Source organism: Caretta caretta, chromosome 10 (genome assembly GCF_965140235.1).
Source record: "Caretta caretta isolate rCarCar2 chromosome 10, rCarCar1.hap1, whole genome shotgun sequence".
NCBI classification, from domain to species: domain Eukaryota; kingdom Metazoa; phylum Chordata; order Testudines; family Cheloniidae; genus Caretta; species Caretta caretta.
In genome coordinates this window covers 75,201,945-75,346,123 of record NC_134215.1, presented here as the reverse complement: position 1 = coordinate 75,346,123, position 144,179 = coordinate 75,201,945, and the positions used below count along the sequence as shown (strand labels likewise).

The window sequence follows — 144,179 nt, the reverse complement described above, 5'->3', positions numbered from 1 at the left end:
CTATAGGATTTTCTGAATGCTTTGTCATTAACAAGATTCTTCTTACCATGATAATCAAAGGAATATACATATAATGCTCCCACCCAATCCAAAACCCACTGAACTCAATGGGCATGTTTGCATTGACTTTAGCGGTCTTTATATCAGGCCATAAAGACAAAAATTACCAAGGAATTGGTTTTACAAGCATGTGGGAAATAATATATCTAATTGGAGCTGGAGGTGAGAATTTAGAAGCTTTAGAATAGCCTCAGATCATGCAGCCATATAAAATGGTGAGCGATGGGGAGCAACAGTGTAATGCAACGGTATGATAGTTTTAAAATCCCTAATCAGATTGAAAAAAATCGGCCTGCCCTGCAAACTGCATTTTGATAATTTCATACACAAGTCTCCATGTGCTAAAAGAGGAGCAATTTGTTCCTACAAATTTTAAATATGACTTTTCTGGTTTAACATTATGAGACTCACGTCATATTATAGGGGCTTAAATACTGTCACAGCTGAATGAGCCCCCCGCCCAGTGGTATTTATTTACAGCTGCTTCCTAAAAAGATAATTTTCACTCTGAGAAATTTTCATAATTAAGCTTGGGATGGCTCATGCTATGCAGTTCATCAACAACAAGGACATAAAGAACACTGAAGACTCATTATAGACAGCACAAACTTAACTCATTATCAGTACTTGGAGTGAGCAATCTTAGACCATTACTTTTAATGGGATTAGCTTTTCTTGTGTGCAAAAGGCAGCACAGCTCTGTCGATTTAAGATCCTTTCCTTATTATAACAACATGGGCCACGTTCCTTCTAATGGGAAGCTGCTCATTCTAACTTCACTTCTTATGGTTGCGGTGGCATGAAGCCCATGAAGCACTTCATGAGAAATATGGGATGGTAACAAGCTGTTTTCTTAGTTTATTTTTGCCTCTCTGGTCCCTGCATCCTTTTTTCATCTTCCTAGGCCTTACCTTTGATCACCAGAAAAATGGAATGTGATTAGCTCACTACTAGGTTGTGTCTTCACTAGAATTTTCATCTATCCCCAGGTGCCCCCTCACTCCTCACACAAGGGTTGGAGGAACCTCCACAGAGAACACAAGGATGAATACTCCCCCTGTGGACTCCCAAAATCTCATTCCACTTATGCACCAGTTTTCTGAAGGCCATGCAGGATGTTCTCCAGTGAGAGTCTCTAGCTGCTTCTAATACTGATCGGACCTGCCCATTTCCAACCAGGGGAAGTAATCGTGATAATGAACCAAAAGGATTGCAAGTGGAACAGGTCCTCTTCTGCTCAGACAAACCTCAAACATTAGGATGCAAAGTGCTTTGCTCTGTAAGGAATGTGAGAACAAATCCTCTCTTGAGAGCTCTAGTATATGCTGGTTTAGCAACATAATAGCATGGGAATAGCATGACAACAGCCTTTCTCCTCGTGTTTCAGTGTCCATACCGGGAACCTTAGTGGGGAAATAGAAATTAAACAAAATTCCATCACACTTTTTCAAACTTCACAAACTGTTCAGTATTAATTTTAGGTGATGTTTTCCTCTGGTTCTTAATTTCATTCCCATCAATTTGCTCATCTATAGACTATAAACCTTTAAAAATATGACCTCCTATTTTATAATAATATGTTACATTTCTATGGAGACTCCCATCTGAAGAGTAAAAGGTTAAAACGCAACATCTGTATGGTTAATATTGGCATCTCCATTTTGCAGACAGGGAAACTGACCAAGAGCAGTTTGACACTTGCCCATGGTTAACGTAAAACACTGAACTTCTGGGATAAGAACCCCAGTATCCCAAGTCACAGTCCAATAGCGATAAAATATCCTTCTCCTAAACTAAATCTTTTAGAGAAAACAGATCTGTATTACAGGATTATTTCGAATTTCTCACAGAGCAAAAGATTTAAAGGAACAAGGACCTATCCCAGCAAAATGTGTTTGTTCTAACATACGTAATGCAACTTTGGATACGTTACTCCCTAGTGTTTGTTTATGAAGTAATCTTTTTGTCTCATAGGGCTAAGCATGCAGGTCTGTTTTAACAAACCAATTATAAGTAAATTTGACTAACAACATTTGTGTAGATGTGTCAGCCTGGCTGCTGTGGGAAGCCATGGGTCTCTAATCTCCTGGAATTCCTGCTTCAAAATCCCTGAAACATCAAAACTCCAGAGCTACGCATTTCTCTTGCAAAGCAATATCCTTTAAATAAAGCTGTCAGCATGCTAATAAATAAGTCGTATTTAAAAATACAAATCACATACCAATAGAAGGGGGGTGTATAAAAGGGGCAGAGGGGGTGAAAATCAAGGCATCCAGACCCAGTCAAGCATAAGATTATTTATGAGAGAGCTGCCTTGTAAACAAAGGCACGGAAAGGCTTCCTGCAGTGTACAGGTGCTTTCCAACCCTCACATGTCACAACTGAAGCTGATTATTTCCAAGAAGAGTGTTTCAATCAATATGGGACTTTTTAAAAAGAATCATTAGTCTTACAGTACAAATCCATCAGTTTTGCAAGGTAGAAGCCATCCGTTCACTATCCCGTATTTTGTTTTCTCCTTCCATATCCAGAAGCACGATACCCAAAGGTAGGCACATGTGCGGAAATCTACTCTGAACACAAACTGCAGAGATGAAAGAGGGAGATCCAGGACAATGGAACAAATGGTGGGGGGAGAACCCCCACTGAATCAGTTAAAATTGCTTTCTAAGTTCAAGCAAATACTTCGAGCTGCCTCACAACTGCGGGGATCGCATCAGGCATTGTGAAACCACCATCCAGAAGCGTAGCAGGTCAAGATCTCCTTTAGACCTCGCACCGGGGTTCAGAGAAGCAATAAAGGGGTGCTGGAGAGCTGCAGGGCCACATGTGGTCTCCCAGCATACTCAGAATTCCATTTCCAGTGCTGTCATTGTCCATCCTGTGACGTGCCGAGTCCTCTAAACTCCCACTGAGGCCCATAGGAGTAAAGGGTGCTCTGTACCTCACAGGATATGGCCCTATTTATATCCCTTTATTGTGAGATCACAAATTCATCCGCCCTAAAGAGTAAGAAAAATGTAAATCATGGATTTTTTCCCCCTTAAATTTGGAGAAAATAATATTTCCTGTTGTCTTATCATGGCTGACCTGAGAGCTTTCCATGCCTCTAATGAGGCTAGATTGTGGCACCCCATACGAAGTCAGAGATGGAAACCTTTTTAGTAAAGGATTTCCACTCACAAAATGAAAGCCTTAGGAGTTCACTTCAGAGACAAAATACCAATAGAGACATTATTATCATCACTGACATGCACACAAAGGAAGCCAGAGGCTCGGAGCTCTGCCTCTGTGTGGTTAAAAATGTAGGCACTTAGCAGGGAATGAAAATTACACCGTTCTGAGGTCCGGGACCTGCCATATTTAGTCCTGGAATGGTGCCAAAATAAGCCCAGCTAGAGTAGGGGATCAGGGAGAGATTTAAAGTCTGATAGCATTGGGGCTATAAACAAACTTCTGTACGCTGTTTTCCAAGACTACCAAGAGACTTCCTACCTAGAATTGGCGGGTCATGTCTATATCATATATTTTGGACCTTCAATTCACATAATTCTAATGATTAGCTTGCCTGCTTATTTTTTTGTGAATACAGACGGTTATTTATTTAGAGGGGGAGATGTGACTGATGACCTTTTTTTTTTTTTTAAATGGGAGGCAAAATTAGCATAGACCCCTGGTATCTACCTGTTTTGAGCACTCCAAGTATGAGCGCTCATGTCACATTGAAAAATGTGGATCAAGTGTATTTGGGAGCACAAAGCCAATGGTAAAATTATTTATATTGGTTGCATGTACTTTTTTATTGTAAAATGCCTTTTGACAAAAGTGCATACAGCTATCTTTCATGTTCAGCACAGGATTTGTGCAATTAATACACAACTGTGGGGCAACCCCATGTATTTGAGTAAAATGGAATTTACTCCGGTCATTTGCCGGGGAAGGAAGTGCAGCAGATGCTCACATGGGAATATGCTCCCAATTTAGTTCCCCTCTCCCCCGCGAATAGCCAAGGTTTGTATAAGGGGGATTATTATTGGATGGCTAATGATAGCTTTTCGAAGTACCCAATGCACTCATTTGGAGTGAATTGGTATGTATTGTGTGTGGTGTAGTTTTAGAAACTTATGCTGATGATCCCTAGAATCCAGGCTCTGATGCTTAAAATAATTATACACATGCTCAATCTCTTACACTTGGGTATACACTGACCTCAACAGGACTCAACATGTGCACAGTGCTAAGCGTGTACTTAAGTGCATGAAGGATTGGGGTCTTAGGTCTACATTTTCAAAAGCAATTTGTGATTTGGGATGCCTCGGGTTTAGGGAGCCCAATCTGAGACACCTTAAAGGGGCCTGGTATTCAGAAAGGTCTATGCTTTTCTATTTTATATAGGATTTTATACCACGCTCATCACTGTAGTATCTGAGGGCCTATGGCTGAGCACTCCCCTATGAAAAGAAAGCCACTTCACGTGTCTCTAGCTGGGCAGACAAGATCACTAGCAGCATCTGAAAACCTATGCTATATATATTATAAATAAATAGGGACATTCTTTACCTCTTTTCTTTTCTTTTTTGCTTTGGTTTAGTGTCCTAGACAGTATTCAAATACAACAAAAAAAAACAAAAAAACCCCCACAACTATTTATTTTACACAGACGTTAAGAGATGTATAAACCATACAAAGGGTTAAAGCAGTTAAATAGAAAGATATATGTTTTAACGGAGTTGTGCTTTAAAATTACTTCTAATTTATCCACTTACCAGACATGTATGGAGGTAAAATGATCAGCAGTAATGTGCAGCAGAAAGATATATACTTTTTTAATTGTAGCCAAGAGGAAAAAAGCAGCATGGAATAACTTAATCGTTGCTAATTATAATATCACTGAGGTAATTACAATAGATTTTGATTGTCTCATTTTCACACCAGAGGAGGGAACAATACTGGCTTTTCTCTTAATACATATTTGTTTTTAGAGAAGAGCTGACAATTACACTAATTGTAGTCACAGCGTGAAACTTTGTTTTTAAAGAAAAAATTGTCGACATGTCACACAGACTGAACGCATCCTTTTTGTTTTGTGAGGTGCAAATTAAAGACATATTAATTGCTTTGTTCATTGTAACAATGCAGAGAAACACTAATGCAAACATGACCAATTCTCTCAGAGCCGTACCAATTGGAAAGAATTCCGGGCCCAAAATGAACATGGCCATAGCTAGAAAAGGAACCTCTTCGTAGCTGTTGTGGATGCCTCTGAGCTGAATCCATTCACTTGAACACTACAAAAAGCATCCTATTCCTAACAAATGGGGGTGGGGGGTCTGGTCAAGTTAAAGTGGAAGGAAACAAGAAAATGGGGTTAGATCCTCAGCTAGTGTAAAGTCTATTGACTTCCGTTAGGTCCTTCTCAGCGCCACAGAAGGTGAGTCTATACTTCAACCTGGGGGTGGGGGAGGTAATTCCCAGCTCGAGGAGACATACAGACACGAGCCCACCTCAGACAGGATTGTACTCAGGCTGGATAGCCCCTCCTACCACTGGCTCTGCCACAGCGGCACTCTAGTTTCAGCTCTCTAACTCAGTCCTACCTAGGGTTGACAGTTTTGGTTGGATGTATTCCTGTACGTTTCATCACATGACATACTCTTTAATCAACGATTAATCTTTCATTCCTGGAGACCCCAGGGCAATCCTGCAGGCTTGGCAACCCTAATCCTACCTAGTGCAGGTACATCTTCTCGTGGTGGGAGTTACATCCCCATGGTGAAGTGTAGACATTCCTAGACTGACCACACAGGGTCAGATCTGGGGTCCATCTAGTCTAGTATCTTGTCTGCCCAGTGGCCATCACAATGTACTTAAGAGAGAAACACAGGAAACTCCACAGCAGGCATATTGGTGGGTGACTTGCCATTTCCTGCTTTTGAGACCTAGGAATGATCGCCAGTTGACACAGTACAGGCCTGACAGCTATGAATCTCTCCCCTCTTGGTAAAATGGAGATGGGAATACCCGCTCTTGTACACCACAGGGATTTTGGAGGTAATTTTTGAAGATGAAAAGTTATAAGAATTATTTTTGAACATTTTATGAATATATTATTTTTATTATGGTGTTGCCCAGGGACCAAATCAGAATGGGGGATCCATTACCCTACAGACTGTACATAGACTAGTGAACAGTCTGAATAGGTTTGCATATCCTGAGGAGGTACAGTAACTCCTCACTTCACGTTGTATTTATGTGCCTGAAAAATATGACTTTAAGCGAAACAAAATTAAGTGAATCCAATTTCCCCATAAGAATTAATGTAAATGGGGGTAGGGGTTCAGTTCCAGGGAAATTTTTTTCACCAAACAAAAGACTACACTACACACACAGTATAAGTTTTAAACAAACAATTTAATACTGGTACACAGTGATGATGATTGTGAAGCTTGGTTGAGGTGGTGAAGTCAGAGGGTGGGATATTTCCCAGGGGATGCCTTAATGCTAAATGATGAACTAGCAATCAGCTGAGCCCTCAAGGGTTAACCCATTGTTGTTAATGTAGCCTCACACTCTACAAGAAGAAAAGGAGGACTTGTGGTACCTTAGAGACTAACCAATTTATTTGAGCATAAGCTTTCGTGAGCTACAGCTCACTTCATCGGATGCATACTGTGGAAAGTACAGAAGACGTTTTTATACACACAAACCATGAAAAAATGGGTGATTATCACACAAAAGGTTTTCTCTCTCCCCACCCCACTTGCATCACTTGCCCCACAACCTCAGCCGTGCAGAACACAATGCCATCCACAGCCTCAGAAACAACTCTGACATCATAATCAAAAAGGCTGACAAAGGAGGTGCTGTTGTCATCATGAATAGATCGGAATATGAACAAGAGGCTGCTCGGCAGCTCTCCAACACCACTTTCTACAAGCCATTACCCTCTGATCCCACTGAGAGTTACCAAAAGAAACTACAGCATTTGCTCAAGAAACTCCCTGAAAAAGCACAAGATCAAATCCGCACAGACACACCCCTGGAACCCCTACCTGGGATATTCTATCTGCTACCCAAGATCCATAAACCTGGAAATCCTGGGCGCCCTATCATCTCAGGCATTGGCACCCTGACAGCAGGATTGTCTGGCTATGTAGACTCCCTCCTCAGGCCCTATGCTACCAGCACTCCCAGCTACCTTCGAGACACCACTGACTTCCTGAGGAAACTACAATCCATCGGTGATCTTCCTGAAAATACCATCCTGGCCACTATGGATGTAGAAGCCCTCTACACCAACATTCCACACAAAGATGGACTACAAGCCGTCAAGAACACTATCCTCGATAATGTCACAGCTAACCTGGATAGCTGAACTTTGTGACTTTGTCCTTACCCATAACTATTTTACATTTGGTATTTTACAATGTATATCTTCAAATCAGCGGCACTGCTATGGGTACCCACATGGCCCCACAGTATGCCAACATTTTTATGGCTGACTTAGAACAACGCTTCCTCAGCTCTCGTCCCCTGACGCCCTACTCTACTTGCGCTATATTGATGACATCTTCATCATCTGGACCCATGGAAAAGAAGCCCTTGAGGAATTCCACCATGATTTCAACAATTTCCATCCCACCATCAACCTCAGCCTGGTCCAGTCCACAAAAGAGATCCACTTCCTGGACACTACAGTGCTAATAAACGATGGTCACATAAACACCACCCTATACTGGAAACTTACTGACCACTATTCCTACCTACATGCCTCCAGCTTTCACCCTAACCACACCACACGATCCATTGTCTACAGCCAAGCTCTGCGATACAACCACATTTGCTCCAACCCCTCAGACAGAGACAAACACCTACAAGATCTCTATCAAGCATTCTTACAATTACAATACCCACCTGCAGAAGTGAAGGAACAGATTGATAGAGCCAGAAGAGTTCCCAGAAGTCACCTACTACAGGACAGGCCTAACAAAGAAAGTAACAGAACGCCACTAGCCGTCACCTTCAGCCCCCAACTAAAACCCCTCCAACGCATTATCAAGGATCTACAATCTATCCTGAAGGATGACCCAGCACTCTCACAAATCTTGGGAGACAGGCCAGTCCTTGCTTACAGACAGCCCCCACCCTGAAGCAAATACTCACCAGCAACCACATACCACACAAGAGAACCACTAACCCAGGAACCTATCCTTGCAACAAAGCCCATTGCCAACTGTGCCCACATATCTATTCAGGGGACACCATCACAGGGCCTAATAACATCAGCCACACTATCAGAGGCTCATTCACCTGCACATCTACTAATCTGATATATGCCATCATGTGCCAGCAATGCCCCTCTGCCATGTACATTGGTCAAACTGGACAGTCTCTACGTAAAAGAATAAATGGACACAAATCAGATGTCAAGAATTATAACATTCATAAACCAGTTGGAGAACACTTCAATCTCTTTGGTCACTCGATTTCTGACCTAAAAGTGGCTATTCTTCAACAAAAAGACTTCAGAAACAGACTCCAACGAGAGACTGCTGAATTGGAATTCATTTGCAAATTGGATACAATTAACTTAGGCTTGAATAGAGACTGGGAGTGGCTAAGTCATTATGCAAGGTAACCTATTTCCCCTTGTTTTTTCCTACCCCCTCCCCTTCCTCAGACATTCTTGTTAAACCCTGGATTTGTGCTGGAAATGGCCCACCTTGATTATCATACACATTGTAAGGAGAGTCATCACTTTAGATAAGCTATTACCAACAGGAGAGTGGGTTTGTGGGGGGGAGGGAGAAAACCTGGATTTGTGCTGGAAATGGCCCACTTTGATTATCATACACATTATAAGGAGAGTGATCACTTTACATTAGCTATTACCAGCAGGAGAGTGGGGTGGAGGGAGAGAAAATCTTTTGTAGTGATAATCACCCATTTTTTCATGGTTTGTGTGTATAAAAGCGTCTTCTATACTTTCCATAGTATGCATCCGATGAAGTGAGCTGTAGCTCACGAAAGCTTATGCTCAAATAAATTGGTTAGTCTCTAAGGTGCCACAAGTACTCCTTTTCTTTTTGAGAATACAGACTAACATGGCTGTTACTCTGAAACCTTACACTCTACAAGGCAGCACGAATGGAGGGAGGGGAGACAGCATGGCAGAGAGAGACACACACCCTGTGGGAGAGAGAGATGCTCATTGCCCCTTTAAGTAAGCTGACGCCACGCTAAGTACATTGCCTTTTTAAGTAGATCAGCAAGTTGAGACAGCAGCTGCTGCCAGCAAGCTCTCTCCATCCTGAGCCCTGTCGTGTCCCCGCACCCCGCTCTATGGAGATGGGGTAAGTGGGGTGCAGGAATAGAGGGGAGGGGGACACCCTGACATTAGCCCCCTTCTTCCCTCCCCCTCCCTGCACAGCAAGCAGGAGGCTTGGGGAGCAGCTCCAAGGCAGAGGGCAGGAGCAGCACATGGCAGTGGGGGAGGGACAGCTGAACTGCCAGCAATTGATAGCCTGCTGGGCAGCTGCTGCACAGGGAATTTAGGGGAGCGGGGAGCTGATGGGGGGCTGCCGGTCCACCCTGGTTCCAAGCCCCCACCAGCTAGCTCCAGCGGGCTGCTCTTCCTTCAAGCAGTGGACAAAGCAGGCGGCTGCCAAACGACGTTTTACGGGAGCATTGCGCAACTTTAAACGAGTATGTTCCCTAATTGATCAGCAATATAACAATGAAACAATGGTAACCAGGAGGACTTTAAGTGCAGAGTTACTGTATAAGTAAGCCAGATGGGTGAATTTCCCCTGCCTCTCACACAGACAAATAGATTGTCCAAATGGATTGGAGGAGGATTAGGAAGAAATCAGGATATCTGTTTTTAACTGCGAGAGACTTGCTCAGATGACAGCAAACTTTATTGTGTACCATTTAAAATTTTCAGTGAGGGAAACTGGTAGTTTGCCACTTGAACACATTGCATCATTACATTGTATAATGGAACCTTGCCAAGTGACCTGCTCCCATGTCAAAAGATCAGGCACCCTTCAAAGAATGTTAAGTGGTATTACCTGTTTTCTGATGGGAATCTCACTTCCAGTTAACATGCAGGCTGCTCCAGCAGATTACGACAATATTACAGATATTTGCACTTACTGTTCATGATCTTTGTGCTTTCTCCTACTGTTCCGAGGAAAACAGTTGGAAGTCAGCTCATCTCCACTCTATCAGCTCCAATGAACACATTTCACAGATCCACAAGTGCGCATAAGTTAGTCCATTCTTGACTAAGTGTGACAAGCAAGGTATTTGCATTCTTTCCGTAATCTACCCTCACACTTTTTCCACATGTAGATGAAATATTCCAGGAAGGAAAAATCTGCCTGCATATCAGGAAAAAAAGTGCTTTCCAATCATGAACTGGACCATCATTGTGTTAGCCAAGTCCAAGATAACCTGTGCAGAAATAGGCTTCCATTTCAGATGAGGACTCCAATTTTGTTGCGTCCCCTTACACCACAGCTGAATTTGATCCATTTATTACACCACAGAGTAATCGAGCTTTAGAATGTCCAAATATGGTTTCCAGATTTGCAGCTCTTTTTACAAGACCATTCTAGAGCAGGTGGAAACTTTTCAAAACTTCAAAATTTTGACAGATTTTTTTTTGAAAATTTTCAGAAATGTTTTTAAAAAAACAAAACACATTTTTACCAACTTTAATAATTTTCAAGACCAATTAAAGATTATGAACCAAGACTATACTGTGTACACGTATGCACTAACCCAGTGTATTGTATATACACATAACGAGGCAGTGAGCAAATAAGAGGTTTCCAACAATTGTTACAGGTGGCTGTCTATATTACAGTGATGGTAAAAAGCCAAACAAAAAAAAAATCATCTTTCACTGTACAAGATGGAGGAATGCTTTCTCCCATGATAATTGGTTCCCTTCTATAGTCACGATATCCTATCACATTGGGTTAATTTGAGGCTAATACAGGGCCAGATCTAAATCTCAATGAAGTCAAAGTAAGTGCTTCCACTGACTTCCATGTTCTTTAGATCAGTCCCATACTGCAAATAACTGGTAATTTTTTTTAAAATCTATGTTGTTACAGCACTACATCCAATATGTCAAGAAAGACAATCACAATCAATCCCCGATGTCTTTTCTTCTACCCAGACTTCTCTGGGTAGTGGTGTGATACGGTCACCTCCCATAGATTTGTTTCCTTACCCCCTTACATTGGAAGAAGAGAAGCAAGGATGTATCTTTCTGGTCCTTAAAATGAAGCACATGCTAAAGGCGCTTTGCTGGATCAGGGCCAGAATGTGCAGCCCCACGAAGGGTTAAGCTTTAAAAGTTTGATAATTAGTGATGCAGAACATCTCCAACTCCCAGGATAGTCAAATAGGAGTTGAGGGAGGACTGACCACACAGGCCCTGAATTTAATTAGACAATGGCCCACACGTACCAGCAGTGCAATGCTATATTTAATAGAAAAAAAATGAAATTCTCTCTTTCTTATTATCCTTTAATCAACATATTTTAAAATATGTTGCTGAAGAACATGACAAAAGGACCCTATTGCTCTGATACAAATGGACTTAGCAATAGCGAATACCATTCCCTTCACTATTTTAAAATGATCTTACTAGAGAGAAGAATACAAAATAGTCTCTCTATTAATGTAGATTTTGAACTGGTTAGACCTTCAGAAAAATCTCTGCATATAAAACAGGAGTTAACGTTTGACTTTTAGATCCATGTTACCCACAGAAGAAATGCTGAGAGCAGTAAGTAGCTACAGGTTTTACATACTTAGTTAATTAGCAATTCTTACCAAACAGAGTGTATCTTTCCTTCTCAGGGTTCAGCCTGGTCTCTATTAGACATATTTACGGGAAAAGTCAATGGATAAGACATTAGAGGCCAACCTCAAAGTCAGAATAAAGCAACCATAGACCTTAGAGAAGTGCTTTATTCGCCAAGAATTGGTTGGTTATTGATCTTGGTCTATGTCTCTGGTCACAATAGCACTTACCCTAATTTTTCTAGTGTAAATATAAGTAAATTTGAATGGGTGTTGCTGAAAACAATCTGTAAATCTACATTTTGTGGTTTATGTTGTAATTGTAGTTACGGGAAGGTTCAATATCTGGAGCATGGTAAGGAGACAAGGCTGTGGCCTGGCAACCTCAGCTCTGCAAATATGTCCTGAAGCACTTTCTCAGAGGTCATTAAAATGACTAGAGCTATCACTCTGCTCCGAAAGAGAAACCACATGGGTACTCATAAGAAAGGAACTGGGGGAAAAAATGTTGTAAAGAAAAATGTTATGCATTTAACTTCAGCTTTTCTTTTTACTGAGGTCAACCAGATAATTAAGCAAAACAGATATGCAGAGTTTCTTTACTTTTCTGCAGAGAAACGTTAATAAATTACTGCTTGCCTCAGCACTACCATAGTTTCTTTCCTTTGTGTGTGTGTGTGTGTGTGTGTGTGTTTTCTTTCTTTCTATATTTTTGTTCCATCTTTAACATTTATTTTGAGGGCATCTTCAATTTATACTCTGTTCTTTTAGGACCTCTGTCCTATTTGTCCTATTAGAAACACCTCTCCTTATCATGTGATTCTAGAGGGTTAATGGCCTTTGTATTTCAGTTTGATAGTACTAAGGAAATTTGAACTGGAAATATCCAAAAACATAATAGCTGTATTGACAACAGCACTGATCTGAATTTAAATTAACACTGGGTGAACATTAGTGTGGTATTGCTGAAAAAATATAAACTTTAGTACTTAAGGTGCTGAACTAAAACTCACTATTGCTGAGCTGTTATTTCTAAACTTTCTGTCCATTAATAAATATGGATGAGATTACTACTTATTTTATGTGCCCATTTGGATGTAAGGAGATCTACATCCTTACCACCCCAGATTACCTAACCAGAGCAATGAGTGGAGATTGCTACATGCCCTCCTCCACAGGTGGGTGGGCAGAACTAGGGAGTGGGTGAAGCCTTCACCCTCTTTCCCCAACCTGCTAGCTAGCATGGAAAGGGAAGTAATCTGCAACACCTATAGGAGGGACACTGAATACTTCTTCCCCAGAGCAAAGGTGGGACCAGGGACTGAACTGTGACTCTGCACTATATTCAAGGCGTGTGCCAAAGTCAAGGAATTATCTTTTTCAGAAGAAAATCTTTACTCTAACCGGTTTGAACAAAAGTAAATCCTGACTAGAGTATAGTCTATTTATAAAACACAGTAGTCTGTCTGCATAACACAGGCCACTGTGACCAAATCACCTTGTGTTCTGCTCTCTGCACTATTTCTCCATTGTTTAACGAGTCCAGTTCAAGCCCTTTGTCGAGATACTTTTTCTTTCATATGGCTGGTGTACAGCAGCAGCAGCTATTTCATCTGAAGTTGATCGAGCCAGATGGCTACGTCAGGAGTCGTAGAATTTATTGCAGTGATGCCTCCTTCATATTAATAAATTTGGCAGTAGGTAGTGATGTGTTCAATGGTCTGTTGTGGAGAACCACACTCACACGCTGGGGAGTCCTTGATTTTCCATTTGTACGTTAGATGTCCGCATCTACCATGGTTGGTTTGGATTTGGTTCAGAGTTGACCAAGGTGACTGTGGAAGGTCAAACCCAGGAACCTTCTGTGTAGGATCTGGCACAAGGTGCTTAATTTTTATGTCTTCTTTAGCCCAATCTGCTTTCCAAGCCTCCTTCTGATTGTGGCCTGACTGAATGAGGTTAAACGAATGTTCCCAGAAAGGCTTGAGGGACTTAAGACTTGGGGGGGGGGAGGGGGGAGGGCAGGGGAGAGGTAGGGCAGCCATTGTCCAGGTGGTGGATAGGAATACATATGCAAAGCTCAGTGAATCTGAGAAAACAGATGTCTAGATACTCAAAGCCCTTCATTGGCTTTTGCCTTTGTTTACCACAATCTCCCACAACAACCTCCATAACTGGAACCATGAACCTGTTGACCAACAGGGGTAGGTTTGAGAGTGCAGAAGAAAGAAATTTCATAAAGCTAGACCTAGAATACAGAATTCACTCCAGAGAGAGAAAAGAATGACCAAAGATCTCACCGTGTTCTCAGCTAAACTTATCTCTTAGTTTTCTCCTAATAAGCTCTTCTCTCACATACACTAAATCACATAAACTAATCGAGCTATTTATCCTTCCCAGGTTATCGGAGATAAAAAGAGAGATTGTTAATGTTATTTCTATTTTGTAAATAAGTGGGAGGTGATCTAATACCATCTTGCAGATAATAGATCAGATAATGTAAAACCTGTGCTAGCAATTACCCTTATTCAGCCAACCCCAAACTAGCTCCAAGTGTACTGAGCATAGTTCCACTCTACCTTTATTAGAAAACCTGCTGAGTTAAACAACCCATTTCTACCCGTTCCTTGAGTGGTGACTGTAATACAGTACAGGTTGCACTGTAAGGGTAGAGTGAACAATTCAGGCATGAGAACAAAATAGGTGAGAAGAAGGTGCTGAGGAGACCTAAAAAAAAGAGAAAAGACCAGTGGTATAGCAACCAAGAAGACCAGCTAGCAGCCAGATTATGTATGTGATCTTATGCTGTATTTTGAGATTCTTACTCTTCCTTAGGGGATGTGTTGTTCATACGAAAGATGAAGGAGATTATACCATGTACTAAGTGGAAGAGCATAAAACTTATCATTTTAAATTTTATACACAAATAACTCACATTTCAGCACTTAGATACTATGGCGATAAATGTCTCCAGTGGGTAGATTTCCTGATATAAATCTTGAGTAACTCCACTGACTTTAAGGGGAGTTATCAGTTTCCATTGAATTAGCAAGACTCCATCTTGAAGAGATCCAGAAACAGTCTCTTTCTGGTTTTGCCTATGACCTGCAGCTCAACCTGTAAGAGCTGCTTTGGGTAGTGAAATATGAATCCAAGTTCCCAGCCTGTCCCCGCAAATCACTACAACAAGCGATATTTGAAGTGGTTCAAATTTGTACTCACATAGATGTTGCACCACAAAAACTGCATAAGTGAATAGAAACAAGCTTTATAAAAGCTTAAAATCAGATTGGAGTTTGATTAGTCTGAGGGTTGTGTGACACTGTACTATATTTTGTTGTACTGAATCAATTTCCCATTCTTAATTTACAGGTGATTAAGCCCTACTTAGTGCTTGATCCAAAACTCACTTAAGTTCATGAGATACTTCCTGATAACCTCCCTGGGCTGTGGAGCAGTTATTAGTGAGGAGCTATATTAACACAGAATACCTGGATACACTTCCCATGTTGGATTTATTCAGGGTTTTATTTGCAATTATTACTGTTGTTGTGTTAAAGGAAGTATTACTAACTTTAAACGAAGCCTGTAAACTAAATATCCTTTGAGGCTTCTCAAATTAGGCACTGGCCTTCTTCTTAGATAATCTTAGTACCTAACTAAATAAACTAAGTAGTTGCCTGTTGTGGGGTTGAGCTATAGCACTTTATAAATTCATAAATATAGACCCGATTCATAGATTCATAGATACTAAGGTCAGAAGGAACCATTATGATCATCTAGTCTGACCTCTTGCACAACGCAGGTCCCAGAATTTCACCCACCCACTCCTGTGAAAAACCTCTCACCTATGTCTGAGCTATTGAAATCCTCAAATCGTGGTTTAAAGACTTCAAGGAGCAGAGAATCCTCCAGCAAGTGACCCGTGCCCCATGCTACAGAGGAAGGCGAAAAACCTCCAGGGCCTCTTCCAATCTGCCCTGGAGGAAAATTCCTTCCTGACCCCTAATATGGCGATCAGCTAAACCCAGAGCACATGGGAAAGATTCACCAGCCAGATACTACAGAAAATTCTTTCCTGGGTAACTCAGATCCCACCCTATCTAACATCCCATCACAGGCCATTAGGCCTATTTACCATGAATATTTAATTACCAAAATCATGTTATCCCATCATACCAACTTATCGAGTTTAATCTTAAAGTCAGATAGATCTTTTTCCCCCACTGCTTCCCTTGGAAAGCTATTCCAAAACTTCACTCCTCTGATGGTTAAAAACCTTTGTCTAATTTCAAGTCTAAACTTCCTGGTTGCCAGTTTATATCCATTTGTTCTTCTCAGGGGGTGCTGAGCAACCACATGGCGATGAGCACACTCAACTCCCATTTAAACTAATAGAGCTGGAGAGTGCTCAGTATCTCACAGGATCAGGCCCTTAGTATGCTGAGACATGCTACAATACTCTGCTGCTATAATCTGTCATTAGCAGGTACTGCCACCAGTCACAAAATATCTTAGCTGGTATTTACATTTATTCAAACAGTGCAAAGGCAGAATCTATGATGTGTCTGCATCTCTAATGACTATTAGGAGACTATGGGATGAGAATAATCACAAAACCTGAATGGAGATAATAAAGCCAATAGTGCTCAAGTGCTGAAACAAAGAGAATCCCCAGTAGGGCAGTGATCTTCTGAATGACTTAAGTAGCTCTGCATAAGCCTTTGAATTTCACCTTGACTTTTAATGAAGAAAGGGAGAGAAAAGCACAGGCCAATTTCATTGATTGGTGTAACTCAGAAATCTAACATAAAAGCATCTAGATGATTCAGAATATACACCATCGAAAGCCAAATTCCATTGACTTCTATTCCCCTTTCATTAAAATAGCCTTCTAATTTCTTCCTTAAGATAGATAGATGGATAGATAAAATCAAGTGTAGCCCATTGTGAAACTCTGTGACTTTGGTTTGCAGGATGGGGGCAGGGGGCTGGTCAGAAAAACCCTTTCTTTTCTGGATTCAGTTTTTGTGGGTTTGCATTCCCTGAGTTTCACTTTGAGGATCTGGGTTCTAATGAACCCCGATATTCAGAGTATACTCAGTGAAAGATTTACCTTGTTTGGATTAGAAAAGTTCACATACACAACCCCTCTCCCCAAAACAAACAAACAAACAAACACCCAACAAAAATGGCATCAGAAGGAGGGGCCCTTGCAGGTCTTGAGAACACAGGTCTGATCAAAGCGCATTGCAGCGAGTCATATTGATTTCAACAGGCTATGGATCAGGCCCGATTGGGTTATGCCACAGTATGGCAAATTCAAATTCAACACGTATTCCCAAAACAGCACTCCGTGCAATGCACAGTCCCTATGAATGCCATTGCTGAAACAATATGATCTAGTAATAAATACTCGGATGTAGTCGTTTGAATGTATGATCACCTGCTCCACTCAACCATATGCGCTCTTCTCATCCCAATGCAGGCAAATGCCTCACCAGAACTATGCCTGCCCACAAGCTGTTGCGTTTTGTTGATAATAAGTGGTCTCAAACATACGGACAATCCAAATGTAATTTCAGAGCTATTGACACAGGAGCTAGAAGCCTGGGAACCTAATTTTGCTGTAGAAATGTTTTCTGTGAGTCTTCTGACTGCCTAACTTGCTGCAAGACTTAGAAAGGAAGGCAAATGTGTTTTGACTTCTGGACTATGTAGGAAAATAGATGTGCATTTATCTATGAATTATAAAGGCCAGATTGTGAGCCTGGCTACGCTACGGGACAGAGGAGCTAAGAGGGAGTAAGGACGCACTTACTCTTATACGTAAGCTAACCACATTGTGGTAGCAGCAAGGTGTGAGAATACAAATTGTGTAGGGACATTATGCATGTAGGTGAGGAGTGATTGGGGCGGGCTGGGGAGTGCATGAAGCCTTGGCTCCATCCCTAATGAGCTAAACTAAACCAGCATACTAGGGCAAGTAATCTGTGCCAAGTAATCTGTGCCATGTGTAAGTAATCTGTGCCACTCCTCCCTCTGCTTTCCTCACTGGAATGAGGGAGCCAGACCGCCACTCTCAGAATAAAAATCTGGTTCTTGATATGTTCCTGGGGCAACACCACTGCGCACTACTCCTTATTCAGGGCATGTGACAATGAAAAGCCATAACTGAGCCCTAAACATTTTTGGAAAGTTAAAGACCTGCTGTTACTGATACCTAAAATGTGTACCTTTAAGATGCTAAACGTGCACTGAATACTTCAGCCACATGTATAATGTGCAGGTCAGTGTTGGGGGGGTGGGAATAGAATTTCTAATAATTATTCATTAAGTTCATTTTAGTTAATATGCAAAAACAGTTCAAAATATAGATTTGGGGGGCAGTTGGCTCAATAGTCCCCTTTAATAACTTCTATTTTTTTATATTTAGTATATTGTGGCAACAAGACCAGCAACCCATCCTGAAACATTATATATGTGCATACATGGATCTCCTTTTAAAAATATATTACATATACACACCGGCATATTTACATATACAATGTTTAGAACTACTTTTTTATATACATGAGGGTTCAATATGGGAGTATATTTTTTTGCATTTCACTTCAATGTGTAAAGTTAAGCACAAGATCAGGCCTTTCTAGTATTCCCATTGAGGTAAATTCAGGGAAGTTACTCACATGTGTAAGTGTCGGTAGGATCAGGGTCCTACTTCTGATGTTGCATTTACACACACACACACACACACTTACATCCAATCCTGTGAGGAGTTGAGAGCTCTCAATTCCCTTTGGTTTCAATGGAAATTACAGTCATGTCTATTTATGGAAATCAATGGGCGCTGAGGATGCTTGGCACCTCACAGCATCGGGCTGTCTAAAAAGTGAGGTGGAGAATCAAGTATAAGCTTACTACCTTGTTTCAAAGCACAAGTTTAAGCTGAAAGTCACTGTATTGCATTAACTTAATAAAAGTGTTGACTGTGAAATCAATAGCAAATATCTTTGTTCTACTTTTTGATTGATACACTTCTTCAGTAACATTAATGCCAATATAAAGTTTAAATTGTACCTATTCATAAAATTTTGATTGATACTATAAGTAGCCAAAGTCCTACTATGGATACAATCAATTCTGCACAGATCCTGTGCCTTATTGACTGTTCGAGTGACTGGGGATGGTACCTTTTATTATTGTTATTATTATTATTATTATGGTCTGCCCTGATGCCCCCATGCAGGTCCAAGGCCCATGGGTATTAAGCCATTTCATTACTTTCCTAACATATAGTGCTCATGTAGGAGGATGCTGTTAGTGTACAGGCCCCTTGGGTAGCTAGTTATGAAACTAGAATTGCTGCACTTAAGCAAGATTGTCAGACTGCTTGGTCTCCTAGACACTGTGGCTCCAGCTCCATCTACAAAACTTTAAGTGCCACTTGCTAAAAGTATGGAAAAAAACATATCCTGTCTTTGTGTATACTGCATCACTATTAGTGGCGTTTTGTAAGATCGTGAGTAAGATGGACAAACAAAATTATGGGTGTTTATCAGCTGAAAGCCTGATTTTCTACACTTGAGACTCAAAACAAGGTTAATTTTAGAGTTGACAAATGGATTTATAACATTTGGTATAAGCCCAGCTCATCTCTTGAACTGAACTGACATCAAACATTTTTGTAAGTTTGTAATGTTTTGGAGAAATTCTTGACACTCAACAAGCCAGTTTCCACCTTGATGGTTTCATTAGGCCTGGAAACATCTGGGCCAGATCCCAAAGTACACCAAAAGCAGCACTCATCACACCCAGGGAGGGAGGGCAAAGGCAGCTTTCCACCACCTTTCTTCCCCCTAGCTGACCATAGGGGCTTGCTCTGGGTTTAACTGGTTCTTGTCCTCAGGGATACTCTCACTTGTGATGACATATAACAGCTCCCAAGGACCTGTTCCGCCATTCAGGATTACCAACCCCACCCCACCCATAACTCCTTATGCTGGAAACAGCCAGGGCCCACCGTCCTTGTTAAAAAAAGTACCTCAATAAGTTACTTTCATGCTACCTAAATTCTGTCCCACTATCTCCATAGGGTTTTAGTAGGACTTAGGTCTTCTGCTGGTCCTCTGCACAGAGGTTAATTTCACCCTGAAAGAGGACTCGTATTGGTAACATGATAAAATGTGGGAAGACAAAAGCTGAACTCCTTCGACTGGAACACTTCAAACAGACTCAGTCAGAGAATGAGACAGATTTTCAGGAGTGATAGCCATCTGAATCTGTCCAGGTTCTCCTATCTGAAGCTCAGCCCAGTTTATCCCAGCCTCCTTGATGAAGAAATCCAATCAGAGTAGATTTACTTGTATGATTTCTAGCTCTTGTTATCTCAAACTAAAATGGCAGAAGGAATTAATAAAAACAACAATTATTGTTACCACAAGTGTTATGTGTAGGGCACTCATCACCATGGCCTCTAGTCCCCTAAACTGAGACATGAATTGACTTAATGAGAGAGATTATACAACTCTTCCCACTACTGACTGCCAGGAAAACAAGTTCAATCAGTGTCCGGAGTCATACTTAAGTGTATTTAGATAGGGAATCAATTTCAAAGGCAAAGGACCACTAATAAGAATGCCCTGCTTCCAGTATCTACAAAGGTCTACTCTAAGGACAGTGATCCTCAGCATTCCATGTGAATATGGGTTACGTAGTTGGATGGAGATAGAGATAAGGGTCTTATGAGAAGTCTCAAAGAATAGTCAACAATCACAAGTGTTCAATACCATCATCTAAACTTTATCAACCTACAGTATCAAGTTAGGTTCTTAGAATGGCATCCATCACTTTAGGATCTGAGAGCCTGACTGGTTTCCTAAACCTCATGGTATATTTTCCACTACCTGATTGGGCAAATGAACCTTTGTAAAACAGGTCCTATGCCTGAAGAACTCTCTAGAGCATTGAGTCTGTTGTGTGGTGATCACCTTAATGAGACACAGCAGGAAATAGACAATTCTAGGGAATCTCAGGAAAGTTACGTCCAGATCCTAAGCTGGTACAAATCGGCATACCTCCCCAATTGACACTAGCTGAGGCGCTGACCTCTAAAATGTTTCCCTGCCACTTTTGCTGAAAAAAGGGCATTATATTTCACTATGTAATTAGACTTACCTAAAAATAGCTGGATTCTTTTCTGATGAAGCAGATAGAAGGATATAAACCAGCTTTATTTGTTATTAGATTTTATAGTCAAATTTCTCGTCATATTCCTTCCAAATAATTCTGTGTATATCTAGGATGTCCACCAAAAAGATGCTTGTTCCCTCAAATACACTAACTCAAGCACAAATACCCAGATCCACGTAAATAACCCCTTCCCCACACATCTGTATGACCAACAAGCAGCTGCCAATTATCAGTGGAGAAACCATTTACAAAGTGAATAATTAAAACTGGTTAAAACTTTGACAAAAAGTTTTTTCATCAAAAATGGGTTTTGTCTACAATACAGATTAACAGGGCTACCCCTCTGATACTTTATCTACAATGGAATTTTTCCACAGGAAAGAAAATGGTGTTCTCTTAAAATACTCAGGTTTTCACTGAAAAATGGAAAGCCCGAAATGTGAAAAAGTTCATGTTAAGTCTAAATATATTTCAGGTGGTTGCTTGTTTGTTTGTTTTTGACAAAAACTCAATTTTTCTGTGGAAAAGAAATTTGTTTCTTCATCGGCTTTATGAGTAATCATAGTCAGAATGACTCACAAGCTGAGTTTAACAAGTTCACAAATGCATTTCCCCACTCTCTCTTTATGAGTGCTAAGTAGTATCAGTTACACTAGCAATCACTGTAATTAAACACTGAAATATAGGCATCCATTTCTTCACATGAGCCCCCAACCTCCCTTTTTGAACATTTTCTTCAGAAGGAAATCTCACATAGGTGTTGTGAAAACCCTGCGTGCATCTACAAAATGTCTATTGTATAGTTCGGGGTGAGAAAACGACCTAGAACACCAACAAGCTATATCCGACCACTAATTGAAGCCATTGTTTAGGAACGTTATTCATGTGTGGGCTAACAACTCATCTGAAATTAGTGATTGCTGTAGATGAAAAAGCTGAATCCCATGCCCCTTTTCCCTCCACCCCAAAAAGGGGGAGAGGGGAAGGTAGATAGGGCTAGAAACAAACATTTAGCATTAATGACAGCAAATACAAAGGTAAAGCCATATATTATGTGTTTATGAACTTTTATGCATGCAACCAATTAGACTCCAATGTGTAATACTAATTCTGAAAGATACGTTTCTTTCTAGAAATATACAGTAGCTTTCTCAGTTCATGAGATAATCAGAAAATGCATCTCCTTTTTCTGTTTTCTACACAGTAGGTTTAAATAGAACAAGCCATTTGTTGCTTTACTGCCTATCTTACACCTTATTTACACTGCATTTTTATGTTCCAATGTGTCTTATTTTTTTGTCGGCATTCCCCACCATGCAGTTTACAGGGTGATGAAGAAATAGCCTTGCAGGCACTGAAAAAGAGATACAACATGTTAAGACATAATTCCCTGCAGGGCATTCGAGGCTGAATTTGCTGTCACAATGAGTACAAGCATCCATAACTATCCATGGTTTATGTGGATTTGAAACATAAAATTAGATTCATTTTAATCTTCTGAAGCAGCAATCTTTCCTTGAAGGCTGAGAAACAACAGCATATGAATACAGTGAGAGAGAGGACAGAATGAAGACAGGAACTGAATAAAATGAGATGCCGGACTCTCCTAGTAAAAGAATTGAAGTTCCCGTATGGATAATAACATATCATGAAAACTCTACTGAAAGGGATTGAATTTCTGCCAAATTCTCTGTTTATATACAAGCGATCTCTACCGAGGCTACAAGGTGGGCCAACTATGTAAGAGGATTGGAAAGTTAGTCCTAGAGTAGAATTGACTATGCTGAGGAAGGTTCATGACACTGCACATTTGATAAGTAAGATCTGATTTATGACTATGCCCTCCACTCACCTAGGCAGGGACAGACAGCACCAACTGAACAATGCGAAAGTTCAAAATAATAAATCTCAAGTTTCTGTGCCTAGTCCGAGAGGAGTGCTTAAGGAATATGCTGCCCCAGTTTTCTAGGATCAGGCTTTGCAGCTGGAGTAACTTCAACCTTTTTACAAATTTTCTTTAGGGATTTCAGAATCTCTCTCTTCCGCCCCAGCAGTTTGCCAGGTTTGTCATGCTGCTCTGCCTCCCTCAGTGTACTCAACAATCTCACTAGGAAAATATTTTATAGTCAGAACCACTCTAGTTTATTTTCTTATTAATACTTAGAATATTTGAGTATGTAAAAAAGTATATTTCCCTGTCTCCAGCTGGCAGACACGACTGCACCTGACACAAAGCAAGGGGGAAAATATAAGAACAGATTCTCCCTCCAATCCTAATACTAATATTCCGAGATATGATGCCTTAATCTGAAAACAATGTTAATTTTATTCTTCCCAAATAAGGCTGGGTTAGATCCTACTCTCATTTGAACCTGTGTCATACCAGTGCAGCTTCTCTGACTTCACTGGAGTCACTCCAGATTTACATCAAATGTGACAAAAGAATCTCATACCTATCACATCAAATTAAGTGAAACTAATACAATGAAGTTTTAAAAATAGTTTCATAACCACTTGATTTTTGTTTTCAATCATCTTCCTGCCCTCCCATCCCAAATACAAACACAAAATATTCTGTACACCAACAAAGTAATAAATTACCAGGTTAGGCCTTCTGCTGTTCCAATGTGCCAACAATTTGAGAGAAAAAAATATCAATTATAAACACTAGTTAACTTCCAATAAGACATAATAAAAACTGCCACTGATATCACGTTAATTTCAGTTCATATTACTAAAGGCAATACAGTCCAAAAACCTATGTACCTGTCATTATAATCTGGCATCATGAAAGCTTGCTTCTGCGAAATGGAGTACTATGCAGCATGTCATTTACTTTCCTGTAAACAATGCTGCTTAAGTTATTTTCCAACGGTTTCTAAAGAAATCAGGTAATTAAAATGAAGCCAATCTTGGATCCCAACCCAACAAAGCACATACCTAACTTTCAACTCAGTGGGACTACGCACATGCTGAAAGTTAAACACATGCTCGAGTGCTTTGATGGATTACGGACCTTGGCCCTAATTAAGTTCTCATTTAAATAAGCATACATCAGGTGCTGCTCCATAGATGAGGTTGCACTGCTGTAAAGGAGATCAGAATTAAGCCCTTAACATATTATCCCATTATAGCTATGGGCCAAATCTGGGTCCAGTAAAAGTGAAGGGCAAAACTCCTATTGATTTCATTGGGACCAAGGTTTGACTTTATGTATTTTTCAAAGAGCGCGAAAATGTTGTCATACAGTCATCCCACTACAAAGCTTTTCATAGACTCTCCATTTACCCTCTTCTATGGTCCCAACAATTTTTCAGAATGAATAGCACAAACACTGTGTTCTTTACTTGTCAGAAGTACAATCTCCCTGGCTAAGAAAGACATTTTTCTTTTTGAATTCAGCTTCGCTAGTGGCATTTGTTTTTAATGGACCATTCATGTTCACCTTCTATGACTCCCAGCTGAACAATTGTGCAGGTCCAATCCTTTCCTTTGGGAAAAGTCCATACAATAAACAGACTTAGCACAGAGGCGTTCCAGCTGTGAAGACACTACCCTTCTCTCCAGTAGATCTGCTCCTTGGATGCTACTTCTGCAGCTGAGTCTGAGGGCAGCTGGTCATCTGGGGAAACCGCTTGCTGCAGATCCACTTGCTACTTACCTACACTTAACCTACCCTGCCTTGCCTCCACCATCATGCTACTGTGCTTCAAGCCCCTGTAAAGCAGTGCTCTATGGCATGCACAGGACAAGGACTCTGAATGGATTCTCCACATTCACTCCCACCTCTCCCCACAGCAGGATTGCAATGGTTCTCCTCTCTTTCCAGCCAGATGTGACAATCAGATGGAAAGGGCCAGAGCAGATTCAGGCCATATTGGAAGATATTAATTTTAATGTACAATTCCTTTCTTAATTGCCATCCGAAGTCTAAAAACTGAGCTGAAGATCACCTAACAGCTAACAGCTAACATACTCTCTCAAAAACAAACAAAGAAAAAACCCTCCATTCATGAACCAAATTAGCAACAATTGGATCAAACGATTATTCATATTCCACAACCAAACACACAGAGGCACAGCTACTAGCTGATTGGTTTCTAGTCACTGTTTCTCCTGGCTATTTCACTTGATATTCTGCATATCCAAGTTTTCCAGCATTAGACCCACAACTTTAATGAGACACAGAGCTCTGTTATCACTGCTGTTATACTGAGATCCCCAAGGAAGAGAGGACAACATTTAATTGTGTTTATGCTAGTCAACACTGTATACAGAACAAAACATGACTGTGTACGTGCATGTTGCAAGACACCTTTATGCACAACGTGCTATATATTTTCCCTTCAACTCTCTCATATTGGAGAGAATAAAGTCCGTTAAAAATCTTTTCCTCTGGGATTCCAACATAGCTGTAGTGATAATAGAGAACTAGGTTTCATTAATATTTGATGAGTACCAAGCACAATGGCCCCGATCTTCACTGAAGCTACAATAAAAATAATAATAATTAGAGCTGATAAAAATGGGAAAAAATAACAAAATCTGAATTGATAGGAAAACTTCTATTTTCTAAAAATATTTGACTATCCATAACAATAAATATTAATAATGGTGATTATAGACTTGCAGGGGACAGATGCTTCAATAAGCATAACCACACCTGTGTATGCATTTTTTCTGCTTATTTGTTCTTACATAGTTAAGTGATAAGTGTGAAGTTACGTTGACAGAACTCATGGAGTTTGTGATCCTCCAACTCATAGAAAAGACCCCGAGTAAAGTGAAGGATTTTTGGGTAGGATGCCATTCTCTAGTTCTTTGCTAAACACATGGGATGAAATCCTCACGCTACGAAAGTCAATGATGCCTGGATTTCACCCATTGTCTGCTGCCATAACACCTACCACTGTTGTCCAGTTGTGTTTCTTTTAGAGCTGATAAAATTTCAAATTAAAAAAAATTTCAATGAAAAAGGGGGATACATTTTTTTCAAAAAACTTTTCACAACACATTTTTCTATTTTTCCACTAGCGCTAGTCTCTTTTGTTGTCCAGTATCAGTACAGCTGGGAATTAAAGTTGTGCTTTTGCGAATAAAGTAAAAAAAATGACAGGAAACTCTCCTCGTTTGAGGTTTCATTACAAACTTGAACCTGAGACTAGATTTCTTGAAAGACTGGCTAAATTGTGAACTTTTGGAATCTGGGGCAGTTTACGATTTCACATCCAAACAATATGCAATTTGTGGTTTCACAAGATTTTGATGCAAAACTCAATGGTTTTAACTGAGTTTTGCTCTGAGTTTTTGAGTTCATCTCTACAGAATGACACTGATGAGTTTCACATAGCACTAACAAGATACTTTGTAGCCAATTCAAATGCTTCATTTTTTTTTCAAAGATATACATAGACATAGCTACACGAGGTGACCTGGAAAAAGAAACATTTAAACTTAGCCTTCATTTAAACATCTCACTTTAAGATTGCAAAGTAAGTAAAGGAAAATACTACAATTTACCAGAACAAGGTCAATTCCACAGTAGAGTAGAGTTTTCCTTTTAAAGGTTAACTTCTAAGGGGGTTAAAATATTCCTCTCCACGTTAAAAACTGACACACACTAGAAGTTTGTCTTTCAAAATCAAATACAAGAGTCGTATTTGATCGGCCACAAACAAAGAGGGTGTGAATAGATATATTTTTTCCAAAGGCAGCTGTTCTAACCTGCCATTAAAAAAGTGTACATCATCAATTAGTTAATGAACCATAATTGTGTAAATTTCACTTATTTACTAGTTGTTTTATTTAATGTGGCACATAAATATTACAGTGATGGGCATACTGTAAGAAAGAAAAACATAGCTAGAGGGATTGACAGAATTGCATGCAGTATATTCTTCTTTTCACTGTTCCTCCATTACTATATGAACAATCCTTATAGTACTTAAATAAAGGTAAAAAAGCATCACCAGAGCCTTTGGAAAATAATTTTCATGCAAATTGTTAATCGCTAATATCTCAGCCACATGGTAAATTATCATAATCTAGCACATATTGACGGAACCTACTGCACACAGATATGACCAGTTAACACTTAATTTTTGCATTCCCCATTTATGCAATTAATTAGAGAACACTTAACATTCTCTCTAACTTCAAGCTCTGCATGATCATGTTTGATCATGAGGGAATTTGAAATCATTTATGGAGCCAAGATTTAAATACAAGAGGAAACTGAGATGGTGAGTGTTAGAAAGAGAAGCATGAATATATTACATGACAGACTAAGCTGTTTGCATATGAAGAAGCCAACATAGATAGATAGCAGACATTTATTTAGACTAGGATAAACATATATCACTACATGTCAGGTAACTTTTGATCGGATGGGAAATATACAGAGATAGTTATATGACCTGCTGCTGTTCTAGTTTACACCAGTGGCTGAATTAGTCCTCAGCTGCCCTCTGGATTGAGGCAGCACAATAATGGATGTAAGCCAGTTCTGCCCTTTTAACCTCACCTTTTGGGCCTTGCTCCAAGTACAGCACAGACAGAGTCAAGGATCTGACCCACTGACTTTTTCCTTCTGATTCATTTTCCAGGGTAATTCATGTCCTCAAATACATAGGCTGTTGTCCTACTTTACAGAGAAGCCACTCATTTGATATGTCCATTTCAAATAGGTTCTGTGATCTAGGACTATAATAAGTGACTCATTGTTTGAGATTGGTAGCTCCCACATTGTCTTGAGGAGAGAAGATCCAAAGATCCAAGACAGTTATCCCTGCAACCAAGATATAGCACAGCCATTTAAACTGCTGAGAGGCTGGTAGCACCAATAGGCTCTGTATGTGGGGGAGCGGGGGTGGTGGGAGGTTGGCCTGTCTCTCTGCTTTGAAACTATTTGGAGAAATACTGTATTCATAAGCATCCCGACAGTTATAATTAAATGGTTAGGAAATGACACCTCTGCAGCAGGTTTGATAGTTGGGGGGCTTGCATCCTGGTCACTTGGTTTCATTAGCCTTCATATTTACACTGGCCTTGGTGAATGTCCTGGTATCATTTTTCCTTTTCTACAAGATTTGTAAGTTCATTCATTAGCTGCCTTCCCCTCAGAGATCATTTCCTAGGACCAGCAAACACCATATTTGCAGATCTGTATTGTCTTGACCCAAACAACACATCCTTCAGCATGTACTCAGACACTACTGTTCTGCATGTGATATAAAAACCACAGACAGACAGAAGAATCATCTTGGTGCCTGGTTCTATCCACAGTCATCCACTAGAGTGACATAAATTACATTTGTATATAACAAAGGGCCAAATCCTAAATTCATTAATTCTCTCCCTACTGAGGTCCAAAGGAATTTTGACAGTGTAAGGCTTTCAGGTCAGGATTTGCTCCCAAGTTAGAGTAAGGAGAATGTAAAGAATCTCCTCTATCTTATTTTTGTGGAGATCACCAAAGAGTGTTTGTTAATGTACAGGTAGCCGTAATCACAGAACCCATTCTCCATATGAGAAAGGGTACCTATTTTTTTCCCTGTTGAATTTGAGGATTCCTGACTGCAGTGGACAAAGCATTATTAAATCACGTCATTAGCTTATGCGCAAGATGAAACCCTGTGTTTCAGGATAGACTCAGTGGAGGTACTGCATTGCAAAGCTGAGCAAGGATCTCTGGGGGCCTTTACCACCTACCAATCCAAGCTCCAATGGATGAAGTGACAGGACCCTATGAATTTTAAATAGGCACCAGATCACATTACCTCCCAATCTAACAGTCTAGCTGAGCCATCCTACAGTTATACCCAAAACCTAGCAGCACACATAGGAGGTTGAGGTGATGCTGGGTTACAATAGAAAGAAGCCTATTACTATGCAAGTTCACTGAAGACTGCGTGTTTAGAGAGTCATCTATGACTGTGGCTAAGCTTAAATTTTGGTTTTCAAGAGACTAATGAGCCCGATTTTCATTGGTGTTGAGCACCTACACCTCCAAATGACTTCAAATGGATGCCTGTTTAGCGATGTTTCTAATTAACATATCACAGACATTTCAGTACAGATGTGGCCAGGCCCACTTTTCTGCATGGTGCAGGTTCCTCTTGCTGCTGGGTGTGAGCTACTCCTCCTGGAAAGTCAACTGGAGTTGAAGATGCTCAACACGTCACAGGAACAGGCCCTCCCATTTTTAATGCAAGTACTTGCTGTAGTGTTAAATAAGCAAAATGCACTGAGTGAGGTTTGTCAAAGGCAATTTCTAACTGTGGCAAGTGATAACAGCTCCTGTAGAAGAGTTACCATCATGAACCTCTCTCCTCAAATAGAAAGGGGGCCAGATCCCCAGTTGGTGTATTTGTACCAGCTACTGATCTGGCTCATGATGCTCAGAAACAAACCCATTCATTGACTGGTCACAGCCAAGGTGAAGACTATAAGCAATGACTGTGTTATTCTGTACAAATACCAGTCTGATAGTTAAAAATATCAGTTTGTGTCATTAATGTCAGCCTGTCTCTTTAAAATCAGACATAGAAACAACTTCTTCTTGTTAGCTACATCCACTATAATCCGATAGGTGCTGTAAGAAGCTGTAATATTTAAGGTCTTTTAGCTGGTACCTCTAACATCCTGATTATCCGTTAAATATTAAATGCTTTCAATATAGATTCATAAAAGAGGCTAATGATCTCCTGCCACTTGAAGGATGAAGATGGTAAATGATGACTGATTTTTGTTTTGTTTTGATTCTGCCAGGCAGGCTGATGACTTTATATTCTGTGTCCATGGCTCAATGACCCACAAATCTCCTTTGATATGCCAGGCAGCAGAGAGAACCAAGCTGAACGGATCAGAAGGAAAGTGAAAGGGATTCAGCAAGCCCCCCTACACCCCCCCCAATGAAGCCATCATGTGACAGAAATCCTAAGACTCTGCTGTGAAAGGGGGGTGGGGGAAGGGAATAGGGCATTGTGGTGGCACAAGCTGATAGAGACGTCAGAGCCGCTTCAGTAATCTCACGACGCTTTGGCCCAGTGTGGGGGCAAATGAGGCCCATATTCAGCATGGCGTGACAGGTAGGACCACCCCGAAAAAGCTGTGAGGGGGCAGGCAGTTGGACAAATCAAAGCAGAAGAAAGTAATTTTCGATAAATTAAAGAAATCTCCATGGAAATTAGCATGAAACATTTTCTAATCTCCCGCTTTTCACTGCCGACAAGGGTCACTGGTTTAACTTCTCTCTCTTATTTTATTATTCCCCAGCCACATTCCTCTGCTTTTTTTATATCCTTCAATTTTTACTACCTCTTTTTCTTCCAGTCTATCATTTTTAGCCTTCCTTACATCAGCTTCTTAACCCTTTTAGGACTTCCACTGTTAAATATTCTCGAGAATTAACTGATCCATGGCAGTTTAAAAGACATGCTCCAAAGCAGTTGCCATTTCTAAGAATCTGTCTATTGAGTGGGCCGTCATGTTAACTGTGATCAAAGTAACATTCCCTTCATTGCAAAAATTGAAAACCATGGTTTGGTTTGTTTTTTGCAATCTCCTTTAAACTTATAATTAGACCACAAATGCTGTTAGAAGCCTACAGCAAGTGCATTGTTGGAGGTAAGGCTGCTAAGCCAGAACATGATCAGTTTTTAGTTATTTCAAATTTGTATTTAAAGTATCTTTCTCTTTCTCTCTTTGCTACTCTGTCTTTGATATCAGAGGGTCTTAGGAATAATTCCTTTTCTTTCACACACTTTGTTTTAGAAGTTCAAATCTGGGCACGTTTTAAATTAAGTTGATCTGAGGATGTATACTTTTTAAAAAGGTAGCAACATCTTTGTTAGTGAATCTGACATAGCAAAGAGGCTGCCATGTAAATAATGATTACATGGGTAAAGGAATAACATTTCTCATAGGAATAACATTTCTCTCAACTTTCTAGTTAAGTGCATTAAACAAATAAAACTACAGTGGTCCATGATACAACATTTAGGCTAAGGAGAGACAAAAAACAAAAACAGAAGCATGTACTGTTTACAAACTAAACAGCTTAAATGCCAGATATATAATCTAATCATTAGAATGTTTAATTTCATCAAGAATACTGGGTCAAATCTACAGTAGGGGTCAAACTCATCCTTTATGACTACTTAGCAGTAAAATGGAGGTTATATGCCACATTTCAAACCCAATAAGTCTTTTTGTGCAGCATACCTATGCAAGAAAGATTTGCAAGACCTCCCCTGAGCAGCGTAAATTTGACAAACTGAAGATATCATAATAATGTTGCACAGGAAGAGTGAAAACTTTAAAATGGTTATTAAGGATGATGTAAATAGTGATGGCAAAGTTAGTTAAGTCTTTGTCCCTCCTCCTCCCCCCAAACTCCCTTCAGTGCTAGATGGTATTGCCTGTGAGAACAATGACCCCAGATGTTTCATGATAGGGTATAGGAGTGTGTTCCTTGGAACGGTTTTGATAAAAAGTGGTCCAAATGTGTCATTTGCCATCAATATGGAAAAGAGTTATATTTAGAATGAAAACTGGTAGAGTTTCTATCAGTTTTACTACTTGCACAAGCAGTGTGCTACATGTCTCATTTTCTTGAACAAGACAGATGCCTCTGGTGTGAAAAATACAGATGTTCGCGTATACAACAGACAACTGTGGTTTATCAAAAATACACTACTGGCACTGACTGATGTCAGGCTTAATCATTCAGCATTCTAGTGGGAGCGAGTGAATTATTGGATCTTAGTCATGAGTAGTTTATGTTTAAAAAGTAATACGTCATCTTCTTTCTTCTTTATAGGGGTTGGAAACTATTGAGCAGACAGCAAAGCCTGAGGCTTTAGGTAAGAAGCTGAACGGAACCCAGAAGTGAAGGTGCACAACAAGAGGGTATAGACATGGACAAGTATCCATGTTTTTTTCTGAAAAAAATGTCAATTCAAGAAAAAATTCAGCATTAGAAATATTACATTGAAACATGGAGCCCTCGGGCCGGGGGAGGGCAGAGGAGGTGGGGGAGGAGATGGAACCTATGTTTATTTGAAAAATAAATTTCCATATGTAATCTCAGCAAAATATACATTACTTAACAATTATGTGTTTAAATCTAGGCATAGTTTAACAAACAGATTCTTAATTTATTCACTGCTTATCATATTCTAGATGATGTTTAAACAACATTACCCACGCACACACAGGACTGCTTTATTAGTTTAGAAGAATTCACCTGAAGAAAGAAATTATTTTTATTCCACCATTTGTTTTTAGCAATCATAGATCAGGTGGTATGCACCCATGTTTGGGTTCACCAAATTGAATCATTCATTTCTTCTGTCCTATGTTCTTTCAGCAATAGCATTAAAAGTTGCCAAGCAGATATAAGTGCACTAACAAGGCATTAAAGTTGCTCAATATTTTGCAATATGAAATATTTATTTAAAATTGTTCAAGAAAAAAAATTATATCAAGCCTGCCCATAATTTGATAGAAAAAATACTTTCCCTTTAAATAAAAAATGACTAGCATGAACCCAGGTAATATGAAAAGAGGAAGGCATGTCTTGAAAATATCAAGCCAAACCTGAAACTTATTTATATAAGCTACGAAGCTGAGATCAAATTTTAGGTCCGTGGGGCTGTTAACTCAAGTAACATTTGATGGATCACTGTATTGTGCAAAATGACTATCATCTACACCCAGCTCAAGTGCAAAGCTAGAAATTTGAACACGCTGTTGATCTCATTAGGAGTCACAGAGGTGCAGTACATTGTCCCACTCAGTCTTCAACCATTGTTGCCAAGTGTCCATGATTACATGTCAGAGATTTTGAGGAGGGAATCTTTTGGAACATAATAAATAACAGTCTTATCTTACACATTTTTTAAAATTTGAGGAATGTAATTTTGAGAGGTAATATTAGTTACCCAGTTAGCTCAGCACCCCATAGGAGTGGGTCCTGTATATCACTGTAGTGAATTACTGCAAATATAGGATCTGATTAGATAAAAATTATCAAAGGGCTGGAAAGAATGGGCCAGATTCTCCATGGTGGCTGTTTGCATTTCACCACTGGCAAAATCTGGCTCTAAAGTTGCTCAGCTGACCAGGTAGAATCAAACCAGTGTAAGGATAATCCTCTGGTGGCTTAGACCCTGACATGGGGGACTCTTACACCCCTTACCCAGCCTGCTGTTGGCATAGCAGGGGTAAGTGGGTGTGGCCAAAATGACCCTGCACCATACCAATCTTAGGCTGCATATTTTGGCCCCTTGTGACTATTTGTAGTGAGCTCAGGAGAAAGACCCTGCAGTGGGGAAACAGAGGTAACAGGATCAGGGGAATGCAAAGGTACCCATTAAAACAACCTTGCACCCCTTGCTTGACTTACTGCATTTCAGCCACACCCTAACATCTAGCCCACTGACCTATGAGGAAACATGAACAGAGATGAAGATGTATAATTTGGTTAAGTGATTAATAAGGAGGCCATGACACCAGTCTTCAAATATTTGAAGGATGTAGAAGAGGACTGCATGTAACTAGGAATAAGAAAATGAAATTAAGGAAGAAATACATATTGGTGTTCCCAACTGGGTCATATCATGCCATCGATAGTTAAGCAGAAGGTGCTCAATGAGAACTCTGCTTAAAAAACAAAGATACTAGTGAGATCCATCAAGCTGTGGAATTATCCTCTGGGGAAAAAGTGGAAACCCATTGTTTGAGACATTTGAAATTAGTCTGGACAAAACACTAGTGCAGAGATCAATCCTGCAGTGGCATAGGGTAGGACAATGGAGGAAAGGTAGATGACTTAGTAAGTCTTTTCTATCTCCAGCCTCTATGATTCCATGACTTCTGAATCATGGAATTTAATGATCACTGGGAGTCTGAGTAGGAATCCAGATTTTATTTTCATTTTTAACTCAGAGACAGATCAAAACAGCAGCAACCTGTTGGGTCAAAAAAGGCCCTATGTGACCTCGGAGACAAAGAGCATAGTAGTAAGGAAAACCTTTTATTGATGTGATAAATGTAATGTTTTTTAAAACTCTGGTGACTGGACTAAAATGAAAGAACTGAGAAAGAACTCTACATTGGCTCAAAGATACAAGTGCCTGGGATATCTTCTTGGAAGTGGCAAGTTTTGTGCACAAGTAGAAAACTCAAAGCAATTTAGGATTGCCTAAGAAAAGATAACAAGAAACAAATCCACCATCTCCTTAGTTCAACAGGATAGTACTTCATATTTATACCATAGTTTGACACCATCTCAGTACCTAAGGTTTCATATACTGTACAGAATGAGGAATCTGAGAAATTATTCCTTTATCGTAAGATGCATTTACATAAATGCCCTCTCAATTAGTCCAGACTTTGAGAAGCCCCTTAAAGTCAGGTGGCTAGCGTCTTTAGTAGAGAGAAACATAGTTTTACTGCAGGAAGACAATGGTCAAGAACAAGCAATTGACTTCACTAGTGTGAAACTTTTCTCCCAAGAGACTCGTTATTCAAGGACTGAAAAAAGAATGGCTTTCCATCAAATGGACTTCGGAGAGTTTCAGGTACTATCTCCAGGGGCAGGAACTTGTATTAGAGACCAAATAGAGATGTTTACAATAGAACGAGAGAGAAAGAGATAATTTGTACTGTAGGAGATGGTACCTGTCCCTGCAGCCATATACATTTACCATTTTTCATTGACCTTGGCAACAGAATATGGCAGTAGATTTTTTCATGAACAGAGGAATCTTTTCCACTTTCAGGAGAGGGACAAGGCAATGTAATGACGAGGGCTCTTTAACTCCTGTAAGCTGGAGCATGGCTGGGCAGATGGTTTTCTCTCTACCTAACCTAACCTTTACTTGTCTCACTCAATCACTCCAGCAGCATCATTTGTCCTTTATCTCTATGCCTGGACTGGGATTCATCTGGAATGAATCTAGTTTATAGGGTGGGAATCTGGCAGTAGGAATGGAGGTATGCAGCAGCAAGACTATGCTGTAGCATGTCCTTTGAAATGAGAGCCTACGAGGTGCTAAATATTGAACTCTTCCATTTTCCTTGGCATGTGGTTTGTGTTTATTGGTGATTCTGATGGATCTGCACCTGTGGAAAGATTTTGATTGCGTGAGAAAGAAGCCATTTGGAAAGCAGGTTAGTAAACAGAGGGCTATGATTGGTGGAGGGATTTATGGGTGGGTTCAAGAACCCTGTAAAGTAGGCTCCTTTCCCCAATTAATTCACCTAAGTAAGGGAGCCCAGAGGGAAGATCTGGCAGAATTCTTAAGGCAGCCTGATGGAGACAAAGAGCCTCTGTCATTTTTCCCTCTAGTTTTGGCTGTTCATTCTCTGGAGTTGAGCAATGCTCATCGTTTGGATTTGCAAAGTTTTGTGCAAACATTTTTTTTCAGTTCCTCCCCAAACCCTAAATCCTTTGTGCTAAATTCTGCCCTCACTTACATCCCAGAAATCCTGTTTTGTATTACAAGGAGTTGCCCAAGTGTAGGAAACAGGTAGTTATCAATGGTTCCATGTCTAGTTGGCAGCCGGTATCAAGTGGAGTGCCCCAAGGGTCGGTCCTGGGGCCGGTTTTGTTCAATATCTTCATAAATGATCTGGAGGATGGTGTGGATTGCACTCTCAGCAAATTTGCGGATGATACTAAACTGGGAGGAGTGGTAGATACGCTGGGGGGAAGGGATAGGATACAGAAGGACCTAGACAAATGGGAGGATTGGGCCAAAAGAAATCTGATGAGGTTCAATAAGGATAAGTGCAGGGTCCTGCACTTAAGACGGAAGAACCCAATGCACAGCTACAGACTAGGGACCGAATGGCTAGGCAGCAGTTCTGTGGAAAAGGACCTAGGGGTGACAGTGGACGAGAAGCTGGATATGAGTCAGCAGTGTGCCCTTGTTGCCAAGAAGGCCAATGGCATTTTAAGTCCCCCTGTTTTTTCCCTCTGCAATGAAAAAAAACCCCATCCCTTTCTTTGAAGAAAAGCCCATGTATGGATTAGAAAGTCAAGATCTGAAGCTCATGGAGTTTAATTAGAATCATCCTGCTGGGGAGTGCCTCACCACGGAGCAGGAGCATGCACCTCCAACATTTCCAGGGAATGTCAGATCCTAGGAGATCTTCAGGTGGCTCAGATACCTAGGTGCTTCAACACTATTCCCTGATTTCTCCTATTCCCTGTCTCATTCATGACAACATGACTCCCTTGGGACCCATATTCCCCTGGACTGCTGACTCCCTACACAACTACATCATTGCTTGGGTGGCAAAATCCCTACAGGGGAATGGAGGAGAAGGAGGATGTCACAAAGAGCAACCTTAGCTCTCATGCACAGCACAGTAAGGGTATGTCTACACTATGAAATTAGGTCGAATTTATAGAAGTCTATTTTTAGAAATCGTTTTTATATATTCGAGTGTGTGTCCCCCCACAGAAAATGCTCTAAGTGCATTAACTTGGCGGAGAGCTTCCACAGTACCAAGGCAAGCGTCGACTTCTGGAGTGTTGCACTGTGGGTAGCTATCCCACAGTTCCCGCAGGCTCCAGAAATGAGATTCAAAAGTTTGCGGTTCTCTTCCTGTCTACCTGGCCAGTGCATCTGAGTTGAGAGTGCTGTCCAGAGCGGTCACAATAGAGCACTCTGGGATAGCTCCCGGAGGCCAATACTGTCGAATTGTGTCCACAGTACCCCAAATTCGACCCGGCAAGGCCGATTTAAGCACTAATCCACTTGTCAGGGGTGGTGTAAGGAAATCAATTTTAAGAGCCCTTTAAGTCGAAAAAAAGGGCGTCATCGTGTGGATGGGTGCAGGTTTACATTGATTTAACACTGCTAAATTCGACCTAAAGTCCTAGTGTAGACCAGGGCCAACACTTTATCTTCAAAAGTGTGTGGCCTCTATTATGCCCGGGAGGTTTCTATAGAATGAGAGGAACTGAGGGGGAGCACGGGGTTTAGGCTCAATCTCCACATACCTATCCAAATAAACATGGATTTAAATCACTAGAATTTCCACTGTTTTAATCTCCTCCAAATGGAAAAAAAAGAAAAAAAAAAAAAAAACCCTGACTGGCTGATTTGGCCCAGTCTGTATTCTCCTCCTGTTGGATTCTGTAGGCAATACATCCATGACACCACAGACACTTCCATGGCAAGACTGAACAGAAAGAAGATATGAGGGGAAACGCCCTTCAAAAAAAGGCAATTTAGGCCAAGGGAAATGAGAAAGTCTGGCTATCTCTACCTTTTGTAGAAACCTCACCTCTTTTCCTTTAAATAAACTTTACTGCAAAGGGTGTGATTCTGCTCCCACTTACACTGTGCAAGTCAAGAGTAAATCCACTCAGTTATTGGCGTTTTAAACCAGTTGCTAGCCAGCATGAAATAGGAATTAGACCCCAAACATATATACAGTACAGCACTGTATGTGTGTGTATGAATAATTAATTGAAGTTATAATTATATTACTCATTATAGTGGCAGAGATTTTATTCCTTTGGTGAGAGGTTAGTTGGGCTTTTTTTCTGTTTTGACTGTTTCAGCACATCAGGCAGTCATTTAGCATTCAAGCTCAAAGTCTCTTTTTTTTTTTTAATGAAAAATTGTTTAGTGCTCCTGGGGAGAAAAAACACATTTCCCTTTACCTGGTTCACCATTTGTTGCTTCAGGGACAACAGATTATTGAGTAGGCTCCAGGAAAAAAAAATAGCTTAGTTGTACAAAAGGAAAATTTGCATTAAATCATTTCAACTCTTTGAGAAAAATTGTTTGCATTTTCTTTTTTCCAGCGTTCCTTTTGAATGTGAGACAGAAGCAGTTGTGCTAGTGATCATATAGCAAGCCCAATTCAGTATGGATGCGCTTCTTAACTTGTCAAATTTCCTTATCCCTGCAACCATCCAAAGAACTTCTCCTCTTCCTCCTTCTCCTCCTCTTGCTGTAATGATTACGTTCACAGTGCACACAGAGAAGTTAGATAAAAAGATAAATACTCTCGCAGGAAGGTTGCAATGAAATGTTACTTTATTTCTTAGAATTCAGAACAATACACAAGAACCCCAAAACAGGGAGAGACAAAGCAGGCTTCTCCCTAAAACAGAGAGGCACAACTCACCCCATCTTACTCTAGGCTGGTTGGTTGCTGACAGATGGATGCTAGACCCAGATTGCCTGCTTCCCTACAAAGCTCCCTGGCCCTGCCAGCAAGGAGGGCCAGGAAACTGCCCTGAAATTTAAGGTGACAATATACAATTTTAACAGAGTTTTCAACATGGCCCAATTATTACCTTAATTCTTGGGCCTGACACTACCCAGGGATCCCACTATTTTGGACAGCATTCTCACCCAAGTTGAAAGAACGAGGAATGCTTGTGGCACCTTAGAGACTAACAAATTTATTTGTGCATAAGCTTTCATGGGCTAAAACCCACTTCATCAGATGCCCCTGAAAGCTTATGCCCAAATAAATTTGTTAGTCTCTAAGGTGCCACAAGGACTCCTCGTTCTTTTTGCTGATACAGACTAACTCGGCTACCACTCTGAAACCTGTCACCCCAGTTGCTTATCCTAGGAACTGCAAAAGGCTGAACATAGCTTGTGCTGTTGAGTAGAGAAACTTTTTTCTGTATTTAAAATCCCCTTAGGGCAGCATTCCCAAAAGTTTGAAAGCTGAGCCACTCCCCCGCTTCTGTAAAACAAAGCCAATCATCTCCCCTTACATCCCAGCATGTTATCAGAGCAGCATGGGGGAAACGTGCAGGTCCCAGGTTTTGTGCCCCCTCAGCTGGCCTTTCATGTTCCACCGCGGGGACATATTCCATACTTTGGGTAGACCTGCTACAGGCCAACTCACTTGCACGTTTCCTGTTAGGTGAGTTGGGTTTCCCCTTTCAGGGCATGAGGCAAAATTCCCACACCACTTTGGGTGTAGCCAAGCATCATCCCTTCTCCTCTCCTCTACCCTCAAAACACAGGGGGAGAAATCCTGGCCCACATTGAAGTCAATGAGAATTTTGCCATCAGCTTCACTGGGGCCAGTTTTCACCCAGGGTCTTCAGTCTGAATTCTGCAGAGTCTACTCCTTGATTCCAGCAGCAGCAGCATGAGGTGGAACTATAGTGACAAACCACTGGCTTGGGCCCCAGGCTTCCATCATTATATTCCACTCTCACGTCACTTTAGGACTTCCCTGTGAGTTACACTTGAGCCCCGGGTGCTCAGAAGCTTTAAAGTTTACATAGATTTGGGTGGCTTTGGGCTTCCCTGGCAGCAGCATGCCATGCTCTCTGGGGCAAGCCTAATGGGGAAGCTCCAGAGCATGTGTAAAGTTTGAGATGAGCAGCAGCTGGGTCCTGCCTAGAGCCAGCCACCTGATCTTCGAATGCACGGAAAGCTGTGGGGCACAAAAGAAAGCCTGGAGCATGTTTGGAGGGAAGATTGATCTAATCCGATCTGAACCTGGAAAATGGTCAGTTTAGTTCAGATAAGGAGGGTAAAGGATGGCACTGGTGTATTCTAGCCAGGAATTGACATGCTGTTGTATCTGTTGTCCAACAATAAGATCTAATTTAGCAAGGCTATAGGGCCATTAGTTTTAGGAGATAGCAGCCTCTTCTTTTCCCTTTAAAGAGAGATCTTTTGATCCTATATGGACAGTCACTGTCTGTTTCTTTCATTGTGTGGCATAACCCATTTGTTTTACCCCGGAGATGGAGCGTTTGATCTGATTCCTGGCCTAATGGTGGAAAATAGGAACGAACTGGTGAAGATCAGGGTTTGCATTAGATGCACTGCAATAAAAAAGGAGCTTCTGAAAGGGGAAAAAAGTCCTTCACCGAGAAAAGACATGTCCCAGACATGGATGTGTGTTTCTGTGTACACCAGAGACAGAAAGTGAGTTTGTAGTTGAAGAGCTGAGTAAACTGAGACAAGATTATGGGATTAATCAGAACCAGACAAGCAGGGCCAGGGGAATGGGTGTCATTTGCATGGGCTGGCATTACTAGGCCCAAAAGCAGCGCAGTACAAAATCCTTCCCATGAAGAGCTTTTCAAAGGCCCACGGTGCATGGAGATAAGAATGAAGGGTTAGGGACTGGCTAGGAGAAGGAGAAGAAGCCACTCCTTAGACCATGGGAAAATTATTTTAGGGGATCCAGGCCCCTAAGGGTTGTTTGATTACTTCAAAACTTGTCAGTGACCTTTCTCTTTCATTTTTACTTGGTCTTCATGACTTTTGACACTTTTACCATGACAAAATTACAGTCACGACATGTGCATCCAGCAGGCAAACAGGTCAGGATTTATCTTTGTAGATCTACTGTATCTGGTTAACACTTTATGCCTCTCTTCTAAAAATAATCAGGGATGATTTTCTGCCACAAGAAACAGCTACTAAATCTTCTCTTTGCCTTCACCTCAGCTCAAAGGATACCACAAAACACACCTTTTCTTTTGCCCTGTACACTTACCCTAGTTCAGTGCTTCTTCCTGTTCAACTTACAACTCCTCCCCCCACCACCACATAACAATGCGGTACTTTGATTTGATCTCTCTATTATAAATACTGCATATGCAAGAAGAGTAAATAGCCATTGGAGTTAAGAGATACTGTCCCAACCCCAAAAGATCAGTCTCCTACCTCTTAGACTCTTGTCTGTCACACCTTTATCGCACTATACTGCTGTCTGATATGCTTTCCCCCGCCTCTGCAAGGCCTAAATGTGTCTATGTGAGCACAATAGGGGGATGATATTCACCCTCCTGGGATTTGTTTTCATTGCCCATCAGAGATTCCTGGTTTTGCAGAAAGGGGTCTGAAAACAGGAGTAGCACATGTGCCATCCAGTATTGCCTGGCATAGGGCCTTCTCCTGCTCCACTGAAGTCACTTGGAGCTTTGCTACAGTCTCTAACAGAGGCTGAATCAGGCCCACAGAGAAGAGCCATTTATGGGCCAAGTTCTCTATTGGTAAATGGAAATAACTTCAATGAAGCCCGTGGACGCGGCTTATTTACACCTACAGATAATTTGGCCCTATGTCTTCAGGATGTTCTAAGTAACACCCAGCTCCTGCCTTTCCAAGGACATGACCCTAGAGCGGTTGTGGGAATAGATAGGGCTAAACAATTCAGGGATACAACATGAGTTAGAAACTTCCTCTGCCAGTCCCTGTTCAATTCCATCTGTCTACTGAGGGCAGCGTTTATTGCCTTAAATATTGTACCCAGGCAGTGCGGTGATGGGTGTGAATAACAAGAGAAAGAAAATGAAAAAAGAAAAAAAAATCTAATTTTGTTTTACAAAATAACGAGCAAAAGGGTTTTAGAAGATAGAGACCCACTCATTCTCAAGGTTTTGTTCCTCGTAACTGACAGTGTACTAACTCCTTAAAAGGAATGGAGAGAGCACGGTAAGTGACAGAGAGGTGACTTTTCTCTCCACAAAGGAGATCTCCATCAGCAGACTGACAAAAAACTAATGGGAAGAAAATAATAAAAGGACTTGAATAGGACAAATCTTTGATTTTTGGGGGGTTACGGGGAAAGCAGGGGTGTAGGATGGGAAGGCACTGTTACATGAAAGAAATATTCTTTGCCTTCATTTGCAGTGTTTTCCCAAGCTTGTCATGTTAGCAGATTCCAGGTGGCCAGAAATCATTTTTAAAGTATCACAGGAATCCCACAAGACTTTTAATTGCCAGGCATCTATGCTCTGTGCACTGTAGTGGAGTGTGGGCCCAGCCCTACAAAGTGCGGAGTGTCCTGATGGCCAACTGAAGTCAGTGGCTCAGCCCCAGACAAAAGTCATTTGGAGTCTCCATGAACCAAATCCTGAGCCCAAACCCAGCACGTGAGACCAGCGATGAACTAGAAGGGCCATGTTCTGCCCCGACCATGTTGAGTAGTACTGTACTCTGAAAGAAGTCCCATTGAAATCAGTGGTATAGCTTGCAAAGTAAGGTACTACTTAGCATGAGTAAAGATGGCAAAATCTGGCTCAAATTATTTCAGACAACAATGGTGCGACACATCCTGTGGGAGAGATTAATATTATCCTAATTTTACTGAGGCACAGGGAGGGTAAGGGACTTGCCCTGGGTTACACAGTAAGTGGGTGGCAGAACTGAACACAAATCTCCCATTCCTGTCCTTTTATCACAAGACCAAGATTCCCCTTTAAAACACACAACCCATTAGGGAACAAACTGAGAACAAAACAGAAAAGGTTTTGAAATGTGCTGCAGAGGACACAGTATGATAAATGTGTTTCAGGGCTGCTCTACAGAGAAACTGGAAACAAAATAACAAATCCATGATAATTCACAGCTTGGGTTATTGTCCTCTGTTTAAAGAAGTTGTTAAAAGTTGACTTAAGTTACATGGAAATAGCACACCTTTCGTCCAAAATAAGAGTGCCCACACAGAGAATTGAACCAAAATAACTAAAGGTGTGAATCACAACCATCCTACTTATTTTGGTTCCAGTTTCTGTCTAGACAACCCAATAGCAAACTCTGAGTCCTACTGAGAACTGAAGCAATGAGAACCAGCCATGCTGTTTTTCAGAGTGGTTTTATGTTCACATACAGTGTTTCATTTTCACTTATGATCTATAGGATTGGTGTAGGATTTGAAAGATTTCATTCTGTAGGAGTTTACCGTGCATCTTTGAACTTGAATCTCTAGAGATGAATGGTTAATACATTAATTCACTCTACCACCTCATCCTCCCTATTGTTTATAACTAAATTGTATTCTTTGGACCCCAGCAACCATGTTCTAATTAGCTCCCTTTGTGGTATGTTTCATTTGGTTATTTATTTTATATCCTTTCTAGCTCAGCTTCTTGAAACTATGCTCACCAATCTATAAAGCCTGAGAGCCAGTAAGCTTTTTACTTGGTACATATCTCTAACATTTATGTTCACTGAATAAAGCTGCTGAATAAAAGAACTTTGCCTTCTCTAAGGCGAAGAGAAATTTACCAAACTTACATCTACATATAAGCAGCTACTGCTAAAATAAACCCCTATGTATTTTTCGTATGTAAGATAAAAATGCAGAGAGGGATTTTTGCTCAAGATGAGTGGCTAGACAACCCAGTCCTGCAGATATTCACCGTTTCTCCTAAGTGATGCCACATACGAGGCCTGCAGGTGCCACATTTCAGATCATATGAAATTACAAGTTAGCAAGCGCTCTCTCCCCATGGGCTCAAATACTATTTCTTAAAGGCTCAAAATAGGACACAGGCTGGAGGGGAATTTTATACTCTCTGAAAGGGAATTTCTGTGTTCACTTAGAATGACATATGTGATCTTTTCTCCCCTCAAAATGTCCCTGGAAAATTTTTATAATTGAGGACATGTCTATTATATCTGCAGCCCCCTTGTGTGATACCCGAGTCAACATCTGCTTCGGACACAAATAGAACCAAGAGCTCCATGCCTTCCTCCAGCACTCATCATTCTAGTGCAGCAGCGTCCAGAAACAGAGGACACTCTACTCCTGAATAACTTACAATGCTCTGCCTGCCACTCCCAGACAACCAAATTTCAGTTGCTAAACTAATCCATGAGCACTCCTTTCAAAGCCAGTTTAATTTGAAACAGGTTCACAATCTCCTAAATGTGCAGTTTCATTTAAAATGGTTCTATCATCTCCTGGATTTGTGTGTTCTTCTTCCCATGTGATTTGACTCTGATTCCAAGCAACATTTCCCAATTTCTGCATCATCAAGTCAAGTTCTATTTCCTTGTGCTACCTCTTTTTCAGTTCTCCTTCATCCCTGATAAACAGCATCATCCAACAGACCAGCAGGACCAGGGCAATATTTTAGATTTCCTATAATAGAACTCAATTTTTTGTTTCAGGCAAAGTGTAATTTTGTCTCAATCAGCAGTCAGTAACCACATCACCAATTAGATTGAAGTACACTTTACAACAAAATATGCAAAATTACCGAGAAAAAATTCACAACACAGACAGAAGCTCGATTGTGGGTAAAATAAATATAACTGATGAACCCTGCGGGCTGCAACATTGATTATTATTTATTATTACAAACTCTCCAAAACAGATGATTTGATGTCAACATGTTATTTTAGGAAGTGCACAATTGAAGAAAGCATTATTTCCATGGATTGAATCATAAAATATGTTTACTAAGAAGAGATGTGCACTTTTATTTGAAATGATTCTGAATAACAAAGAGGAACTAAGACAATCTTGAAGTATGATAATTGGAAAGAATATCTACATTTTTAAACAGGTTTCAATTAAGAGAAAATAGTTTTTGTATGAGGCTAGAGTTTCTCTCTCTTCTCTTCTTTTCTTTGTGTAAAGTAAAATTCCATCTGGCTGAATTTAAAAAAAAATACAGAGTAATAGCAAATTTAGGGTCACTTTCTCCTGCATCACAAGCTGACTTTGGAAACTCCTCTTGCATAGCAAGAATCAGTCCTGTCTACTTGCATTGATCTCCTTTCCAAGCAGAATATCATCATGCCCGATGTGACATATGGAACGAGAAGAAAGTAATAATGAAAATCAATGAGTCTAAATATTCTCTGCTTTTAACTCACCAGTCAGTCTCTATGGTTGTGGCTTTTTTTCCCAACTGCACCTTCTTGTTTAATTCATGTTATCCACAGTGCTATACAACAATATCTCAAAAAATTCAATGTCAGTTGAACTCAATTGAAAAGCACAAACATTCAAAAAGAAATTTTCTCTCTCTGTACACGCACACACACACACACACAATTTCTTTTTGAACGTTTGTGCTTTTCGTTTAAGTTCATCTGACACTGAATTTATTTACACACACTTCAGATGGATAGGGCATTGAACTGGGACAGAAGAAACCAAGGTTCAATTCCTAGGTCTGGTGTGTGACCTTCGGCAAGTCACTTCCTTTCTTGGGTCTCAGTTTCCCCATCTGTAAAATGGGGATAATGATACTGAGCTCCTTTGTAAAGTGCATTGAGATCTACTGTTGGAGAACTCTATATAAGGGCTAGCTATTAAGGTTACTATTATTACTATAGTGTTTCCTAGAAGTTCCAGTCACAGTCAGGGCCCTATTGTGCTAAGCACTGTGAAACCAGAGTAAGTCCCTTCCCCAAAGACGTTACACATGAAAATAGCCAAGACAAACTCCACAATCAAACACAACAATAGACTGATATCCGCCTGTACAGAATAAGGGCCCAAATATAGAGATGCAGAGAAAAGAAGCCGTTAAGCCCATACTACTGCAAAAGCTCAGTCTTCGGGGTAGTGAGACGGATTCACCATTGTTACCAACCTCTAGCCTCTACCCAAGACACTGCCAAGGTGGGCAGCTGTGATTGCGAACAGAATTCACATAAGTTCTTCCGGTGCGAACCTTAGAGGGTGACTGCTGCATCGGCAGATTGCTACTGCCCTCATCGCACGGTTGTCAGTGGGAATCTACTGCTTCCATTTACAGGCGAGAAGCAGGAAGTACACCCCTCTCCTGTAAATGGAAGTTGTAGATGTTTTGCTACCCCAACCAGAACATTCTCCATCATTAGGGGCTGCTGCCTATATTAGCATACCCCAGCCGTGAATTTGGCCCCGGGACGAGAGGGCAATAGGTCTTTTATTGTACTTTTCAACTTCTCAACACCTCATAGAAGTGATTTTTTTATTATTATGATGATGTCAATATGAAGGGGGAAAAAAATCTAGTAACTGCTCACTATGTAGGTTTCCAAACTATGTTCAAGAAATTCAGTATCAGTGACGATACCTAGCTAAATACCTTCAATTGCTACATTTGTTTAGCTATATATGTGTGTCTAGTTATTTCCCTTTAGAAAAAAAGTCCAACCTTTTAGTGCTGGTATGATTCCAAATATTCCTCTGAAATACTTATAAAATCATTTTTAATTTTCAATTAAACGTGCAGGAGATTTCCTAACACCTTTCAAAAGAGCCAAGGAACCACATATAATAAAAATTGGCAATCACAAAAAAAATGGAAAAAATGTGCCTTTTTAAATACTCAGAGGCACCCAATATACTCTACAAAAGCGTGCACACACAGAAGAGTGAAAATTAGTTAAGTATAGTGGCTCAGATAATACATTGATGAGGATGATAATAAATAGATACTCATTTTGGGTGTATCACAACGGCTTTAATTTCGAACTCAGGAGTGCTACACTAGGAAGGAATCTGGCCAAATGTGTTTGGATGCATAACCCATTAAGGCTTCCTGAATCAGTTGTTATGTAAAAAGGGGAGAAGGAAAGAATTGTATTTAAAAAGTGTATTTCTTTAAAAGCCCAACTTCTCATTGTGTTTTATTTTAGGTACCTAGAAAGTAGCAGCTTTTATCCTTTTTCGGGACCAATTTTCAAGTATTAGAAAAGCAAACACCATTGTGCGTTTTGCTGCACGTGTATTCTCTTAACAGTTCACCCTATTTCATGCAACGGAAAGAATTATTTCATTGACCGGTGTAGGGTCAGCAAACGATGCAGTTTCATCTAGTCGTGGGGGCACGATACTGTAACTATACCTAAAGGGTGGGCAGGGGGTCCTATGTGTTGACATGGGGGTTGGAGCGAGCAACGGCAAGACCGGTGCCTTTGTTATTATCACCAGCTATTTACTCCTATGATGGACAGGCACAACCACAGAGGAGGCTCCAGGAGCTCAGAGGCTACTGCAGGTCAGAGGCTAGACCCGTCACCACAGAGCAGGTCTCTGGCCTATGATGATTCCTCCTCCTGGCCCCCGCAGAGTTTCCCTGTGTCAAGTCCCTCTTGTAGATGGGCTAGATATAGAGGACAGGATTTGCCCCGAATCCCTTCACAGCTTCATTTAGAATGTTATGACTCACTAGCGATCACGACAAACAAGCTGCTCTGATTTACATTCTGTACAATCCCTTTCGGGGCACATGGAGTAAAAGTCAGTGCAGCATCTGGATCTAAGAGGTGCTTTAAATATTTCTTAATTTAATGCACAGTTTTAGTATAATATAAACACAGCAATTTGATTTACCAGTACTTTTATCCCACTAAAATTTTGTGCCACAAAATGTGAGCCTAGAGTACACGGTTTGACCAGATATTCCAGACCTCAAGGTCTTACGGATTTGGCAGAGAATAAATATAATTCACTGCCGCTTGTGAAGGGAATGGTAGCAGATATACAGCCACAGTACTCTTCCCTGATTTTAAAGAATCGGTGCTAGGAGAGCAGTTCTGGAGTTATAGTACAACAGCTGAAAATTAGGTAGCTTGCAAGTAGACCATGTTATTGATAAAAGCAATGTTTTGTTTTTAAAGGTTTATATTTTATAATGCAAGGAAGAAAATTCTCTCTCTTTTCCTTTCTCATTTTTTTTTCTGAATTAAACTTCTTTAATTTAAGAGAGGAATGCTTTAACTTCAAAGCTCCATAATGACAATAGTTCTTTGATCTTGAATTCCATCAAATTTCAGGCCATCTTGGGAAAGGCAATGACCAATTTAGTTCAATGGTCAGTGACATAAAACCAATATCTTAAAAATGACACTTCAGCTTTGGGATTACAAAACTAGGGAGACTGACAAAAGTTGAACAAGATTCTACACCAAGCACAGTAAATACTGTGCATATAAAGCTAAATTCCTGTTAGCAGTACAGGTGTTGGCAAAACAACATGAATTTTCAAGAGCAGGCTTATCAGCTGGGGGAAAAAAATGGAACAGAGTCTTGATTAATCTATAACCTTTATAAGTACAGCATATATAGGCATATTAAATAGAAAACAAAGACTACAGTCACATATTGAACAATAGAATTGCAAGAATACATATAATTTGCCTATAATCTGCAAAAATAGTCCCTATATTCCCCAGCTAAAAGACACACACACAAAGTATTCCAACAGCTAGAAACAGTTAAAATTTTAAATGAAGAGAAATTCTGAGAATTTATTTGGGTATGTGACATTTGGGGGTCCATTGTGCGCTGTGTCAATCCAGCAAACAAATTAAAATTGCAGTAAATAGGGGTCTTTGTCTTTAACTTGGGAAGAATGTGTGTGCATTTGATCTTGACTAGCATTGCTCCTGCAGATTCCCAAGCATAAGACAGATGGCAGTGCAACCAAGCTAGAATATCGGCCTGCATTCGCTCCCCCTGGGTCTAACTCCTATTATCCACTTGTAAATTAACCTGTCAATTTATCAATCAACACCATCTTGATTCTCCCCTGTTCCACTGCCCAGCATTGCAGTGAATTTGCCTCGTAAATAACTGGGAGCCCCATGTTTGTTAGTATTGTGAATGAGTTTATTATCACTTTGATGACTGCTATGAATCACAAATGCTGCCGAGAGCCTGATAAGAAAAAAAGAGTACACTCACACATTAACAGAGTTGAAACTATTTGGGAGATAAAAGATGGAGTAACAATGATAGCAAATCATTTCAATTGGGAAAAAAATGGACTAAAATTGTATTTTTTGTGTGTGTTGGGCAACTCTCTGCTTAACGGGGAAAAAAATAAAAAGGAATAGTTTCATTTGTAATGCTCAGAAGTGTCTTTAGTGCTACATTTCTGGGCTGTGGCAACTTGCTCCTAGAATTTCTGAGAGACTATTAGATTGCGTGGCCTATTTGCAAATTTCAGAAGAAAAACAGCTGTTCTTTTAGATGCAACAAGTATTTACATTTATGCTATTTTAATACTATGCAGACCTGTAAATAAGTTATGATAAAGAAAAGCCAATGCAGTTAAACCAAAAATAAATACAAACAAAATGGTAGGAAGGGAGAGGACTGTGGATTAAAGACAGTCGTTTCAATACTGATCACTTATAGAAAATGCACTAAAATAATAATGACTGTTAATTATACAGTTGTTTTGTTTTTCTTTTGAAAAAGTTTCAGTGTTTGTTCAAATGAGTTAACTTTGCTCTGATTAAAAAAAAAAGTCAGATGACAGCCTAAATGTAACATACTTTAATGACTTTAAATGTTTTATAGTATTACATAGTATGAAAAGTACAATTGATTTTTACAGATTTGTGTTCAAAAACTCATCTAGTTCAATAATGTCGCAAAGACTTTATAAGGTAATACATGTGCCCTTGTAGCCCATTGAAACATATCAAATCTAAATAAGTGACAGATTAGATGTAAAAGTTCAAAATAGCTAAATCTGTATGACTCATATTTTGTATCAGATGTAAAATCATGTTCTACAGAAGTTACATTTGGAACTTAAATTCATAATATAAAAATGTATGTTTATCTAGAAAGTTAGAAGACTATAAGCAAAATGAAGCAAAATCTGTTTGTTTCACCAGTGTAATGCCAGTGAAGCCACTGAGCAAGCTATGGGTAAAGAAGGGTAGAATCTGAACATAGGTTTATATGTTAGAAACAAAAACTCAGTTACAGACTTTCAAAAGAAACCAAGAAAATTATCTTGCTTCATTCTTTACATTCTGCTTCTTTACCTGCTAGTTATTTCTCGTTTATTCACCTCTTATCATATTCTTTTAGCATCAGTAATATTTTTAGAGTGGTACCGAGAAGTTAGTGGCAAACTTCAGACAACTTTTTCAATTTACTTTGCAAAATATCCTATAAAATCCAATTATTTTATAAAAATGCACTTGGTTTGGACTGATACCCTTTTTTTAGATCTCTTCTATACATTGTTTTTTTTTTACATCTATTTTAGTCATGTCTTTCCAATCCACCGACAGTTTCTGGGCTTGATTCTGATCTCAAATCCTGCATAAATCAGGAATGATTAATGGTGCCAGTGGAGTAACACAGTTGTAGAAATGGTGTAAAATGAGATCAGAATGAGGTTCTATATTTATAGCTACAGAATGTGCAATTTGTAGTAGGTTAAGATTAAAAAACCACAGTATTTATAGAACTATTTCCCAGAGGTTTTGTGGATCTGCACTGCAAATCTACAACACACAGTTTCTGGAACACTAGTGGTAAACAACGCAAATGCATACAGAGAAGTAGTTGTCATACAATAACATCTCTGGCACAATTAAGGTAAAGGAACAGGATGTATGCTCAACATTGTTATGCCCAATATATCATTGGTGGAAAAGTAATGGAAAGTGAAATTATTTGTTCGAATGCAATTTAGGGAACCTGATAGGTTGTCCATTTTATTCAATTTATAATTAAGATAGTGTTTAAATTTGAAATGAATTCTATATATGCATGCTCAATAGGCTATAGCACAACAATAAGAATGGAATCACATCTCATTTTATCATAAATTGTGTAATAAGCGATAAGGTAAAAACTAGGGCTACAATCCTTCCAGCAAAAATGAAAGAGAGCGACCTCAATTGCCCTAATTCATTCTGCTTTTTTTTTTTTAGACTCTTCATTTTCTCCTCTGTTCACATTATTAGCTTACACATGAGTGCATTATTAGAAAATAACAAAGCCAAACAGGGAGACTTGGAAGAAGTAGGAGATAGGATCCCCTCTACAGCTGAAAAGTATTCTCGTCTCATTTGTTAGGAGTTGCAAAAATAGTTTTATTGCCAGGGAGGGATAGTGACCTCTCTCTTTCAACAAGCTTGGTGGTTGGTCTTTTGATGGAAAAAACAAGGGGACACAACATCTGGTAATTTGTGTTACCGGGCTTAGCTGAAGGTCTTAACGATGTAAGCAGATTATTTCTGAAGAAGAACAAAAAAAATTCCGGAAGACTCAATGAACTATTTAAAGTTATTAGCCGGTGCATTCTGGCACTTCAGCACTCTTTTTGGATTCCTTTTTCTTTTTAGAGGTACGCCTTTGGAGTAGATTGTTCCAAAAGGAGTTCTACCACCTTCCAACTCCACTGCACTTTTCTGGTGGTCCATGCATGTTCCATCATGCATGCTGAGCCCCATTTTCCCCCCCTCCATTGCAATGGAGACAATTATTTTTCTGATTACATTTTCTCCTGCAGAACATTAAGTAGCCTGTTCCACCCCTTTTGAGACGCTGCTCAGGTCAGGGAAGGCAGCAGTCGACCTCAGATTTTAAGAAGGGGGGCGGGAGGGGGAGAAAAATTGATGGATGGAGAGTGAAGAAAAAAATAAATTATGCGTACACTTGTTCAGGAATTTCAGGCTGAAAAAAAGATGCCCTAAGTAAAACATCCTTTGCTTCCTCCCCCCGAAAATTGCCTAAAAAGTCTTGCACAATTTTAGTTTATTATTCCCTCCTTGAGTTCCTATACTCCAAATATTTCAATTGCCAGTAGTGTGGTGGTTAAAATATTTACTAGGTTGTATAGTTTTCATTGTAGGAAATTGATCCATATTTCCCACAAAGGGAAAAATTATAGAAGAGTCTATAGGTTTAGATTAAGGAACATGTTCTTCAGAAAGCCACATGGCCATTTGTTCTGTTTGGCAAAGTTCTGGAGAAGAGAATACAGGTTAGGTCAAAGATGGAGCAAACTCACTTACTGAGCTTAAGCTAAAGTCTGATTATAGCCACAATATTTCAATTTGAAAACTATTGTCTTCATATTCATTTTACCAAACATCTGCAGTACATAGTGAAATTTTGCATGTAGAACTTTATCAAGCAAGACACAATAAGTAAATATGCAAAACCACAAACACCAACCCCAAGTCTTGTGTTAAAGCTCGTTACACTGTAGATTTCAAATGGGAAAAGCAATGAAATCCCACAGAAATCCAAATCTCTTCCAGGACATTTATATGACCCATTGTTAATTGCTAGCTGTCGTGTGTTTCAGGTTTGTATTTTCACAGACTTGTAGAGTTTAGGGGCATTTCAATAGGCTTTTCACAAAGATAAACATCCATTATTAGAGTCTAATACAGAGTCTAGTTGTCATTTCTTTTTCCATTGGTGTAAATCAGAAGTAACTCTATTGAAGCCAATGGAATTACATAAATGTAAGGAGAATTTGGCCCACTTTCTGTAAACATTGTACCACACTAGTATATGGCACAGTCCCTTAATTTATATATATATATAAACCCACTTATAATGGACCAGAGTTTCCGTTGTGCTCAGCAGCAACCATTTAGGCACCAAGATGCGTGGTCAGATTTTCCAAAGAGCTCAGAACGTTGGGTGCGGAGTATTTTGAGAATCGGGCCAGATAAATTTTTGTCCTGGGACAACTCTGCCTCTTAAGAAGGCAGAAAGGATGGTCTTGGGTTTAAGTACTGAACTAGAGTTAGGCAATCTGGATTCTTTTCCTAGCTTGGCCACAGCTCTCCTCAGTAGCTTTGGGTAAAATACACACAGTATGTCTTCACTGCTTTTTTAAAGGGGGTGGGGGGCTGGGAGAGGGTTGTTCATAACTCAGATTAGCTAACTCAGATTAAAATAGCAGCAAAGACGCGTCAGGTCAGTTTTTAAACTCAGGTGAGCATCCTGAATTCAACCCCAGGCTCCCATAGGCTTTAACTGAGCTACGGAGTTAAAAGCTTCACTGCTGTGTCTTCACTGTTATTTTAAGCAGAGTTAGCTAACCAGAGTTAAGAGCTCATCTCTTTTTGCAGAGAAGCCATACAGAGCCTTGTGCCTCCAAGTGCAAGCTGGGAGATAACAATTGTTAACTCATCACTGTGTTGTTCAGTTATATCTGCGCACCGCTTGGACATCCTCAGATGGGAAAGTAGTATACATGTGTAAAATATGACTTTTTCTTTGTGGGCAGCTTGGTAAAGCACTGTTAACAACCCTCAGGATTTTATCATGAGATTCATAATATCTGAGGTTTTATTTAAAGTCTCAGCTCCTGGAGACAAGAGGATACTCTTGAATCTCAACACCTTTAAAAAAAACCAAAACGCTTCTAGCCCTTGCGATTCTGAAGAAAAAGCTTGAAATGTGGCCTGAGTGAATCACAAAGGCTCAAAAGCCAAAAAAATAAAGAAAAAGAATCTAAAGTGTAGTTTGTTGGGGCATGGCGGGGGGGGGGGGCCCTTGATTTTTTTAAACCTGTCTAATGATTTTTTGGACCCTGACTCATGAGTTTTGAGCCTGTGGGGTAGGCCATAGTGGAAAAGGTGCCATGTACGAGTACAGTGGACCACTAAAAAGTTCATTCTGATCTTAGAGATTTTACAGGTGTCAGTACTGTTCCCTGTACTTAAAATGGGAAATTACTGCTAGAACAAATGTTTTATTTAGAAACTGTTATGTACCTTTGCATGTGCCCGCTGTGTATTTATTATGTGCTTATTAGCAAAAAGAAAAACAAATAAAAGTTGTTCTCTTCTTATTTCAGAACCCTACTGAATCTCGGTTTTATGTTATATTATTTCATCCACTAATAATGAAGGGTCAGATCCTATAGGCTTTTCTAGGGAAAAATTCCCACTCAAATCAATGGGAACTTTGCCCACGTGTGTGTGGGGGGGCTGCTGTCTAGTGCCCCCTTCAGGGCTATGAGTGGTACTGCACACAGTCCCTGCTTCAGTCTGCAAAGTTTAGCAGCCAGTTTGAGGCAAGGTAGCCTGTGCTGTGAACTTGGCATCAGTCTTGCTATGGGTCTTGGCATCTGCCCCAGAGCAAAAGCAAGCAAGCCTTCTTAACTGACCTGGTGGTTCTTGATTGGTCAGTATTTTCTCCTGGCCTTTCTAGGCTTTTGGAGGACTGTCCTATTGATCACCCATGCTGAGTGGATTTTCCTTGGGTGGGGAGTGTTACGTCACTAATGCCTCCAGTAGGGGACACAGAAGACCAGATAGATCTTGTCACACTGTGTGAGGATTGTAGGATCAGGTTCCTTGTATTGGAAACCATTATGGTAATATACTAAACATGAGGAAACAATGAGGAGTTAACGTGTGCGACAGATGTGCGCCAGGGGTCTAGTTCCGCTGGATTTATGCAAGGTTGACATACCTCACCTATGGAAGAACAGACTTTATTCTTCTCTTATGCCCTGGTACCTTACAATGAGAAAAAACAGTCAGTGTAAGCTCAACTTGCCAAATTCAGTCTAAACCCATTTCCTTCCCTAGTCTCCTCAATACTAATATCCTCAAGCATTACAAAACAAAACAAAGCACCCAGCAAAGCTCTTTAAAACAAAGGTTTCTAGGGCCTGAAATCATTTGCACTGGAGTCAGTTGCAAAAATCTAATTAATTACCCCTTTATGGTCCTTTGACTCCATTGAAAGATAAATGGTCACCTCAGATTTTGATATTTCTGATAATACAGTAGTTTTGCAAAACCACACACTCTATTTCTTTTTATCAGAAAGGGGCTTTATAATGGATGTCCTAACTCCATCCCGCAACCTGATCCTAGCAACAGTGCTGGGTGTAACAGTAGCCACTGCATTCATGACACACTCATCCATAACATGTGACCTTTGTAACCCTGACCCAGATCATGCGCCGGAGCCAGGAAGTAAAGTTTCAGTTAGTTTCTTGCCTGCACTTGTTTGTGTTTAATACTTATAAGAGTGGACACAATGTAAAGCCTAATTTTCAAAAGCGTACAATACTCAACAATACTCAAAGAATAACTCCTGTTACTCTTAAAGGGAGCTTTTGGGTGCTGAACTTTTTTGAAAATCAGGCCATCTGTGATAGGTGTTTTAGGAATCCTTTCTTTGGGTGAAGTTCCCTGCCCCAGAGAGACACAGGGGGAAGCACAGGGACTTTGTGGGGTGGGGGAAGGAGGGAAAGATTTTAAAAGGCACAAATGGGAACCAGGTACCTACAATGGGAGTTGGACACTCAACCTTGTGCCTTTGAAAATTCCCTGAGAGTATTCAGAATCTTACAGTTTGGGCATTTCAGGAACATCCATTTTTATGCTGCTCATATAGGGGATCGTATATAATAGAAGCCTATTTTCTAATTATCCAGTGACACGAGGACCCTGGTGGGCTTCAAGGCTTCTCAGTTTCTGGTCGGAGTCAAATGCTCTTTTTATTTTTTAATTGTGAAATGTTGCTGTTAAGTGGTCATGATGAACCAAAAGCCCACATTGAGAAAAAAGCATCTAAGGTATTTAATGCCTTCTCTGTACATCTTTAGTCACAATGAAATTTTTAGAGACCACCACTGTGTGGAAAAATTATTTGTGGGGTGAGGATGAGGGTGAGGGAAAGCATTCCATACAGTACTGCTGCTGAAATTATTTTAGGCAACGTCACATGAGAATGAGGTGAAAATGCAGCCCTCCTCTCAGACACAACATAATGTTTTATGGTCTCCTGTTAGAGTATTTTGCTTTCTGCACACAGTCACAAAGGCCTGTTTCTATACATTATATGCAGCAAGGGCTTCAAGCTCTGAGTTACTTAATAAAAGGGCATTTAAGGGTTATCCAGACACTTGTCATTTTGGGCAGTTAGTCAGTTTGCTAATACAGTACAGAGCATTCTGTCTTCCCCTAAAAAAATCCCTACTTCTTCCGTACTCTGTTGGCACTACATGAATTTACTCTGCATTTAGGCATTATTGGAAGGAGAAAACAAATTTTAAAAGTTTTGCAACTGGTTTATATATTAAGAAATGGGACCCCAAAATTATTACTGTGTAACAAAGTCAGCATTCAGAAAGATCAAAAGCATTCAGGTGATGCTAAAGCTATATAGCACAAATTCTCTCCTAATTCTCTCCTTATTTCACACAGAGGATCAGATCCCTGCATCCTCAGTGAAACACATGGATATAAGGGGGAAAGCAGCTCTAAGACACCATATGTTTTCCTGGGACTGACTGGGGTCTTAAACCAGCCATCAGTGTAATTTAGAGCGGCCTACAGGCTGCTTGAGATTATAACAGATAGAACTGGCCCCTAGAAACTACTCCATTGGTTGGGAATCACTAGTCATGCCCCCTGTCTCACCCAGTCATTACCCCAGCCAGCAGGAAGGCACCCTGTGTTGATATTACACTATCCAGGGATTACCTGTTAGGAGAATCGCCAGTTGACATTCTGGGGCATCTCTCTATGACTGGCTGAGTGACAGAACCAGTGGGCATGATCTGACCCAGAGTATTAATACCAAATTTTCCACCGACTTACATCCCGTGCAGTACTCTGTTGGAGCCAAAGGGTTCAGAAGGTGTCAAAATATATACTTGGGCACATTCCTTCAGCATAGGCAAAGCTACCAGAGGTACAGGGAGGCAAGTTAAACCTACTCAGATGTTGCCGTTTTAAAATTGCCAGGTGGAGCCCAGAACTTCTCCCCCTCCGTTAGTGAAAGCAGTTAGTAGAACTGCGCTGGGGGAGGAAAAGACCGGTCTTGGGACCAAATTACATAACTCACCCCTTTGACATACACACATGTGCCCAAAACAACTCCAGAATCCACTAGTGGTCTGCTGTCAGGAGGAGAACATAATAACCTAGACGGTGCGCTCTTTGGGACAGAGTCTGTCATTTGTTATACGGCTGTACAGCACCCAGAACAATGGGGCCCAACCTGCTTGTGACCTTCAGGTGATACTGCAGTATAAATATTAAATAATATAGCTGGATTAGGGGAAAGGCCTGTAGGAGAGGCTGGGGAGAGAAGGAAAATGCATGTGTTTGGAAGCAAATACAGGGTCAGATACTTCCAGATCCACTCCTATTTCGAAATACTTTAGTACACAAAAAGAAAAGGAGTACTTGTAGCACCTTAAAGACTAACAAATTTATTTGAGCATAAGCTTGTCTCTAAGGTTCCACAAGTACTCCTTTTCTTTTTGTGGATACAGACCAACACGGCTGCTCCTCTGAAACCTGGCGTTTAGTACACAAATATTCCCATTGATTTCAATGGCGCCACAAGCAGAATAAGATCCTACTTAACAGGAATAAGGCTGACAAAAGTTGGCAGCAAAGAAAGTTAGAGATCCAAATCCTAGAGAGGTGTTTAGGGCTTGTAACAGAGAGAGAAATGTGCAGAGGAGATTGTGAGGAAAAGGGAGGGCTTTTAATACACACAGAGTACTTGGTGAAGAATGAAAAATTGCCTCCAGTTGAACTAACTCCCCCTTGGAAAAGCTGCCTAAACCAGGGAAGAGGCAAGTTTAGTCCTTTGTGAAACAGGAAGGATGCATCTAGATGCTCCAGCAGTGAGTCCATTTGAGACGGACAGATAGAGAGCGCAGAACAAGACAAAACTATTTGACGACGATAGAGCCTTACAGCGATGTCAACATACGAGGATTCAGCTAACACTATAAGTGAGCGCATATATCAGAGGTCAAACATGGTTGCATGTGGGACAGACAAAAAACTGACATGACCATTGCAGGCTATTATATCCTTGTTCCGCGCTGTTCCCATTGTTCACATAAGGTGCTGACGTGCCTTGCTTCGAAGAGGTTAATGGCAACATGACAAATCTGCTCCCACCTTGCTCTGTTAAGGGCTGTTGCTTTCAAGTTTGACTTCCATGTAACTGTATACAGTTTGAACTGACCACCATGAGAGTGGGTGCCTTGCTTTAATGGACCATAAAAACATGGCGTATGGTATTCTCAAGTTGGCCATATGAATAAGGCACCCTGCTGAGCTGTTATGAGCATACTTTGAATGCTGGACATCCAATGATAAAGGAATTCAGAAACTTGGCCCACCATTTGACCAAAGACTGTGCATATGGAACTGATCAAGTTTCCTGATATGGTGATAGTATGTTGTCCATGTTTCACAACCACACAGAAGTGTTGATAGCACAACTGCCTGATAGACATTTCATTTAGTGCTTATTCTGATGACCCTATCGTCCCATAGGCGGTGTGACAACATTTCAAATGCAGAGCTCACCTTGGCTATGCAATGAGTAATCTCATCATCAGTTGTGACATTCTTTGACAGCATGCGTTCTAGGTAACAAAACTTCTCTGTGAACTTGAAAGGAGCACTGTTGATCTTAATAATTGGGTGGACATGTGTATTCCTGGTTCAGATTGGTATAGTAGTTTAGCTTTCTGTAGGTTAACTGTGAAACTGCATTCGCAAAGTGATCAGTTATAAATTATACATCATTGATCAAGTGAACAACCAGTCATCAGCAAATCAAAGCTCCTTCATAAGTAAACCTGTCGTTTTGTGCGAATACAGAACCACTTCCCAACTAAAACCCCAAAACTACACAGGAGGAAATAAAATAACATACTTGTGGTGACATTCAAAAATGAGTCAGTGAAATATATTGGAAACATATCGACACTGTGAAATCTCCCAAGTGTGCTGATACCATACCACAACCAGGTCTCCATCATGAGACTGCCACCTAAAATTGGATCGAACTCTCACCTACCCATCCACCCTGAGATCTGCTGGAAATGAGGAGATTATATGAGTTGTGTCCCATTAATCTTTCCTGTAGAAGAATTTGACAGATGGACTGGATGAAGGGGAGGTAACTGAGAAGAAGCACCTGTTAATTTCAGGGAGTTACAGGAAATTGGGAGAGAAAAAAATCACAAGTGGGTGGAGGGGTAAGAGCACTATTCTATTACTGGATATCTTTTGAACATGACTGACAGCCCCTGCATGTCCATGGTAACATCTGCCCACCTCTCCTAGGGGAAAAAGCACAACAAAAAAACAAGAGGCAGCCTCCAAGAGCATGAGTCGAAGAGGTGGATGATGAGTTGTCAGAAATTATTACATGCCAATGTGTAATATATGGTGGATGGTCTATTCCTGTAAAGAGAAGGATGGAAGGAGTGGGTGACAAATTTATGCTTATTCTTGCAGCCAAGTGAGATATTCTGCCTGAGAAATCATGTCTGTTTGGAATTAAATTGACACGTTCCACTTTGACTATGTGCTTTGGGACAAGAGGGAGTTTTTGTCGGAGGCGTCCTTGAAAAGTTCCTCTGATTTCTTTACAAAACTTAATACTTTCTTGTGGGTAAAAGGAGCGAACTGACATAGTCTTTGATGAAGAAAGCTGATGTACTCACACTCTCTTACCACTAACTAGAAGCACTGAGATCTTTTAGACCTGGTATTGTATAGTGCCATATGTGGGACCAAGGCAGTAGGACTTCATGGAATCCTATATGCTGTCCTTCATTAAAACAGCTGCCGGCTTGCATAAGGAAGTCAATTTAGCAGATATAAGGCCAGTTCAAGTGTGTGTGTGTGTGGTGGGATGGGGGCGGGTGGAGAAGAAAAGGAGATGACCTAGCTGTTTCTGGATGGCCAGCCCAATTGGCTGAACATCCTTAAAGGTTTTTCACTACAAGTATGATATTAATTGTGTGTACTGTGGCAGAGCTCCGTCCTTGTCCCCATGGGTCCCGCACTTCCAAGTGGTTTATGCTAGCCTTAGAGGCTCACTGTGACCCTCCACGTAGCCCTTCTCTCTCTAGGGCCAGGGTTACAGTCTACTGAGCCCTTTTCATCATAAGCCAGTAAGGAGGTTGGTGAGAGAACTCCCACAGTCTCTGTTGTCCCTATGGGCTTATTCCAGAACAGTTTAGCCTCCTGTCCCGACAGGGTCCTGTCTTCCCCTCCCAGGAGGTATTTCTGTATTGGCAGGTTGGGGGAACCCAGACCCGCCCTCTACCCCGGCTTCCGGCCCAGGGACCCTAATAGCAGCTGTTGGCAGCTGACCTTTCACTGCTAGAGTTGCTACATTTCCCTGGACCACTTCCCCACAGCTCTCCTGCTTCTCTCTTTTCTTCACCCTTACCTTAGGGCTCCCTTACCGATGGCTTGAGGGTGTTTTCGTTAACCAGCCCTTCAGCTGCACTTCCTTTCCTCTCCTCTGCCTGACTGGAGTGAGCCCTTTTATAGTATCAGATGGCCTTAATTAGAGTCAGGTGGTCACATTGGCATAATGGCCTCACCTGACTCTTTGCAGGTTAATTGGAGTCACGTGTTCTCATTAGCCTGGAGCAGCCCCTGCTCTGGTCAGTCAGGGAACAGAAAACTGTTAATCCAGTGGCCAGTATATCAGCCTTCTGCTACTCTGCTGTACCCAGCTGGCCTGGGTCTTTCACAGTACATATACATACAGTTATATCTTCAGCTGGTATAAATCAGCATAGATCCACTGAAATCAGTAGCAATACACCAAAATACATCAGCTGAGGATCTGGCCCATAGTTAAATGTGCTTATTTCTAGAGTTTGTGTTTCATTCCTAAAGTTCATTAACCTCAGCTATATCACTTACTTATTCCCGTTGAATTAGGGTACCTATGGCGAAATAGCTATACAATTTTGTTATGTTCAAACCAACGAATAAAAGAAACAATGATTTTTAAACAGCCACAGATATACTCAATAAAAATGTCTGTGGTCCTTGACACAACAGTACTTAAAAATCATCTCAGTAAACCATCCAAAAGCAAGCTGACTGGATTTTTCACAGTACGTTAAAAAGAAAAAAAGCCAGTATATTTATTCATAATAAACAAATTCTGAGAATGAATCCTGAGCTGCTGTGTAAGAGGAACAAGTAATTTCTCTGAGCCTGTGAATTTTTGAGATCTTGCTCTTCCCTGTCTAGTTTATTAATAGTGCACAAAACTGGGCAACATATTTGTAATCAGTCTTTAATAATATGTCAAGCCCCTTATCCTAAGAATGTACTTTATAAGAATTTTATTCCATCAAAGTTCAGATTAAACCTGTTTAGGCAATGTTGTACATTTTGCACTAGACAGTAAACTTTCAAGTTGTTTTTCTTTTAAATCCACTAAAAGGTGTTAATTAGAGCTGGGTAAATATTTCCTAATGAACAGTTTATTCAATGAATGTCACCTCTTTTTCTGTTCATGAATTGTCTTTGTGCAGACAGTGATTTTCTTGAACTTACTTGTTAACTCAAAAATTATTTAGATAGTTTACCTTGATCTGCAACCCATTAGCAATCTGTGAATTGTGAGTATTCAATATTCAGAATTTGAGATGTATTGATTTGTTTTGATTGGGTGCATGTACCAGATGGTGTTCTTTCTGTTCCCTCATTGGATGAAGAGAAACTTTTAGAATCAGATTTGTGCAGTAAATACTGAAGTTTATGTATTCAACGGTTGCTGTTCATAAATATCCTCTATTATTAGCCTGAATTTCATTCAACAATCTCACCAGAAAGCTGGTTCACAGGAATATTTGTCAGAAGCAGAGGTGAAAGTAAGCCGGTACGACCCAGTACGGTGTACTGGCAAGAGCCAGTGAGCCGTAATGGGGTGGATCGGCTCCCCCAGGTGCAATTTAAAGGGCCTGCGGCTTCCAGCAGCGGCCGGAGCCCCAGCCCCTTTAAATTGCTGCCAGAGCCCCGTTGCCGGAGCCCTGGGGTAGCGGTGGCGGGGTTGGAACGGCGGCCAAGCCCTGGGCTCTTTAAATCGTTCCTAGAGCCCCACCGTCGCTTCCCCAGGGCTCCGGCAGGCTCCGGGGATGATTTAAAGGGCCTGGGGCGGTAGTGGCGGCTGGAGCCCTGGGGTAGTGGCGGTGGGGCTCCGGGGACGATTTAAAGGGCCCAGGGCTCCGGCTGCCGCTACTGCCCTGGGCCCTTTAAACCGCTGCCAGAGCCCCCGGCTGCCGCTGTTACCGTGGGGAAAGGGAAGGAGGCACTTGCCGGTACAGAGTGGGCCGGGGCTGGCTCTGACCTCCCCCAGCCCCACCCCTTCCAGGGGCCAGAGCCGGCCTCAGTACCGGTAAGTCCTTAGACTTACTTTCATCCCTGGTCAGAAGACAAGAGGGACAAGAACACAGCGAGGGCCCACTCTTGCGCCTTTAGATGTCATCGGCAAAGCACCTAGTGTGACTTCAATAGATGCAGGATTGGGCTCTAAAAGCAAATTCATTTATAAATTCAAATGAATATTCACATACAAATGTGAAATATTTGAACGCCCACCTAGCTCTAATAATATTATGTAAACACAGGTGTGCACATGCACACATATACACACGCACGTTCTAAAGCCCAGTACAAATAACTAACCTTCACAACCCCTCACCTCCGAGGTAGGAATATGTTTCCGAATGATTTTCCACAACTGAGACCTTAATTCAGGCCAGAATTTTTTTGTTTGTTTGTTTTGTAATGATCTATTTCATTTCTCTTTTCTTTTTTAACACAGTACCTGAGGGCTCATTTAATAGAACCTGACCGATACAGTCTCTTAACCTTGAAAATCATCACAACGCTTTTTTTTTTTTTTTTTTTTAATTTCACCTCACGAAAAAATGTCTGAAGTGGGAACAATAGCAACAATGATATGATCTGAGGCCATGAACACAGATTAGGTCTGCATGAAGGTATCTTTCCGGACTCCATTTGGAATCTGCATGCGTATGTTTGTGTGAGTGTGTGTGTGTAAGAAAATATGGAAAATAGCATCTTCCATTAAAAAATAATAATGATACAAGCTAGGGGTTTTGTGCATACCTTTGACTGTAGCCAATAACTGTCAGTTAACAACAAGCGAACCAGTGATCGGGGGATTTTTAATGCCACGTTGGCCCTGGAAGGAGGACTCTTTCATTTCCCATACTTTGTCACTCGCCATAGAGCGGGCTGACATAATGGACTTTTACAACAAGCTCAGAAGCAATTGGCAATTAAGTGGTTTGAAGGGGTGCTTCTGGGCTGCTGTGAAAGGCTTCAGGTGTGAAACGCTTGTTTTCAAGAGTACTAAGCAAAATGTATAGTTGCTTTCAGGGCCCCCCTTGTCCTTCTGAAGGAAGGGGGAGAAATGGGGGAAGCAAGGACACTCAAGAGCAATTTGCTATTCAATGCCTGAATGCTGTGTGCTTTTTCTCTTCCCCCCCTCCCCATCCTTGTGCCGCTAGTAAGAAGGGCAGATTGCGATGGCACAAACAGCTTTCAGCACAATGGCAGATCAAGAGAGAGGCCAGGGAAAATGAGACAGAGAGAGAATGGAAGGCTGAATGAGGTAAGGATGGCTTGGTTGTTAATTGTGGGTAAATGTGTTGCAAGGGTGAAAAGGGTTCATGGAGTACTTTAAACCTATACCCAAGCAATAAGTACAGAGAGTTGTGAAATAAGGAGATATTCCTGACCCTTTGAAGAGCTATAGTGGTGCATCTGGCCCACTTGAAAAATAAATTGAGAACTGATAAATAGATAGGCAAATATATCTGTGTGCATTATATACTTGTATTTCTAAAGGAACCCTAACCAGCAAACAAACTAGGATGTCACATACACAGTATTCTCTCTCCCAGCATTACTTAGCCCCTCTGACATTAAAATCTCTAAAATACAAATATTGCCTAAAAGACCAATATTTAAAATGTGGCTTTTTAAAGAGCAGGGAGAGAGGAATATGAGTTTTAATTCGAGGACAAAATATTTTGTTCTGAGACTAGCACAAGGGTAAAGGAAACTTCAAACAGAACTAAGGGAACAATATCCTTCATGACGACTGTTTCATGTCACTTTTCCTTGTATGACCTTTACTTCCAACATATTGATTTTTTCCTAACCCTTTGCTTTGCTTTGCAGAAAAAAGGAGTATTGAGTCTTTGAGTTGCTTACATATCACTATTGTACATTCATTCTTAAAGGTGAAGGATCCCCTTTCAGAAGATGACTATCTGATTGACAATATGATTAGGATTGTCTGAGGACTTTTCATTTTAAATGTAGTGAGCCATATATATATATATATATATATATATATAGTTTGAGGTGGGAGGACAAAATACCTCAGATCAGCCAGACTTTATGGCATGTTTGTGTAAGAGATCTGCTAGTTTATATTTTTCATATTTTGGGGGGGGGGTGGAATGGGGAGGTGGGGAAAATCAAGGAAGTGGGACTGTTCGATTCATTATACCCCAGCACGAAATGGATTTTACCATTCTGTGTACTGACATTGCTAGATGGCCATTAGAGGCTTTCCCATCGTAGCTCACACAACTTCAGAGATGGGCCTGCATTTGAAACAAACACGATTAATTCCAATCAGACAGATGAGCTCACATATGCCCTAACAAAAGTGTGGGTGCATGACATGTGTTAAAGAATAATGACAATAAAACTAAAATCTGTTGATTTAAAACGCACAGGGAAAGGGTCTGGATAAAATGTCATCTGTAGGACCAACACTGGGACGGTTAGGTCTCTGTCTCTTACTCTCCACGCTCACCAGTGCGAATCAGGTGTAACTTCACTGAAATCCACTGGGTAACATCTTGTAAAACCAGCATGAGGAGAAGGATCATTGTTTCTCCCCTATCCCCAGTCTTTCCCTCACTTTCCATCAAAACAAAACTCATGTCATTTTTGCCAGACAGCAAAGGCAGCTTGTCCAAATGGCAAAACATCTAATGGCAACTCATAAAGCTATTCCATGTGAAGGAACCCTCTACTGTCCATCCATTCCGCCCTCTGGGTCTCATCTACTGCCTGTAATGTGAAGAACTGCAGTATAAATAAAATGCTATTGGAAAGTATGCAACTACCTATTTTTAATACTCTGCCACCCTTCCACTGAGAAGCAGAAGCAGTAAACTGGAGAACTGCTGCATTTCAACTATTATTGCAACTGAAATGCTGTTGATATAATTTTGGCCATGGTTTCAAGGAGGGGCTTCCTTTTGTGCATGCACAAGTGACAAAATTTACACGCACAAAGCCCATTTGCGCCTAGAGGGAAGACTCCCAAAGATGTTAATGGGAGTCTTTGCATTGACTTCAGTGGATGTTAGATCAGATCTACAGGTTTTACTCATGTACAGTAAGTTCATTCACACACACGAGCTGGTGATAATACTCACAAAGCATGCACGCAAAGTTGGACACAGACAAGCGCAAACCAGGTCCAGGAGCCGCTGAAGCTTCTTTTCAGATGCAAATAAACTCACGCTGCAGTGGATGTGCCAGCTGTGGGGCCTGAGGCCTTTAAACCCCCACCCAGAAATGAGAATGGCACACAACGCTGCCAACAAACTGGTGCTCAGCTGCAAGTGTGTTGTGCTTGTAGAGACTGCAGCATAAATAAAATAATATCTTCATGCCATCAGGCACATGAATTTATGCATGTAACTTCTGGCTCCTGATGATGAGAATAGATACCCTAGTTGTTGTTTTGTGCATTACTTATCGAACTTCATGAACCTAGATTTTTTTGTGGGAATGAGTAGATCTGGTCCAAAAAGTTGAGAATATTTGGAGAAAAAAATAGAAAAGAAAAAAAGAAAGAAAATGTATAGTTTTTCTTGAAATTTTCCTTTTTTTTTTCAATTAAAACTTTTATTTTGGTTTGGTGGGGCAAATAAAAGTGAAAAATAACAATGAGTCTGTGTGGCACCTTACAGACTAAATTATAAGTTTATTTATTGGGCCCAAATAAATCTGTTAGTCTCTACGGTGCCACAGAGCCAGAAGAGTTCCCAGAAGTCACCTACTACAGGACAGGCCTAACAAAGAAAATAACAGAACTCCACTAGCCGTCATCTTCAGCCCCCAACTAAAACCCCTCCAACGCATTATTAAGGATCTACAACCTATCCTGAAGGATGACCCAACACTCTCACAAATCTTGAGAGACAGGCCAGTCCTTGCCTACAGACAGCCCCCCAACCTGAAGCAAATACTCACCAACAACCACATACCACACAACAGAACCAGTAACCCAGGAACCTATCCTTGCAACAAAGCCCGTTGCCAACTGTGCCCACATATCTATTCAGGGGACACCATCAAAGGGCTTAATAACATCAGCCACACTATCAGAGGCTCATTCACCTGCACATCCACCAATGTGATATATTCCATCATGTGCCAGCAATGCCCCTCTGCCATGTACATTGGTCAAACTGGACAGTCTCTACGTAAAAGAATAAATGGACACAAATCAGATGTCAAGAATTATAACATTCATAAACCAGTCGGAGAACACTTCAATCTCTCTGGTCACGCAATCACAGACATGAAGGTCACTATCTTACAACAAAAAAACTTCAAATCCAGACTCCAGCGAGAAACTGCTGAATTGGAATTCATTTGCAAATTGGATACTATTAATTTATGCTTAAATAGAGACTGGGAGTGGCTAAGTCATTATGCAAGGTAGCCTATTTCCCCTTGTTTTTTTCTACCCTCCCCCCCCCCCCCGATATTCTGGTTAAACTTGGATTTATGCTGGAAATGGCCCACCTTGATTATCATGCACATTGTAAGGAGAGTGGTCAGTTTGGATGAGCTATTGCCAGCAGGAGAGTGAGTTTGTGTGTGTGGGGGGGGGTGAGAAAACCTGGATTTGTGCTGGAAATGGCCCACCTTGATTATCATGCACATTGTAGGGAGAGTGGTCACTTTGGATGAGCTATTACCAGCAGGAGAGTGAGTTTGTGTGCGTGTGTGGCCCAACTTGATGATCACTTTAGATAAGCTATTACCAGCAAGAGAGTGGGGTGTTTCATGGTCTCTGTGTATATAATGTCTTCTGCAGTTTCCACAGTATGCATCCGATGAAGTGAGCTGTAGCTCACGAAAGCTCATGCTCAAATAAATTGGTTAGTCTCTAAGGTGCCACAAGTACTCCTTTTCTTTTTGCGAATACAGACTAATACGGCTGTTACTCTGAAACCTGTCTTTGCTTTTGCTGATACAGACTAACACAGCTACCACTCTGAAGCACGTGAAAATGTTTCCCCAGCCCTCGTAATAAGTCAATCACAGTTTCCTTCTGATTTTTGCAAAAACAGCAGTTCTGCTGAGTATGCGAGTTGCTTCACTTATATAATTCATTAAGAATGATAAAATTGGAAGGACTAGAATAAAATTTCTCAGAGGTGATTTCCTCAATGGTGTTCTGACCTTACCATGCACAGCCTTGCTTATAGATTACCTGGTGGAGATAGGTTTCAGAGGAACAGCCGTGTTAGTCTGTATTCACAAAAAGAAAAGGAGTACTTGTGGCACCTTAGAGACTAACCAATTTATTTGAGCATGAGCTTTCGTGAGCTACAGCTCACTTCATCAGATGTATACCGTGGAAACTGCAGCAGACTTTATATACACACAGAGAATATGAAACAATACCTCCTCCCACCCCACTGTCCTGCTGGTAATAGCTTATCTAAAGTGATCAACAGGTGGGCCATTTCCAGCACAAATCCAGGTTTTCTCACCCTCCACCCCCCCACACAAATTCACTCTCCTGCAGTGAATTTGTGTGGGGGGGTGGAGGGTGAGAAAACCTGGATTTGTGCTGGAAATAGCCCACCTGTTGATCACTTTAGATAAGCTATTACCAGCAGGACAGTGGGGTGGGAGGAGGTATTGTTTCATATTCTCTGTGTGTATATAAAGTCTGCTGCAGTTTCCACGGTATACATCTGATGAAGTGAGCTGTAGCTCACGAAAGCTCATGCTCAAATAAATTGGTTAGTCTCTAAGGTGCCACAAGTACTCCTTTTCTTTCTGGTGGAGATAGTAGGGTATACTGTGAGTGCTTCCAGCTATCGCTTTGCCTGGAATGAAGTTATAACTCAGTGCATTGTAATTCAGAGAAACAGTTGGTGCTGCAGGCCACAAAAATTCTAACCAAATTTCAAAGTGTAATGTATATAACTCAAATCTTTAAAATTCTGAACAAAAATTGCTGAGAGTTTTTTCAGTTTAAGGGCCTGGTCCTGAAGTCAATGGAGATACCCCACTGGCTTCAATGGCTATTATATTGGGCTAAATCCAGACAAACTTCACTCAGGTCAATGGAATTAATCTGGATTTGCACAAATGTAACAAAGAGCAGAAGTTAGTCTTCTATATATTGTGGGACAAAAATATGGTATATGTGACACTCAAGAAAGGGTTAATCAGCTCTCAGCAGCTGGCTGATAACCAAGTTCTATCTTAGGTATCATTATAAACCAATAAGAGTTTGTTGATGATATAATGCTTCTATCTTGTGCTTCAGTCAAAGGGTATGTCTACACTACGGAATAAGGTCGAATTTATAGAAGTCGGTTTTTTAGAAATCGGTTTTATAAATTCGAGTGTGTGTGTCCCCACAGAAAATGCTCTAAGTGCATTAAGTGCATTAACTCGGCGGAGCGCTTCCACAGTACCGAGGCAAGCGTCGACTTCCGGAGCGTTGCACTGTGGGTAGCTATCCCACAGTTCCCGCAGTCTCCGCTGCCCATTGGAATTCTGGGTTGAGATCCCAATGCCTGATGGGGCTAAAACATTGTCGCGGGTGGTTCTGGGTACATATCGTCAGGCCCCCGTTCCCTCCCTCCCCCCGTGAAAGCAAGGGCAGACAATCATTTCGCGCCTTTTTTCCTGAGTTACCTGTGCAGACGCCATACCATGGCAAGCATGGAGCCCGCTCAGGTAACCGTCACCCTATGTCTCCTGGGTGCTGGCAGACGCGGTACGGCATTGCTACACAGTAGCAGCAACCCCTTGCCTTGTGGCAGCAGACGGTACAGTACGACTGGTAGCCGTCATCGTCATGTCTGAGGTGCACCTGGTCGCCTCTGTGAGGTCGATCAGGAGCGCCTGGGCAGACATGGGCACAGGGACTACATTTGGAGTGACTTGACCAGGTCATTCTCTTTAGTCCTGCAGTCAGTCCTATTGAACCGTCTTATGGTGAGCGGGCAGGCGATACGGACTGCTAGCAGTCGTACTGTACCATCTTCTGCCGAGCAGCCATGAGATGTGGATGGCATGCAGTCCTTCTGCACCGTCTGCTGCCAGCCAAAGATGTAAAAGATAGATGGAGTGGGTCAAAACAAGAAATAGACCAGATTTGTTTTGTACTCATTTGCTTCCCCCCCTCCCCTGTCTAGGGGACTCATTCTTCTAGATCGCACTGCAGTCACTTACAGAGAAGGTGCAGCGAGGTAAATCTAGCCATGTATCAATCAGAGGCCAGGCTAACCTTCTTGCTCCAATAAGGACAATAACTTAGGTGCACCATTTCTTATTGGAACCCTCCGTGAAGTCCTGCCTGAAATACTCCTTGATGTAAAGCCACCCCCTTTGTTGATTTTAGCTCCCTGAAGCCAACCCTGTAAGCGCCCCTCCCAGCGTCAGAGCAATGGCAAACAATCGGGCATCTGAGAGTGCTGTCCAGAGCAGTCACAATGGAGCACTCTGATGGGGCTAAAACATTGTCGCGGGTGGTTCTGGGTACGTGTCGTCTGGCCCCCGTTCCCTCCCTCCCTCCGTGAAAGCAAGGGCAGACAATCATTTCGCGCCTTTTTTCCTGAGTTACCTGTGCAGACGCCATACCACAGCAAGCATGGAGCCCGCTCAGGTAACCGTCACCCTATGTCTCCTGGGTGCTGGCAGACGCAGTACGGCTTTGCTGCACAGTAGCAGCAACCCCTTGCCTTCTGGCAGCAGACGGTGCAATACGATTGGTAGTCGTCCTCATCGTGTCCGAGGTGCTCCTGGCCGCGTCGGCTGGGAGCGCCTGGGCAGACATGGGCGCAGGGACTAAATTTGGAGTGACTTGACCAGGTCATTCTCTTTAGTCCTGCAGTCAGTCCTATTGAACCGTCTTATGGTGAGCGGGCAGGCGATACGGACTGCTAGCAGTCGTACTGTACCATCTTCTGCCAGGCAGGCAAGAGATGAGGATTGCTAGCAGTCGTATTGCACCATCTTCTGCCAGGCAGGCAAGAGATGGGGATGGCTAGCAGTCGTACTGTACCATCTTCTGCCGAGCAGCCATGAGATGTGGATGGCATGCAGTCCTTCTGCACCGTCTGCTGCCAGCCAAAGATGTAAAAGATAGATGGAGTGGGTCAAAACAAGAAATAGACCAGATTTGTTTTGTACTCATTTGCCTCCTCCCCTGTCTAGGGGACTCATTCCTCTAGGTCACACTGCAGTCACTCACAGAGAAGGTGCAGCGAGGTAAATCTAGCCATGTATCAATCAGAGGCCAGGCTAACCTCCTTGTTCCAATAACAACGATAACTTAGGTGCACCATTTCTTATTGGAACCCTCCGTGCAGTCCTGCCTGAAATACTCCTTGATGTACAGGCACCCCCTTTGTTGATTTTAGCTCCCTGAAGCCAACCCTGTAAGCCGTGTCGTCAGTCGCCCCTCCCTCCGTCAGAGCAACGGCAGACAATCGTTCCGCGCCTTTTTTCTGTGCGGACGCCATACCACGGCAAGCATGGAGCCCGCTCAGCTCACTTTGGCAATTAGAAGCACATTAACCACCACACGCATTATTCAGCAGTATATGCAGCACCAGAACATGGCAACGCGATACCGGGCGAGGAGGCGACGTCAGCGCGGTCCCGTGAGTGATCAGGACATGGACACAGATTTCTCTGAAAGCATGGGCCCTGACAATGCATGCATCATGGTGCTAATGGGGCAGGTTCATGCTGTGGAACGCCGATTCTGGGCTCGGGAAACAAGCACAGACTGGTGGGACCGCATAGCGTTGCAGGTCTGGGACGATTCCCAGTGGCTACGAAACTTTCGCATGCGTAAGGGCACTTTCATGGAACTTTGTGACTTGCTTTCCCCTGCCCTGAAGCGCATGAATACCAAGATGAGAGCAGCCCTCACAGTTGAGAAGCGAGTGGCGATAGCCCTGTGGAAGCTTGCAACACCAGACAGCTACCGGTCAGTTGGGAATCAATTTGGAGTGGGCAAATCTACTGTGGGCGCTGCTGTGATGCAAGTAGCCCACGCAATCAAAGATCTGCTGATATCAAGGGTAGTGACCCTGGGAAATGTGCAGGTCATAGTGGATGGCTTTGCTGCAATGGGATTCCCTAACTGTGGTGGGGCTATAGATGGAACCCATATCCCTATCTTGGCACCGGAGCACCAAGCCGCCGAGTACATAAACCGCAAGGGGTACTTTTCGATAGTGCTGCAAGCTCTGGTGGATCACAAGGGACGTTTCACCAACATCAACGTGGGATGGCCGGGAAAGGTGCATGATGCTCGCATCTTCAGGAACTCTGGTCTGTTTCAAAAGCTGCAGGAAGGGACTTTATTCCCAGACCAGAAAATAACTGTTGGGGATGTTGAAATGCCTATATGTATCCTTGGGGACCCAGCCTACCCCTTAATGCCATGGCTCATGAAGCCGTACACAGGCAGCCTGGACAGTGGTCAGGAGCTGTTCAACTACAGGCTGAGCAAGTGCAGAATGGTGGTAGAATGTGCATTTGGACGTTTAAAGGCGCGCTGGCGCAGTTTACTGACTCACTTAGACCTCAGCGAAACCAATATTCCCACTGTTATTACTGCTTGCTGTGTGCTCCACAATATCTGTGAGAGTAAGGGGGAGACGTTTATGGCGGGGTGGGAGGTTGAGGCAAATCGCCTGGCTGCTGGTTACGCGCAGCCAGACACCAGGGCGGTTAGAAGAGCACAGGAGGGCGTGGTACGCATCAGAGAAGCTTTGAAAAACAGTTTCATGACTGGCCAGGCTACGGTGTGAAAGTTCTGTTTGTTTCTCCTTGATGAACCCCCCCACCCCTTGGTTCACTCTACTTCCCTGTAAGCTAACCACCCTCCCCTCCTCCCTTTAATCATTGCTTGCAGAGCCAATAAAGTCATTGCTGCTTCACAGTCATGCATTCGTTATTCATTCATCACACAAATAGGGGGATGACTACCAAGGTATCCCAGGAGGGGTGGTGGAGGAGGGAAGGAAAATGCCACACAGCACTTTAAGCACAGCACTTTAAAAGTTTACAACTTTAAAATTTATTGAATGACAGCCTTCTTTTTTTTGGACAATCCTCTGTGGTGGAGTGGCTGGTTGGCCGGAGGCCCCCCCACCGCGTTCTTGGGCGTCTGGGTGTGGAGGCTATGGAACTTGGGGAGGAGGGTGGTTGGTTACAGAGGGGCTGCAGTGGCAGTCTGTGCTCCAGCTGCCTTTGCTGCAGCTCAACCATACACTGGAGCATACTGGTTTGGTCCTGCAGCAGCCTCAGCATTGAATCCTGCCTCCTCTCATCACGCTGCCGCCACCTTTGAGCTTCAGCCCTGTCTTCAGCCCGCCACTTACTCTCTTCAGCCCGCCACTTACTCTCTTCAGCCCTCCACCTCTCCTCCCGGTCATTTTGTGCTTTCCTGCACTCTGACATTATTTGCCTCCACGCATTCGTCTGTGCTCTGTCAGTGTGGGAGGACAGCATGAGCTCAGAGAACATTTCATCACGAGTGCGTTTTTTTTTCTTTCTAAGCTTCACTAGCCTCTGGGAAGGAGAAGATCCTGTGATCATTGAAACACATGCAGCTGGTGGAGAAAAAAAAAGGGACAGCGGTATTTAAAAAGACACATTTTATAAAACAGTCGCTACACTCTTTCAGGGTAAACCTTGCTGTTAACATTACATACATAGCACATGTGCTTTCGTTACAAGGTCGCATTTTGCCTCCTCCCACCGCGTGAACGGATTTTGGTTGAATGCCAGCAAACATACACTGCAATGCTTTGTTCTACAGTGATTCCCCAGTACGTGTTGCTGGCCTGGAGTAGTAAAGTGTCCTACCATGAAGGACGAAATAAGGCTGCCCTCCCCAGAAACCTTTTGCAAAGGCAGAACCGCAAATGCCAGGGCAAAGTAATCCTTTCACATGCTTGCTTTTAAACCATGTATAGCATTTTAAAAGGTACACTCACCAGAGGTCCCTTCTCCACCTGCTGAGTCCAGGAGGCAGCCTTGGGTGGGTTCGGGGGGTACTGGCTCCAGGTCTAGGGTGAGAAACAGTTCCTGGCTGTCGGGAAAACCGGTTTCTCCGCTTGCTTGCTGTGAGCTATCTACAACCTCCTCATCATCATCTTCTTCGTCCCCAAAACCTACTTCTGTATTGCCTCCATCTCCATTGAAGGAGTCAAACAACACGGCTGGGGTAGTGGTGGCTGAACCCCCTAAAATGGCATGCAGCTCATCATAGAAGCGGCATGTTTGGGGCTCTGACCCAGAGCGGCTGTTCGCCTCTCTGGTTTTCTGGTAGGCTTGCCTCAGCTCCTTCAGTTTCACGCGGCACTGCTTCGGGTCCCTGTTATGGCCTCTGTCCTTCATGCCCTGGGAGATTTTCAGAAAGGTTTTGGCATTTCGAAAACTGGAACGGAGTTCTGATAGCACGGATTCCTCTCCCCAAACAGCGATCAGATCCCGTACCTCCCGTTCAGTCCATGCTGGAGCTCTTTTGCGATTCTGGGACTCCATCATGGTCACCTGTGCTGATGAGCTCTGCATGGTCACCTGCAGCTTGCCACGCTGGCCAAACAGGAAATGAGATTCAAAAGTTCGCGGTTCTTTTCCTGTCTACCTGGCCAGTGCATCTGAGTTGAGAGCGCTGTCCAGAGCGGTCAGAATGGAGCACTCTGGGATAGCTCCCGGAGGCCAATACCATCGAATTGTGTCCACAGTACCCCAAATTCGAGCCGGCAACGTCGATTTAAGCGCTAATCCACTTGTCAGGGGTGGAGTAAGGAAATCGATTTTAAGAGCCCTTTAAGTCGAAATAAAGGGCTTCATTGTGTGGACGGGTGCAGGTTTAAATCGATTTAACGCTGCTAAATTCGACCTAAAGTCCTAGTGTAGACCAGGGCAAAGTGTTGCAATACCCTGCTGAGAAAGTTGTGTGGATGGAGTTTCATAAAACTGGTCTGAATTAAAGCTGTTAATGTTATTCAAATTTTGAAATGATTGAAAAATATGGACAAAACTGATATTTTCATTATTTCTTTTCCCTTGTTCCTCTAGCCAACTGCAGGTCTAGTTGGAATAATTTTGAATTTCAACATATCAATGGAAATATCAAATTTTGATAAAAACGGGGAAAACAGGAAAAATGTTAGGGTTTTTTGCCTTATGGATTTCAACTAGTTTTAGTTGGGATTTGTCTCTTTGGCTTGTGGAATCTTCCAGCTATTGTGCTCATACGCCGCCCTTTTTAAAAAATATATAGTAGCTACTAATTGTCTAATTTGCTTCCCAACTCTATCACCCCAAGAGACAAAGATATGTACAATTTGGGACCAAACAAACGTCTTTTTCAGGATGGTTGACTTTCTGATGTACCTCATTCTCACATTGTGACCCGAATTAATAATATTGCACTTAGCACTTAATACCATTTTCCAAGTTGAAAGTTCTGTACAATCAATAGTTGATTCCAACGTACACAGGATTCTTAGGACAAAATAATCTACATTGTGTAACCCGCTGGTGAGTATGTGTAACAAGTCCCCCAATACACAGAGAGAATGAGTTATTAAAAACCCCAGTGGAACTGTAGCGGCTCATGCTTTTAGCTCTGGAGGTCCCCGCTGCAGGCTCCAGTGTGTTAGCCAAGAGGGCGGCTATCACAGCGGCATAATGTTTTTTATTGTGTGCAGTGTTGTTGTAGTTTGTGTTGGTCCCAGAACATTAGAGAGACAAAGTGGGTGAGGTAGTCCAATAAAAGATGTTACCACACTCACCTTGTCTCTCGAATGTTAATTTTTGATTATTATTACTACCACCAGCTTTCATTTCTCTTTGGGGTTAGGGAATGGATCTATGTTTCGTAAAGCACCGACTACATTTGCAACAACATGTATAACACAGAATTTGAACATGTAAAGACACAAGAAGACACTGGGAGGTCAAATTTAAGGCCCTCTGTTTCTTTTTATTACCTCAGCTATCTGCGGTAACAGAATTTTTTCTGAAGAACAAGTAATTCTCTCTGCAAATCACCAGTGAACTCTCACTATAGGAGTGTCTTCTGCCAAAGAATGGCACCTTAATGTTACCAAACTATCGCATGTTAGAGAACAGTTTCCCATGACTCTGGTGATTTTCAGTATGGACATAATAAATATGCATGACTCAAATACTTTACTATGACCACATGGTTTACTAAATCATTGTATAGAACCTCTCTCCAAATCTCTACCAGGCCTAGAAACATCTTCACCCTCCCCTGCAGTTTTGATTTCAATTTGATTGGCTATTTTGAGAAAAAAGGTTGTCCACAAAAGGCCAGGTCTTGTCTTTGTATAGTGCTTATTACTCCAAGCAGTCCCATAGAGCCAGATTCCGAGATCTTTGCTTCTCAAGTCATCTCATTGAAATGAATGGGAATATTTGAGGAGAAACATGCCACTCAGTGAGAGTAAAGGGATAGGTATCTGGCCCATAATGAGTTCTATGATCAGAAGTGGGTGTTTGCAGAATCAGGCCCCTAAAGAACACTAGTAGTGGATGTGGAACCTTTAGGCCCTTTGAACATAAAGTGCCACTTTCTGCTTCTGATTTAGCAAATGCCTCTCGGTCACAAAGGCGTTTCTGATCCATTCACCCATATGACAAGGCTTGGAAAGTTGAACCAGTAAGTCAATACTCACATTGAACTATTTTTGTATTTGCCTCACTAAGACCAAACAGTTAGCAGGATACGGGGAAATGTCTAGCTTTTCTACGTCCTCATGTACATTATAGTGATGCATAACTGAGAATGGAATATTGGATGAAGTAGTGATTGAATTTGTATGTTTGACAAGTCACATTGTTGTCTTTCAGAAAATCACAATAAGCATCCTATGGAAGAGGTATATAGTTGGCCAGTATCATTGGCCTCTTCCTTCTTCTTGGTAACTACTCCTTGGCAGTATTCAAAATAATGTGCCAAATACTTTGAAGGGAGAAAGGGAAGAAAAGTGGAGCTCTCAAATTAGCTTTTAATCATGCTTTTTTGCTCAGTCCCTGAAAGACAAATGAGACTCTTCCCCTCACACACACATTCTTAGAGTTTTCAATTTATCTCCCATGGACTGTTTCATTTTGGAAGTCTTATTCTGTCATGTTTGTTTTCTCATATAGTGCCCTCTCAACTTTTACTCAGATGTGTTGTCCTTTCTTGCTTCTTAGGGCTGGTCTTCACTACAGGGAGATCAACCCTGCTGCAAGGAGTCGATTTAGCAGGTCTAGTGAAGACCCACTGAATCAATGGCAGAGCACTTTCCAGTCAACCTTGGTATTCCACCTCTACGAGAAGAGTAAGGTAAGTCAACAGGAGAACATCTCCCATTGACGCAGCGCAGTGTAGACACCGGGGTAAGTTGACTTAGGCTATGTCGACTCCAGCTATGTTATTCATGTAGCTGGAGTAGCATAGAATCATAGAATCATAGAATATCAGGGTTGGAAGGGACCTCAGGAGGTCATCTAGTCCAACCCCCTGCTCAAAGCAGGACCAATCCCCAATTAAATCATCCCAGCCAGGGCTTTGTCAAGCCTGACCTTAAAAACTTCTAAGGAAGGAGATTCTACCACCTCCCTAGGTAACGCATTCCAGTGTTTCACCATCCTCCTAGTGAAAAAGTTTTTCCTAATATCCAACCTAACCCTCCCCCACTGCAACTTGAGACCATTACTCCTTGTCCTGTCCTCTTCTACCACTGAGAATAGTCTAGAACCATCCTCTCTGGAACCACCTCTCAGGTAGTTGAAAGCAGCTATCAAATCCCCCCTCATTCTTCTCTTCTGCAGACTAAACAATCCCAGTTCCCTCAGCCTCTCCTCATAACTCATGTGTTCCAGACCCCTAATCATTTTTGTTGCCCTTCGCTGGACTCTCTCCAATTTATCCACATCCTTCTTGTAGTGTGGGGCCCAAAACTGGACACAGTACTCCAGATGAGGCCTCACCAATGTCGAATAGAGGGGGACGATCACGTCCCTCGATCTGCTCGCTATGCCCCTACTTATACATCCCAAAATGCCATTGGCCTTCTTGGCAACAAGGGCACACTGCTGACTCATATCCAGCTTCTCGTCCACTGTCACCCCTAGGTCCTTTTCCGCAGAACTGCTGCCTAGCCATTCGGTCCCTAGTCTGTAGCTGTACATTGGGTTCTTCCATCCTAAGTGCAGCATAACTTAAGCATAACTTAGGTCTACTTACCACGATAGTGAAGACCCCTTAGAAAAGATCTCATCAAACAAAATTAATAATTTCCCCATCCTTTCTTTTCCCTACTACTTGCTGAAAACCCACTTGGGTCCCACTTTAAAACCTAAGACTGTGTACTAGAATTATGAGAGTTCTCTCTTTTGGTATTACCACCTGCTGCATATAAGCACTTCTAGACCGTATGAAGAATTCACACACAAACTGTCCAAATGTGGAAATGAAAACCCAAAATAAAGGAGCATATCCATATCCTTGGAGACACTATAATATGATGGTTGTTCTGCCTGTATGCAACCAGAACCAGATAATATCAGCAATTTTGCAAGAAAACATGATTTCACAATATTTCTAAGCATTCCCAAAGAAAATTGGGTAAGATTTGAGTGGCCAATCAAAAGAACCATTATCACTTGAATTTTAAGGTTAATTCATTCATTCCTAGTCAGAGCAATCGGAAAATTTCTTTTACTCATTTTTGGTATGAGTTTCCATGGGGATTTTATTCTGCATTTTTGTTTGTTGTTTGAGTTTTATTTAACACTGAAATGTCTATGCTATTTCTTTGAAGCAGATCTGGTTAAAACACACATTTAATATAAATCTGGATGTGCCAAAGCCAACATCACCACCACGAGTCTATTTAAATCCTGGATGCTTAAGTAGTGAGCCGATTGGGTCACAATATAAGCACATATTATTTATATTACTGTTGTGCTTAGATCTCAAACCCACGTTTGGTCCATATGGTGTTAAGAACTGTCCAAATACATAGTAAAAGATAGTGCCTGACCTGAATTCAGTCTAACTAGACAGGATAGACCAGTGGTTCCCAAACTAGGGGCACCGCTTCTTCAGGGAAAGCCCTTGGTGGGCTGGGCCGGTTTGTTTACCTGCCGTGTCCGCAGATTCGGCCAATCACGGCTCTCACTGGCTGCGGTTTGCTGCTCCAGGACAATCGGGGCTGCGGGAAGCGATGGCCAGGACATTCCTCAGCCCGCGCCGCTTCCCGCAGCCCCCATTGGCCTGGGATGGCGAACCGCGGCCAGTGGGAGCTGCAATCGGCCGAACCTGCTGACGCGGCAGGTAAACAAACTGGCTCGGCCCACCAGGGGGCTTTCCCTGAACAAGCGGTGTCCCTAGTTTGGGATGTAGTTTGGGCTAGACAAAGGGTGATGCAGTAAGGTGGTATGTTTTGCCCAAAATCACGCAGAGAGTCAGGAATAGAATCCAGGTCTCCTTAGGCCTCTAGCGCTCTGCTCACTAGACCACAATTTTAAAAAGGTTTTACTTTAATTCAGTGGGATGTTTAAGTGCTTATTGCACATGCCCAGTCGCATTCTGAACATTAATCTCTCACGCATACTTCCATTGATTAGTTCCAAACTGTCAAAAGACCTCTGGCCACATTCAATCATTTTTATTGGGGTATATTTGTTTACAAATCAAACTTTTCTGCTAGCAAAGTCAAAAAAAATCTGTTTTTTTTCTGTTTTTAGTGATAAAAAAAATATGTCGCTGATTTTAATTAAATGTTTTTTTAAGACGTTTCTTCCAAGTTGAGTAGTCATCTTACAGCCTTTAAGCCACTTCCTATGTGCATTTGATAAACTCCTCAAAGCAGAGGTTCAGCCTCCTGATCTTGCAATGTAATCTGCAGTCCCTGTGCCCACTGACTTCAATGGAAACCCGTGCAGGCTACAGGGCAGGTCTCACTAGCGGCTGCCGTGCAAGATTGGGGCCTTACCCTGGAAGAGGGGATACAGAACAAACTCTTGAGGTTCTTAAAATTCTACTTCGTCCTTAGACAAAAATCCCGTTGACTCCACTAAGGGCTGAGTGAAAACCGAGGGCCCAATTTTGCCACATTTACATTAAGCAAGTTGTGGTGATGAGCTCAGTGGGATCAATAGCATGCAGACTAATCCTATGAGTAAGGGTTCCAGTACCAAGCCCTGTGTAAGGACTTCTGGGTTCAGCCAGTCTTATCGGCATCATTGGCTCTATTTCTGTGGGAAAGGCAAGGAGGGTTTGGCCTACGATATTAATGACAGTTTCACATACACGACAGTACAATATTTTTAACTGTCGTGTTACAGCTTCCTGCAGGGGCTACAAAGCTGCTGCTTAGCAGCAGTGTCCCACTCTTAATTAAAATTTTTGGAAACACTGCAATTCAGCTGGATGGCCATTCCATCTCAATTGACAGCTGACTAGAAGTGGTTTTCACAGCTGGGCTGCTGATCCAATGCCCAGGGAGGCTGCAGTATCACTAATTTTGCAGCACGGTTTACAAATTAATATTTCTGGAACCACTGCAAGTCAGCTTGGTGGCCATTCTGTTTCACTTGATAGCCAGTTGGAACACATTTTACTGCCACGCTAAACCTGCTACATGTAGCGTGGCTGCACTGCTCTTGTAAGGTGCTGTAAGGAACACTATATATCACCCATACAGTATCACCATTATCTTAAGGGCAAGGGCAAGTCGTTAAACATGGGCAGTTCTTAACTGTTCCTTGTCCAGCCACCAAGTGAAGATTTATTGAGAATCTCATTACGTTAACCTATTTCACGTTTCCCGGACACCAAGCTGAACATCTCAGGATTCCAAACCTGAGATCTGCTCTTACTCCAGTTGAAATCAACTGGAATTCTCCGATTGACTTCAGTGGGATCCAAGCTGGGTTCTCTGCAAATGCACTGCATACCAGGTCACCCTGAAAATCTGCTTCATAAAAGAGGTTACACAGTTGCTATCACTCACAACTAGGATAATCATTATCCATTTCTATATGAATATGTCATAATAATATATATCTGATCTCTTCACAACAAACAGGACAGTCAGTTTCACATAGAGAGAATAGACCCCTTAGCTTTATTTACAGTGGTAAAGCTCATACTAAGAAGCCATGTTTGACCGGGTGAGAAAAAAGTTTATAATGCTAAAATCCATTACCAAACCCTGGCTTATGGGACTCTGCAGCTTTCTGGCCTTATTATGTACGTGACATAAATGACACAAGGGGATTTAAAATTAAATGCATGTTTTTACTTCCTTGCCAAAAAATATTCATATGTCTAACGACCTTCTCATCACCTGTCTTGGAGCAACAACAGCAGCAGCAAAGCGAAACAAGCAAGCAGGAGCAACAACTAAACACACAGGGTTTTGTGATGGTTTATGGAACATGCCACTGATACAACTAAAACTCACAAATAGGAAATTTGTGTAGCTACTAATGCGCAGCATATATCAAAGCTTCACGTTAATGTTTATAACTGAAAGCAGAACCAGACAAGCTTGTTCGATATGCTTCCCCCTAGATTTCTGAGGTTCACAGTGCCATACGCAGGAAAACAGTTAAATGAAACCTCATGAAAGATAGCATTGTATTTGCTTTAAATAAAAGTCAGCTGTAGCCCCAGTTGTTCACTTCCCCCCCACACTCTGAATTTACAAAGCACATATTTGATTATGCGGATTTTCCAAGCTCTGCTGGCTTTTAATACCAAGTTGTGCATAATAAGAATTTCCCCCACTACTTGTGCAGTGCATAGTCTCAGAATAATGTTTTAACTATGTAACAAATGTCATGCATTTTTATATATATCACTTGTTCTATATATAAATCTTGTTTCCCTGTAATAAGAAAGTGACTTTTTTTAACTTCTAACCACAAGCCTTAACCAAAGGTGTTGAAAGTGGCCAGTGAGGGGAAAGAAAGAAGATCACAAACTAGGGCCACTAAACAAAACAAAAGGGGGGGGAAAAAGATTAATCTTATTAGGATCATATATCATGAGGTTGTCAGGTGTGAAAGCAAACGAATGGCCTCTGTTTATCTGAGCTAAACCGAGTGGTTCACCAAAAGACTCACTCCAAGCAGGGTTTTTTTTACCCTTAATAAATTGGCTAAGTCGGTGCAGAGTGTTGATAATGAAGTATGTGCGAGTGAGGCCTGAGCTTTCGTCCTAGTGTTTAGATGCAACTAAGCTCCCCCCCTCCCTTTTTTTTATCACAGCTGATTCAGAAAGCCCTTTGGAAAGATGAAGTAGGTAGAAATCAAAATAAATGGATTCTATTAAAACCAGCAATGCATCAACTGCTTGATAAAGTGATTAATAAACAGCTTAGGATGGTGATTGATTAAACTCTTTAATCAAAGTGCTAAACTGACTTAATATGGATAGTTTCAACATGTTCAAAGTATACATTTTCTCTACCGAGGGTTCAGAGTTGTTTATGTAACTTTTCTGAAGTGTCTCCCCTAGGTCTGACCTTCAGATAGCTAGGACTGTGGAATGTGTAAGGATTATAAAGTGCTAAATATACTGCATTGGTCGCTAGAAGTTTGCAGATAAATTATTCTGCTGTATCACTGGACAACAAATATTTTTTTCCAGAATTTCAGATACCTTCATAAAACAGTTTCTGTATAGGGATATTTAAACCCCTTTGCAATTAAAGGGGATAGCACAACATAAAAATCCATGTTATATCACATTTCATTCCCTTTTCTCCCTCCCAGTATTTATTAAGATTATTGTGTGATGTCTAGAAGTCTAGATTTTTTTATTCTTAGACTGGTTACACATGTTTACTTCTAACTGGTATATTTAATTTAATCCATAGTCTGCTTCAAGAGCTGATGCAATTTTTGACACAATCATCTGTTGGTTTCATTAGGCGAATTTACTAAGACACTTTGCACTGGAAAGTCTTATTCTGTGATTTTGAGGGAGTGGGGGGAGGGAGAGAGAGATGTCAACTCTCTTGATTTTTTTTGTGAAACAGAGAATATTTAGTATTTTAACTTAAGTCCCACCTTCTGGAGTGATATGAATGCAAGAGAATCTCAGCTTTCATTTTTTTTTTTAAATGTACATTTCTAGTCCTTATAACTGTGGGGGAAAAGTTTGAAAATGTGATCTGAATGCAACCTAAAAGCTAAGAAACCAGACAGCCAATAAAAGAACCCCAAATCTGTTTTTTAAAAATCGCATAATTTTAAGCCAATTTGGGGGGGGGGGGGGGAGGGGGATGACTTATGGTTTTTCAGTGCATAGGGATGGCAATACTGTGCCCCATAGGGAACTGAACACTCAAATCCTATTGGAATTCAAGGGGAATCAAGCATCTAACTCCCTTAGGCTTCTTTGAAAATCCCAACCTTACAGCTTCACAGACTTTGGAAACTGAAACCTTTGAAAGTGGGTCTGTTGATTGGTTGTTGTTGGGTTTTTTAAAACAGTGGGTGCTGCTGCCAAGAGGGATGAATGAACTAGTCCCCAAGGACACAACCCTCTACTCCGGTCAAAATTGTGTCCAGGTGAAATCTTGCCCCTTTTCAGAAGTTCGTATACAAGGAGGACAGCTCGTTGTGTCTGCTTCAGCCTGGGAACATATCAGAGCGACAGAAGCGTGGGTCCAATCTAGGCCTCTGTAGCCTTGTACAGTATAATAAATGTTAGTAAGCTTCAAATGCACCATAACCATAACTATTTCTGCAATAAAATGATCAGTCACTATAATACATAGACCCTCTGTGCTCACATACCAAAGTGTTCAGGTAGCAACGCAGTTATCCAGTTATGAGCATGGACAAAATAAATACCCCATATAAGACCTTGCAATAGCAAGGTGCTTCACATTTTGAATTCCCAGAGGAGGGGGAATTCTGCAAGAGAGGACTAATAATGTGCAATGGTTTGAGCACCAGCAGAGTGAATCTGCACAGGGATTATCAATAGTCTCGTCACCTAGAACATATGGGACAAACAAGTCACTTAACTAGCTCAGTAGGTGGCTGTGCAGTGTTTTATAAACAATCAATAAAACATTATAATCAATATCTTGATGAACCACCAGCCATTGAAGGTTATTAAAGTGAGTGATTTTCCTGCAGAAATACACAATAGGAACTGTGATTTCACAGTAGATTAACAGTCCAATTAGTTGCATGTCCTGCCGCCAGCAGTGCCCTATCCCAGATATTTAAGAGGAATATCAACATGTGCCAAAACATCTAGTCAAGTGTATTGTACTAGGTCATGGAACAATTTGTTCCTGTTTCCATCTGATGATTCCCCCTCTGCCCTGCCCTGAAACACAAAGATGGGACACTCTTCTATATCTCTGTTCTGTTAGCTTCCTTCAAGGCTTAGATGTCCATAGTTTCACAGAGCTGTGGGCACTCAGAGCCAGAAGAACCTGAATCTTCATATTTAATTGATTCTGTAGCAGAAAAAATATGGTCACAGTTTTTAGATGAACTTTAAAAGGAAATGTATGCATGTCTGGCAATCCTCTTTTGGGCGTTTCAAGGAGTAAACAGCGCTAGTTCACTCCATGAGAGGTGGAATTTACATCGTTCATTGAGTTTCCATATATTTATTTCCAAGTGATTGGGTGGGCTTTTTTGGGGGGGGGGGGAAGGGGGCGCTCCATTCAGCCAGGGTCCTTCACTAGCCAGCACTGCCCCAAACATGGACAGCTCTAGCCCTACCCTTTCCACAGCCTGTAACTTTGCTTTGCCCTTTGACTTAGGGAAACCCTGCTGAATTTGCCCTTGACAGGTCAGTCTTTACAAGTGCTGTCCTGCTTTACAGTAAAGTTGGGTGAATTTTTTAGCTTTTAACCCAATTTAAATAAGGCAAAGGGTGGGTGGCTGCTCAAAACTCAGTCTAGATTGACATGGTGTTTAATTACAGCTCATCAAGAGCAGCTGGTGTGAATGGAGACTTACATCTCCATTTCAGATTCATTACACCATTCAGAAATGGTGATTACTTGCACTATTTGTTTAAAAGGTAGTGGATAAAAAACAACTGAAGTTTACATTTGAACTGTGCGGCAGTAAATTGAAATGACAAACAAATGCTAAGCTGTTTCAGGAGCACATATTTCAAATCAGCTTTACTTGTCCTATTGAGCACCTGGTAATCTGTGTAAGCTGGTGGGTCCAACTCATTGGCCAGGGCATAATATGAAGCTCCCAAAAGCAGAAGAATTTCAGTCCCTTTCTTCACAGGTGGGTTTATGTCTCAAATACTAAAACAGCCCAACATAAATTAAATAGATATCCTGGGTCCTTCTGCTGCCTGGATCTTACCATGTCTTTTCCCAAGACCCAGAGTCTCCTGATGGACCCTATGTGTTCTCTTCAGCCTTCTCTCCCAGCAGAGCTGTTTGTTAGCCTTCTGTCTAAGACCCATCACCTGGGAGGCAGCTAATTAGTTTCAGGGGGGGCTAAGTCCACTGGGGTGTATTGAGGACTGTGTTGAAATTGCAAGCTACCACTTTAAGAGTGGGGGGTTTCCTGGTCATGTTTATGGCTTGGGTGCACTATACAAAAGCATTATGGGATCAGAATCAGGATGGAAAGGGCCAGCTTAAAGCAAGGTGGGATGAGCTGTGCCTCTCGGAGCCTGTTTTCTCTATTTTGGGGTTCTTGTGTGTAATCATTCTAAATTCTAAGGAATAAAGTAGTGATACACTGCAGCCTTCAAGCAAGAGTATTTGTGTTTCTCTCTGTGTAACACACATGTTCCTCAAAGGCCTATCCCCATCTATGAGACAACGAATCCTAGATAAGGATAGCAACCACAACCAAATCAGATGTAATTTCATAAAAAACTCAAACAGAAATATACAACGTGCTAGGACCAAATGGTAATGATCTGAACTTGTGATAGAGAGTACCAACTGAGAGCAGCCTACATCAGATGCGTTGGTAGTCCATCTAGCTACTACTAGAAAGACTCATAGACTCATGGATATTAAGGTCATAAGGGACCATTATGATCATCTAGTCTGACCTCCTGCACAATTCAGGCCACAGAATCTCACCCACCCACTTCTGCAATAAACCTCTCACCTATGTCTGAGCTATTGAAGTCCTCAAATCATGGTTTAAAGACTTCAAGGTGCAGAGAAACCTCCAGCAAGTGACCCGTTCCCCATGATACAGAGGAAGGCAAAAAAAACCCAGGGCCTCTTTCAATGTGCCCTGGAGGAAAATTCCTTCCCGACCCCAAATATGGTGATCAGCTGAAACCTGAGCATGTGGGCAAGATTCACCAGCCAGATACCCAGGAAATAATTCTCTGTAGTAACTCAGATCCTACAGCATCTAACATCCCATTATAGGCCATTGGGCCTATTTACCATTAATAGTTAAATATCAATTAATTGCCAAAATCATGTTATCCCATCATACCATCTCCTCCATAAACTTATTGAGTTTAATCTTGAAGCCAGATAGGTCTTTTGCCCCCACTGCTTCCCTTGGAAGGCTATTCCAGAACTTCACTCCTCTCATCGTTAGAAACCTTCATCTAATTTAAAGTCTAAACTTCCTGATGGCCAGTTTATATCCATTTGTTCTTGTACATTGGTACTGAGCTTAAATAATTCCTCTCCCTCTCCGGTATTTATCCCTCTAATATATTTATAGAGAGCAATCATATCTCCCCTCAACCTTCTTTTGGTTAGGCTAAACAAGCCAAGCTCCTTGAGTCTCCTTTCATAAGACAGGTTTTCCATTCCTCGGATCATCCTAGTAGCCCTTCTCTGTACCTGTTCCAGTTTGAATTCATCCTTCTTAAACATGGGAGACCAGAGCTGCAAACAGTATTCCAGATGAGGTCTCACCAGTGCCTTGTATAACGGTACTAACACCTCCTTATCTCTACTGGAAATACCTCGCCTGATGCATCCCAAGACCGCATTAGCTTTTTTCACGGCCATATCACATTGGCCATATCATAGTCATCCTGTGGTCAACCGATACTCCGAGGTCCTTCTCCTCCTCCGTTACTTCTAATTGATGAGTCCCCAGCTTCTAACTAAAATTCTTGTTATTAATCCCTAAATGATTGACCTTATACTTCTCACTATTAAATTTCATCCTATTACTATTACTCCAGTTTACAAGGTCATCCAGATCCTTCTGTATGATATCCCAGTCCTTCTCTAAATTGGTAATACCTCCCAGCTTTGTATCATTCACAAACTTTATTAGCACACTCCCACTTTTTGTGCCGAAGTCAGTAATAAAAAGATTAAATAATATTGGTCCCAAAACCGATCCCTGAGGAACTCCACTGGTAACCTCCCTCCAGTCTGACAGTTCACCTTTCAGTATGACCCGCTGTAGTCTCCCTTTTAACCAATTCTTTATCCACCGTTCAATTTTCACATTGATCCCCATCTTTTCCAATTTAAGCAATAATTCCCCATGTGGCACCATATCAAATGCCTTACTGAAATCTAGGTAAATTAGATCCACTGTGTTTCCTTTGTCTAAAAAATCTGTTACTTTCTCAAAGAAGGAGATCAGGTTGGTTTGGCATGATCTACCTTTTGTAAAACCATGTTGTATTTTGTCCCATTTACCATTGACCTCAATGTCCTTAACTTCTTTCTCCTTCAAATTTTTTTCCAAGACCTTGCATACTACAGATGTCAAACTAACAGGCCTGTGGTTACCCGGATCACTTTTTTTTCCTTTCTTAAAAATAGGAACTATTTCTCCCATCATATGGTACAACCCCTGAGTTTACAGCTTCATTAAAAATTCTTGCTAATGGGCTTGCAATTTCATGTGCCAATTCCTTTAATATTCTTGGATGAAGATTATCTGGGCCCCCCGATTTAGTCCCATTAAGCATTTAGTCGAGTTTCGCTTCTACCTCAGATATGGTAATATCTACCTCCATATCCTCATTCCCATTTGTCATGCTATCATTATTCCTAAGATCCTCATTAGCCTTATTAAAGACTGAGGCAAAGTATTTGTTTAGATATTGGGCCATGCCTAAATTATCCTTAACCTCCACTCCATCCTCAGTGTTAAGTGGTCCCACGTCTTCTTCTTATTTATATGGCTATAGAACCTTTTACTATTGGTTTTAATTACCTTTGCAAGGTCCAGCTCTACTTGACTTTTAGCCTTTCTCACTTTATTGCTAGTTGTTCTGACCTCAATAAGGTGGGTGAGGTAATATTTTTTACCAAACCAACTTCTGTTGATGAAAGAACCAAGCTTTCAAGCTACATGGAGCTCTTCAGGTCAGGGCTTGTCTATACCACGCAGCTTTTAGTAACAAGGCTGTGTCGACACAGCCTTGTCGCTAAATGTCAGCATGTCTAAATGCTCTTTGTCAGCACTTTGTCGGCACTTTTGCCGACAAAATACTTCCAGCCCTGCAAGCACTGTTCGCTTTGTCGGCAGGAGAGCACTCCCGCCAACAAAGCCACGTTCACATTGCCACTTGCCACGGCAAAACTTTTGTGTTTCGGGGGTGGGCGGAGGGCTTTTTTAAGTACCTGTGAAAGACAAAAGTTTTGTCAACCACTTGGCAGAGTAGACAAGCCCTAAGTGTCACAGCTAAATACAAGGCAGAACAGATTGTTTAGTAAAAGCTGCTAACATGTATTCTAAGGGATAATTCAAGGGGAAGTGGTCCATCAGTATCCCTGCAGTCGTAGGGACAAACAGAGAAGGGAGGAATTGGTGGGTTACACATTGTTGTAATAAACCATAAATCCAGTGTGTTTATTAGGACTCTTTCTTAGCTCTTATTAGACAGTAATCAACATCAGAAAAGCCATCATTCTTGCTACCATCAGTGACAATCTCAGTGGACAGGCCAGGAATTAAATTGACATGTAATTGAGCTACACTCTCACCCATGGAGCTTTGCATTCCAAGTCAGGGTGAAGGCGCTTTGCTAAGGTAGGGTGGAGAAGCTTATTCGGACACTGCCAGTACTGTACAAGAATTATCAGTGAATAAAACGGAGGACTCCATTGTTGAGTGATGCCAATCAAGAGAAAAGACTGGCCCATTGACAACTGAATAACAATTGGGTGGGCAGGAGAAGGAACAAAGACTGAGAATATAGGGGGGCATACTGAAGAATGTAAAAAGTTGGACTGTCGGAAGGGACATGGACCTGTCTCATATAGAACTTATATGTATCACACAAAACATACAAAAAAGGGAGAAAGAAGATGGTTTGATATTTATAATCAAAAGCCAAGTGCCTTTCACATGAACAGCTTTTCTAGTTTTATAGAGCAAGTGCTTGGTGAACGGCTGCACTCACACCTCTTGATGAGCTATACTTCATGGACATCAAAAATTCATACAGTCTCCCATTAAACGTGGAGTTTTATCAAAGAAGCAAATTAGATAAATATATGCACAATTCTTTGATGTATCTGGAAGTCACATATGGTATTTGTTGGCATTATTTTCAACAATACATATCTAGTGAGTCATTGCTATTATATTAATATTATTGCATATCTGTGATTCAGTAATATCTATCCAACTACTAACTTAAGAGCACCATAATTCTGAGGGGTTTTCCCTCAGGAGGAGACAGTGTAGGTAGCCACTTTGCATCACAGTAACATTCCCCAGAAGCCTTTCCATGACTGGGGACCTAGGCTTAGGGTCACAGCAGAGAGCATTATAAAGCCAGGGTGAGTTCAGCTCAGTATTGATTGCTATAAAAATCATGACAGTTTACAATTTCTGAAAATTGTATATTTAAGTTTAAATGGAAGAAGTTTTAATAAAATATCCCAGATCTCTGTCACTTTGCACGACTGATATTTTTCTACTCAGAACTGTATCTGGTTTGGACTAAAATCAGAAGCAGAAACTGAAGCTGCACAAGCAGGGGGTTCTCACAATACTGTATTTATAACATGGCTGAAAACAGAAAACACAGGAAAGTTGGAATCATCTTTCCCTCCGCCCTCAGGCAATACAGTGGTGTTTGCCTTCAGCTGAGGCTTTCAAACTTCCTGGTTTAAACTGGAGGGGAATGGCAACAGGGCATGCCGAGTATGGGTTCTTGATTTTGTTCCTTGCAACTGAGACATGAAGTTGGCGGTTTTCAAAAAAGTTCTGATTTAATTGGGACACACCATAATAGGTACGGTGTGTGGTGTCCTTATTAATAAATGTCAGAGTCTTCTGCATCCCCACTGCCTGCTGCTGTTGAATGAACAATTTATTTTAAGCCAAATTCAGAACTTTTAGGTCCTGATCCAAAGACCATTAAAGCCACTGGAAATCTTTCCACTGACTAAAAAAACCCAGAACAAAACAACAACAAAATATTTGAAGACACTGAAAGAAATCTTGTTGACTTTAACGGCCTTTGGATCATGCTCATAGTGAACTAGCAGTTCAAGATCTTCAGCTTTTTGTAGGCGCAATGTACTGAAACCTCTGCGTATGCCAAATTCTGGATGAACACTCTACAGCCGCTGCCGGTCTCTGTTCAGCAAAGGAAAGTTTCTCACCAGCAGTAAAATAATCTCATTTGACGAAAGTCTAGCTGCTTTACCTTTTTGCCTATGAAAAAGAACAGATCCTATTATAGCCCTATAGCCTATAGCCCTATTACAGGCGACTGTCTTAAGAGACCAAGGAAAAGGGAACATTTCCTTTCTAACTTCTGTCAATCCTTCAGCACACCTTAGTTCAAAGAAGGACTTTATTCTATTTCTTTCTCTTTAGAGAACTACTAATTATTACAATCCAACCAAACTGTGACTTCACCTCTATAAATAGATTTTTTCTATGCAAGATTTTATTTGTTAAGAGCAAAAACAATACTTGCACATGTATATGTTCAGGGCTAACGAGCAATGCCATCTGTACGGCTGGAATATTTTCACACTCCTTTTCTGTTATACCAAACAAACCCTCTCCAGCTGATTTGTCTCATTGTAGAATGCAAATTGCTTATAAAAGACCTCAGGGTGTGAGAAGACACTTATCAGACAGATATTACACAGGGGCTCATACCAACTACACTATCTACTGTACAATTTTCAATGCATTAAGAACAAAAAGGTATCAGCAAACCTGCTTTTGTGTGGCTATAGTAATTATAATCTGAGGTATTTCTGTTTGTTAAGACATGTTGCTTAGGAAGCTGATCTTCCTTACTTTAGGTCCAATACTGCACCTACTTCATAGTAAGTAAAGTACTGTGAGTCTTGAATAAAAGATCTGAGAGCAAAATAAACTAATTTTGCTCCTTCCTTTATTTATATGCAGTAAAACCAGCACCTCTAAATTATTCAGATAGAACCATAGTGTTTTGAACAGCTGTGTCTTATAGCCATTTCTTGTAAATATGATACAATATTATAGAAACTTTGCTCATTAACCCCTTGATGCAAGAAGTCCTGATTCCCCCAAATTAAATTCACTGTCGGTAACTGACAGGTGCAGTCCCATGGAGCTAACTGATTTGAATGAAAGGAACCCAGTAATTCAGAGCCAAATAATTTTGCACAGTTGTACCTGTCAATTCAGAGCTGAACCAGATGCAGGAGAAAAAACAGATGTACAGTAAGTAATAATGATCTCGAAGAGGCTCCATTACCAGTGTTTCTCAGCAGAAATTGCCAGAGGTAACTGTGAAGACCAGAATTTATATAATATACACCGTTTAGAAATACACTTGCCAGGCCCCAGGGACACTGCTGGCGTATCCAAAACAGCACTGATCATCAAGATTTCTCACTTTGGCAAGATGTGCATCTGTAAAGAGGATTCTGGGGAGTTAGATTATGTGGTTGAATTAAAAAGTGGAATCTTGGTACAGTAATGGATTAGCAAAGCAAACTCACTGTGCTTGGCCAGTTTAGTCTCAGGTTTATGTTGCTCACTGATTTCAGCACAGTGGTTAGTTTAGTTTTATTATAATTACTTTGCTTTTAAAGGACATTTGTAAAAATCATTGAAAGGAGGATCACAGCAAGTGGTGTTCTCCACAACCTGGCCCTGAAATTCAACTTCCTTGTTCATACAGGGAAGCCATTAAGGTATAATCATTTTTAATGCATCATAAATAATCTTCACACTTGCTGTTAAGTTAATTAATATAATCAGTTAAGCCAAATGCATCAAAAATGAAGCTTATTTTGCAAACATGCAAAATGTTCTGCCTCATTGCCTCTCTATCAAAATTAAATGTCATTTCGCTAACAACTCTTTCCAAGTTTTAATTTCAATCCTTTATCACAATTCCTACATTTTTTTAAAAAACAAAAAAGGTCCCCTCTAAACGAAGATATCCTTGTGTGACAGACTATAGGAAAATAGTCACATGACCACTAATTGGGCACGTAGGGCCCAATCCTGCAAATACAGCTGTCCAATCTTGCTAACACTTAAGAGGTCAAGTTTCTCAGGGCCATAAGTGGATCAGGATCAAGTCCTTGAATATTACACATTGACCTACATTACCTTGCCACAAATTACTTTTATGTAAAATGAAAGCAACATAGGTGGTTCTAAATAGTATATTTCCATGACCACAAACTTAAAATAAAATAGGTGCCCATAAAACAAAAATCTATTACTAACTTGTAAGAAAATAAATGCCAGGTTAGAAACAAATAAGTGCATGGTTATTCTTGTGTTCATGCAATTGCACCATTATTTTTCAGTTCACAGGCATAGTTCACAACAATCAAATAATATTTACACAAAATGAAAGGTACAGAAGAATAATCATAGATATTTTACTGTCTTCTGTAGCGCAGGGAGGAAAGATTGAAGTTCCACCAGGAACTCCCTAGTATACTGTCGACCTGAGGCTATGGCAGTGATATGCTGAATCGATATGTTCTCCAATCATGTGTCCAGTTAGTGCTACACACTTTGGGGTTTTGTTCTGGTTTCCTGTGGCCTCACAATGAAAGGGAGATTGTGGTGGCATTCTCTCTGCTTGTAGCTGAGCTGTCTCTGAAGACCCTCTCTCTTTCAGTTTCTGCCACGACAGACCATAGGTTAATGCAACCCAAAGGCTACATCATTCAATGCCCGTTCCAAGACTTATCAAGTTAGATACATGTATATGAAATTTCATGTAATAGTATTCAATGCCCTGCTTAAATGAGAAAGTAAGGAGACATACCTTATATTTCAGTTCTCCATAAACTGGTTAAAAGGATTCTTTTTTGTATATGAAGTTAGAGTAATTAGATAAGAAAACTTCCATAACCCAAATCTTCCTTGCTCAGGCAAAAGTACCAGTGAAGTCAAATGGGAGCTTGAGGTTGAAGTCAATGAGACCAAGCAGGAATACATTATGAATTTCCAATGATTAGTACCCTATGTTCCTCCTTACATTCAGTTTCTGTTCCTGGTAAGACTGGTGCTTCATTTTTAACGTAAACTCTTTCAACTCCTTATGTGCCCAAGTAGTTCTTATATACACAAGCGGTTGGCCTCATAGTTCAAGTCACTGCATATACTGATAGAAGTATTTGTTGCAAACAATATATTGAATACATTGAGGGGTACTTTGTTTCTATTTGTTTTTTCTCTCCCTGTTTGTGTACATCACATGTTGTGTATTTGAGCCTTGCATTTTCTTCAAACATTCCATGACAAGCACCCAATATTCAGGTCTCAGGATTTGAACTGCATGACTTGTAACTAAGTCAGATGTTTCTGTTTCTTTTCAGGACTAGATGATTAAACCTCCATAAACTACTTCCTTTTCCACTCAAGCCAAATTTCTTTTCATTTCTCTATATTAGTGGTTTTGCTCTTGCCCGTTGGAGAATCTAAGTGTCTTCCATATAAAGTCAATAGCAATAGTAAAATTCCTAGTGAACTTTGTGAAGTCTCTAGCTCTTCTACTTCTCAGGGTAAAAGCTCTGCTTGGCATAGGGTTTTTGTTAAAGTTTTCACACATTTTCTTTTGTTTACCAATATACACCTCGGATGAAATCCTGGCCCCACTGAAGTCAGTAATGGCAAAGCCCCATTAATTTCAATAAAGCTAGCCTTTCACCTTCATGCTTTTATTTATCAGACAAATTCTGCTTTCCTCCAAGAGGAATCTCCACTACAGACTTCAAAATTACCGCTCATAGACATTTGTATGAGCAAACCTTTGCTTGTGTGAATGCTCAGGAGCAGTACAGAATATTGAAGCATTAACAGGCCTAATGAAAACCCTGCTGTTTTCATAACAGCTTTCCACTATATTTAGCAAGTTCTAGGCCCCAGTTGTTCAGTGACCTCCCTGAGCTCATGAGGAACTCCGTGCCACGGTGGAGCTCATAGACTGTCGGGAGCCTAGTCACGGCCGAGGTTCATCGTGGTTTTGGCGCTCTATTTAAAGAAGCAAAATCCTGGTTATCGCATCAAAAAATACTCAGTTAAAATAAGCCAAAACCATAATACATCCAAGGAATAAATCATTTTTTTAAATTAAAGTTTGCTTAGCCATTAGCTGCCAATCCTACAGCAGCTCATTCTAACAGCAAGTTAACTCAAACAGCAGGCAGTAGACAGTACATCACATCTCTGGAACATCAGAGCTGTTTCCAGCAGCCTTCTCATTATTAGGTTTTTATCCTAAAGTTGCTTTCTTCACGTCGGAAACAATTTCCCCCAGCCAGGTTTTAAATCAGTGGCTTCCTATCAGTGCTCATTTGCGTCTAAATGAGTATTCTATTTTAAACACAGGCCATTCACTCTAAATGAGTTAAAAGATATTAAATGCAGCTCAAGTACTTGAGAATGAACACACTCCATGAGAACAACATTAATTTCAGAGCAGGTCAGTGTGCTAAGTAGACTGGCTGAAACTTTTTTCCCCCATATCAAATATGCTTACATCCATTGGCTCAGGGCCCAAGGCAAAGCCCTCTGTGATGCAGAAGTCTTGATTTCCTCTAGTATAGAGGGAAGGAGGCATGGCTAGACTTCCTGGAAGCCCCTGCATCTTATTTCTACTGAGGAAGTGGGCTCTTCCTATGGAAGATAACATTGTGGATGGGCTTGGCGATAGGCTGCTGGATCTGAACTTTGGAAATGTCTGCTGCAACCATTGGGGTAGACCAGATGGGGCTGCAGACTCAATACATTCTCTGGCTAGTCCCTGCCATTTCATTCTAAAAAACATCTGTGCTCCTTATGCATGGGCAGTGGGACAACCACTTAAGATACACTGGGGAAAAGATCAGGAGGGAAGAAGTGAGAATATGTTAGTTCAGTCTTGACAAAGGTACTAAAAGGCTAGCAATAGAGGGAAATGGAAGATGTGCTCAGTTACCAACTCCCGAGAAGTTGCTGTGGTTTTTCAACATAAGCACAGATCCAGTGAGCAAAGTGACCCCGACAACAGTCCATCCCGTCATTCTCCTTTCTGCACTGGCATATTCAGAGTGGGTTTGAAGCCCACTTCTTTGGCATAAAGACATGCAGTGGCTCTCTGTGGAGTTTATCTGCTCCCCCCCTGCCCCGTATTGAGGAACCATGGGATTATAGGCTGGAATAAGGATTTATGATGCAGCATTGCACTTGCTCTTCAGTAAGGGGGTTATTTAATCCCGCCAACACTGCAGAACAGATGCATGAAGCCCAATTACTCAGGCTTTAGAGAAGTTTCAAGTATTTTACCCTTGATTAAAGTAGAGTGCCTCAAGCTTCTACAGCAAACCTGAAAACGTTAATGCAACATTAAATTCCAAATACACAGAGGACAACGCACTTGTTGACTTCTATGGGAGCAGGATCTGGCCCAGATATATGAAACATTTCAAAAGGAACCTTGTCTTAAAACAAGAATAAGACTAGACAAAAGTATTTGAGTCAGGGCATTGCTAGGCAATCTTGCTGGTTGTCAGATCTGCAGTGTAATGACATGTCAATTTGATTTATTTTGTGCATGAGCCCAGAGCTATCCTTGGGCCTAAATTCTTCTGTACTTTAGTTTTTCTTTTGTTCTGATGGCACTTCTCCCAACATTACTTGACAATGAGTGATGCTCCAAAACCCTGATCTTTCACACTCTGTCGGTGACCTATAACTTTTCATGCATAACCTTTGACCTGGGTCCTGACAGTTTGATTTATTGTCCAGTGTTATGATTTATGAGTATCTTCTCAGAATAATTAACGGACAACAGGTGGCGGAATAATAATTTTGATTACCCAGTGGTTCATGAAGCCACTTCAAAGGTGACTTCATTTACTGAATAGGAAAAGGACAACAATATGAAATTAAACAAAGCAATCCTTTTATGCCTTTGTTTTTCACCCCTTTGTCCATCAACACAGAAGACTTTATTTAGACTCTCATCTTGAACTCTAGGAACTTGAATTCTGTGCAGAAGACAACACTTCCCAGCTCCTGGATTTGGTAGAACTATTTTTCTGTTGTTGAAAAGAGTCTTGATTAATTGCACGTTGTCAGTTTCCATAAACCTGAGGAGTCTCTTTTTAAATCTAGCTTTTGGAAACTTATCACCACCAGAGGCAGAATTTATTCCAAAATGCATATTTTGATAGTTTATCTTTTTGCTCAGGGAACTATTGAATCACTAAAAGCCTCATCCGACAAGGTGCTGTGCACCCTCAATTCCTGTTTAAGAAAGAGTGTTCAACAACTTGTGGGATCAGGCCCAAAATTATGCAATTGAAGTATTCAGTTCAGGTAATTCAATGACATTATGTTTCCCCAGGGCCCAAATCTGCAGCCTGTATTCACAAATGAATAGCACTCACCGAATATCTGTATTGAAGTCAACCGGGCTACTTTGGTGAGTGCTACTCAGCATGAGGAAAAGCTGAAGAACTTGAACTCAGGATTGTAGTTATAAGAAGTTTATAGAACACCCAAATGCAAATGATTACTAGTGGGATATAATTATGGTTGCTTATTATTCATTCACTTTATAAAATGGATCTAGAATGGTAGGATATTGTTTGCAAATTTTCTTCCATTAACATAGCTCTCTTTCCTGCAAGCTGATGGTGGACCCAAATCCTACCAATTTCAACAGTACCTTTATAACTGATCACTAAGTTCCACATCATCCCAATAAAAGCGCAAATTTGCGAACCAGGTTCTGACAACACATTTTATTCTCTTCTATACATACTTTATTTTAGAAGGCCCATAATTGCCCCCATTTAATTCAGTTGATTGTTTTCCATTGTTACTTTCAGTAACACCATGTGTTGCTTTGGAGATGATGGTGCTGTGTTCTGTATGGGTGCTGGGTTTCAAGACCTGGGTTTCAGAGCAACTGCAAGTGCTCAACACTTCTGAAAATCAAGCCATCCATTTGTTGAAGAACAGAGGTTCTGGATGTTTGTTTTAAGGATGAACATCTGATTGCAAACTAAAATATATACTTCAATGCACACTATCCATTCAATCATTGTTAGACATGCTTTTAAAAATATATTAATACTGAAATAAGTTGGTTAATGGTGCTATTTCTCAATGCTTACAGAAAGATAAAGGGGTTCACTGGAGTAAATCAGTGTAGCTCCACTGAAGTTAGTGAAACGACACCAGCAAACTAAGGATCTGACTCCAAGAGCTCTTCCTTTCCATCTCAGTCTAAAAATAAATCTAAATCTAAATAGTTGTTTGCAGGGATGTTGTAGCGGGGTGGGTCCCAGGATATTAGAGAGACAAGGTGGGTGAGGTCATATCTTTTATTAGACCTTGTCTCTCTAAATATTAACGACATTTAACTACACTCCCCTCTCTGTGTCACAATTCCTCTTCACACCCAAGAAAGCACATGAGAAATGAAGTTTTGCATGGCGCTACAATAGCGATATTGCAGGCTTATCATTTTTAATTGACTTCTTGACTTATAAAAATATTCCTACAATCCTGCTTTACATTGCAGTTTAATAACAGCTTAACACACATCTATGAAATATTCATTCCTGTTACATTAAAATTTTAAAATATCTGATGAAGAGCCTGGTTAATAGATAAAGCAGAATCCCTAGAATATTAAAATCACTCCGGCTTTCCACAAGGTTCCTCAGTGGAAAGGAAAGAAACTACTACTCTTGTGATCAGACTTACTTTATTTTTTTTCCCCCACTAGAACTCATAACGATACCCCTGCAACAAAACACTATTATAATAAAGCCAATTTTGTCCTATACTAGTTTTATTAAACCTTTAATACCACATTAGCTGTTTAATATACAGTAGATGTAGCGATGGAAAACCGCTCTCCTCCAGACTCTCTACTCAATAAAGATGAATTTGCAGCAACTCATTTATCAGATTAAGGGTAGCCTCTTTCAGCTTATGAAATAGCCAAAAGCTGATCTGGATTTCCACAAATGTTATAAAATAAAAAATAAAATAAAATAAATAGTGCATGGATTGATCACAAACAGTTTGCAGCAAGTAATTAATATTTGAAATTCAAACTGGATTGCTTAGTGGTGATCTATCAGGTAAATCACATGATGCTGTTTTTGCTCCTTGATTGGATGATTCACATGTACTTCTAGTGCAAATACTCCCACGTGAAAATCTTAAATGGAATGTCTGTGAATATGCACAACTGCAACTGTAATTTGGGCATACTTCAGCAAAGATGATTGCCACTAAAATTTAATTATTCAATGCTGCCATGTGTTTAACCAAAGCAAATTAATTTCAACATCTGAATAACTACTTGTGAAATTGGTTTTTTGGTTTGGTTGGTTGCTTGGTTTTGGGTTTTTTTGTGTGGGCAATACTCATCCAGGTATAATTCTGTTTTATGCTACAATTTTCTATTTTGATTTTATAATGTATTCTACAAGTAGTTCATAGAGAAAACTATTTTTTAAATAAAAGCTTTTAGTAACAAGAAACCTGCATCTAGCAAATGTGTATACATAAATTAAAGGGCACAAATTCTGCATGCCTCCTTCCTTTGAGTCCTACTGACCTCTTTGGTTTGATTCTCACTCGGGAAACTAGTTTACCTTTAAAACGGTAGATGCTCTTGAATCATGACGTGATGTTAGTACTTTGTTCCCCATCAATTTTTAAATTAATTATCTGGAAGCAACCAGCGGTTAATTTTTGGCCATAGACTTTTTGATTAGAAGCTGTGACCCTTTTTGCCTTTTTGGCATATGCTATACAACACCCGTGACCCCTGACACCTGATTCAACTAAAAGTAACTCCCAGATAGATCGTTCATATTCAGCAATCTCTTTGTTACACTGGGATGCTTATCCACTTCATTCCTTAAAATCCACTTTGTTTGTCTCCTCTTCCCTCCCTTTATACCCCCATTGCCCATACTTATTTTCTAGCAACATTTCTACCATTCCATTTGTCTCTCTCCTTCAATTTTTAAACTTTACACTATCCCATCGTCCCATATGTTTGTGTTGCACGCAAGGAGGTTTCTTTAGAAAACGCTGATGCTAATTATAAATTTAATTTGCATTTTAATTAGAACGGTAGCAAATTAAAAGCGTGGCAGCTGGAGAATTTTGAACGCTTTGCAGAGATTTGGTGTCAGTATCTCCCTGCCTCTGACTTTGCCGTCTTTTCATTTTTTCCCCCCTCACTATCTTTCATTCACACAAACATATTGGCATTTTTTCCTCCTCTCTTGTTTCTTTTTTGTCTAGTTTTTATTTCTCCATTTCTCCCCCCCCAGGATAAAATTATAAATTATTTCTTTTTTGTACTGATAAACAGTATACTCTTGTCTTGTGCCAGTACACCATGTACTGGAGTGATAATGCTGCTTTTAAGTGAGCTTTTGTGTGGCCCTGTTGGTACTGCCCTATTTTGCTATTTATATCCCCCATTTATTTACAGGTAAGACTCTAGTCTATTTCCCCTTGACTAATTTCAAGTTCCAGGCTCTAAGGTTTCTGTAGCCTAAACCAGTGCATTTTTGTAAAGAAAAAAACATCCTATACATTGGCAGTAGTCTGTAGAATCTTAATGAAAGCCATTCAGAATGCATTGGCGATTTTACAACTTTATTCTTCACAAATGCAGCATTCAAGATTGTGCTTTTGGACAAAAGGCTGAAGTAATCTGTCAGTCTTTTGGCCTATAGAATGGCATATATTCTGGCCCTACTGTCTCTCAGTGTTTTCTTTCATTTGTGATGTGAGCATGTCTGATTTTAGCACTCACGTGAGCTCATTTAGTCAGTCCTGTCGTTTTCCCTATGTTGTATCTCCATGGTCATTTTCATTCCTTCTGTTCGCTTCCCTCACAGTGTCCTTGCTCAATAATATTCATTAATTGATTGACAGCTCTGATAGACCCAACTAACCTCTATCTCACTCTCATGTCGGTTTTTAAATAAGTACTTGTACGTCCAATGACCTTGTCGCCTCATCAGATATCAGAAAATGAGCATGCAGATATGGAGCAACCTGATTAGCAAAATAAGGAAGATCTCACTTCTGGCACAAGTCCATAACAAGCACTAACAACTAAGTTTACAATTATGCATTTTAAACAAAAGAGACTTACAAATGAGGAATAAACAGACCTTAACCAGTTCCATGGGCATTGTCTCTAGTGAAAGCATAATACGGAGCTCTCATAACACGATGGTTTTTCTAGAAAAAGCTGGAAAAAAGCCAACATTACTCAATGTGGTGCTTTTCGTTTGAATTTTAGAAGGTAGTCTTTTATATTACTGTTTCTAATTGCATTTTAAATTGTTTGTATAATGTTGTAAAGCACCCAAAAATGCCTACACAGGAGAAGAGGGGGATTTAGAGATAAAATTATATTTCAGATTACTTAGCCAAGATTCTGCACAGTAAAGACTTTTTCTCTCAGAAAAATTGCTTAAGCCCTTGGAAAGCTTTGGGCTTTATGTTTATTATTTATTTATATTACAGTAATATCTATAGACCCCAAGATTGGGATGCTACTCTGCTAGGTGTTGTACATACTAAAGATCAGTCCCTGCATTAAAGAACTTAGAGTGTAAATCAACAATGCAGACAGAAGGAAATATTAGCTTCCTTTCACAGATTGGGAACTGAGGCACAATGACTTGCCCAAGATCACGCAGGAAATCTGTGGCAGAACCAGGAAGTAAAGCTAGATATCCTGAGTTCCAGTCTGTTGCCCTCTTCTTCCATTTTTCAGTTTCTAGTCATCTGGACATAGCAATTACAGAAATGAATTTGGTGAAACTAGGGCTTTGTTTAGCCTTGATTTCAGTGGCAAGATTTTTGAGGTGATTGTAACAATGTTAGGATGGATTGTACTTGTTAAATGGGCTAGATTAACAAAGCTGTTTATTATACCATAAAATGCTTTATAAAGACAAAGCTCAAAGTGGATTCTAATTTCTTGGGAGCTATTTGAGAGCACTGATTGGGAATCTGTTAGGATCAGGTGGGGATGTCACACAGTCTCCTCCAGTTGCAGGGCTGGGAAGGAAGAGGGCTGGGGCTGGTTGACCTTGGTCTTTGTTCTTGGTTCTATATTAATCATTCATGTTGGCTGAAATTCACCAGTGATAATAATGGCCATTAGAAGACCTGCAATGCAGCAGTACCCCGACATCTTCCGGGCCTGGACAACTGCAGAGCATTCACACAGACAGACTCTGTGCACACCACAGGGAAAAAAATGTTTGATTTGGGCTTGGTCACTACTTTGCGTGAAGAAATGTGACCCATTCTTAGTAATGAGATAGACACAAAGTTAAATGAGTCCATCATCATGCTTACCCATTATATCATAGAACCATATCTAATTGCTGCTGCAGTTACTCTCTGTCTTTCTCATGACAATATACCTTGTTATTCAAAATCAAGCCTGGAATCCGGGGGCGGAGGGGGGGTTCATACTCAGCTTTCATTATATTCACACTACTAAAAACAGGAACACAATTTTATATAAAATTCTGGCATTGGCCCATCACTGATATGAGCATGAAGATCAAGATGAGGAAGGAACAAATCAACCAAAAAAGAAGAGAAAATGTAATAGAAAACACTGAAGCATCTGTAACACAACAAACTTTAAAATATGACCTGGTGTCTTGGAGCGAAGGTCAAGTTTCTTTCAAGAAATGCTGTGCTCTCATAGGTGGAGTTTATTTTACAACAAATCACATCTCCAATTTATAATTCTCACTTATAGAAGATTCAGCTCCTGAGCTTTTCAGCCGAAGGAGAGGAAACCAGAGGCCTGCAGAGCTTTTCTTCTCACGAGTAATCCTTACTCAGGTAAGTAGGCTCATTAATGTCAAAGCCTTATTTACGAGCAACGATTATTCATTGACCTCAATGGGACCATTCACATGGGTATGGATTACTCACGTGAGCAAAGCTTTGCAGGATCTAAATACACTAAATTGCCTTCAAGAGCTAATTTTTGAAAATGAAAGATAACATTATGCAAAATGTTGATGTCTGGGTACTCTAATTAATCTACTATTTTAATCAAGATTGTATAGTAAAGTTCTAATTTCTATGTCACCATGAAATTTCCCAGATCCATTTCTCCTCCCCTGCCCCCAATAACCTTCTAAATATTTTGATAAGCCCTGGTCAACTAAATCTCTTGCAATAACTTCTTATGGTGAAATTGACCATAGAGTGTACAACACTCCACAAATTATAAATCTTTCACCTTGGCACTTTGGAAAGGCTTGGGTGTTATTTCATGTAAGTTTTTGCAGCTGTACAAAATACTTTCATTAACCCAAGAATGGATTATTTGGAGTGCTAATTAATTGATTCTTCAAAATGCCAATTGACATACTCCCAGGGAAAACCTGATCTAAGCAACTATGTTAATCAAGCTATTGTACTTACGGTTCTGTCTGAATATCAGACCATCTGAAATGAGGAGAACTTTGCCATTACTGTCCTGGACCTCTTGTGGGCAGCTAATTAATATGAGCAGAATATGACAGTTGCACTTGTACATTCACTGTACTGCCTGACAATAACTCTATAAAATTACATTTCAGCTTAAGAATGGAAACAGTGTTAAATACCATTATTTGCCTTCCTTTGATGTCTGAGAGTCATTATGAAAGCAATTACAGAAGTTTCTCTGTCTGTATGTCTACAGGGTATTTATATGTATCTGTCTGAGTCCTTTGCCAGGTGGAAAATATATGGCATATTAAAGACAAGGGAATTCAGCCTCAATTATCAGGCTATGAACAGAGGAAGAAACAAAATCAGAGTTTTGCAGATGATCCTGCCAGACAACAGTAATTTAATATTAAAGCCAGGCAAGCTGGGGAAAACTTGCCTAGTGCAGGAGCTTTTTATTTTAATATTATTTGTTCCCCCTTCCCCCACACACTCCATTGCCCTAGTTTGTTTTCCATTTTTTTTCCAGTTCCTCTGTTCATTTTAAATAAGCTCACACTTGTGAGTCTAGGGATCTTGGATTTTTTTTTAAAAAAACCTACCTTTTGTTTCTTAATTATGCTGTGGATATTCTTCTGTCTAACCACGCCCAGAGAAAACATGTTTTTTGTCTGGTATGTTGGCAGGTAGATTGAGTGGGTCTATGTATCATATGAGGTGCTGACAGGTGAGGAGGGAGCACCGTACGGTTCAGGGGATGCTGGGTAACTCGCAGGGTTCAGCCCTTACAACAGTACACATCACAAAGTATGTGTACGCTTACGGCAGTGTGTGGAGTCCAGACACCACATGCTCAGCAAGCATTGGTATAAAGAGCAGTGTAGACACTGAGGCACAGTTTAGATGAGTAGAGTGCCCTATACACCTGAACCCCAAGGTGTACCCTACAGGGGCTCTCTACATGCCCAAGCAATGCCTCCCACATCTACACTGCATCCCCTCTGCCAGAGCCTTTCACTGATGCAGGTAGCTACACACGGCAGTGCCAAGTGTGGCTGCAGCCTGCCTTTCACTGCAGCATGTAGCTACACGTATGGTGCCTGTATTCTCTACACTCCACCATAAGCGTAGAGAGCCTCAGACATGCTACAGTAGTTTGGACTTTGAGCTCACCTGCTTGCTGGAGCCCGTTCCTTCTTGCACTGACTCCAGTGGTAGCATGATTGGGTCCATGGTTTGGAAGGAGGGAAAATAGTTGTGTTCATTTTACTTACACACACATTTTATAAGGCCAGGAACGGCGAACCGTGGCCACTAGGAGCTGCGGGTGGTCGTGCAAATGCAAACAAATGGTCTGCCAGCCTGCTGGCAGATTACCCTAACGGGCCGCATGCAGCCCATATGCTGCAGGTTGCCCACCACTGCATTAGGTTCTTGTGAGCTGTATTTAGTTGTCTTCTCCATTCTTCAACTATTCTAAAGTGGCATCCCAGTGCACAATTTATGTACATACTATTGTAACAAGCTGTGCCACATCAGGCTAGATTTCTCTTATTTCTTGTCAAGCCTGTCACACTTGACTGCTGAAGTATTTCTGGATGGTCATTATTACTAGGAGTTAGTTGTCATACCATATAAACTTAGCTGGACAGTGCTCTCATACCATGCCAGGGACACTGATTCATGTACTGCATGCTGGGTAATAACATGAAAGAACTCCATGTGTTAAAAAAAAAAGCCAGTTTAGTTTTACAAGAGAATGATTTACAGAGATGCTGCAACTTCACCTACCATTCAAACCATGTGCACACAAACTGGCTTTGTGGTGCCTCTTCCAAACTCTTCCTACTTGCAACCTGTGCTCCTCTCCAAGTTCCATGCAGGTTGCTGCAGACAACAAGCCATATTGTTTCAGACAAGACACATTTTAGCTCACAGATATGCCCAGTCATTAGCAGCTGATGCTGAGGGAGACTCACAAGACAAAGTTTAATAAGTGCTTAAAACATAGTCTACAGACTCCTCTTCCATAGAAGACTTTTGTGCCTGGTGCCATCATTTGCTTTAGGGAAGCTTGTCTGTTTTTTCTCTCTTGTTCTTCCAATGCTCTGTGTTGTCCTCAGTTTTAAATAGAAAGCTAGAAATATTGCCAACACTTAATTCCAATTCTCAAGTATTCTGAAACTGAAACCTCTAGGAACATATCCGTTGCCACTGTAATAATTGTATTGTAGACTCTCCCTTCATGTTCTCTCCTGATTTGCTCCAGGAAAGTATGTAACAACTCAGTAACGCCCAGTAAGCCCCCAGAGGCAAGTTGGTCAGAGAGAAGGCATAACACATTTATTAATTACTGGGCTCAGTATCAGATTGCTCAGACTTTACAAAACATCGAGAGCCTGATTCTACGTTGTACCGCACCATGTGTAGTCATTAATGCCAGGGAAAAGTGCATGCAAAGTGGATACAAAATGCCATCAGTTCAGAATGGCAGCACCTTACAACCCACTTTGTCCTGGTGCAAATGACTACGCAAGATCCAAAACAAAGGCGAATTAGGTTTCTTGTTCACAACTGACATGCTCAGAGGCACCATGTAAGCATTAACACAGTCATGCCATACTAATACTATATCATCTCATTGTATTGTCATCATGTAGAGCATGATACTTCCCCATGCAAACCTAAGTATGGTTTGATTTTGCACAGGACTTGTACTATCTGCAGCTTCACATACATGGTAGATTCAAAGGTCAAAAATAAAGAGTCCAAACTATCCTCTCTACTCTAGCTGCTTATTAGAAAATTTCATCCATTTTAGGCTTTTTGATATTGTAGGTCACAGGCATCTTTGTTCTTCTCTGGAATCTTTTCCAGCATTTATGATAGACACATATTTCCAGCTCCATGTTCTTTCTGCTTAAGTTTTCAAAGTAGGGAGTTATTAGACCAAGGCAATTTTCTTAGGGCCGTCTGAACCATTTTAGAATGTCTGAAGTGGCAACAACTGCACTGGTCCTGTAAGGGTCCATTTTGCTCCCCTTGAAGTCAGTGGCAAAACTTAGCTGGACAGTGCTCTCATACCATGCGAAGGAATAGACCCTACTAAACACATAACCCCTTTGAAATGCAAGGCCTATGCAAAATCCTCTGAAATTAGAAAATTGATCAGAAAGCAGTCCTCGTGTATATTTACTACAACAGTTTTGTTACAGAAAGTTTAATGGATGACAGAAGTCAACATGAAGATGAAAAGATCTTAACAATTTTTGAGATATTCCGTAGTAGGGAAAAGAGAAAGGATTTGAAGGGATAATAGTTGACCATTTTACAATATAAATCTGCTCTTGAATAATTAAATCTACAAAGTATATCAGCCTGTCCTTAGGAAGCCATGATATTTTACAATGCATTTTAAAAAAAACATGCTTTGGATATTTAAACAAATGTAAAAAGGTAGAGGAAAAATATTTTTTAAGTTCATATGAACTTGCAGAAACATAGAAATTCAGTACATTCCTTTAATTAAAAAGGAAAAACACAACTTTCAAGAAACACACTTATTTTCTTCAAAAAGGATGATTAATACAGGTTAAAAAGCTTTTCTCGTTTTACAAAATTAATACCATGTTTAATTACATGAGATTAAAATTTCATTACACATTATACTTTAATTGGCATAGACGGGGCCAGAGGTTAACACCTCTGTACGAGTTACCTTTTGTACTGTTCCAATATCTAATAACATAGGAGTTTTAAATTATAAACCCTGACAACATTTAACAAGTTTCCTACATGTTTTAATTTTACCCTAGTAATCTTTTATGTGGAGCTCACTGGTGTTCCTGAGGTCATCATCCTGAATGATGAAAGGAGCTGAGAAAGAAATCATTATAAAACCTATACAGCTGGACATTATTGAATTATGGTAAAGATGTTATCTGAAATAAGGATGTCTATTATAGGTTTAAGTATAATTAGTTTAGGGCAGTTGTGTTAGGGCAGTTGCTGGTTAGAACATTGTATGTGTGTGTGGTGGTGGGAGGAGAGGGGGGCGATTCACCTCATAAAAGAGTCTGGTACCGTTCTACTCAAGGAAGACCAAAGAGAGATTTGGAAGACTCCTAGCTATGAAGAAGTGAAGTGCTCTTGAGCTAGATGATCAAAGATGCTACATTCTAGGAGTAGGACTTTCAAAGGGCTAAGGGAATTAGGCACACAAATCCTACTGAGTTTTAATGGAAATTGGATACCTCATTCAGGGGCCTTTGAAAATCCCAGGCCTACCTATAGCAACATTTCCCCAATGTAAACCATCAGAGGTCACTGTTTCAATGACACACACCTTCCATTCTATACATCCTCAGCTAGGCTTCCAAAACAATTGGTCCAGGGAGTGTGGGAGAGATCAACAAAATAGTGCATTTGAACTACAATCTTATGTGCTGGCATGTGTGTAGCTCTGGCCCTGAGCCAGTAGGCCAGCTGACTCTTTCCTCCCATAATGTTTATCGCTCTTTAGTAGCCAATCGATTCAAATACAGCCTCTAACATTGCATAAAACCAGCAAACAAGCCAAAAAGTAGTGCCCAACAGCAGTGCACATAATGTGGGCAGCCAGAGAAAACCAAGCGGTTGTGCACCAAACTAGCAGATATGCCTGACCAACCAAACTAAACCATATCAGGCCGATTAAGGGAGCATGGATGAAGGGAATGGAGGCTGAGCTGGACTAAAATAGCATGTGGCACAAACTGCAGAAAGGGGCGGCAAAAAGCGCTCCATGGTATCGTAAGCGATTCTCACATGAATCAACATGCTTTACTGTAGCAACATAAGGCTGCATTTCAGATACATTTTAGCATGAGTGCAGCTATGAACTCTTGCCCACAGAGGGCTGAGTATCAAACATAAATAAGGTTCTGATCCCAAGCCTTTAGAAATCAATGGGACTTTGCCCATTGACTTCAGTCAGATTTGGCTGAGGCTCTTAAGCAGCGAGGTCTCTCTCACTAAATTGCTGTACTGTTTGCAAATGGAACTTTCACCAGAGTTCATCACTTGCCTTTTGTTATGCCTCTTCACTGTAGGTTTGGCGGGTGGAGTTGGGAGGTGGTGTGTTTCTTTGTTGAAGAAAGATGACAGTTCCAGTCTTGTTGCATTGAACTCCTGTTGGCTGATGGAAGTTGAGAGCCCTCAGGCCCAGATACTATGGGAGTTAGGCACCTAAATGCCTATGGGAGTTAGGCACCTAAATGCCTCTCAGCAGCTGAGCCTCAGCACCTTGCAGAATCAGGCCCAAAGTGAGCCCCGGAAAAAGAGCAAATCTATATGTAACAACCTCTAAGTTGGCCCACGGGGGAGGGATAGCTCAGTGGTTTGAGCTTTGGCCTGCTAAACCCAGGGTTGTGAGTTCAATCCTTGAGGGGGCCATTTAGGGATATGGGGCAAATTGGGGATTGGTCCTGCTATGAGCAGGGGGTTGGACTAGATGACCTCCTGAGGTCTCTTCCAACCCTGATATTCTATGATTCTATGAACCAGGAGCATGAGTCTTTATAGCTTGAGTTAATGAGCTGGCTCTGTAGTTGGGGACTCGAACAGACTCACCATATCCTCTGTCATCTGGGCATGCAGGGGGATATGCCACACACATATAGATTACATATACACCACATTTCCACCCTCTTTATTTCACTACTCAGTGTGAGCAATTTAAGGTTTCTGCAACAAGTGGTTCTCAAATCATTTTCTAATTGCACTTTGAAAACTTTTAATTTGGAAATATTTTATTTAAAAGATGGATTCAGATGGATTTAGTGTGCAACAGACACTAAAGTATGGTAAAAAGGGTAGTAAACTGAAATTTGCTTTTTAAAAAAGGGTACTCATGATTTTTACATTGAATTGCTCGACTCCAATATGCTTATAAAAAAAAGGTTGATCTATTTGGCTACCAAATGTTTTAAATAATATGCCTCCTATATAATCCCAAAGAAAGCAGAATATGTCGAAGAGTCATATGTGACCTGACTAGATTTTGTACTATTGAATTTTTTAGAAGTATTTCTCTGGTACTGATCGTTCTTGATCTAGACGCCTTACAATAAATTAACACATACCTTCAAAAGGATCACATTTCATATTTTGGCAAAGGAGTAGGAGCAACTCTGTGGTGGAAAAACTAAACAAAAAATTTAAAATAAGGACGAAGGACTGTAAGCCCTACCCATTGTTTTTCTCTCACATCCTACAGCGTTCCATGCCCTCAATAGCTGAATTTAGTCCTTTAAAATTATCTTTAGTGGTCCTCTGTGTGGTCTTGTCTGGCTCACAGACCTATTCTACTTTTTCAGCAGCAGTAGAGAAGATAGAGAAATTTACCTTTATGAATCAGAATTAACTTCTGACACCGCAGAGCCCAAGAGGCTATCAGTTAATATTGAATTGAGCATTTCTTGATTACCCTGTAATATTGACCAGGTCAGTATCTGTATTGATCACCTGCCATATAAACGCCAGCCAGGTAAATTAAAATACCTTGGAGCAGCATTAAACTTCATGCCAATTTATCCAAAATTTTCTGTGTTCTTGTTGCTCTTTCCTACTCTTGTTGCTCTTCCTGCTCTTCCTACTTCCTATTGTGCATATGCTCCCACCTGCCCTAGTATTTCCTGAGCAAATGCTACTTCGTGCTGCAAACGACCCATTAAACTTAATACCCATTTCATGTAAGTTGCATAGATGAGTAGCACTCTTCTACTTTTCTACTTATGGTTATCTAAAAAATGACCTGTAGGGAAGGGGTGTATGCATGTAGCTGGTGAAATTAAGTGAGAATACAATTCTGGTTATCTGAGTTTTTCCTACCCTAGTTTACAGTGGAATCTGATTAACAGGCCACTGTTTCATCAAAATATAGGATAAACAGTATTGCACTAATACAGCTGCAATATGATTGGAAGAAAGGCAATATTCAGTCTTTTGTTAAATGCTATTGCTAGAACTGAAGCTAAGACAGGACAAGAATTCGCAGCAATACGCTTTTCAAATATTTATGATCAGTCTCAAATTACATCTTTAGACATTAAAATCAAAGCTCCATCTGACATAAACCAGCATAGCTTCATTGAAGTCAATCAAGCTATGCTGATTGGCTTTTGGTGGTCTGGCCCCAGTGTCTTTTTGAGTAACTGCCTCAACTTTGGGCCTGATTGTTGCTTACAGAGAAAAGGAGTGACATCAAAGTGGTTTGGGGGTACTTAATGAAATGCAGGATGAGACCTTTAGTGAGTTACTACAGTAAGTAACTTCAAAATATCATCTTCATTAAAGGAACAAACTTTCTGAGCCAGCAAATGAAATATTAGTAATTAAAATATGTTTGCTTAAAAAAATAAATCTGTTATGGCTCAGACAGTGAAATAAGATCCTTTAGATTAATGTTTAATTGAAAACAGCATTTACTGCTCTAGTGCATTTGAGAGAGCTCTTTACTGTTTCTTTATGTATAATTGTGTTTTGCAGCCAATTTAAAATAACTAGATGAATGCAGTCCTTATAGAAGGTGAAGATGAGTCCTTGCAAGGATAGCAGTGTCTACAGGGGTTTCTTTCTAACAGATATGAAAAAGTAATTTCCATTCTGCTACTTTTGTGTGATCCTTTCTGCATATCAAATGTATCTCACACACACACACACAAAAAACCCTAACTAAATACCTGAGAAGAATATTTTCTAAAAACGAACAACATGTCTTATTTTAATATTCCCTGGGTCTACGTGTTCAAGAAAAAAATGAGGCAATAATCATTACAACTTTTTTCTCTCGGAAACACCTTATAATTAATTGTGCTAACACTTGTTACAATATGGGAATTTGAACGTTCCAATAAAGAAAAGGAAATGGCTGCATCTCTAGACTGAGTTGGAGATACTCAATAGGAGAGAGATTCTGAGTGGGGTTATCAAAGCGTCTCAGTGACTGAGGAGAGAAAGTCCTAATGACATTCGTCCTAAGTCACCAAAGTGCATTTGGAAATCCGACCCCTAAGCCTGCTTAACGCTAATCACAAGTAGTCCCGCTGACGTCACGGACCTTGCAACCTGATCAGTACGGACCCAGAAGTCCAAGCTCACCCAATCCCCTGGGTCCAAGCTTGGATGGCTAGCCACAGCTGCCACCTGTGTGGCAAGTCCACACTGTTATTTTTAGTGCGCTAGCTCCAACTGAGCTAGCATAAGTCTGTAACCACACTAGGAATCACACCTTCCCATTGCGGTGTAGCTATAGCCAATGGGTCTCTGCCCTGGTAAGCCCCTACAACGTATCATCTTTTACTTTTCCCAAGGTCTTCTAGCCTATAGGAAATCAGTAGCACACACAGCCTTCAGTTTGGTGCATGTGTGACAGATTTCAGGCTGATGATGTTTTGAAGCTCTGTGTGTGTTGGGGGGGGGGGGGTCAAAAGTTAAATTTCCACATCATGATTTCCTCTTACTCCCTTCCATGTGAGATATAGGTAGATCTGCCTGTGGAGGGTGTTCTTCATACACAAATCCTGAAGGAAAAAATTCCCTCCTCCATAAATTATCCTGCCTCATAGAAGGGTTACCGGCTTCTTTGATTCATGTCGGTAAATATGATCCTCAGGTGGAAGGTGCTAGATCTACATTTTTAGCATATATCATTATAAAAGTTAACAATGAGCTTTGTTTGGTACAGTGTCCCTTTATACTTCCACTGGTTCTTGTCCTCCTCATACTTTCTTTGGCTGTTTATCTTGCTATGTCTTTTGTCTAAGTTTAGACTGTAAGTCTCCCAGGTCAAGGACCTTGTCTTTCTATTTACCCATAAAGAAACAAGCCCAACTACCTGTAAACAATTAATAGTAATAGTTCATTTTAACTGAGAGCATCCCTGCGAAGATGCATTAAAAATACTATATTGTTTTATAAAAAACAGCTTTCAACCAAGAGAGGAGAGGACCTTATTCTGACTTACTCATTAGCATCTGAGCTGCTCACTACTGTCAAGAACTTACACATAGCCTGACTGCATTTAGTGTGTTGGACTATTGTTATAGACAAGAAAATGTCTAACTCTCTCAAGGTTAATTGACTACTGCTCTTTGAAATATACATGAGAGTCTTTATTGACTATCCTGCATCTGACCTCACCTGTCATGCAGGAGGAGGAGGATAGTAACAATGAATAGGACTCCAGCAAAGGATGAGCAGGACAGAGGTGAAACATAGTGGAGTACACTATGTTTTGTCAACATCACTGTTTTCATTCTTTGATGTCCAGCACATAGTCCTTTATTCTACTTCTGTGATAGCAAAATCCATGAAAATCAATGTAATTCTGAGATGTCAGCAGTCTTCCCAATATTACCAGGTCAGAAGAGACTTTAATTTTAAACAATATGCAGTGTTACACAAATCTCCCAGCCAACTCATTCCTAAAGTTCAAGATTGGTACAGTATTTGGCCCTTGTTTCTTATGAATGGAAATTCCATCTATTCCCATGATCTGGGGAAATTCCCCACATCATCAGGGGACCCCAAATATATGAAGGTCCTGGGAGAGAAAGGACATGCATTCTAACCTCAGAACATCCTCCATCCCAGTCTAGTCTGGTTCTTGAACCAGGTCCATATCCATGCTATCGGAGCATCCCTAGCGAGGTCTCACAACACAGAAGGGAAAGCTATGTAAATTACACACAAAAGTTCCCTGGGATTGGAGGGAAATGCTGCCTTCTCTATGACTATCTCAGCACCCCATCCACACTCCACACATGGATCCCAAACCTGAAGAGCCCCTGAGGTGGTGCCTCTATGGGGTCCAGGGAAGACTGGAGGAATATCATATTGGTACTGATGTCACAGAGGGAGTTCTCTCCACTTGCATGACCCCAGGGACCAAGCTACTCATTGCTCCCAGAAGCCCTAGGTAAAATCTGGCCAAAGTGTTTGCTTTGAGGGTTCTGGATGTTTTGGCAAATGAGACACATGGGAAGACAGTTCATGAAACAACATCTGCAGGTTTTAAGTATTGTCTCTACCCGGAAAACATGCCACTCAAATTTGAACAAAAATGTGCAGTCATTAAAAGCAACAGTCACTTTTAGGCAATGAATGGATACATCACATTTCATTGAAGAGTCATTATTGTGATGCCCAAATTGGAAATTTTTGAAAAACAGGGTTTATCCTAGAAATGCTGACAGAGTCTTGCAGACAGGAGCACCTCCCTGAGAGCATGTCTGCAGGCCGAGGCATTTAGAGCGGTTTGGTTACTACCAAAACATGGGCATGTCTAATTTTTAGTATATTTCCAAGACTTAGGTCTCCACCATGACGAGTTTCCATAAGAGAATTGTTTGATGACCACAAAATAAGCCCTCGTGATGCTTCCACCATGGCAACGGATTTTTTTCTATAATTTACCATGACCCAATTACAGCCCTAATGATGATACATTGCATTCCACTGCCAAGCTGTCTAAACCCCCACCTGCTTGTAACAGCTCAAAACAGAACATGTGAGTATGACCAGAAACTATAACAGTAACTAAGGGGCTGATTGTCTAAGCCTTACTCACGTTGAGTAACACTTATTCAGATGAGCGATCCCCATTAAATTCACTATGCAATGTGAGTAAAACTTACAGGATTGGGCCCTACATGTGTACTGTATGCTGCCACCCTGAAGAAACTTTGAGACTGAAAACAGACATGTATATTATATAGACGCACTGTCAAATTACCATGCCAACCACATATTGTGGTGAAGTGCCAGGAACTCGGAACCGGTTAAATCCAGAGATGCTGGAACAATTTAAACTGTAGGGGTGCTGAGAGCCATTGAACCAAACTGTAAACCCTGTATATGATGGAAGCCACTTCAAACCAGGGGATGCAGCAGCACCGCCAGCACCCCTAGTTCCAGCACCTCTGGTTAAATCTCTTTGGACAGGATTCAGTCTCTGGCTAGATTTCATAATATGGAAGATCCACCTACTTGGTTTGTGCTGGACAGACATATTTTCATTACTGAAGTTCAGCCCTTGAAGGTTAAAATATGCCCTTAAAAAATCTTTCATCTCCTACCCTGTATCTGCTAGCTGTATAGCATATTTCCCTTGCCACTAATTCTGATCGCATGCCCTGATGAACTCATTTTATCTTTTGGTATAAATCAATTACAATTAAAATATAGTTTGTCAACCCTCATTGGAGTACTGTTTCATATTAAAAACATTTTTACTCATGAGAGCAAGTGTGATTAACTTCAATAGGAAATTTAAAGTTCAACTTACTATGAGCAGAGGGAATCGAGCACAGTTCTTCCTTTGCAGAATACTTCAGGCTTGTTGTCAACACAGGGAGTAACACCAGTGGATACATTTACACTGGCCAGTTCCAGACCAGCAGGGACCTAAGCAGACAAAAAAAAGATGGACGTTTTAAACAACATTTTGATTATTGGTATTATATAAGAGCTCAGTACAAATAGAAAAAGACAGTGTTCTTTATTTTAAGGTTTAAAACTTCGGGGGGTTTTTGTTTTGTTTTGAATGAACATGTTTGAAAAGTGAATGGAAAGCATTTTATATTTTAAATACATTTTGTGAATGAAAGGCAGTAGACCAAATTCTCTGCTGGAGTAGATGGATGCAGCTTCCTTGACTTTATTCCAGCAGAGAGCTTTGCTGTCACGGTTCCATTTGTCTTGGGCATTCACAGACATGCTGGTTCACCTTCCCCCAGGAGTGCTCCTCTTTGGCTGTCTTATATTACACACTCAAATACCTACCCAGCCGCTGGTGTGCGACTCCCACTGCCAGATGAACAGCAACACCCCACTCAGCACAATGTCATCCTCTCTTCCTCCCTCTACAACTCTGTAGCACATCGACACTCTCTCCAGAGTCAAATTGGCTAATGTCTGTTGATTTACAATTTGCATTTATTATATTTAGGGCCCAGAGGCTTCAGCTGAGCTCAGATACTGTAGTGATGGGCGGCACTATAAAACCCCTCAATAGACAAGGCAGATTAGGGTCCCATTGTATTAGGCACTGTATGAACACATAGTAAGAGACAGTTCCTGCCCTGAAGAGCTTACAGTGTGCAGAGACATGGCTAACAAAGGGTGGAAGGGGAGAACGGCCAAAGAGGTGTCAGGCAGGTCATTAGCTGAGCCTGGAGCAGAACTCTGTTGTTCTGACTTCCAGGTCAGTGCCTCACCCACTAGACCAACTATCAAAAGAAACAGTGGGCCACTAATGAAGTGGAGCTGTGTTTGCGTGATGTCACCTTGTTGGGTTCAAGAATCCTGTCTCTCCACACATAAAGAACTGCCCTGCCTCGCTGACTCTCCCAGTGATGCCCCACTCTGGTCACATTGTATTACCCATTCTGCTCTCCCGTGCATACCTAACCAGCCAGCAGCGTGCACTTTCTATTGCCAAAAGACTTCCTACCCCCAAAGACTGCATAGAATCCTTGCACTGCAGACATCAGAAGTGAGACAATAACTGGCACAGTTACTAGACAAATGTCTCCTCCTTTCTATTCACACACACACACACACACGACTCAGGATTGGTACCATGGTCCATCAGCTACAAGACAGAATGAAAGAAAGCCTCCACCACTTGTGCTAATAGACAAATCGCTGAACTAGCCTGGGTAAGGTGAGGCAATGTGATATCAGACATGGATGATGCAGGATTTTATGTAAAACAAGAATCCTTACTCTGATATTTCTATTCCCTCCTAGAGAAAACCCAAGGTGGGGTTACTTCCCTAGAACTACAGTAACATGTGCAGCTCCAGCAAAAGGTTAGAGAAAGGAAGATCAACATAAAACTGACAGGAAACTCAAGGATCAGCATTTATCCCCAAAAGAGCAAACAGTCTTTAATATACAATATTCATGGGAGTAGCTTGGGTCCAATCCTATTATTATATTGCAGTAGCAGTCATGGGCCAGGACCTCATTGTGCTGGGTACTCTACAAACACAGAACAAAAAGACAGTCCCTACTAACTGCTTTATGTTCTGACGTGCTCCCTTGGGAAAAACTCGTTTTTAAGTCAAGGCTGAACCATTTATTTGCATCCTGGATCCAGTATATTAATTTTAAAAAGCATTATGGAATTTTCCTCCACCCTTCCCAAATATTCTTAAATTTCGAAAGGCAAAAGGAATCGGCAACTGACTTTTTTTTTTTCAGGTTAATCCACCCGCTAATGAAAAAGAACAAAGTCAGTTTGGGTCATGGGCCTTGGTCATATACGGCTATTGTTTGCAGCCTACGAACACATCGCCTTGTGCTGTGATCTTGTGCAATGTCACAAGCTGATCAAAGCTGTAGTACATTAATGGAGGATTTCCAAGGAAAACCCAGATACATCAGAAAATAGTGTTGGGGATTTAATTGTTGGTAAAAGGCATGCCAGTATTTAGCGAATAGGCCAGTACAGAATTAAATGTATTGTGCTGCTCTGGGATGAGACATCAAGCAAACATCTGAATAATTCTATTAATTAAAGATCAAATCCCAAGGTATTTTTGTATATAAGTGGGGCTGTTACCCTGGTGTCCTGGCCAAATGCTAGCTCACATAAATGTCTTCTCTTCTACATTGTGTTCCTATGAGCTTTTAGAGACAGATGTGGTGTAATGCCATAGACCAATGGTGAAACGCCATAGACCAGTGGTGCCCAAACTTTTCCTGTCATGCCCCCCATTACCAGTAATAGAATCTGTCTGCACCCCCCCTCCATTATTGCACAGCCATGGCTTTTTTGGCAGATGGGCTTGGGCTGATGGTGGAGCTGGGGGCAGAACTGGGTATAGGGGAAGAGCTGGGCTAGAGGCAGAGCTGGCCTGGGGATGAAGAGGGAATGAGGGCAGAGCTGGGATGGGGGTGGAACGGAGGCAGTGTGGAGCTGTGGCTCAGAGGTGGTTTGGGGGTGGAGTGGGGCTGGGTGGCGCTCCCTCTCCACCCTCCGTGGCAGCTGGCCCAGACCCCGCTACATGCCCCTCCGAATGTTCCTCCATATCCCCCTTGTAGGGCACACCCCAGTTTGGTGACAACTGCCTTAGAGATGACTGTGTTTCAGTGATAGGCCTTAAATAAAGTTTGTAAAGTACATTGAGTTCCTTTGATGAAGGAAACAATAAAAAAATACTGTTATTGTTATTAGAATTTACCTCCACAACTCTCTTGTGTCACTATATAACGGCCTGGGCTGGCCCCTTGCTCAAAGGTAAAAATAGCAAATATTTTACTCAGTTCAGGCAAATGACATTTCTTACCATTTACAAAAATTGTATGTCATTTTTTGCAGAAAAGAGTAAAAAATGCAAAGCAATAAAATCATATATATTCTAGCCCCATTGACTTCAGTGAGGCCATGATTATACACACACACACACACACACTTACTATTTTTCAGCACTACTTTTGCGCCCACTTTTCATCTAGCTGCCATTAATGGGCACCTCTACCCATTACATTGGTGGGATATCAAAACAGAGGAAGGCCTGATGTATCCCCAGCGCTCCTCCACTTTAATCCTCCACAGTTCAGTCAGCACCCTAAAGCTACATGGAGGTTACTGGTAGAGCTCACCCCCACTGTCCCTCGACTTAGACTTGGCACCGGACATCAAAACTATGTGAGTGAGAAGTTACTATTTCACACCAGTGTAGTTGCTATGTGCTAATAAAAGGGCTTAATTTGGCAAATGGATTTCTGCTGCACCCTGATGTTGTAATGAATACGATCATTGCATTTGCCATTCACCAGAAGGTTTTGATGACTGCAGTCATCGGAACTTTGATATATTTCCCTTAAGTTTTTGTTCAGTCAGATTCCTTGAGTGTCTTACTGCACACTTTTGACAAGTACAGCTCTAGATTAACAAACTGCAGTTTTGTTTGACCCTAACTACCATGTAAGCTCCTAGTTTTCTCTAGTCTAAAGTACACTGAAGTATTTTTCTGCTTTCCTGCAGTTTTTAAGTAGATAATAAGTCCCAAAATTCGCCAGCCTTTAGCTGAAAGAACTTGTCACGGTGGTTGGTAGCTAATGAAGATCCCTTTAGTTTATCTTCATCAATTGTCAAATATTTGAGTCCATGAAGTGGTGTGATGAGGTACAAAGACAGATATTTGAAGGGATTTTAACTCATTTGAGCAATTACATGCTTAACTGCCCTGCGATAATCTGTCAGTCTGAGTCTTTTCTACACAGCAGAAGTGGGGAGTATTAGAATAGCTGGATTTAGAGCATAAAGGCCTGGTCTGAATGGAAGAAAGGCAGCAGAGAAATTAATTGCCAGTAACAAACAGCAGGACTACTTGCAAGTTATATATCACATAGTTACCTACCAGCAGTGATAGAAGCTAGCTGTAAAAATAACATACTGGATTGTGACAAAACAGTCACTGCTATGAAATCAGTGAATACCATGAAGAATTTAAACCGGTGTTAGCTAATTAAGTATACATATATTATGTACAGATTTGTTGTTGATACACTTTTAGCAAAACCCACATATTCCTAATGGCAGTTTAATGATTTTTTAAAAGGGATCAAATCATTTACACACACATGCATAATTTATATAAACACACACATTATATCTATAACATATATATTTAAATATGTATACAGCATACATACAAAGACTGAATCAAACAATTGTGGACAGGAACTGTGAGTGGAGAGAAAAAGGTTGATTGCTTAACATATTGTAGGTTTGTGTTAAAAGAATGAAACACGAGAGTCAGACCTTCCAAGCCTCTGGCTGACAATGGAAGTGAATGATTAGAGGTTGCCCTGCATCCCTTGTTCCCAATAAGGCTGGGAGCAGCAAAGAAAAGAGCCACCAGGGAGCCCATTGCAGCTTTCTAGTCCTTGAATAAGGGCTTCTTCGAGTATCCCAGCTAGGTAGGGCCCCCAAAGGGCTGGTAACGCCAGACAGGGATTATGCGGAAGGGACATCCCATTCCTAACTCTGATAATTGAGCACATATATGTGTTGTGTGTTACACACATATCTACACATGTGCACGTGTATACATTTATATACACGCACTCTTCTCACAAAGCATGCTTTTTATGGCACCAGTGACTTCCTACACTGGCTATTAAGACGGGAACAGCGTGGCACTGTCATGCTCAGGGATTCCCTACATGAGGTAAATCCCCAGGGTGTCCCTTACACCAGCTCTCCAGCCCCTTTGCAGTAAGGATCTGCTCTGTTCTCCCTAGAGGTCACAAATTTTAATCTTCGTCTTTCAAATGACACCAATAATTCATTACCAGGTGGGTGGATACTGGACTAACAACATTCTTTAGTGATGCTTCAAAATGCGTACAACCAAATCTCTCATTGCTACCTTGGTAACACTGCTCATAAACAAACAAACCATGATTTATATGTAGAGGACCATTTTATTCATATTACCCATGTTAATTATGATGTTTATTTTAGATTTTCAGGCTCTCTGAGGTGCCAGCTCTGAAGAAGCTACTTAGCATACTAGCATTAGGTACAAAGCAAAAGCCTTTCACTTCAGGGACCATGCTTCAATTCTGACCTTAGGTCATAGAGGAAATAAGATAGGTAATCTCAGCTCTGTCTCTAATGACCAGTATTCCACATCACAATGCTACACATGGCTGTCAACCTCTACTCAGAAGAGGCTCAGGACACAGCCAACATGGAGAACTAATTATCCTTCACTCCTGGTGAGCAAGTAGGCAGTCCAGCTCAGCAGGCTGAGATCACTGGTGAGATACTGCAAGCAGGCTAATAAAGTAGAGGAGTGCTATATATGTATGGCTGTGATGTTCAGTGCATGAAGCACTTTATCTGATCTCCATTAATGAGGATTTTATTTTAATCACACTGTACAGCATCAAAGACAGCAGAGCTCATTTACTCTGTAAGGCTGGCAGCCATCAACTCCTGCCTTTTCATTTTAGGGCACAGAGGCAGGATCCATTCCCTACAGGCCAAATTAAGTCTGGCCCTTCCTGGGGCAGAGAGGGCACTGGGAGTCGCTTCCCTTTCTAGCTTACCTGTAGAAGAGGCAGTCATAAACTGGCTGTAAATGCTGGAGAGCACAGAAGGAGACTCTCCAGCTCTACCAGTAACTTTAGCTGGGCCAGCCAGGGCATGCCTGAATAAGAGAGTGAGATCAAGCCCTCATTCCTTCCCAGCACCTTCAAGAAAGCATGGGAAGAACACACTAGAAAGCAGGTAACACTTTTCTAAGATCTGCTGCTCCTCCCAAACCTCTGGAGCTACTCTACTGTCACTGGGAACAGAAAGTTCTTCCCCTTCAGGAGGCATCAGACTAATTGGCTAATAACCTAATATTTATTGGGCTGCAACAGCTTACAATAATTACAATGTTCAGTAACTAGCTAGACCATGGGGTGAAGATACCTGGCCCAAGAAACACAGCACATGTATAAACAGGTGGGTGTGGTTTCATGGCCATCAGCAGTATTATTAGGCAAGGAAGCTATTTCCTTTGATTTGGTGTGGGCAGGAGTAATACTGAAAAATGCAAACCTCACTCCAAGACACAGAATACAGGCAGTGAAGAGAGAGGATTATTTTTAATAAAGACCTGTATTTTTCTGCACATTACAGTAGCAAAGGAGTTATCCCCCTGAAAAGAAAACATTTAAGAGGCCAATTAGACACTATGCAACCATGCATCAATTGTCAAAAAGATACCTTAATGCAGAGTTTTTGAAGTCAATTATTTGCTTGTACCGTGGGATGATTACCAAGAACTGAACCAACCCCACCTAACATGACTGTTCTCTTTACTGCAGAACTACCCAGAACCTGGAGTTTATATGCCTAGGAAGAAGGTGTGCCCCCTGACCCTCGGTCTGTGGTGTTCTGAGAAATGTAATTTAGGACTCAAGTGGCCATTTTGAGGCAACTTGGTTAAATTAAAGAATATGATTTAGTTTTGTGTAGTGCTGTGTTAGCTGGTCAGTTTGCATTATATATGAATATTTTTCTTCCCTTTCTGAATGAAGAAGCAGCTCTTAACTTTTTTAGGTGAAAGATTATGAGCAAGCTCCTCTTTAAAAAGGGCCTGAGGTGAACAGCTGTAGAACTGAACTCAGGTTCTTCTCGCTCCAGATCAAGCTCAGTAGGGAGGAGGTGCAGTTGGATGACTGGTTCTTGCCATGAGCTTAGGGATCTAATTTCTGGGCATAGAATATCAGGGTTGGACGGGACCTCAGGAGGTCATCTAGTCCAACCCCCTGCTCAAAGCAGGACCAATCCCCAATTTTTGCCCCAGATCCCTAAATGGCCCCCTCAAGGATTGAACTCAGAACACTGGGTTTAGCAGGCCATAGGGATCTTCTTCAGTTGAGTTGTGGCAGATTTCTGATGTATTTTGCTAACTTCCTCTTGTAATTTTTTTTTAACACGAGAAATTTGTGTAGTAAACCTTCCTGGTTCCTTACTGAGACCTACCAACCTTTCACACCCTACTAAAATGCTCAAAGATATCACTTTGAGCTTGTGTCTTTTTTCCTTTAATAGTTAGTCTTGCATAATAGTGGTTTTTCCTTTTCAGGCATGATATTTAGAGGTTATTTCTTCTTACTTTAAGATAGACTTTTTTTAAACAGTTTGTATAGAAAAGAGTCAGCCAAAGTCAGATTATATCAGCTTGTGCTGTGGTACTTCTGTTATTTCATTGTCAGGGGGACAGATTTCAAGCTGTGAAAGAAAGTTTAGAGAGAGTCAAGTTTGGTGTAACTTATACTGTTTTCCACTCCCCTCACAGAATCCAGTTCAGAGGTGCAAGAGGGAGAAGTTAAAGCAACCTCTAACTCTACACAAAGCCAGAAAAAGAATTGCACATATACCCACCTAGATTAGAAATAAATTTGCCCCAAGCATTTAAGTAATCCAAATTCAACAGCTGGGTACCAGTTGTAATGAATCCAGGAGCTCCAGACCTTAGATATAATTATTATGTAAAATCTCTCATGGACATGAACACGAGACTAGAACCCTAAGCTTTTTGCTCCAAAAAGCACAGGCCCTTTCCAGTTGAACTAAAGGAGCATTAGTGTATTAGTTGCATTAGTAGCTCATCAGCTATGGGGATCCACCCACAATCAGTCAACGTTACTCATACCAAAAGTAAAGAAGAAATTGAACCTGGTAATTGTCTAATGTACAGGGTGGCTGAACTATTTGTGTTATAGGCTCTGTTACCTTGAATTCCTTTCCTATTAAACTTTCACTTTATGGCTTCACCTGCATCTGTGATGTGCAGTCTCATATTAATTCTAAGGGTGTAAAAATATATATAAGTTTCACAGGCACTCACTGAAACACAACCCGGCTGGCTGGCAGCTATTAGAGAGCATAAAATCTATATGCCTGAGGTTACTTTTGTCCATTGGTCATGTTGCCACAGCTGACCATGTGTGCTCCCTTACATATTATACCTATTCATTGACGGGAGCTGCCATTTAGTGGATTCTGATAACTATGGACTCAATGTAATCAAGGTCATATTAAGGCACAGGCAGTACAGGCCTGTGCCTAGGCCCTCAGCTCCTGGAGTGACGTGAAAAGGGCAGAACCTTGGCCTGCATTTAAAAATAAAGTAAGTTTCTAGCCCAAATGATGGTGAGAAAAAATGTGACAAGGGTAACTGATGGTGGAGTTGTGATGAAGTAGGAATGTTCTTTATGTTTTCTCTAAATACAGTGTGTGTGCCTCAGTTTCCCCTATGTGTTACTCGAGTATCTAGGTGGCGGGATAAGGGGGTGTGACCATTGCAGAGACGCGTGAAGGGCAGGTGTGATTGCTGACTGACTATCTGGGCACAGAGAGTGGCTGACTCTTCGTATCCTGGCAACTGATGGCTGGAGCTCATCCCCTGCAAGGAGCCAACTGAAGGTGTTGGAGAACAAATATCAGGTGCCCTATTTGCCTAGGAAAGAAACAAAGGATGGAGGAGGGGCAACAGAGGTGTCTGAGACTGGGCTGCTAGAAGCAAATCAGTCTCCTGGTTTGGAACTCAGTAGGGAGGGCCCTGGGCTCTGGATTCCCCCACCCCCACCACCCATGATGGACGGTACTAAATGTTCCTGATTTCTGTGCTAACAAGATTTGTTCTACACTGTGTTCCCAATGACTAATAAACCCTTCTGTTTTACAGCTCTGGCTGAATGTCGCTTCTGATTGCAAATTTGTGGTGCACGGCCCCTTTGGGGACATGTAAGGCTTCCCCAGGTGTCCCATCCAGGTGGAGTCACTGCAGGGAGCTCAGTGTGTCAACAGGGGTGCTAAACGTTCCGCGGTCAGACCCAGGAAGTGCTGAAGCTGAGGAGGCTTCTTGCCCTGGTGAAAGTGTGCCCTGAGGGGAGACACACTGCACTAGAGTCCTGTCTGAACTTCATTCAGAGCGGTTTCAGAGCACTGGGACTATGACAGGAGTGTTTCAGGGGGAAACAGTAGCTGTTAGAGGGGTGACAGATCTGCTCCACGGATCTTAGTGAAGTGTTCACTCCAAGACCACATTGCTGTAGGGCCCCGCTAATAAACCCCTGCAGAGAACTCTGTGTGTGACAGAGGAGTTCAGTAGGGTCACCCCAGCCCACCCAAGTAGATATACCCCGATGCTAGAATATGTACTGGGGACCCCTGAGGCTACTCCTGCAAAACCCAGGGGAAGAGACCCCTGTTGCTCCTAGGGGTTTCAATGGAGTCTCTCTAAGAGGGCCCCCCTCCTGCTTCCATGACAGAGGGTGAGAGTGGTGACACAGCACACAGGTGGAGCCATGAAAGGGAAAGTAGAAGAGGTCTCATGCTGTGATGTGCTTAGGTTACCAGACTGTCTCAATTCGACCCCAGATCTGACGCACACTGTGTCTCAGTGTCAGGACCATGAGAGACTTCTGTAGGTTTCAGCAGTTATCAGCTGAAACTGTTTTTCCCATGTTTTAAGTGCTTCTGCAGAGGAGGGACTTCCTGCAGAAGACAAGTCATTTGCAATTTGTGCAGATTCCCACCTCAACATAGGTCCAAATCAAACTGTCAGACCAGCAGCTGGGTAGGCACTGATATCAACAGCAAAGTTCCCGTTGACTTCAGTGTAATCAGGATGGGCTCATTAACTGAATCGTTAGACCAAAGACTAGATAACTAGCATAGCAGAAATAACCACCAGTTATGTTTTTTTCTGAGCACGTGTTTTTTTATGAGCATGATTGGCACTGACAAAAAATACAAATTTTTAGTACCAGCATCACGTCTGCCTCCCTATGGAGCAGTCATGGAAATCTACAACGGAAATTCTAGAGAAGATCACTCCTTCCAAAGTAAATGGCTGCAGAGGATCTTTAGAGTACAATGGAAAGAGTTTCTTGCAATATTAGAACTTCTATGGAGAGCAAACCAATCTAATGTGCCAAATAAGAGAAAATGACAATGATCGACATATTTAGGACATGCTTTAAGGATGCCACCCATATGACTGCCACTGCAAGTGATAATATGGACACAACCTGGACAGAGAAAAAGGGAGTAACCTAGAGAAACTTTATGTAGAATAGAGAAAGAAGCCAAATCCACCAATTCAGAAGCCAGCACAAGACCAAAATAAATGGAAGAAGCTGGTGGACATCCTGTGCACCTGAGCATGTGGAAGAATAAACAAGTTCCAGCCAGAAAATGCATACAGATGCCGATCCTTGAATCAGGCTTGTAGTTTTATGTTTTGTGACATTTGGCTCGGGTAACTTCCAAACCCAAAACACTCCTTTTACAACTTAATCAGTCCTTGTCAGCCTGATGTTGAGGTACTTAATTTTTTTGCTGTATAGTGGGTAAAAACCTTTCCCCACTGAAGTCAATGGGAGTTTTGCCATTGACTTCAATGAGACCAAGATTTCATCCCAGCTCTTTTGTTTAAAGTTTTCTGCCTTATAGGTCAGGGCTTATTGACATGAGACTAGGAGGACCTAGAGGTGTTATCATGAAGGCTTCCAACTTTGTTTTTGCCTCACATGCTGACTCCCCATGAAATGGACAAGTATAAAACAGGCTACAGCCACACACTCTCTTGATGACCACTATTGTCTCATCATTTCCTTATACTCCCCCATTGCTCTGTCTGTATCCATCTGTTGTCTCGTGCCTTATATTTAGGTTGTAAGCAGGAACTTTTTTAGTTCCGTCTTTGTTCAGCACCTAGCACAATGGGCTCCTGGTCCATGATTGGGGCTCTTAGGTGCTACATCAGGGATCGGCAACCTTTGGCATGCGGCCTCTCAGCGTAAGCTGGGCCGGTTTGTTTACCTGCAGTGTCTGCAGGTTTGGCCGATCGCGACTCCAACTGGCCGCAGTTCACCGTCCCAGGCCAATGGGGGCTGCAGAGAGTGGCATGGGCTGAGGGATGTGCTGGCTACACTTCCCACAGCCCCCATTGGCCTGGGACGGTGAACCGCGGTCAGTGGGAGCTGTGATCAGCCGAACATGCAGACGCTGCAGGTAAACAAACCGGCCCAGCCCGACAGTAGCTTTCCCTGGCGGGCCGCATGCCAAAGGTTGCCGATTCCTGTGCTACATTAATACAAATAATAAATAATAAGTTTATATGCTATAGCCAATTTTCTGCTTCTAGAACAGTATGATTCAGAACTACTTTTTTGGTTTATACACATCTAAGGGTTGCATACCATTCTGCCTTGATGATTCTTTCCTAGGTGTCCAGCTGGTGTTTCTTGCCAACATGCTCAGGGTTTAGCTGATCACCATACCTGGGGTCAGGAAGGAATTTTCCTCCAGGGCAGATTGGCAGAGGCCCTAGGGGGTTTTCACCTTCCTCTGCAGCATGGGGCACAGGTCACTTGCTGGAGGAATCTTGAAGTCTTTAAACCATGATTTGAGGACTCCAAAAGCTCAGACATAGGTTAAGGGTTTATTACAGGAGTGAGTGGGTGAGAGAGATTCTGTGGCCTGCGTTGTGCAGGAGGTCAGACTAGATGATCATAATGGTCCCTTCTGACCTTAAATCTATGAGCTTTACTTTAGGAAATCATTTAACGGAGCCTCTTATTAAAAAAGAGAGTGTGCAAGCAAGCAAGTGCATGCACGAGATGGGAGACTTCAAAATCTATCATCTCCTTTATTTCACAAGCAGAGATAGCCATCTGAAATTCAAATCTGCAAGGAATACAAAAGACTGAAGTTTTGCCTGAAATATATATCGTCTACTTATTAACACCATTCCCCAGGGCTAAGTATTTTTGAGTGTAATAGAAAGTTGTTAATGCGATGAGTATAATTATGATGAGGATTGATTAAGTTGGTAGCCAACGTACAGCAGCTTTATATCTGAGAGCACCATAAAAGAAAACCACATAAACAAGTTGTGGAGTATACTGTACGCAAGGATTGACAACCAACTCCCTAGTGAAGTAACATCAAAGCTAATGCATAGTGTATGCAAAACACCCCACAAACACACAGAAATTAATCTAATTGTTTTAAGGTTTCCATGTTAGAAATTTAAAATCTGAATATATTAGCTGCTGCAAAGGAGAGGAAAGTATTGACAGTTGTAGCTATTCCATGCAATTAAACTCAGATGTGCTCCCTTTTTACACTAGCAGTTGAACAGCTATTCTTGCCTTTGGAATCTTCTTCTAAGTTTAAGAAACACTAAAACAACATGGGAAGAATTCTCTTGCAAACAATTACTGGGCCTGATTCACTATTGATTTCAATGGAGTAATAACAGTGTAGAATTGGTGAAAGGAAGCGTGGAGTCAGATCCACTGTTTATAAGCTCTTTCTCCTTTCATATCTCCTTTCTGTTTCATATCTACCTGCAGATCCCACACTGGGTCTGACACATGAGCATGTTTTGAAGTTATAACAGTGAATCCAGGTGGCTGAGGTCAAGACAGAAGTCTGAACATTTCATATGCTTGAGTTCCACATCTGTGACATGTACATCTCTGCGGAAACAACTTTTTAACGATTATTTATAGATCATCCTGACTTTGAACTACCAAAAAGCACAATAATTAGCTGCACTGAGTTTTTGAAGTGGAATTACTATAAAGAAATTGGGATGTAGTTGGGCCTGGGAATTACAGATTTGACCCTGCAATGTGCTGTAGATTGTGGCCCCAAAGCAGCAATAAGTGAGTGCTTAATTGTATTCACGAGTCATTTCATTAAAGACAATGGAATGACTCAAGCGCTTAACTTTAAGCATGTACTTAAGTTCTTTGCTGAATCAAGGCCAGAGTGGTTAGCATCATGCAAGATCAAGCCCTATATCACGTAATGCGTAATATATATTTAGATTGGCGGGAGAGGTTGTATATCAGATATTTTACACAATTGTGGAGGAATCATATTTCTTACACTTTTCCTGATATAAAGCTAGAGACTCAAGTTGCAGAGATCTTAGGTAATTTTTAATTTTGTGAAGAAATATATAGGAATATTATTCTCCTATTTTCATTGTGGTTTATAAGCTCTTACTTTCAAAAATGCAATTAAAATTAAAATAATTAACGAACAGCAGTGTGTAAAAAAATCAGTAGGATACACGGAATAGTAAATACGACTGAATCAGATACAACAGCACTGATAGATAAATGTGGCATATAGAGAGATACAGTCCGCTTCTGCAGTGAAGTGATACTGTCACAATTAGTTCAGTGCTGTTTTAAGAATTTACCAAAAAAAAGACCTTTGGATTTTTCATCTTCAAAGGTTACTGCTAATCAGCATCCAGAGATAGCATATTATAGATGCTTTTTTAAAAAGATATCAGAGCTCTAACTATGAGTACTAACATAGTATCTATCAAAGTCTCATGGTGCCTGCAATTCTGACAAAAGGCACTCCAAAGAACTGGCACATGCCACCTTATTTGCATTTTTGCATCTCATTATGGCCATAATTGCATACCACCACATCAATTCTTCCTTACTATCTCAGAAAACATTATCAGTGACTGAAATAAAAGCTTAAATGTCAACAATTGACAAGCAAGAAAGGCTGACCTTTGAAGGATCTCATTCTTTTGAGAGTTGCCCTGGTATGACTCACTCCTTAACTTTCTGTTTGTGTTTGATAACACCAAAGTAACATAGTTGCTGTAAGGATTGTTTTCGTCTGTTGAAAATAGAGAGGAAGTCAAAGAACTGTAAAAATACAATCCATTTACACTAGCAGTCATCTGGGACTGACTGAACATTTTCAATGACAGTTCTTACAGTCATTGAAACATTAAAGTTAGTGGACATTAACATTAAGCTACAATGGAATTTCTGTGGAATTATATATTACATCTATATTAGAACTAAAATGTGATTAATGTTATGACAATGAACAAAACAATCTTTCTTCCACAAACATGCTAACCGCTTTACATACTGTAACAAGTGTTTGACAATTACAAATAGCTAATCTAAAAACAAGGATAGCCATTCACAGCCATATTACATATACTGCAATATCTACTGGCCTTCATTGGATTGATCTAATATTTTACTATATTCCCCCTTCCTACCATCATTTCATGGCCTCATTTGCTTTGATTTGCATAGCAATTTTGGTGCACATTTTTCCAAAAAACACTAATCAATTTTAGCTTAAAATAAATTACCCCACCACAGAAATTGCTGCCAGGGACCAAAAATGCTAATCAATTTTGAAAATCTGCATCATGGCTTGCATCCCAGATTTTTCCATCCAACCCACATCAAAAAGAAATGATAGAAAATTATGTTAACATGTTCAACTGCTTGTTTGCTTGTTTTAGTTGAGGCATTGGTTATGCTTCAATGGCAAACTAATAGCCTGCTTAGAATCTCATCCAGTTTGTGCTACTTTTTATTTTAATGGCAATATGGAGAGGTTGTATAAGGAGATGTCTGACATGGTCCATAGCAAAAGTTTTAGATTTTCTAACAAGAGTATATTTTTATTTCATTTTTGGAAACTATTAGTAAGAAGAAAATTAAACTGTTTGTTTCCCAGCCTCACATTCTCTTGTGGAAGGAATTCATTTCCCTTTATTAGAATTCATTTTAATGAGCTACAGAATTCAACAGATTCTTTAAAAAGAAAGCTGAGATATGTCACCTTTCAAATCCTATGGAAGATCATTAGGATGTTTGAACATTTTACATAAAACAATGGTTTAACTCAGTGTTTTTCATCTGCTTCAGCTCTTTGCTTCATTCAAGTTTTGGGCATTGATTGGGGATTCGATTAGATTCATTTTCAGGCCAAGTTTTGTGTTTCATTTGGTTTGACTTTAAGGCAAACATTTAGGCTGGTTCTTATTTTAGCCAGACCAAATTCACTCATTCCTAATTACTGTCTGTCACAGCTATAGAGCTAGCTACACTTCTGACCCCTCTCTGCATGCATTTCTTCAGGTGTTAGCTGTCTGTCTGTACCTTTCTCAGGGTGGTATCCCGCAATTCTCCCACTCTTAGACTGGATCCCAGGCTACAACATCCTGTGTACCAACCATGATTACTTAGCAGCTGGGTTCAGCTCCCTTTGGGAGGTCGTGACCAGTAGATACAACCGATGACCAGACAGCTCTCTCAGAACAAGATGTAATTTCAACAGCAGGAAGAAAGCATAACATAGGAGAAAAAAAAAAAAAGAGTTGAACTCAATAAAAGGTCTATCTTACCTGTAGTCCTGGGTAGGTCTATCTGACCCTCAACCTCTGGAGTAGGGTTGTCACCTCTGATGCAGTTCAGGTGTTGGTCTGCCCCCAGCAGTCTCTGCTTCAATCACACCCTGTCTTTCAGGTTGGGACCTGTTGTAAGGAGAGCCAAGTAGAGCAGTTGCCCTGCTTCCAGGAGGCACCAAAGTGCTGTACTTTTTTTTTACTTTTTTTCTCTGCTGACTGGCTGGCTTGGATGGAATTACAAATTGTATTATACTATTAGCTACAAGGTGGTGCTATGTGTAACATACAACAGCTATGCCTGCTGGTGCATTAAGGTGTCTTAAAGAGAACATATCTCTTGGATCTCTCTGAAGTGGAAGCGCTGTAACCTGTCCACATCTGGTAGATGATGGGCAGGGAGGGGTACCAAAAACATTTTCCATCCTGGCTAGCAAAATGGCTGGGGCCGCTCCTGCTTCAGGGACTCACTCCCTGTTTGAGTTCCAGCAGCCCAGCCAGATATTGGAGGTATGCATCAAAGTAGATGGCTCTGCTATATCTCCTATCCCGTGAAGCGTTTGCCAAGAGATGTGAATATCAGATCCAACCCTCTCTTTCCAGGTGTATACCTTGACAAGTGAATTAATTCAGAGTATGCATACAGTAAACATCACAAATCCTGGTCAAGATACAATATTCGTAAATTACTACAGATCAGCCCCACATCCTACATACTGCCAACAGATCTAGAAATAAAATTCTGCTACTGCTCTTTGACAGTTACAAGCACCATTTTTAAAAGGCCATTTCCAATCCTTGTGTAACTTAGTCTGCTGAAACTCTTTAAACCCTGTTTTCAGGGACATAAACCAACTGCAGCATGTCTGGTCGACACAGTGGATCTGTCCTATCAAAATTAAGTGTCTTTTAGAAGAAAATGTCATGGGGGGGGGGGGGGGGAAGAAATTCTGGCCCCACTGAAGTAAATTGAAAACCTCCCATTGGTTTCAATGGGGCAGGATTTCACCCGTGGTGACTAGGGTCCTGGTTCTGTAATGATATGCTCACAGGCAGATGCTGTGCATTCAGGGTTCTGCTCACATGTATCACACCGCAGGATGAGGATATAATATTGCCTGTATAATTTTGCTTTATTCTTACAAATCCCTGATTTCTGAGCACTGAAGAGGAAAGGAAGAAAGATACACTAGATCTCTGTGGCCAGAAAAGTCCTTATGTTGCATTCTCCATGATATACCACAGAGCTGATTATTCCTCCAAATCTAACCAAACCAAGCCATTGCACTGAATTGGGTCCTGAGTCTTTTTTTCCTGTTTGCAGAGTGGCATGTACATCTATTGTACTACATAGCAAATCACAAAATGTCCAGCTCTAGACCAGGGCTTTGTGGGAAGGGTCCCTGGGCTGTTTTGAAATGGTCCTCTTTTTAGGGTCATGCTGTGACCCAACTTTATGGCATAAGGAGGAGTAGGGGCCGAGTACCCAGTAGCCATCCCTGAGGAAATAAGTGGGGAGCAGGGAGTCGGGGGAGGGGAATAGGTAGAGACTTGGCTGCACCCCCAGCATCTGCACCATCCTTACACAAAACCAGATGTAAATGCACAATCTGATTTTTAGATTGGTTAGGCTGGATGACAAAGTTCAACAATACTTAACACATCATCTTTCCCACACACATCCTACCAAAAATATTAGTTTCCTATCCTTTTAAATAAGCCCACTTCAATAAGATTTCCCTTTTAAAATCTCCTAGACCTAATTAACATTGTATACTTTGTTTCCTGTTGCAAGAAGAGCTTGGGATAAAGCCCAGCCTCTCATTATAAAATCCCCTACAACAAGATTTTCAGGCCTTGTTTTACATCAATCTGTAAAAACATCTACCTTCATGGATATGATTAACAGTCAAGATGGATCTGTTGCTTGTTGCAATCACAACTTCCCGTATTTATGAAGATTTTTTTCAATTTATAATAACCACAAAGCATGAAGCATTCCCACATAAAAATAAAATCAATATTCCCTATGAAAAATAGCGTTGGAAATACTTAAAACAATTCTTCAGCTTATGTCCTTTTTGTCCACACATGGAAAATGAATCTTTTTCTTTTTTTAAGTTATGGATTGTTTACTATAAGAACATTTGTCATTGTTGTTCATTGGAAGATAAAATGCTGGAAATGTACAGGGTACTTACTGGACAATTTAACACGCTAGGGTCAGGCACATTCAGACTGTATAGCAGCACAACAAGAGCAGATATTGAAGATGTCTGAATTCCAGATTATGGTTTTCAGAAGACATGGTGTATTGTTCACCCAGGTTGAAAGCAGATGTATGTTTACATGCTTTAATCTTGGCTCAGATGTGAGCTACCATGTTAACAATTTTGTTGCCCAGGCTGCCCTGGCTTGGGATTTAAATAAAAACAAATTACAGGTCTTAACAGTGATAGATGGACTTCTCTTACATTGATGTAGAGCATTTTTGCCTTAAGATTAAAGGCTTACGCATTTATCTGCATAAACTAACCCCTGGAGTAGGGTACTGCTGACATTTTCCAAGAAAAATGAATATCCTAACTTATTCCAAAGAGAAGACTTGGTATTTGTATGGCCAGAGTGACCTTTGCATGTGCCCTTTCAGATTAGGTGCACTACATGGAAAATTGCGCTCTTACAGTACTCCATAAATCATACCTACCAATTTTCTTTAAAGGGGTATGTAAATATCAGTGTACCAGGTGGGTAAACAACACTAACCTCATACAAATGGCTTGAAAATTGAAGAAAAGCACCTTATTTTGCTGCTGAAATTGCTTTTGAAGCCCAGCATCATGGCTTGGGTTGTAGAATGCATGAAATGATTTGTGCACTGGGAATAGAAAATGGGTTGATGATAACTACACTCGACACAGTTCCTATGTTTCTGAGTTCTTTCGATGATCAAAGATATCATTGCTGTATATTACTTTTCTCTGCAGATCCCAAATGCATGTGAATTTCAAGTGACATACACATTATCTGCATGTTTCCAAAATGGTCAGCTGGCTTTTTAGTTTGTATTTCTCATTTGAGCTGGTTAATGTCTCTGGTCCAGTTTCAGCATGAGTCTCCTTGCTCTAGGCACATAACATTCCATTAAAAAATATTACTTCACATGCTAAGGAAGAAGAAACGAAGTTGCGGCCTTTGAAACTGCCCAAGTGTGATCTGAAAAAGTATCAACTATGAAACTGCGTTAATTGTTGCTAAGACATATTGGATAATAGAGTAAGATATAAATAAAATAAAAAATGCCTGATTTTATACACATCAGTACATGCGAGATATACGTTATGCATGTCAGATCACACTGGTGTAAAGCCAGGGATCTACTTCAGATGAGATACTTCAGAGATGATTTTGGTATAGCTTATTTCCGTTTGTAAGTTTCATTAATTTTTTGAACGTCTCATTTTCTATGCATGTTTTATTGTTATTATTGTGTTGCTTGGCTACGGCATTGTTCTGCCACATCCCCGAGGTTTTAGCATAAATATCTAAAGAAAAAAGTAGATAACTCATTTTATATTGGATGCTGAAAAGGCAGAATTCATAGAGGCCTCAGTTCAGCCTGAAGCCTGGGCTTAGCATTAAGCATGTGAAGAACCCCACTGGAACGACTTACCCGCTTAACATTATTCTTTGCTGAACTGGTGCCAGGAGTGATGCAAGATTATCAGTGAAATTCCTAGGCATTGGAGTCTGGCAACTTCGTACTTCTCTAACTCATTCGTCCAAAGATGTACGTACTTTATCAATATTAATTATTTTAAGGCTCACCACATCCATGTAGGTAATGATTATTGTGTCTCTTTTTCTGAGGGGTACATTGAGGCGTAAAAAGGTAAAAGCTAAAATGTTCAGAAATGTCCATTAATTTTGGCTTCACATTTTTTGGTGCCCAAACTGAGAGACCTTTTGTCTGTCTTACAGGAGTCATGAGCTCCCACAACTCCTACTGACTTTGGTATCATATTTGCTGATGCTCAGCACCTCTGAATATTAAAGACCAGTCAGCTCAAAATGGGTACCCAGGAATTAAGCTATCCAATGTTAATGAATGCTTTTGAAAATGTGGGCTGTAGTGACATGACTGACATCACACAGGCAGTCAATAGCAGCCAGGATCCAATAGGAACAGAAGCCAGGACCCAAATCTCTGCTTCTAACCATCACACCACACTAAAGTACATACTGAGATGAAAATTATAATCACCCATGGGAAAAGAATAAAATATATAATCCATTTTTAGCATAAGCAGGTGCCTCAGAGTTATACTGTATATCAACATTTCCAAAGTCCTTCTTCAAAATCCTAAAACCAGCTCAGCTAAGAGTGCCTTTGAGGCACAAGACAGAAGTCTCTGAATGGCCTGAAGTAAAATATTTGAAGCATTTCTGAAAACAGATTTATTCTTCACAAAAGAGAGGAAGAAAACCCAACAGATAACTTTCGCCTCTTAAGGAAAAACAATGCTGGGGGGGAGGGGCGGGGGTTGGGTTTCCAAAGTTGGCAAGTTTGGCAGAAACTCCACAAGTTCACATCCTCTTCCCACTGTGGAGGGGAAGGGATGGGGCATGGCCTCATGGCATCGTCAGCCTCCAGACCTGGACTGCTCTTTGACCCCTTTCTCCCTAGGCTTGCTTAGAAGTCATGCTCCCACCTGCTAAGCCTGTGGAAGGGGGCAAATGTGCGGACAGAATTTAAAGCGACAAGTGGTAGCATTAACATACCTAGAGCTTTCCTCTGTGTTGCCAGGAGAGTATCCCCCATGGAGTAACTGCTCCTGATTCCATACACAGTCTCTAGCTTGATGTGCCCAATGATATGGTGTCAACTTGGAGTAAAAAAGAGAAGAATTAGGCTTGCTTTCTGCATGGTTTTGTCTTTTTGACTCTGCTCCAAACCTTGCAATGGAAGGGAACCATGCATTGAGATAAAGGTATAGGATTTATTAAGGCACTGGACTTGGAGGTGAAGACACTAAACGGGGACTCAGGAGACCTTGGTTCAAGTATGACCTTGGGCAAGTCACTTCATCCCTCTGTGCCTCAATTCCCTATCCAAAAAGGGGGAAAATAATATAATTAACCCAGGGAACTCATTGCCACAAGGTATGACTGAGGAAGTGCTTAGCAGGATTCAAAATAGGATTAGACTTCTATATGGATAAGAAGAATAGCCAGAGTTAAAGTGGTAAATATATTAAAATTGAATAAGCACAATCTCTGGAAGGATGTAAATACTCAAGCTTCAGGCATAAGCCAAACTTTGGGTGACAAGAACATTTTTCCTAGGTGCAGGTTATTCTATAACTTCCTAATGCAAGGTTGCTTCCTCTGAAGTTGCTGGTTTTGACTACAGTCAGAGACAGGAGAGTGGTCTAGAAGGACACACTGGTCTGATTCAGTTTTGCAATTCCTATGTTTGTATGTTCTTAACTTCATTTCCAATAAGTTGCTTAATATTTCAGTTCATGATCATTATGCTGGGCAGATCAGATCGGTGTGGCATATTAGAGTGGGAATTTGGACATCTAGACTCTATTCCTGGCTTTGCCAGTGACCTTGGACAAGTCAATTCAGCTCTCTGCCTCTCTTTCCTCTCTAAACCTTTATCTATCTAGAAGACCATACTGCCTCTCTGATAATGAGTAGATTTCTTAACAAGAAGTGATATTGAACTAAAATGGCAGAGTAAAACTCTCACATTACTAGCTCAATATTAAATAATGACACTAAACTACATTATAAAAAAGAGAAAACTTTAGATTTCCTTGCGGCCTTCTCAGTTTACAAATATACAGATGAATGAAGATGTTAGCGGAAGAATTCAACTAAAGTGAAAACAGACATAATTACAATTAGTTAGCGTTGTATTATAATTGATGCATATAGGGTCAGGTTTCTTTATTTGAACCATGTGAAAACAAAATCTATTTCATATTTGTTAGTAATAAAATCCAACTGATTAGCAAATAATTTAAAAATTTGTCACATTTTACCTGAATTTATGTCAGAGAGAGGAAAAGGTTAAAATGAAGAAATATGGCAAAATAAAGCATCACATAAGTGACAACTTTTCTGACAAATGACTGCACTTATATAGGAAGACTGTACTTGCAGATGAAGCTTCGAGAAGGAATTTCACTTTTACATTTTAAGATGACTCTCCTAGAAAATACTACAAAACACTAGCTACATATAATACTAGTTAAAAGGGCCAGATGTAGATTTTCAGTAACAAAGAAAATTCTCAGAAATGGGAAGAGCAAATAAGCATGTTCATGTTCATTCATGCTAGGTAATGCCAATTTTGTGAATGAGGACTTGCCATGCAAAAGTTGAACAACTGATTTGGGAAAGAAAGTAACCACCTGGCTTCCCTCTGTTTGGAGGCATATTATTTTTGATGGCCAACTAGCATGTCTAAGTTTGTCTAATCTAAGAACATCATGAGGATGTAAATAATCTAATTGAAGTAATTATCCATAAATTTGAGCCAAAGCTTGCACTGGAATCAAAGCAAACTATCTGATTTCCAATAATGCTTGTGAAATCAAGATCTCACCCACATTTATATGCAATACCTGTAAATCAAAATGATGCCTAGACATACACAGATGTATGTGCCAAGTTATTATTCATATTACAGTGGCATCTTGAGGTCCCAGCTGAGACTGGGGCCCCTTTGTGCTCGGTGGAGCACGTACATAAAGCTTACAAAGCTCTGAAAAGTTTACAAAGTTGCCACAGTCATACCAGGTCGATGAATTTTCCTTTGGTAGAGTTTCCATTGTACCTAGCCGGTTCCAAAGTCATAGGTTTCCTGTCGTTTAAGATGAAATCATGTAAAAGTGCCCTGCAAAAAGGGGACATGGCACAACTCTATTTTTTTCTATTATTGTTTTTTCTTTTTGTGACAATAAACACACAATACATTTTAAAGGAAAACAGCTTTCACCTGCATGCCCTTTTACTAAGAGAAGTCTTATAGCTCATCAACGCCTTACCATAGATACTGATTTAGTCAATGAAAGTCAATGGAAAGATTCCTATTAGTTGTCACACTGCAAACTCAGACAGAGTAGTAATGAAGTTAGTTTCCGCAGCAGCTATTGTCTAGTGCCACTAAGGCCTGACGACAGTAGCTTTGAGAATTCCTATGTGATGAAATATTCTATGACTATAGGAACCATGAGAAAAGACGTGAAAACCTTTGCATTACGGTACTAACTGTATTTTGGGTGAGATTTCAAATGAGGCTATGTGATTTAGGAGTATATATCCTCTTAAAAGTCAGTAGGGCTTGTGCTCCGAAATCACCTAGGTGCTTTTGAAAATCCCACTTTTTAAAAATACCTTAGGTCTGGATTTTCAAAGGAGTTTATGGGAGTTAAGCAGACACGGTCACTTACGGACATACTTAGCTTTACATATTTGAGTTGTTTTATAGAGTTCAGTAGAACTACCTGCAGGCAGAAAGTTAAGCAACTGCAGGATTGCATGGTCAGGGCCTAAAACATCACATTACAGAACTCAGCCCCAGGCAGACTACAAATAGTCTAATGGCGACTTTTTCCTTGTTCAAAGCATTTTCTTAAATAGTGTGATGCTGCATTCAGCGTATTGCTGGGGTTGTGGTGGAAACTCCTGGCTAGACCTTCAACTGGGCCTGGAAAGAAATATATACTGGTATTATTAATTATTCATGTATAGTATAGTTGAGCCCAGCGGCCCCAGTCAGGATGGGGGCTCCCCTTTGCTGTGTTCTACAAACACATCATACTTTTAGAATCTTTGAGTGGGGGCAACAACCCCCCAACATTAGAAGTCTGGTCATAGTTTTGAGGACCCATTCCTGTCCCTTGTGAAGTCATTGATCTCAATGGTATAGAGTGTAGTCCTCTGTATACCATTATATTATTTATTTTTTGATACTTCAGATACCGACAACCTCTAGCCATAATATCTGATCTGGAAAATTATGCAACTTAAGTCTATGTCTAGTTTCAACAAAATCACCAATTAAAAAGGAACGGAAACTGGGGGGGAAATAACTTATTAAAAATACCTACTCTGCAAACTCCTTGGAAAGACAAAGGATATAATAATCACAAGTATGAAGAGTGCAACAAAACAGAGGCAGGCATTTAAATCCATTTACTGTTTACGAAATTTCAAACCATCACATTATCTTACATCTACCCTGCAGAATAGGAAAAAAAATAATAAAAAAGAATAATTGGATTTGACAGGCTGTGCTAATAATGAAAAGGTTTTTAAATGTAAGCTGTGTACCAATCACTGCCTAATCAGGGTTATGCTTTTCAAATTATATTGTGTCTACTTTCACCTCCTGTCTATTATGGAAATAAAAAAGAGAAGTGCTTAAGCAAATCCTCGATCTGTTCACATATATTTTTAATATTAATATGTCAGAGCAGCACCAATGATGATATTAGGCAAATGACGGAATTCTCCCCCCAGCTGGACATGTTAATTGAGAAGCCAAGTTTTGGAGGCAAAGTTCACGTCTGTGCAGATGGCAGGACAATGGAGAATGGCAGACCTAGGTCAGTGTCAATCCCAAACCATACTTTAATGGCTCTCTTCTCTGCTTTTTCAACATCAGCTGGTCCCTGTGGGGTGTATAAGTTGGGGAAGTCTGTCTCTGCATTTTTTTTTCTGCCCTTGACTCTGGTGCAGTAATTTCATGTAAAGAAGATGCCCCTCTGTGTGATCAGAAAAAATAAGAAATTCCACTTCCTGGTTTAAGCCAAAATACATCTGAGAGCCACATTTTGAATTCTCTTTTCAGCTTTCAGTGCTAACCTGGCTGCATTAAAACCTTGATCCGCAGAGACTGATCCAAAGCACGCTTTCCATTAACCTCAGTGGGGTTTGGATCAGGTCCATCAGTGCTGGACAGTCACTTGTTTTTCTTATTTTAATCATTTTTGTCCTTTCTGTTCAACATTATGGGTCCAATTCTCATTTACAGGAAAGCCTCTTTCATTGTGCTAGCTGTAAACTGTCTGTAACACCTAATTTAAGACCCTTTACATGACCTGAGTGGTATCAAGGAGCCTTAGTTTAAATAAGAATCAGGCCCTGTATATTGTTTACATTTACTTAGCAAATGTATTATTTCTTTTACCATGATCTGTGAATCAGAAACAGATTACATATCTCTATGCAGTGACAGACATATAGTTAGTTATACTGCACGGCATCACAAGAAGACTTTAATCGTTTCAGTTTCCTAAGTGATATAATTATTTATTATCTCTAATTAAAATGCAGAGTTTGGCTGTCTCTATGAGACTAGATGAAAAGCCTTTTTAATGAAAAGAGCAACTGTGAGCTCTAAATTTCTTTATGGTAGAGATAACTTATGTAATCACTAGTAACCTTTTTCAAGAATATTATCTCACTATTTATAAAACAATGCCTTCTTTACTTTAGAAATTCCCATTTGCATATGAAAAAGTGCTTTATTTATTGATGCTTGTGACTGATGTATATTCCTCATTCAGGGGTGCTCTTTTTCCAGTCTTCCATATACGGTAGTGTCTGATTTTCTTTTGAAACTACCTAGAATAGTATTTTTACTAACATTTTCCCCTCCAACAATTAATAAGAAAACAGAGGGATTTTTAGACCTAAACTCACTTTGTAATGACTTGTTTTCTAGTATAATTTCAAAATTTAAAGACTGCAACCTTTTATCTACTAAGAGTAGTTCTGCAACAAAAAGAAAAGCTTTTCATTTTTCTTTCTCATCCAAAAGTACATTTTTGAATGATCAGTTCTCTAGCTAATGTATATAGTAAGCTATTTTATTCATTACATAATATAAACAACCCCCCCCCCCAAAGATGGGAGTATCTGACTGCAAAACACATCCACAAATCAAACATATTAAAAATCATATCAACTAAACAGTGATATGACTTGACTTCTTTAACTTGTATATAAAACTTGCCACTCAAGTCTATTTTTGTACAATCAGTGGTATACAAAGTGTATTAAAAACACCGGCTGAATCTGACGTGTAAATCTGTCAAGTATTGTTGACACAGTTTTCTGCCAATAAGTGCACAACAAAAGATTGAAATAAACAAGTTTTATATGAATAAAATATTAAGAACAACTATGTCATAGCACAAATTGATGTGTGGGCAGTGTATTCTGTATATTGCACAATTATATGCGGCCTGATCCAAAGCCCATATGAAAGATCACACTGATTTCAATTGTGCTTTGGATCAGGCCCACAAGCCATTTCTTGATCATCTGTATTCTTTCAAGGAACAGAACAATTCATCTTCAGTGGGGCTGGTGTTGTCACTGAGGGCAGAAAATGACTTCAGTGGACGTAGCATGTGTGTAAATGAGGGCAAAATTTGACCAAGTGTACTGACAGGCAGGTGAAGTTGTAGGCAAAATGCCTAAGTGTTTAACTAAAGGTTACAATAATCTGCTCTTGAATTTCACTAGTTAATGGCTCTGTACAGCAAGAATATATACTCAGATAAACCTCAGTTTTAAATCCATTTTCTGTTTACAGTCCTTGTGTTGTGATACAAATGATTATCTTTTACCTTATGCTCTTCCTCCAATCAGTACCTCCTTCAGAACCAGTACCTTGCTGTGAATGCCTCCGACTTTCACTCTGCTTCACTTTTACAGTAAATTCTATCCTAACTCACACAGGACCTGATAGTCAGACTCCTGAGCCAGGGCCTCCTAGTTACCTCTAAATTAGCTTTTCGCTAGTCACTTTGGAAAATATTTGTCGGCCATTCTGGATTCCTATATTTAATCAGGTGTAATAGACTAGGACACACGTATACTTTCTCTTTGTGCTTTAAATTCAGCAGAGGTGATTCTTGCAACTGAATCTTGACCAATAGATTTGCTTTTTCCCATCCTCAAACTAATCTATGTAAACCATTTTAAGCTTGGACAGTGAGTCAGAATAACATTCCACACAGGAAACATAGTATATTGATCAAACATTTAATACTGGACATGTAACAGTCAGTGAAGGGGAACTTCTTTTGTCTTAAATTTCCTTTAATTTCATTCAGAACATTGTTAGGTAACCCTTATTCTAGTAATGAATGATATAGCTATACCAATTTTTATGGAATGACAGCCAATACCTTAGACTACAAAAGCAGATAGCACAGAAAAATACAGAGAGGAAGCAGTGCTAATAACCCATCAAGAAAGCTGATTGAAATAAAACTATCAGTTAATTTTGAATATTATTTACCTCCATGATATGTAATCCTTGATCGTTATTTCAGATATCATACTAAGGGCACTTTCTCATTTATCAGATGAAGATTTTCTTTCGTAATTCCCAATACGAGGAGATAATATTATAGGGCATGAGCCAAAGCCCACAGAAGTCAATAGAAAGACTCCCAGTCGCTTTAATGGGCTTTGCATCAGGGTGATAATTGGCAAGATTTTCAAAGTTAGTGACACAAAATTGGCTTCTTTATTTAGATTTATCCATGTAAAATTAAAGTGCCTATCCATTCACTCTGGGCACCTTTAACAAACTTAAAAATGCAATTTCCTTCATTATAACTACATTTCAGCCATGCCCATCCCACCCATCCCCCCACCAGCAAACCAGAGGTGCTAACAATTAAAATACTTCCCCTTATGTAACAATTAACCACACTCAAAATTTTCTGCACTGTTGAGGCTTTTTAAAAAAAAGGCTTTGCAGCACACAACTGTACACTTACTCTTATGTATGTCTAATTTACACAGGTAAATGTCCAATGGGAGTGTGCAAATGAGGTGTCTTCATGCATATATGGCCAGTTAGGTGAGCATATCAAGTCTGGTAAGTGCAAATATATGCTCATGATTGTGTATAACTAATTTGAAAATCTGGCCCATACCTCTTAGTTTGGTAAATTAATGCCTTTCTAGTTTTTGGTTTATATGAATTGGCTAGTATTTGTATGATCATTTATACTCTCCTACATTTTGTGATTAAGGATTTAAATAATTTGTAACCAATTTACGTAAGAAGAATCAATGCATTAGTGCTACTCAGGTTTGAGTTAATCTCAAATGATGCAGATTTACAACATCACATTACAAAAGCTCAGAGAGGAACAGGCAACACAAGAAAATCTGGTGAAATTCAGATCATTCTTTTCATGTGTCATTCAGATAACATTACACAGGCTTCAGTATTTGCCATCTACAGATATTTTTTCAGTCTTTTTCATTCTAGTTACTCTTGGCAACTGTGTTAAGCACTAATGCAGTTTGCACATTATTATCAACAGGAAATCCCTGGCATCAAAGGATTAATTTTATTCTTTGTCTCCGTTTTAGTAACAGGAAATAAATGTTACCTAGTCATTGTCCTAGTCAAGTCAAATAAAAGAAACTATATCTGCTGACGAGCCATTATTATCACAGTCAACTAGATTAACATTGATTTACTGTAGGTAAGGGCTGTGGAGGGGTCCATTCTGTATATGCTCAATAGCAGCATGATTATTTACTGTAAACCTACCCTCTGATTTTCTCCTTAGGCTTCTATTGTTGTTATTACAGATAATTCACAGGAAATTATGGTAGCTCTCCAGGTCTACAGTCCTTGGTCAGAGACCTAAGCAGGTGTTTGCTTAATAATTTGGTCAAAGATCAGTGAGTTAAAGGTTAGGCCATGGATAGTGAGAATGGAAGGGTCAGAGCACTTGAAGGAGGGGGCTGAGACTTGATCTTCCTGAGTCTGGAACAGTCAAACCTCAAGGTCACCCATTAGTGATCCTGCTTTAACGGACTGTGAGATGTCGACCATAAATTCACCACGCCAGCACCTTTAACCCTATTAATACTGTTAATATTGGAAGTAAAACCAAGGACTCAGAAGGAACCTGCCCATGGAGAATTATTCACAAAACGTCTGTGATATTAAATTGATATAGTAAAGCTTACAACTGTTAATATTACGCTTCAAGGAAAACCTTTCTTTACTTGTACCTCTTTGGAAAGAGGTTTCATATATATAACCAGATTAGATTAGGATGGACAGATAGATAGACAGATAGATCCCCTTCACATATAATATACATGTGCATGTGTCAATGTCTATCTAGTGTATATATTGATACACCCACATATTATAAGTGTATGAGTGTATAAAACTGAGACACCAACGCTCCCTCATACCCCAAATTATTATATGCATATATGTGTGTTCAAAGATTTATTATTATGTAGAATTAACAGACAACATTCTATCAAGTCATCATCTGCTGTCTGGTTACCAGGACTGGATCAATCTAGCAGATGTGCTTTGTCCTTGTTCAAGTCAATGGCTATATTTTGGTGGTTAAGTATTTTGGCACAGAAGAACATGTAATCATGTAATCACAGGTTCTAAGATGTTTTTAATGGCTGTTCTCATGCAGGTACAGTGAAGTAAGGACAGTAATAGTATGGAGCTAGGAGTCATGGTTTGCAAACCATTTTCCCCCATCTCAGTCTGGGTGGGTTTGTAATCCCTAAATTCATCTTGAGCTTTTGGGATTTGAAAAGTCTTGAAAAAAATTGGTAAAAAATTAACCAGATCTACAGATTTTTGAATAATTTGGGGTCTTAACCATGTGAAACTGCTATATTTCATCATAAACCAAAATTCCTCCCAGTGCAGTCCTCATCTCCCAGATCTGGGCTGTCCTCATCTTTTGCCATCTTTGGAGGGAGAAGACCTTGGCTTCCTGTAACTCTTGCCTACAATAACTTCAGTGGATATTCATCTGGTTCCATCTTCATTCATAGATGATTCCAACACCCCAGAAGGGACCATTGTGATCATCTAGTCTGACCTCCCCTATAACACAGGGCATATAACTTCCTCAAAATAATTTTTAGAGCAGATCTTTTAGAAAAAAACATCCTGTCTTGATTTAAAAAATGTCAGTGATGGAGACTCCAGCAGTCCTTGTTAAATTGTTCCAATGGTTAATTACCCTCACTGTCAAAAATTTACACCGTATTTCCAGTCTGAATTTGTCTAGCTTCCACTTCCAGGCTTCGGATCATGTTATATCTTTCTCTGATAGACTGAAAAGCCCATTATTAAATATTTGGTTCCCCAAGTAGATACTTATAGATTGTAATCAAATCACCTCTTAACCTTCTCTTTGTTAGACTGAGCTCTTTGAATCTATCACTATAAGGCATGTTTTCTAATAGTTTATTCATTCTTGTGGCTTTTTCTGTAAACCCCCTCCAATTTATCAACATCCTCTTGAATTGAGGGCACCAGAACTGGACACAGTGTTCCAGCAGCGGTCGCAACAGTGCCAAGTACATAGTAAAATAACCTCCATACTCCTACTTGAGATTCTTCTGTTTATGTACTTCAGGATCACATTAGCTATTTTGGCCACATTGGGAGCTCATTGTCCACAATGACCCCCCAAATCTTTTTAAAAGTCACTGCTTCCCAAAACAGAATCCCCATCCTACACTCTTTGTTCCTAGATGTATACAGGTAGACTTAGCCTTATTAATATGCATATTGTTTGCTTGTGTCCAGTTTACCAAGTGATACAGATAGCTATGAATCAGCTACCCTGTCTTCATCATTATTTACCACACCCCCAATTTTTGTGTTATCTGCAAACTTCATCAGTGATGATTTTATGTTTTCTTCCAGGTCATTGACAAAAGTGTTAAATAGCTTAGGATCGAGAACCAATCCCTGTGGGACCTCACTGGAAACACTACTGCTTGAGTTTGATTTCCCATTTGCAATTACATTTTGAGACCTACCCTTTAGCCAGTTTTTAATCCGTTTAATGTGTGCCATGTTAACTTTATAGTGTTCTAGTTTTCTAATCAAAATGTTATGCGATACCAAGTCACCATGCCTTACAGAAGTCTATTACATCAATCATACTTGAAATCTCATAAAAAAAGATACCAACTTAATTTGACAAGATCTATTTTCCATAAACCCATGTAGATTGACATTAATTATATGACCCTCTTTTAATTCTTTATTAATCTAGACCAGCAGTTCCCAAACTTGTTCCACCACTTGTGCAGGGAAAGCCCCTGGCGGGCCGGGCTGGTTTGGTTACCTGCCGTGTCCACAGGTTCGGCCAATCGCGGCTCCCAGTGGCTGCGGTTCACTGCTCCAGGCCAATGGAGCTGCTGGAAGCGGCAGCCAGTACGTCCCTCAGCCTGCGCCACTTCCAGCAGCTCCCATTGGCCTGGAGCAGCGAATCACGGCCACTGGGAGCCGTGATTGGCCAAACCTGTGGATGCGGCAGGTAAACAAATCGGCCCGGCCCACCAGGAGCTTTCCATGCACAAGTGGCAGAACAAGTTTGTGAACCACTGATCTAGACGTTCAAGGACCACTGAGCAATTTGGTCCCTCCATCTTCCTCTTTGAAGAACTGGCAAATTGAACACTCTGCCTTCAGCCCCCTCAATATCTTCCAGAGGGTAGGTTGCCTGCCCAATCCCCCATTTACCATCTGCTGGATGCAAGCAGGCTCCACCCAGTTCTACATGTGACTTCTTACTTCATTCTGCAGAGTTGTTGCCAGAATTAAGTATTATTATTTATGTAGTGCAACAGATGTGCATGGCACTTCACAGAATAGATAAAGCAGATGCCCTAACAAGAAGAGCTTGCCTTCTAAGTTAAGACCAGAACTACATCCAACAATAACACAGGG

General features: G+C 40.8%; 1 protein-coding gene and 1 long non-coding RNA gene across 2 annotated transcripts; one reads left to right on the top strand and one right to left on the bottom strand.

Moving 5' to 3' along the window:
* The first annotated feature begins 30,083 nt into the window (after nucleotides 1-30,083).
* Nucleotides 30,084-140,308, top strand: LOC142073503 (uncharacterized). The gene is made up of 4 exons (XR_012670387.1): nucleotides 30,084-30,164; nucleotides 31,898-31,940; nucleotides 75,933-76,065; nucleotides 140,231-140,308. It is a non-coding gene; the product is annotated as an uncharacterized LOC142073503 (long non-coding RNA).
* LOC125643745 (uncharacterized) lies at nucleotides 71,701-73,615 on the bottom strand. The gene is made up of 2 exons (XM_048866849.2): nucleotides 72,692-73,615; nucleotides 71,701-72,304 (listed from the first exon to the last, which is right to left on the bottom strand). Exons 1-2 carry the CDS (start codon nucleotides 73,269-73,271, stop codon nucleotides 71,763-71,765), a joined length of 1,122 nt encoding a protein of 373 aa, XP_048722806.2. The 5' UTR covers nucleotides 73,272-73,615; the 3' UTR covers nucleotides 71,701-71,762.
* Nucleotides 140,309-144,179: the final 3,871 nt, after the last annotated feature.

Bases quoted from the DNA above. Each gene is read 5' to 3' on its own strand.
- LOC125643745 (XM_048866849.2), bottom strand. From the start codon at position 73,271: ATGCAGAGCTCATCAGCACAGGTGACCATGATGGAGTCCCAGAATCGC. The intron at 72,305-72,691 runs GTGAGTGTACCT...TTTCTCCACCAG, and splicing joins AGGTGGAGAAGGGACCTCTG to CTGCATGTGTTTCAATGATC.